The sequence below is a fragment of the Trachemys scripta genome, chromosome 15, assembly GCF_013100865.1.
Source record: "Trachemys scripta elegans isolate TJP31775 chromosome 15, CAS_Tse_1.0, whole genome shotgun sequence".
In the NCBI taxonomy this organism is placed as follows: domain Eukaryota; kingdom Metazoa; phylum Chordata; order Testudines; family Emydidae; genus Trachemys; species Trachemys scripta.
In genome coordinates, this window is record NC_048312.1 from 4445705 (window position 1) to 4589883 (window position 144179).

General features: G+C 48.0%; 1 protein-coding gene across 7 annotated transcripts; it reads left to right on the forward strand.

The window, feature by feature from the left end:
- Positions 1 to 52855: 52855 nt before the first annotated feature.
- CMKLR1 (chemerin chemokine-like receptor 1) lies at positions 52856 to 116137 on the forward strand. 7 transcript variants are annotated; one of them, XM_034791271.1, is made up of 4 exons: positions 52856 to 53113; positions 77092 to 77363; positions 113349 to 113433; positions 114381 to 115918. In XM_034791271.1, the coding sequence occupies exon 4, from the start codon at positions 114384 to 114386 to the stop codon at positions 115452 to 115454; it is 1071 nt and encodes a 356-aa protein (XP_034647162.1). In that variant the 5' UTR covers positions 52856 to 53113; positions 77092 to 77363; positions 113349 to 113433; positions 114381 to 114383; the 3' UTR covers positions 115455 to 115918. The 7 variants fall into 7 exon arrangements, 6 of the variants coding, with proteins under 6 accessions (XP_034647162.1, XP_034647161.1, XP_034647160.1 ...); XM_034791270.1 differs by having other exon boundaries at positions 77196 to 77363; XR_004648272.1 differs by lacking the exons at positions 52856 to 53113; positions 77092 to 77363 and adding exons at positions 89047 to 89200; positions 116109 to 116137 and having other exon boundaries at positions 114381 to 115820.
- Positions 116138 to 144179: the final 28042 nt, after the last annotated feature.

Below are 144179 nucleotides of genomic sequence, written 5' to 3' on the forward strand. Positions count from 1 at the left end.
GTTTCTCCAACCCATAGATTCCATGTGGGATAAAACACTCTACCCCAGGGCCCCACAAAAGCTGGGCTAGTTCAGAAACTGGGTGTATTTATTTTGTCATTAATGCTTTTCCTCTCGCCCTCTGCTGCTCCTTTCTCTCTCACTGCCTGTTCATTATTACCCTGTTCCCCGCTCCCCCAGCCCGTAGTGTCTTTGAAGCACTACAAGTCTCAATGACATTGAGTTTGTGTTAGATTTTCAAAGCCATGATGTATTTGTGAGGATTCAAACTTCAGCTGAATGAACCGACTCCTCCTTGACTGTACATTTGGGATGTCGGGGAGTTAGGAGCTGAGGGCGCTAGAGAACCCATAGATCCAAACATTTACTTGTCTCTCACAAGGGTTTGCTATTGATTCTGCGCCACACAGCCCAAGTGAAGAGTTCTGAGTTTCAGTGAGAGCTGTAAGAAGCCATTGGGTCCTGCAACTGACCCCAAAAGTTCTGGTAGATAAATTAATCCTGAAAAGACTTTCCAGAAGTTAAAGGGGACAAAATAATCCATTCAATCACACAAAACATTGGAGCAAACACCTCTGGTTGGTAGCGACTCAGTTCCTCTCTCTCTACACAGCACGGAGAGCCATCATGGTCTGCTTTACACAGGTTGTGACCAAGACGCAGCAGGGAAAATGGAATTACGTATGGTCGCTGCCACCCTGGATAAAAGATGCGAGTCAGATGTGTTTGTAGCCTAATTAGGAGTGCGAAAGTCATGCAGTGAAAGCCCAGGTGTGACAAATCCCTACTACAGATTTGCCACAAGTTTCTGAGAGAAAAGACCCTCAGAAACACAATGTAAAAAATCTCACATAGGTCTAACAACGCAGGGAAGAAAACCAATAACTCAGCTATAGACATTTTTTCCTTGCTAATTTTCTACCCAGCTGGGAAAGCATGACAGAGAGATACTGTACTTGTAATTGTAATCCATCTAGGCCAGCCCAGCTGGCCAGGAGGCTAACAGGGTCTAGAGGGCGCGTTGCTACAGGAAATTAAAGGAAGATAATTGCAGAACACCTCTAGCAGGACATGTAATTAAAGTGAAATTGTAACAAAAGTTTCAGGGCTGAACTGCCTGGATAAATGAGGGGGTTTATCTCTCTAGCCATGCCATTGGGTCAGCAGGAGTGGAATTAGCTTTACTGCCCCCCCCCCCCCCGCCCCTCCAAGTCCTTCTGCTAGCACTATAAAAACAATACAATGAATTTCAAATGATAGCCCTGCTGCTACTCAGGCTGCGGGCTACCTTGTGCCCTGTGGTTTTAAACATGGAGCCTTGAGACTAAGATGTGAAATGAGTTTGGCAGTCCTCAGCCCAGCTCTTGGTGGAGAAGTGTTCCTGTCACACGAGTCTGTTTCATCACGGCCACCAGCTGCCACCTTCTTTGCAGCCAAGATAGGACTGAATGGACCGTAAGCCTGTCTCTCTTCTTTACTTGGCTTGAGCACTGCAGTAGTGGACTTTTGCTTGCTCCGCGGCTTTCCATGCTGCATTAATACGAGCGGTGGCAGGGTCCAAGCACTCAGCACTGGGTCGGCGTTATGCGCTGAAGTGAAGAATGGCTTTTTGCTTCTTTTGTGGCCATAAGGCTTTCAGTACTGAAGCTGTTTCCCCTACTTTGGGGTCATGGAATTTTTTACACTCCTTAATTTATGTTCCCGGAGAGAGACTTCATTTCCTGGTCCATCGTGCATTCCGGGAAGCAGCGTAGTATGGTCTAGTGGTTACGACAGGGGGGCTTATTGCTACAACGGCTCCTGTACGCCATTCTCCTAGTGATTTGCTGCGGAGCTTTTAACATCTGTGTCCCTCCCTTTGCCCAGCTGCAGAGTGGGATGATAATACTTACCCACTTCTCGAAGGGCGTCAGCGAGGGTCTGGAATGAGAGGCGCACGCAGAGTGAAAAGTAGTAGTATTAAGACGCCAGGTTGTAAGCACAGGGGCTCATGAAACCTTCATCACTTAGAGCGAGAACCATTCTAGTCTCCCAGCTCCTGTTACAACTCCAGCTACTACTGTTGAGTATGAAGCATGGTTGTTATTTATATTACAGCAGTGCCTAACGCCCTCAACTGGGATCAGGGCCCTGGTGTCCTAGGTGCTGTACATCCATGTAGTGAGAGAGTCCCTGTCCCAAAGAGCTTGCACTCTACATAGCCATGAAAAAAGCCATGTTACAGGTGGGAAACAGGCGCAGATTGCTACTAACTCCCTTGTGTGATTTTCAGCTTAGTCAGAAACTGAACCCAGAGCTCCTGAGCTCCAATCTAAACACAGTGAGAAACGTCGTGTCTGACCACCTCTGCTCTGACCGGAATTGTCTGCAGCCAACAGTGACAGAGGGCAGCCATTGGGTCCAGGGTTTGGGGAGAACAAGCCCATGTGGGGCCCACCGGAGAAGGCAGATGCGAATGTTTTTCTTTAAGGCCTGTGTGAATTCCAGCCCCTCCCTCTTCTCCCCCAGTGCAGTAATGGGCTTCTCGGTAATGTCACTTACCTGCAGGAGGACAGGCTGGGAACTGCCAGCTTTAATTAATGACATTTCAGATGCAATTCACACGTTACCGAGGTGAGAAGTTTCTACTCTCCAGGTCTGTTCCCAGGCTGCTGTGCAGAGCAGAACGGGTGCAGTTTCCTCCTGCCAGGAAAAAGGAGCCTCACTGCCTCCGATAGCCTAGGTGCGAAAGCAGTTGCCGGGCTCGGAACTGCGCAGCGGGGCAAAAAGGCAGGTGAGGGCACCGGGAAAGGAACGAAAGTGGAGGGGGAACATAGGAAATGGCAGAAGGGCGGAGCCATGTCCCCAGTGGTGGGGATGGGAGATGAACTAGATGGGGCCCAGCATGGAGACTTTGGGTTGGATCCCCCGCACATGGTCATTTGTATGACAATAGCAACTAGCGAGCTCTCTTGGAATGGGGGTGGAGATTGTGCTAGGCCCTGTATATACACACATAAGAGTCAGACCCTACCCCAAAGAGCTTACCATCTAAACAAGACAGACAGAGGGGGCACAGCTGGGAACTGGGGCATAGAGAGATGAAGGGACTTGCCCAAGCTTCCACAGGGAGTCAGTGGTCAAGCTAAGAATTCAACTCAAATCCCCTGACACCTGGCCCAGTGCTTTAACCACTAGACCATCCTTCCTCTCCATGGTGCTGAATGACTCCTATCATTGGCCGGCACCTTGCAGGATTGGCACGCTGCCGAGGAGAGAGAACCGATGCATGCCTTGTCTCGGCGGTCATTGGCCAAGGCTGACCAAGGATGAAGGAATGTGAAGCTTTCTGCGAGCCACGGGAAAGCGAGGAATGAGTGAGCCCCAGGCTGCTCCCTTTAGGAGTTGGAACGAGTCACATTCAGCTCAACAGCCAAACTGCAGATGTTCAAAGACCGTTGCACAAATAGCCAAGAGATAATGGCTGGGGCTACGTTGACGGGAAAAGGCCCTTCTAAGGTATAGATATGGTGCTGAGAGCCTACGGTTCCGGAGAGAGAAAGAGACGTGCTCAATGCAATTCCACTTGAAATTTGGGCAAAAGTTCCTATTTACTCTGAATGGGATCAGCCCCCGTCATTTATACCCCCAACTCCAATAATGCCCTTCCCTGGGTTCTGGCCTCGACACAGCAGGAGGTTCCTAGACACCTTTGGGGAGCAGAGCCTAAGTGCCTAAGACACGTCTGGAAATAGGACTCAGGTTAAGGCACTTGTGAAGATTTTACCCAGGGTCTTTTATGCTGAAGAACTTGCAGGAGGAGCGGGAAAGACTGCTCTGGCGAGGTGTATCTAGCAGCTGTGCAGAAAAGGCAAAGGGCATATGACTTCATCCATATAAACCAGAAACTTCACTTTCACTGGGCCATATTCTGCTCTCTATTGCCCTGGTGTAAATGCAGAGTCGCTCCACTGACCTTCAGCTGAGTTACTTTGGATTTACACCAACGGAACAGGATAGAATTTGCTCCATGACCAACAGATTGTTTCCATTCCTAGCAGTGATAGAAATGATCTAGGATGGACGACATGGACGCAGACTCCCTTGAGTGCTGGACCTGGTCATGTTATATCTGCAAAATCCAGCCATCTCTTGGCACGGGTCTTTGAAACTCAAGTCCTCTCCTGAAGATGGCCCTCTGGGTGCTGGCAATTTACTGCATTGCTTCCAAGCTGGGAGGAAGGCTTCGTGTGATCTGACCGTCAATCTAGCTTTAAATACAAGAGCTTATGGTCTGTCAGAAAGAAAAAAAAGAGAGACATTAAAAGGAAAACACGATGCTAAAATCTTGCCTAATAAATCTTTTACTGTTATTGCAAATAAATGATTTGATGAAGGACAGAAAACTAATAAAAACGCAGGCCGTATCTAAGGTATTACAGCGCTCCATGTGTGATTAATTTAAAATAAGCTCATCTAGTGATAATATAATTGTTTAAGAATAATCACGTCAGACAAATGGTACATTTCTTTCTGAGTGCAGGGACTCATGCTGTGCATTTACGAGTCGGCTTAAATTAAGATGGAACTTTTCTCTCCCCTGTCTTGTCTTTCCCCTGCCAAAGCTACACAATCAGCAGATTTCTAGGGGCCTCTTTGTGGAAATGATGTCATGGAGTAGGGTCTGCGCTGCTTGTGAATTCCTTTCCCGCCCCCTGTTTTCTTTAAAAGCCAACCGTTTTTTTCAAACCTTGGAACAGATTTGGGTTTGGTTTGAAAGGTGGGTTAAAAACAAAGTTTGATGTTTCATCCTATGGTACAGGGAAGGTTGGGCTAGTCTTCATCATCCTAGAGCTCCAGGGCTCCCCTCTGCAGCCTGTGGCAGTGAGCCGCCCAGCCAGGCCTGACAGCCTCTCTCCCCAGCCCCCCAACCACGGTTCAGAGCCCAAGCTCCAGCCCCAGCTGCAATGGCTGTACAGCTATTTGTAGGGCAATAGTGTAAGCCCAAGTCTGAGCCTTGTTTCCATGGACTGTGTAGACGTACCCCATGATGCACTCCCTGATGATGGGCTCTCCTTGGAGGGGGGCAAGAGGGGATTTCTGACCCAATTGAGCCATCAATCTACTGGTTATCTCGGAGCTGATACTTTGATTGTAAACCCTTTGGGGCCAGGCTAATTGTTTGTTATGTGTGTGAACAGCGCCTACCACAACAGAGCTCTGATCCTTGGTTGGGGACCGCCAGATGCAACTGTAGTGCAAGTAGCAGCTGCGACTCAGGAACTCGACTTTGGTTTCTAGTCCTACCACACTTCCCCCTCTTCGAAGTTCCTATTTGGTTTAAAATGCCGACTGTGATCTCCAAAGCAAACTCTTTCTGAACCTAAAGCAAGGAGCACATGGGTTTACCACTTGAACAGCTGTCCCACAAGCAGAAGCGTGACCTTGTGGTTAGGCACTACCTAGGAACCCGAGTTCCGGGTTCAGTGTCTTCCTTGGCCACCTCTTGCGTGCCGTTGGGTGCGTGGTTTAGACTTGGCGGTACATTGGCACAGCTCCAAAGTCCATGTAAATAGAATCACATTGCTGCCTCCATTTGCTTTGGCAGCCTAGTTCTTCAAGTGCTGAATGCTCTTAGTGTCGGCTAAAGTCCACAAGAGTTGGGAGCATTCAGCACTGCTCAGAATCTGGGCCTTAATTTGTGGCCTGTTGTATATGCTGCCACACCCGCAGAGAACTACCGTTTCAATTCACATCTGAGTGAGAAATCCCCGACACCTCACACGCCAGCCAAAGCTCTCCCTTCTCTGCCCGCTTCATCTTCCTCCTTGAGGCAAAGTGCAGAAGTGGTTCCTAGACTAAACCCTTTGGTTTTTAGTTCATGATTAAAGCCATGGTATTTTCAAAGGTTTGCGTGGTGGAGAATGTGGGCAGCATTTCGCTCTCTCTTCTGGCTCCTTTGGGGTGACTTGGGCATCTTTAAGACAACACGGATTCCTGCCTTGCTATAAAACAACCAAACAGCCAGGCAGGTTTTGAATTGGAGATTGCTAGTTCCTCTCTGGGGACTTGAGCTTCACTCCCAGAGCTTATGCTTTTGGCACTTGTAAAATTTCCGGTCTTACTGCCCGTGTTATGGACAAAATAATGTCCTTGCTCAGGCACATCTCTCAGTGTCGTTACTGGGTGTATTTCCTTAGTGAGCATCTGATCCCGCAGACTCCTGGTTCTTTACCCTTGTGACACCGCTCACCTAAGGACGACTCACACAAATGCAGGGTACTCGTAAGAGACAGTCCCCATCCCAAAGAGCTTACAATCGACACCGATAAAAAAGGCAAAGAGTGCCAGAAAGGAGTCTGATTACCCGCATTTCACAGATGGGAAACTGAGTCACACAAAGGCAGTGACTCACCCAAGAAACCCTGTGGGCAAGTGGGAACCTGAATGCTGCTCCAGTGCTGCAATCACAAGAGCATCTTTCCGCTCTGCTAGCCATTAAGGGGAGCTGCGGCTCAGGGTCACATTGTTACTACAGGCCTCTGAAAGTGCAACTGCCAGCCAGGCGGCAGCTTAGAAAGGGGTGATGCATGAGAGAGTCTGAAATGTCTTTTGCAGTTGCAATGGCCTGGATCTCACCAACCTCATTTATTCTTTGAGTGAGAGCAGCTCTGTTTTCAGCCAGGCATTTCTCCCTTAATGAGCTCCAGCCTGATTAAAATCACGCTTTGAAGACGATGTCCCTCTTGCTCCCAATTAACTTGGTGGCACCTTCGACAGATTATGGTGGGTTTTTTCCCCCTCCCGACTTTGAGTTGGCGCTCATTTAAAAAAAAAAAAAAGGAAAGCAAGAAAGTAATTATCTTTGTGGAAGCTGATTTAATACCCACACAACAACAGGACATCAGCATTCAAAGAGCATTACAGTGGTGGAGAAAAACCCACAAATGCACTGGCCTTTCATAGCTTGGGACCGAGGCCCCGATTTTGCAAAATTCTTAAGCACATTTCAGTTCGCAGCAAATGCGTAAGTTCCTTTGATTTCAACAGGACTTTACGCAGACATGGGTTTTCTTGGGGTCTTCATGTTGGGAGGGGAAGGGGATTGAGGGTGCAAATGTCATTTTGTTTAGATGTAGGTTCCAGACAATGTCAGGGAGTGTGGCTTCACAGAGCAAATACCCCATGCTGTTCCTGGCACATGGTGGCATGGTGATCAGATATAACCTTGGAGGCGTTTTTTCATTGTCTGTGTATAAATCCACAAAGCACGTGGCTTGCTTGGGTTAGAAAAAACAACAACTAGGGGGCGTGAGGAGAAAGCACCGAGACAGGAAACTTGCCTCATAAAGAAAATCGCCTGGCATTGGAGAGACGGAAAAGGTCTGGCGCCAAGCCCAAACCACTGCTTACAAGAGATGCAGAGATGGGGACACTGGAAGCATGCAGTACGGTGACTAAGACCAATGGATCCAGCGTTAGGAGACCCAGTGTGGCCACAGCTGATCTCAGTCTGACTATTATGGTCCTGAGAGCCACACACAGGAATGAATAGATGCAAGATGCCCCCCTTTGGATAAGGAGGTGGGCACCTCACAATGAAGCACCATAGGATGCTGCCTTCATTCTCCCTGTGCAAGGGCGTGAGGGCAGCATGGCACGTCCACAGTGTTTGTCTCTTGCACAGCTCCAAGAAAGTGGATGGGCTTAAAAGAGAGGAAGGCCTGGCCCCGGAGAGACAGCATCATGCTGTGTGCTCTGCCCATGCCAGGACGTTGGGAGAATGTCACTTAAAGTGGCCACGGGCAGCTTTTAGAAAGTGCAGGCAGGAGCCCCCAGGCTGTCACCCCCTTGTGTTCACCATCCTCTCTCTGCCCTCCTCGACGGGACACTGGACTGAGCCAGCCGGTGCCACGCTGCTCCTGTGTCTGGTAGATGGGTCCTGCAGCCCAAATCTGCGGTAGTCCCATGGGTCATGCTTTCCAGGACATCGGGCAAGTCTCTTTCATCTAGAGAGTTTCTTTCAATGAAGTTGAGACTTTCAGAAAGTTTGGCCCTTTGTTGCATTTTTAGGATGAATTGGCAGCTGATGGCTCGTGTCACCCAGTGAGCGTTGGCCTCTGGAATCTTTTCTAGGTGACAGATCGCTTGTTTAACAGCTGTCCGCCCTCCGTGCTGCTTCTTTCCTTCATTATGTTTCAGTCATCTTGACTGACACATGCAGAGCAAAACTCGGACACTTTTTTTCTAGGACACTAGGTTTTTTTTTTTATATTAAAAAGGAGGGGGGTGGGACTTTCAAAAATGTTCTTGTTTGAAAGCTCCCTTGTGATGATGGCAGCTAAAGCAATGCTGATGAAAGGCCATTGATTCCCCCCACACCCACACACTTGGGCTCATCCCCATGTTGAAATATAATAGAGAACACATTTCGATTCCTTTCTCTCTGATTTACCCGCACACGAAAAACGTCTTTGGCTACAGATGTGTGGGGGTCAGAGTCAAGGTGGAATTAGCTGTGGTTTCAAACAGCCTGCTGGCCTCCGTTAGGAAAATAAAGGAGGACGTCCCCCTTCCACCTGCAGGAGCTGGGAATAGGCGTTGCTAACAATGGGCTGCCTTTACCCCTGGTGAGTGGTACGGTACTCCGCGCCCTGTGCTCCCATGGAGATCAGGAAGTCTCCTTAAGGCTAACAATATTACTGAGTGTGAATGAGCAGAGCGGACTCTGGTCCTGACCTGGGACGGCACAATGGCTTGTCTTGCCATCATCACGGTTCTGCAGCAGGCAGAAGACCACCCCATAGCACCATTGAGAAACCCTAAAGCCCGCTGGTCCAAAATGGGGCAGAGCTGAGAGCCCCCTTAAATCTACAGTGACTGGCAGGAGGGGCTCGGCCAGAGACCCAGGCTGCAGCGCCGGTGGAAATGGCCATGAGTTCACAGAATCTCAGGGTTGGAAGGGACCTCAGGACGTCATCTAGTCCAACCCCCTGCTCAAAGCAGGACCAACCCCAACTCAATCATCCCAGCCAGCAGCACAGTCCATCCAGCGCTTGGTAGCTCAAATATGAGTGTTGATTCTCTTCCTCTCTGGCCACGTTTCCTCCCATCCCTCCCAAAGTTGGCTCCTTGCTAGCAGGGAAGGAAGAGAGAAAAAGAGCCTGTTTTGGTCATTCTCAGGAGGTGCGCCAGGGTAAGGACCCAGGCTGAGAGAGGACTGACTCCCCCCATCTCCCAGCAAACCAGCTCCCTGTATTCTCTATACACAGCTCACTCATCTCCTGGGGCTGCCCTGTTAATGGTAATGCTGCGGGGGAGGGGTAAGCACAGGGGTGAAAGTAATTTAAAGGACTTACCGGTACTCCAGAGTCCTGCGGAGGGGGCGGGGCCTCAACTGGAAGAGGCGTGGCGTCTACCGGAAGAGGTGGGGCCTTTAAATCCCGGGGCTTTTAAATCAGGATTTAAAGGGCTCGGGAATCCGGCTGAAGCTAGGAGCCGGGCCCTTTAAATCACCCCCAGAACTACCAGCTGCAGAGGCAGCCGGGAGCCCTGGGGTTTGGGCAGGGGTGAAAGTAATTTACATTTCTTACCCATATGGTCCAATCGCAAGCAAGCAACCCACCTCTCCTATGTACTTCATGGATCCCTCCCATTGCATGACATAGATATAGAAAATAAAGCTGCTACTACTACTAAAAATACTGTCTGTAATAAAACTTTAATATTGGAATAAGCCTGAAAAAGTGAAAACTCACTGACACATTTTTCTCCATGTCTTCCCTCCTCCTCCAGCCAGGCTGCCGACGCTAGGCCGTGCTTTCCCCCTGCCTGGCACTCAGCATCGGCTGCAGGGACTCCCTCTAGCTTGCAGCAGGGAGCAGGGAGACTGGCTGAGGGAGGGAGAAGCCTGCCTCCTGCATAAGAACAGTTTAAACTCAGCTGTTCCCTGAGCGGTTCAGCCCCCGGGGTTAGGAGCTGTTTCTGGCATCCTTGTTAATTTCACTCACAGTTGTTGCGGTGGGAAGGGTGTGTGTGATCACGGCAGGGGCAGTTCTTTTCTGCCCCCTGGATGAGGGGATCTCCAATACTACTATAATACAATAGTAGGGGCCGGTTGCTGGGGTCGGGGCAGTCGGCAGCAGGCTGCAGCTGCATTGTTTGTGACACACACATTCATACTGTATGTATTACTGTCCTGTGGGGAAGGTGCCAGTGCTCTTTTAAGGAGTGGGGGGGCGGGGGGCAGGAGACAAGTGTTTCTGGGCTAACACACCTCAGGAACTTCTGCTTAATGTGTGCTGCTTAATGGAGTCCGTCCTTCCCAGGGGGCTGTTTGTTGGTCCAACTCCTACACTGAACAGCTCTCTTTTTTGAGAGCTCCATCCATACTGTACATATACATTTAGAATAAACCTGGATCAGAGTAGATTTAGATCTGTGAAGCAAGACAAGAAGATTTTGTTTTCCCAGGAAGACATTCATGCGGCTGTTCCAAAGTTAGCTTTTGAGTGCCATACGGTACCCCCACCTGGTAATCGCGCGGGCTTGCTATTTACAACGGCCTCAAACAAAGCTGATCAAAGCCCACGTGAAGAAAGGTCTTCCAGTTATAAGAACTTAATTAACAATTTGTCAGTTTTGAATCCCGAAAAATGGCAAGGGAATCCAGAGAATCCCCATTTTGGAGAAAAGGAAATAAGAGCATTGGCTGATCAACTGAGGGATTTGTTGAATTCAAGGCTTTTGGAGGAAAAAACATTCCTGGTAAACTTAAAAAACTCGTCCTTGCAGTGGACACCCTTGTGCAAGCGATGCTGACTGCGAAAGGGGATTCAATGCGATGAACAACATCATTACAGTGAAACGGACTGCACTTACCACCCGTCATGTGGCGGACTTGCTATTCATTTCATGTGTGGGACCTCCTTATACTCAGTGGAATCCCATGCCATATGTGAAATTGTGGCTTGGAAAGGGCCGACGTGCAGCACATTCATCTCGAGGCATGGCACGACAACAGGGAGAGCAGCTGTATGGCTCAATGTGGCTATAGCCAGTTGCTATAAGGATGCTTTGCTCCATCCAGTCCTTCCCATGGATGCCCCTTTCTTGCCCCCGTTGGGCTGACCCACTCACACCTTCCGCGTGCCAGGACTGAGCTGGGGGCTGGGGCGGCTTTGCTGTGGGTAGTGGTTCCCGTTGGAGCTGCAGCCCCCACCTGCCACCCCCTATTGCTTGAGTTGTTGCTGCCGCATGTCCCCCAGACCTCCGTCTCCTCCCCTGTCTCCTGGACGGCTCCCTCCCACAGCCTGGAAGAGAGAACAGCAGCTGCTGAGGCTGGAAGTTTTCCTGGGGACACCATTAAGCAGTAACCCAAAAGCTGGGTGCCCTCAGATGCGCTGGCAGTGCCCAGCCAGACCTTGCCTCTTACAGAAGTTCCTGAGGTGTGAGCGGCAGAAATACTGTCTCCCCTATCCCCCCACCCCTCAAAAGGGCACCGGCGCCCTCCCCACGGGATAGTAATACATACAGTGTGTATGTGTATGTGTATGAATGTGTCACAAACAATGCAGCTGCACCCTGCCGCCGACCCCCAGCGACCCCAGCAACCGGCCCCTGTGGGCTGCTGCTGCCTGCAGAGAGCCAGCAGGTGCCGCTGGGCTGGGTCTGCCAAGGAGTAAGTAACCAAGGCAAAAAACATAGCCAGCCAGCCAGGGAGGGAGCCAGGGGGGCAAGGGACCGTGTTGCACCATGCCCACCAGTGCCCCGCTTTCCCTAGATCCTCCCTAATTCCTAGCAAGTCAGATATCCAGGATTTTTTAATCTCCCTTCCAGGCACATAAAAGAGTGCAGGGGGCACACCAGTGGGTGGCTAGTAGTAGGGGAAGGCAGAGGTGAATGGAGGACAACTGGAATAGCCTTCATGAGATATACAAGATATTTAGAGAAAGTTTTGTCAATTTCAGCCTCTGCACTCTGCAGGCAGGACAAAACAAAAAGAGATCTGAGATTGCACCCTATGTCCTAAGACATTTCAGGTGTTTAAATCAATATATAAAGAGGGTGGAATGAAAACTACTATTTCTTTCAAAGGAGGCACAATAATTTCCCCGAATATCCAGTTTTCCCCTCCAATCCCCGCGTGGTTTTGTCTAGGGGGGCTATTTGCTTTCCCGGTGAATCTTTAGTTACTTTAGCAAAATTGCTTTGCCCAAAATAAACCCTGATCATCACGACACATCTTCCCACCATGTTCTCCATGTTTTTGTGTGTTTTTTTTTTAAACAGTAACATTTCAAAGAGGATCTGCAAGCAGTTTGGACATCACAACCATGATCCTCTGCTGGGGAGGGAATGGGATAGATTTGAACTTGGAAATGGTTCCTGATTTTGATTATATTTTTTGTGTATAGGAGATCCCCTCATCCCGGGGGCAGAAAAGAACTGCCCCTGCCATGGTCACACACACCCTTCCCCTCCCCCCAGCAACTGTGAGTGAAATTAACAAGCATGCCAGAAACAGCTCCTAGCCCCGGAATGCAGGGAACAGCTAGGTTTAAACCTTTCTTATGCAGGGGGCAGGCTTCTCCCTCCCTCAGCCAGTCTCCTTTTCTTACAGGTCCTCTGTACTGGCCCGTACCGGCTTACTTTCACCTCTGGGTGAGCACTTCCTCCTGGGGGTGCAGGGCCTGGCACATCACGCCCCAGGAGGGTCCCACATGTGGCACCGTAGCCAGGCCACTGGGCTACCCCTCGCCATTAGCCTCACACCATCTCCTGTGCATGAGTGTCGGAAGAGCCCGCGGAGTTTGGAGGAACATCCCGTTCCGTTGTGGCGGGTGCGGACACCAGCGCAATCCGGTTCTAGTTACTTATTGCGCGGCAACAAGGAGGCCAGGTTGTGGTGTAGCGCAGCAGAATGAGAACCAGGACGCCTGGGTTCTATTCCCAGTGCTGCCGTGCACTCAAGAGGGATGCTGAGCAAGCCATGCCATCTCCTTGTGCCTTGTGCATGGGGCCCATAACGAGTTCTGAGGCTTAATTCGTTTGTGTTTGTAAGGAGTCTGTACCCAAATGAACTAGTATGTATGTGGCACCTACTGTGCGGCAGATCAGACACTATGGTATAGTCCATGTGCCACACTCTTCTAGCCAGACTCCTGCTGGCCACCAGATGAAATCCCTGAACTCCCCAAACAGTGCATGCCATTAACCTGACAATAACATAGTTCCCAGTGCTGTGCTTTGCCAGCCCTTCAGTTCTGGCATCCCTCCCCGGCCTGTAATTAAAATGCCTCTTCTCTCCCCGTCCTGCTCTGCCGGGGGTGCCTCTCCTCCTCGTTAGTAACACTTGCTCGTCGGCTCTGGATGATGTATTGCGCTCATCCCTCACCAGAGCGAGTTATTGCTTTAATGAGGTGCTGGCAAAATGCATCATCCAGAGCCAAGCCCGCTGATGATGATGATGTATTACTCAAAAGAAGGCAGCGCCCAGCAAAGAGAAGGGTCTCCGGGAGCAGATTCAATAACAATTACAGAATTAAAGTCAGATAATACGCGGCATTCTGGAAGTCACTTCCCTGGTGCCAGGTACAAATTCCGGCAATACATCAACCACAGACACCAGCCCCGCAACCCTGCCTGTTGGGCCCTGCATGCATTCCCTTTTCACAGGTGCTAGGAGCCGGGACCTTGGGCTGGGTTTTGCAATCGAGTGTATTTTGGTTCTGTTCACTAGTCTGCAGGTGTCTGGGCCGCTGTAGACTATTGCCTGGGCTCTCCCATTCTGCTACATGTTCTAAGTGCAGTGGTGCTTGGGAACCTCCAAACCTTGATCTTGTGAGTGACCTAGAGCACGTCCACTGGCACTGGAAGCAGTCAGCACTAGGATAGCGCAAGAGGCTTCATGGTCTCGGGGGAGTCTAGAGTGGCAGGCGGAACTCAGAATAGCCTGAAGTGGCAGCACGAATGCGGTTATTAGTGGTGGGTACCGCTGCATTAGAATGCAAGACTCAGCAATCCTAGGGAAGGGTGTTCAATAGTATTATGGGATGCAGCTCTGTGCAGGACAGAGAATGCCATCCCCATACCTCTAGAAGGCTGTGAAATATGATGAGTACAAAGAGGATTGGGTTTCAGGAGGGACCTAGATTGGTGAAGGATCTGGAATGCCAGGGGCCTGGAAGCTGAAAGAGACACAGCACAGCCTCAGCATGTTGCACTGGTCTCTCAGCCTGCCTGCTGCATCACTTGTTGCTCCTGGAATACAGGGGGGAAAGTGGGATCACGCTGGGGTTCTGTTTCCCATGGAGACATCCCCAAACCTGATCCCAAAGTTCTGAGTTTGCAAGATTGAATCGGGACTCTCATAGGGATAATCTTTTCTTGTGAGATGTTCCTATTTCTGGCTGGAAACACCTTGCAAAAAGCCTTTCTCCTTGTGTTTTGGTTCCTTGATCTTACCTGTGAACTGGAAGAGAAGATGTGCAAAAATGAAAAATCCCGGGGAAAAATGCTAAGACTTTTGTACCTCAAAAAGGTGTCGGAGATTGGGTCTGACCTGAGTCCTGGGTGAAGATTCAGGGCAGTTCTTATTGTAACAGGGTGGCTTGCCCTTTAAGAGACTGTTGGGATTTAGTTTTTTTTTCCCTTAGAGAAGATTTTAATTTCTTTCCTGTTCTGGGTTTCCTTGGTTTGTGTGGTATGAGTGTGTGAGAGAATGAGCTCTGAATGAAATGGGAAAGGGAGTGCATTCTTGTTTTCCTTCTTCTTTCTCTGAAGCCTTCTGTCTTTCTCTCCAATCTTGGAAAATTAGGAACAGGACAACCTGAGGCATAGGACAAAGAATAATCCCCCAGAAAGCATGGAAGTAGTTTATAATAACCTTTCTTGTGTGGGAGGGGTTTTTTGTTTAGGGTTTTTGGAGGGGTTCTTTTCTGAAAGCAGGAAGAGGACAAATAAATGCAATTTCTTTTATCCTTTCTGAACTGGAGGATCTGCTTTTGCTATGAAGATCTGATCTCTGTGCCATTTATCCAACCAGGAAGCTTCAGAACTGAACCTAGGAATGAATCTTCCTGATTAGAGGTGGACAAAACATTTGCAGTCCATTTGGAAAAGCCCTATAGGGTTTATTTAGGGATGAAACTAATGGGTTTTTATAGAAATGTAATAGGGTTTTGTAGAAATTACCCTGTAACACGTAATAGAAAGTGATCTCCTTTCTGTCGGTTTCGGAGCCACCCTTTCGATGGTTTTCCAGTCCTGCTAGGGGGACAGTGTTTGAAGATACAGTAATTCATCTTTGTCCAATGAAGATTGTGATTTTCCTACCTAGCCGATCCCATTTTGATTGCAAGTCTCATATCAGGTAAACATTAATAGCAGCAAGCTTTTTAAAAGGAACAAAAAGTGACACTACTGAATTATTTTTCTATTGTCTCTTGATGGCAAACAATAAATCATACAGTTGAGTATCTAGAGCGTTTATATATCGTGGGCTGGGCAAGATCAAAATTTTCGGAGAGTAATGACACCTTGATAATAGTCTGCCTTGGAGATAAAATTAGCTGTGGGGTTTGTTTGCTTCTGTTAATCAGATCAGCTATAGATATCTGGAGAGAGATTCCTAGTGGGCTGAGGATAAGATAATACCTTGCACCTCTTTAGTCCCTTCCGTCCAAGGATCCCAGACCACGTTCCAATCACTAGTGAATTAAGGCTCGCCTCCCCACCCCTCAAGAAGCAGAGAAATATTATCCCCATTTAAAAGGTAGGGAAATGGAGGTACAAAGATGATAAGTGGCTTGACCCCCAGGTCACACACAGGGTCAGGGACAGAGCCAGGAACAGAAACTAGGTCTCCTGATTTCCAGTCTTGTGCTTTATAAGACCAGCCTTCTGGTGTGCGTTGGGATGTGCAGGACATCTGTATGACGCCAGGCAAGGGAGGAGTTAAAACTTTATTCCAAGGTAGCCAGGAGCCCCAGCAACCAGTTCTGGACTCATACAATGAATAGCCATCTAGAATTCTGCCTCCTAGCTTAGGAACGTAGGCTGTTCGTCTCAATGGGAAGACAGTATGTTGCAAACAAGACTTTCTAACGTTCCCCCAGCACACTTCTATTTCTCAGAGGGGGAGAATATAAACCAGCAGCAAGGAGAGAGCTAGGAGATCAGGTGGTTTTGGACTTAGAGCCATAGGAAGTTCTCCCCTTTCTAGCTTTATTTTTGGGACTGGGGGGGGCATTAAATCCCTTTGCTCACATTCCTTTCTTCCTGGCTTGACTATCCACCACGCCCCCTTAGCTCATCATCACCTGGCCCCAAAGCCGAACTGAATCCCAGCTTCTTTCACGGTTTTAAAAAGTAGAGTCAAGTTTTTATCATGCCTTGTGGAATCTCCATCCTTGGAGGTTCTTAAAAGCAGGTTAGACAATCAGCAGTCAGGGATGGTCTAGATAATACTTTGTCCTGCCTCAGTGCAGGGGATTGGACTAGAAGACCTCTCGAGGTTCCTTCCAGTCCTACGATTCTATGTTTGTGAGTTTCTGCTTGTGACCTCCAGAGCTCAGAACTGAAATAGTCTCCAGATAGCTCTGACCCACATGCATAGTTCAGATCTGTGCTCTTAGCCTCATTCTCTCTTTACGGCCAACTGATCATAAAGCAGGGTTTCTATGGGAGTGCCGGGGGGTCATGGCGAATTGCAAAATTCTTCATGGCACCTCATAAGCTTAACATGGCTGCACATGAATCTAGCAGCATTAACAGCTTCCTTTCCTGGAGCTGGCTCCAGACTCGGCTCTTGGAAGACCCAGGGGAGACTGGGAACAGGCTATTTCAGATTTAGAGCATCCATGAACTCTGTGTATTTTAACAAGTTACTAATATATAAATGATTCATAGGATGTTTCCTTTTGCTGTGAGTCACAGATGCATCGTGGCAGAAACTCAAACTCTTGATAAATATTTAACCCAGCTGTTGACATCAAGGGCCTGCATTATTCATGGGGAATGAATTGGGGGTGCCAGAGGTTACGTTTCTTGGAGGTCTGGTTTGGACAATCTCTAATCCTCAGTATCCGGTTTGTAGTACATTTTCCCTAGCTTTAGTGGACTGCGTACTCCTGGGATTGTGATATCTTCCCTCCATGTGGAAGCTGTCCGGCTGGTATTACTCTATTTAGGGAAGGTTTCTGATGACTTTTGAGCAGTGCACACTGGCTCTGGCAGTGACCATCAGAGCAATGAGCATCCTCCGTTAGTCCACTGGGGGAGGGGTGGGGTTTCCGATTACGTAGGGCCAGCTCGCATAGCGGGGCAAGAACTCAGTGGCTGTCGGGGGATCTCTGAGTAGTCAGTCTTATTGCAGCTAGTATTCTTCATCCCAGTGGTCCCCAAATATCTATGGCCTGTCTAGGGCACTTGAGGGATCGCATTGAAGTCATTTTTGGCCCAGGGACCATCTTTTTGTTCTGTGATTGTACAGTGCCTAGCACACTGGGGTCCTGCTCCATAAATAGTAACCATAGTAACCATGCCTCATCCTCTCTCCAGCCCCTTGATAGGCTTCAAATTCTATGTTCATTTATTAACACTAAATACTTCCAATAAATACTTAGAAACAAGCACACAAAACAAAACAAAGCCAAGAGCCTGGCTGCATTGAGCCATGGAGATATGAACCTGCCTTGCTGAGCAACTCTGAGAGCTGATTATTGTAACCCGTATCTTTCTCCTCACCAGTTTATGACCCTCACTTCTTGTGGCCATGGGAGTGGGTGGATGGTGCTTCTGGGTAACTAACCTTATATGGACCCTCTCCATTGCCCATGGAAGTGATTGGCTTCCCTAAGAGCTGGAGCAGATCCTTCGATGGGTTTATTATTCCGTCACAAGGTCGGTAATTGTTCTTGCCATTTCTCAGACAGAGAAAGGGAGATACAGATTTACCCAAGGTAAATAGTGAGCCTGTACCGGAGCTGGGATTACGGCTCAGGTGTCCTGACTTCCAACCCTACGCTCACACAACTAGACCGCGCTGTCTCGCTATCACATCCGCAGCCTTGATGATGGCACCAGGACAAACTTCCACATCCTCCTACCCTGCCTTAGAGGAACAATGCCCTGGGGTGCGAGAGACATTCACACGCCCTTCCCACCCAGCCCTGGCCTCTCTGCTGAGTCTGCCACCCGAGATGCCCCTTTTGTCAGTGGGCTTTGGGACGTGGACACCCGTCTACTGGGGACCAGCCTGAGGCCTCTTCGCCTCAGTTCAGCGAGGCCGCTGAAAAGCCAGCCGACTGCCACACAGGCTTTGAATTGGACTGGATTGGAAGCAGCATTACTACTGCCCTGAGCGATCCAGTATCTCTGCCAGGGGCTGGCTGGGGGGTGTCTAACCCGCCAATCAAGAAGGGACCGAAAGTTGCTAAATTAACCCCCGAGTATGCACCAGAAATATTTATGCAGGCCGCATTCTGCATGAGCCCGTGAAATGACTGCTGGATGGATGGAGTTAAATTAACGTGGGTCGCAAGGATGAATAATTTAGTTCCTGCCAGCTACTCTCCCAGCCCACGCCTCTCTTCCTTCCAGTGGCTCTTTGTCAAGCTCTCACGCTCCATGTTGTTGTCTACCCTCCCCCTAACTCCTACCCATCTTCCTGCCTCTCTGATTGTGATGCTAGGCTCGCCCTCTTCCACACCATGTGCTGTCCCACCTTCTCCTTTGCACGTCAGCCCTCCGCCCCCATCACTTCTTCTTTCTGTCCCCAGAGCAAAGGACGTCATCCTTTGGCTCCTGTCAGTTCTCACCCCCCAGTCCATACAGACCCCAGCTCCTGATCTATTGCTCTGACCACGTCAAACTCCCTACCCCCCAGCCACGCTTTATCTCCCCCCTGGCTCCTTCTCCCACACCAGAGCAAACTGAACCTTCTTGGGCCAGGTTCTCCACTGTCCTGCACCTCAGGTATGTGCCTGAGTGCCCAACGCTCACTTTGCACGGCTGCACCTTGCAAGCACGCTCACTTTACACCAGTGCAAATGACAGCCCCAGGTGCAGGGCACCTGGGGATCTGTCTCCTTGGCTTTGCTTACAAGGAGATGACAGCTGGGATTCTTCAGTCCTCCACCTCCCGCAAGCCGTTTATCCTCCCTGAGCTGGTCTGCGAGGCCCCGCCAAAGCCTGGCTTCCATTGAGACACGTAGGAGCTGTGAGTCAAAACGGCTGGTTCTTTGGTTCATCATGGAAAGCAAGCTCTGCATGGGACCCAGGAGCCACGCACCAATCACCACCCGGAGCATTTTGCTTGTGTGATGCTTCCGTTCCCCCACGCTTTGCTTCATTGGCTTTTGAGACCGTGTTATTAGTAGCGCCCAAGAGGTGCTGGGTGCTGTACAGACGTATGGGAAGATACAGCCCCTGACCCACAGAGCTCAAAGAGTGGAACAATGGGCGCACACTGTACTAGGAAGTGAAGCCAAAAGACTGAGGCTGAGCCAGGAGTGAAAGTAACATAAGACTTACCGGTATGGGGGCCCGGCTCTGGGCCCCCGGAAGGGTGGGGCCTTGGGCAGAAGGGGCGGGGCTGGGGTCAGTCTCCCACAGCCAGTCCTTCCATGCAGCCCGGCCCGTGCTGCCTGGGGCTCCGGCCGCTGCCCCTCTTGCCCCCCTCCATCGGCAGCCCTGGGGGAGGGGGGAAGGGACAGCGACGTTAAAGCTGTGTATGGGCTGGTACTGGCGGCCACTTCTTACCAGTAGGCCATACTGGCCTGTACTGGCCTACTTTCACATCTGGGCTGAGCTTAACAAAAGTGAGGCCCCCAGACCCAATTTGACACTGGGACCTGGGCTGAGGTGCGGAGAACCTGCCCTCTGAAAATCAGGCTCCTTTAAGGCCTCTCAGGTTGAGCGCCCCCAAGTCGCTGGTCACTCTTGAAAACCTCGGCTTTGAGCTCTTCATCAGCCGGGCGATGTCAGTCCGCATTAAATGAAACTCAGCTCCTGTGCCGTACGCGGGAGAGGCCTCACAACCGCAGAACCAGGCCTAGCAAGATCCACTTCCGATTCCCTCCGGGAGGGCCTGACATTATTCACAATACACATTAAAATGCTGTCTGCATAGTTCTGTGTCTGTAATGTAATTTATTCGGCAGCGACACTGAATAAACAAGATGCATTCACTCTGTCTCTCCTGGGACATTACTCGGGGCTGGTGGGGAGAACTTGGAGCTGCCTCACACAAAACATTTGGAGCAAGATTAGAAACTAAGGGGGGGATATGATTGAGGTCTATAAAAACATAAACAATGTGGATAAAGTGACTAGAGAAGTGTCATTTACCCTTTCCCACAATACAAAAACCAGGCTTAACCCGATGAAATTAATAGGCAGCAAGTTTACCACAAACAAGAGGAAGTACTTTTTACAGAACGTACAACTAACCTGTGGAACTCCTTGCCATGGGACATTGCGAGGGCCAAAAGTATAACTGGGTTCAAAAAAGAACGAGATAAATTCATGGATAGGTTCATCAATGGCTATTAGCCAAGATGGTCAAAGCTGCAACCCCGTGCTAAGGGCAACCCTAAACCTCTGACAGCCAGGAGCCGGGAGGGGAAGACCAGGGTGGGTCATTCCAAGTGCCCTGTTCTGTAAGCCCCCCTGAAGCTCTGGTACTGGCCTCTGTCAGAGAAAGGACACTGGGCTAGATGGCTCATTGGTCTGACCCAATATGGTCGTTCTTATGTTCTTAAACACTTGCAAGCTCTCCTGCCCCTTACCAGATTCAATGAGTCTCCTTATTCGTTTTTCACATTACATCAGTCCAGGGCTCCGGCTGAAATTGGGAGCCCATTGTGCCAGGCCCTGTACAGACACAGAACGCTTCGAAAAGCTTACAAGCCAAATAGCGGAGACGGACAATGGGTGAGAGAAGGGCAATGCTCTTATCCCCATCTGACAGATGGGGAGTTGAGCCACAGAAAGATTAAGGGCCTGGCCCAAGTGCATCTGAAGCAGAGGCAGGAACTGAGCCCAGGTCTCTTGAGTCCCAGGCCAGTACCTTAAAAGCCGAAGCTGTTGACTTTATGTGCACGTCTGCTTTTCACATGACAGATCCCCGGCTCACACTAGAGCATGGAAGAACTGGCTGACGCAGTTGTGCTGATGCAGTGATGTTGCTAAAGCAAAGTTCCAGCTGAAGGGTTTGTCACCATCTTCAATTGCTTTTTATCATCTCCTGGAAGGTAAATCAGGCTCTCTCCTTTAATATTTCTGAGCTGCAACCCTCAGCTTGGCAATTGAAAATCCAAAGCACAGTTTGTCAATAGCATTTTCTAATCCCATTCACTTCTGGCAGAGGCTGGCCCCTGCAGAATACTCAGGGTGAGTTGCGCATCTGGGAACAAAAACCAAATTCTTTTTTTTTCATAATTAAAAATACATTATTTGCGAATGCCTGGCGAGTGTGTGCTGTGTCATTGACGAAACCCCCTTGTTACACTTCCTCTGGCTTTTGTCCTCAGCTTCCTCAAATCCAAACATTGCAGCACAGTCTCGGGTTTTCCATTTTCAAAAAGGGCAATTTGGCAGCATTCAGGACAGGCTCCATTGCAGTTAAATCGGCAATTGACTTGGTCCATTGCGTCAGAGTATGAGCTCCTACTTCCTATTAGCATGCTCAGGTTTATAGTCTTTATAGATTACTCTGTCCTCAGCAATTTCCAATGCACCCTCTGTCAGGGACAAACTGAGCAGTTTGGCTCATAAAAATAACTCACACCTTCACCCCAACCTTGAGCCGAACCTGAAATCTGAATGGCAGCATTTTACCCTTTATGTGCACTGATGTGAATGAGTGCACAAGGGGCAGGGCCTTTCACACGCCGCAGTCCCAGCCACCGTATCTCGTTTACAGACCCAGGATCTGGTGAAATTTGCCCTGTGAGGCAGAAAGTGCTCCCAGGGCAGGAGGACGTTTCAGCAGATGGATGGGTGTTTGCTGTGTCTGGGGATCACTTCCCAGCCACCTGGAGTGCAGTCACTGCTGGGTGGACTGCACAATGGGCTGGTACTTGCCACCCCACCCATTGCTTTAGCACAAGGAATCATAGAATCATGGAATCATAGGACTGGAAGGGACCTCGAGAGGTCATCTAGGCCAGTCCCCTGCACTCAAGGCAGGACTAAGTATTATCTAGACCATCCCTAACAGGTATTTGTCCAACCTGCTCTTAATAATCTCCAATGATGGAGATTCCACAACCTCCCTAGGCAATGTATTCCAGTGCTTAACCACCCTGACAGTTAGGAAGTTTTTCCTTATGTCCAACCTAGACCTCCCTTGCTGCAATTTAAGCCCATTGCTTCTTGTCCTATCCTCAGAGGTTAAGGAGAACATTTTTTCTCCCTCCTCCTTGTAGCAACCTTTTATGTACTTGAAAACTGTTACCATGTCCCCTCTCAGTCTTCTCTTCTTCAGACTAAACAAACCCAATTTTTTCAATCTTCCCTCGTACGTCATGTTTTCTAGACCTTTAATCATTTTTGTTGCTCTTCTCTGGACTTTCTCCAATTTGGCCACATCTTTCCTGAACTGTGGTGCCCAGAACTGGACACAATACTCCAGTTGAGGCCTAATCAGCATGGAATAGAGTAGAAGAATTACTTCTCGTGTCTTGCTTACTACACTCCTGCTAATAAATCCCAGAATGATGTTTATATCATATCCAAGTGACACCCGGGGGCTGGGTTTAAGTAGGTAGAATGGCATTAGTTACCCAGTCCTTGAATTCAGCCAGGCCACCCAAGCTAACACTGCTACCCCTGTACAAAGTGCCATGGAATCACTAGCAACCATGACTTGTCAAACCCTTCAGTTTGTCTATTGCAGGGATTTCTGTAGCGTCTACCATTGTAGTATCTGAGAGTTTTTTTGCATCTTATGTGAACACTGTCCCCTTAGATGGAGCAGCGCTCCCTACCTGCATGCTGGGGTACGAGCTCGCCAGTTCTGGTTGCAAACAGAAGTGATGCTCCGCATTGGGAAATAGCAGGAGCTGTTCTCTCCCCCCTCCCCCGCCCAGAACAAGTGAGAAAGCAGCTGGGCAAGCTTCTGGTAATAATAATAATACAGAAGCCCAGGGGAGCCCCGTGACCTGACTCCAAACTGCAGTATCAGAACAGGACACGGGGCCATCTGAGAAGCCTGTGCCATGATCCATCAGGGCACTGATGTGTCCTGCCCCGCAATGCAGTGCACAGCTGGCACAGGGGGGCTGCAGAAACACCAGAAGCAGACGCGCTCCCTCAGTCAACAAAAAGCAAGTGGTGTGGACATGAGCAGGTCTGTTATCATCCAACCAGCAGAGGGTGGTAACAGTCAGATCTGCTGGAGCCTATGAATATTTCTCATCGAGGGTTGGTGTCCCCTCCCTTATCTCTTGCCAAGCGCTCTCTCCTTCTCTTTATAACTTAGTTTAAAACACGACGACGTGCACAGGGAAAGGAGAAAGGTGCCCAGAGAGAGAGAGAGAGGCTGCTGTCACCCGACATTACAGCTGGGGCTCAGTGCTGGTGCATGCCTTAGACCTCGGGCTTTATTAGCTGGAGGGGACATCGCAGCATATGGAACAGCAGCGGAACAGCCTGTCCCGTCTCCTCTGACACTAGCCCATGTCCCTTTCTTACAAGCAGTGGCCTAGAAAATAACCTGCCATGAAGGGCTGTTCATCACCAGGGCATGCCTTTTTTTAGAGCAAATGCGTATCAGCTTCATTACAGCTTATTCGGGGGGGTTAATTGGCCCTGGTTGTCTGACCCAGCTCAGACAAAACACTGTGCTCCATAAATCAGAATAAAACGTCTGATTCTTCCAAGGTATTTCCAGATCAAGATGGCGCCTGGAGCACCTGCCTTCCCCTTACACCTGGTCTGGATAGATACACCAGGATGGCATTTCCTTTCTGACCGCTGGGCATTTTTAATGTCTCTGGACCCCTGCCAGTCTCTGGAGGCCAGGGACTTGGAGTCAAATCCTCCCCTGATTCACACCAAGTGCAAGAAACTGAGACATGCCTCCCTACTGTTTTCCAGGGAAAGTCTAACATCATGTCCCTGCTGACTTTGGTCTATGCATGTACTCAAGAGGCCACTGAATCGACGGTTTTTTACCCACATTAATTTTTGATCTTTGCCAACAGTGTCAAAGGAGGAGAGACGGAATGGGCATCATGCCACAGATGATAGCAAATAATGACTTTTGAAAATACAAAGGAAACTCAAAACCAAAGGCTCTGGTTTTGCTCCTAACTACGTTTGTATAAATTGGGAGTAAGTCCCCTCTAGCTGGTTGAAAATTTTCCACCAAAACATCTTTTTGAAGGAAAATGGCCTTTCCAACTAAAAGGGAATGTCTATTGAAAGGGTCCATTTTTGTCGATAATTTTCAGATTTTTGTAAAAAAAACCCAAAAAACCAAACCAACCAACCAACCAAAACCAACAAACAAAACTGAAAATTTTTAGGGTTTATTTTGACAAAAATCTAAAAGACATTGAAGAAAAATGGCAAAAAAGTCATTTTTGTTGGAACTTTTTGGGTGGAAAATAATAAATTGCCAACCCTCACTAAAATCCACTGAATTCAATGAAATTACATTAACAGAAGAGAGATCAGACCCAAATCTGTGTATGGAGAGGAAGAGGAAGGTCCTTCGGGGACAATGACTAGCACAAAAGTGAAACCAACCACTTAAGTTTTACTGTTCATAGTGAGAGAAATCCAGAAAGAAAACAGAGATGGCGAAAAGTAAATATGATAGTTAAAAATAAGTCCCTTATAATGAGCCGAGGTGACATTTGTAACACAGATGATTAATATTTTTAAGTTATATGATTTCCAGCTGGACACAATCCTTTTTAAAATATCATTTGAGTTATAGAAAACCCATATTTTAAAGATCAATACCATAATGAGTCTGAGATTTACTGTTGCCATCAATAAAGGAAAGGGGATAAGCTCCCTCTAAAGTTCCCCTAGGGTTAGATTAGACTGTCTGCAAGGAAACTTAATTGATTCTTTCAGCTAAAACCTTTTCATCTGCACAGACAAGCTGAAGCATTCATTCTGTATAATGTGACACGGGACATTTGCATACAACTCTCAAGCATAGATTCCTCCCTGTTGGGCTTTGATTTGTTTTCTTTCCAAGGGAAATTCTGGATCTGGCTTCCATCAACAAAATTAATTAATTCGTTTTCTCTAAGTAGGAGGGGAGGGGGGTTGTTGCAGTTTTCAGATAACTGCCTCATGTAGGAAGCAGATTTGTGTCTGTGCACTGCCCCTGGGGGCGGATTGCTCTCAGCATTTTCAGAATGTGCAAATCCAAAGAGCCCCGTGTGGGTGCAATGGGATGTCTAGCAGCCACAAATAATCTGCCAACCTCCTGGTGCGCCTGCAGCTGCCATAGGGGGACATCTTCTGCATGGACTGCCCAGCAGCTGAACCGAGAGGCACATGGCCAGCGAACGGCACATAGAGGTCAGGTGCTGGGCTTCAGCAGGACCCACATCCTGACCCACTCAGCTGCAGAAAGGGCTACTGTGAGGCGGGGTTTTAAAGGTGGCGTTTGGGAGACGGGAGAAGAAGGGACAGGGCCAGCCTTTGGGGCCGGAGAAATGGCTTCACATTGCCTTACTCCAGCGTCAGAGCACCACAAATATAAAGGCTGTTTGGCCTCGGGGCCTTTGCCCCCCAGATGCAACGTTGGAAATGTAACCAGTGAAGCTGGATTTGGCCATTTGCATTTGTGACTTCCCCTAAAGCGCCTGGGTTTCTAGCCTCCTTGGGACCAGGGAAACCTGCCAAGAGCTCCACCTGAAGAGACGCAGGCTGGGAGCCATTTCCAGTGCAAAATAACAATAGCCACTTCCACTGGGCCTCGAAAACCTCTGGACAGCCCTGCATCTTCCTGAGTGCCGTCTACCGCGGAGAAGGGAGCGCAGACTCTAAAGAAGCTGCCACTAGTAGCTCCGCCGAGCTACGTGCATGGTGACAAAGGGAGGCGATTTGGTCGAGTGGACTGAGCATGCTTCGGGGAGCGAAGAACTGCCACAAACACGCACAGGCCCAGCACAAGACGACAGGTTCCAGAGAGACTTGGGCTAGTGCTTTCCCTCCAAATTTTGTGGGAAAGGGAGTCGTCTTCCTTCTGAAAAGGCTAGTTATCTCATAGTGCCATTATAAACACTGGGGGCCTCACAACCCCTTTGGGAGGCGAAGCACCATATTAGAAGTGAGGAAACTGAGGCACAGAGAAGACGGGACATGCTCAAGGCCACTCCTCCGGCAGTGGCAGAGTTGGGAAAAGAAACACGTGGTGTGCCTGCTCCAAGCACTACCCCATGCATTACCTGGGACAGCTTCAATTAACTGCCCCTTCTGACGAGCTGCTGTGTAGTTTCCATCTCGCCTCCGACATAGGGGCCTGGTTAGTTTATAAATTAGGCCCATCAGAATTTCGAAATGCCTGTTTGGCCAGCAAGAGAATTGTCTGTGGGAATAAACCGGGAGTGCCAAATAATAAATTCTTGAGTCTGGTTCTAAAGGTTGCAGCGCATGTTGAATTATTCAGGCTGCTGTGAGGTTAGTTGTTAGCTTTCTGTTTCTCTTGCCGTGATGGCTTCATGGACAGATTGATAGATGAAGTCGCTAAAACACATGGAGGCTGGCAAGAAAATTCTGCACCGTAACTTGCTGACACAAGGGGCTGTGTTGTTGTGGCAGTAGCATAGGCTCCAATTTGCCCGAGCCACTTGGATCTGCCCCGGCTTTCACATGCACTGATGGTGCAAACGCTCGTCCCTACATACAGGGCTTGTCATTCGGGTTTGAACAAAAGATGGGAATGTGCACGACAACACGCACCCCGGGCTGTGCAGAGAGTCCCTGGCTGTCATTAGCCAAGTGTGTGGGTTGCCTCGCAGCCACAGTGTCAGAAAAGATCCTGCATTCTTAACAGAGGAGACGGATCGAGGAAAGGGGCTATAGCAGACAAAGCTTCCTTCCCCCTTTCGAATGTGACCCTCACCATTGTATCTGGCTGCCTGTTAGAGAGACAGGTTCGTCTTATGGCTGAGGCTTTGGACTGGGACTCGGGAGAACTAGGTTCAATTTCTGGTTCTGCCACAGATTCCTTTGGGCAAGTCCTTCAATTTCTCTGTGCCTCGATTTCCCCTCTGTGGAATACTTTGCTATTGAGAGCCCTGATCTACAGGCTGCTGCAATCAATGGGCATCTTTCCATTGATCTCATTGGACACTGGATCAGATGCTGTGGATGGAAGCTCCTTGGGGCAGGGCCTGTCTCTTACTGTGTCTTTGTACTGTGCCTCGCACAGTGGCTCTCTGATTTCTCTGGGGGCTACTGTTACACACCCAAATCTGGGGCAGTGGCTATCAGGTACATTGACCATTTGGCTTCCAATTGCCTCTTCTAACGTGTGCAGCCAGCACCAGAGCAGGGACTTGAACCAGGGTCTCCCAAGTCCTAATGCTCTAACCACTGGGAAATCCATCCTCTCTACAGCTTCCTGCTATTAGTAAACTCACCCAGCCATTTCCTGACCCTAACATGTCACTCTCTCATCCCCCGCCCACCCTACAGCAAGCCCTCCTAACTGCCTGCCTCCTAACTTGCTCTTCAGACACCTTCAAAGAGGTTGTTTTCGAGTGTTTGCCGACTGTTGCCAGCTCATTTCTGCAGTTTTCCCTTTGGAGGAGGCCTGCTGCAAGCTCTCTCTGCTGTGTGTGGAACTAGGATACAAACACCCCTGTCGCAGTTCCCTAGGTAACAATTAACAGGCAGCTAATGGAATGTTGTGGTAGTTGCTCACCACTTACAGCTGTGAGCCCTGAGTTTCCTCATTCTCTCTCTTGATGTTGCCAATGGAGTAAGACAAGCTAGAATGTGAGAGAGGCAGCCTGAAACACCCCACCCTGGTAGCAGGTGTTGATCCTCCTGGGGGTTCTGCTGACTCACACTTGGACATAAAGGCGGGAGGAACAGCTCTCTAGAGAGAGAAGATCTAGGGCACGGGCTGAGCAGTGCAGGGGGAGGAACCTGAGTTGGGGAGAAGGTCTGAGCTGAGCTTTACGGTGTTTGGCTGTTTAGGCCCATCATAGGAAGGGGTGAGAGAAGTGAGTCTGGGTTCTGCGTAGTGTGTTGACTGTATTTGATAGGATAGCAGGTGGCACCTGATCACATGTTCCATCCTCCCATTGGTTTTCCTGTTCATGCACTGCTGGGTTTGGGTGGGCTCAGAAGCGCTGAAACACCATAGGATGAAGCTGGTGGGGGAGCAAGCTTCAGTGGGGAGCACACAGGCCTCTGAGTCAGGAGATCCATGTTCTACTCTCTGCCCTGCCATTAACCGCAGGCAAGTCGCATCCCCTCCTTGTACCTCGATTCCCCTTCTATAATGATTACTCTCCTTAGCAAAGGGCTTTGAGATCTAAGGATACAGCGTGACCTCTGGTCTAGTCAGAAACAAAACGCACTTAGATATCAAACAGTCATTGAGACGTCCGGCTTTGGAGAGCCGGAAGGTTCAGAAAACCACCCAGACTTGTAGGTGTTTATCAGAGCTAGGCCTCTGAAGGCTCGCTGGGTGCTAAACACGAGCGGATTCCTCGGCGGGATCCCAAACCTGCCAGAGGTGGAGCCATGTCAAGCTCCACTGAAACCCAAGGATCGATCACTAAAAGGAAGGAGAAGCATCTCGATTAGTGGCATCTGGTGCGCACTCTGTAAAACTCAGTGGATCCCTTGCAAAGAAACTTCATTTGGGTTAAATTGACACGTTGAAAACTTAGAGCTCAATTTTTTCCCGTGGTCCCATCACAAAAATTAAATCTGTCTGTTGTGGCTTATGCCCTTTAAACACCTTGGTAAATGTGCAGTTACCGGAGCCACCTGACAGCTTTGTGAAAGTGACCACCAGGGAGTTTGAACCTCCCAAAACCCGGTAATAAACTCGTTTCTTCTTTATGGAATCAAAAAAAAAAATCAATTTTTTCTCTTCAATTAATTTCTGGGCAATCGCTTTCTATTACAGGCCTCATTTTAAATGTCACTTCGGCTGAAGGGGAGAGGAGAGGCAGAGAGTCCACTGTGCCGGCATGAGAGTCACACAGAAGGGCATTTTATAGGTCAGGTGATGCTTATTAAATTTGCAGACAAAGATCCAATCCCATTTCTCATCATCAGCATCATCTATTAGTGAGTAGCATCAAGACATCATAGCTGCAGTCATGCAGGAGAACAGTAATTGCCAGGTCTTGTAAGCTGAACTCCCAAATTAGTTCTGCCCTGTACTCCAAAAAACGAAAGGGGGGAAAAAAATCTTGGAGCAAGTGCAATAGACCGCCGATCCCACCCTATGTGTTAGTGCTCGTGGCAGTTCTTCATTAAAGTGTCTGCTGCTGCTCTGAGTGGAAAATCGCTCCCTGGAGAAACAAAACTTTGGTCTAGGTGGTTGGAGACAATACTAGGAACCCTGGGGGCTACTCCCAGTGGTGCCACTGGCTCTCTGAGTGCGCCTGTGCAAGGCGCTCCACCTCACCTGCTCCAGTCCCGCCGTGGGAAATGGGTGCTTTGAAATCCTTGGATGAAAGGAACTATAGACACGCACGCTGCTGTTGCCTTTGGGGCAGTGAGACTGCTAAGGGTTCATGCCAGGGTGTGTTGCATCTGAGTCACAGACCTGGGGAGGAGTTTGAACCAAGATCCTGGATCCTGACAACTCCAAATCCAAGCCCTCTATCTCTGTTATAATGGGCTGATCCTCGGGGTATCCGCGACTGTGCTGGAAACAGCCGATGAACTGATTCACCTGCATATCTCAGGCCTGTTTTTTCAAGAACATTTAAATGAAAGAGACATTGACCAGCAGTGGTGGATTAATGATTTTGCTGCCCCTAGGCCCTGAAATAATTGTCGCCCGCCTGCCCCTGGCCCCACCCCAACTCCACCCTTTCCCCGCCCCCATTCCAACCCCTTCCCCAAAGTCTTGCCCCAACTCCGCCCCTTCCCTGCCCCTATTGGATCCCTACCCCAAATCCCCACCCCGGCCCCGCCTCTTCCCCCAGCGCGCTGCGTTCCCCCTCTTCCTCCCTCCCTCCCTGCCCCGCGAAACAGCTGTTTCGCAGCACAAGCGCTGGGAGGGAGGGGAGAGAAACAGGACGCGGCGGCACGCTCGCGGAGGAGGCAGAGGCGAGCTGGAGTAGGGGGGGGCGGGGAGGGGAGCTTCTCTGTGGGTGCTCAAATTTGCCGCCCCTGCAAATTTGCCGCTCTAGGCCTAGGCCTTGTCAGCCTAGGTGATAATACGCCGCTGCTGACCAGGAACCCTGCATCTTAACTACTGTCTTGGCTGGTGGCTACTTCGCCCTAGGCCAAAAGGTGGAATGCAGCAGCCAGGCCTTGCGGCTGTGTTTTCCCTTGTGATACACTCCTGCAGTGCTTTACAATTCAGTGCTGGCATTAATTAAGTTCTCAGAAGAGCGGCCACATCTCCTGTGTGAAGATCAGCATGCGAAGCCTTCAGGGGTTGACAACAGGTTAAAAATAACACAACAACAGGATGAAGTTGGCTCTTCAGTGCGGGCCAACGCACCCCTTTCCTGGGGACACTGATGTCACAGGGAGCTTTACCTGAGTAAAGACCGAGTGAAATCAGAGGCAGGGCCTCAGGATATGGAATAATAACATGGAGCAGTAATACTGAGCAATGGTTGCCATGGTGATGACACAGTGAATTGCCACTTCGGGGGCACATGGACTCCTAGGCCCCTTCATTTCCATGCAAACACCCCTAGTGTTGAAAAACGTCCTCCTTTGAGCAGGCAGAATTGCCTCTACCTCACCGATTCCTCCCACTTTCCCAAGAGGTGTCAGTAGCTCTGGGCAAGCTCTAGCCCTGGGTGTGCAAAGCAGCAGGGTGCTGGTCATGGGATTATCCTTCTAATGCTTCCTGAAAAGGGGAAACTGAGAGATCACTTGATCATTACCTGTTAGGTTCACTCCCTCTGGGGCACCTGGCACTGGCCACTGTCAGTAGACAGGATACTGGGCTAGATGGACCTTTGGTCTGACCCAGTCTGGCCATTCTTGTGTACGTCCTGACCTACGCCTGTTTCTAAGTTATTGGAGGGGGTCCCGGTCATTGTGGGCTTGGGCTGTTTTCAATAGCAAGGCCTATCTGAGCTGCTCCCCGTCTGCAGGAAGAAGCACGCTGGGACTGTTGTGGTTCCCTAGAATGAAGAGCAGCATGGCAAGCTGCCGGAAGAGAACGGTGACATTCAGCAGTATCAGGCGGTTGATCCAACGCCCACTGAAGGCAACGGATGTGCTCCCATTGACGTTAACAGGCATCAGATCACGCCCTTATTCCTTGCGGCTCATGCAGTTAAAAACAAATAAAAGGAAGGGAGATGAGATGAGAGGTGTTATCCGTAGCATTAGAGAAAACAGCTCACAGCCAGTGGATCAAAACCAGCTCCATTGTTTTATTTTGATTCTCTGTTGATTGGAACCTAATCAGCAGTTGAATGAATTATTCCAACTCCCCCCCCTTCCGTCCCCAAAGTCTAATTGCTGATTGCTGGGTAAAGGAAAAAGCAAGTGGTTGGCAGCACCTCCTGTTATTGGAAAGTATTAAACCAGGGGATTATTGCATTGCATGAAAACCAAAGAGCGAGAGAGAAAGAATGTGTGTATGTGGTTTTCAGTCATCTCCCTATATGTGTGTTTGTATATATGTGGGTATGAGGGAAAGAGAACAAGCAGCCTTCAGCCGTGGTACAGTGAAAGTTGTCTATGAAAGCAGCACAACCTATTGATTCCTAGGTGACCTCTGAAGTGCGGTGTAACGGATAAGCACATATTAAGCTTCAGCAATTTTGCAGACAACACAAGCCATTAAAGGGAGATCAGTATCATAATTCACACACAATCAAGCGCTGCTAAAATAATGGCTCTGGACTGAGCTGCTCGAAAGGCAGGATATTCGCAGGCAAGGAAGAAAATTGTTCCTTAAACTACCCCATCTTGCATCCATTTTTTGTCAAGCTGATCCTTGCCCTGGATAAATTCCGAGGAGACAGCAGCTCTGTGCTACGTTGGTTATGAAATAGGGAAAAAAAATAGCTGTGAGAGACTAGAAATCTAATCTGCACCCTAGAGAAATGATTTTTGGATAGAGCTGTCTGCCTTTGAAAGAATTACCATATACCAGGCCAATTATTCAAATCGGATCTGCTACCTTATAGATCTGATTAATGTCAAAATACCTGATTCTGGCTTGGGCTTTCATAGTATAATTGTCTATTCTGAATTCCTCTATTATACTGTCGTTAGGGTGAAAATGTTTGGGGCACCTTAACGATCGAGGCCACAGCCAGCCCCCCAGACAGAAATATTATGTATGGCTTTTTGAAAGGGAATAGATGATTTGATTTCTTTTTGTAGCTTGTTTGTTTCAGGGAATGCTTGCTTCTGTCTTGTGTAAGTTGGCAGAGTAGCCAGAGTCTTGTGCCATGGGATTTTGTCAACTGAATGAATAGAGCAGGGACCTGGGAAACGGGACTCCTGGGTTCTGGGCCAGGGTCTGGTACTGACACACCATGAAGCATTGGAAAAGTCACTTAGGCCCAAATTTTCAAACTATCTGGATCCCCAACTTTAGACACCTACCATAGAAGCTAATTTTAGGTGCTGAGCTTTTACAACTCCAATGAAAGCCGAGAGCTGCACGTGCTTAGTACCTCTGAAAATCAGGCCCTGGATAACTACACTTGGGCAACCAAACATGGAGGTGTTAAAAACTGCACAGCGAGGAAGCCAGTTTGCAGGGTAACAACAACTTTATTGAACCTACATATTTATGAGCAATCTCCTGTTCCTATATGCCAATAGATGGCATTCTTCATATGTACGACTATCTCTATGTCCATGCACAAACGCACACACATATTCTACTTCAGTGGTCCCCAACCTTTTCTGTGGGGCGGGCGCCAGACGACTAGCTGCCAAGGACTGTGGCCGCTGGACAAGCAGACACTGAAATGCCGCCGTGAAGCGGCAATGTCAAGAGGTGTCACCGCTGAAATGCCGCCGGAATTCGTGAAGCGGCAACATCGAGAGGCGTCATTGACAGGCATCGCCGTCGAAATTCGGCGGCATTTCGGTGGTAGCGCTTCTTGACGTTGCCGCTTCTCGGCAACATTTCGGTGGCTGCTTGTCCGGCAGCCAGTAGGTGGGCGCCATGGCGCCCATGGGCAGCGCGTTGGGGACCCCTGTTTTACTTTTTATCAAGAACTCTTGCAGCAAGAGACTTACAAAATTTGAGTTTATTTTTTTAAATCTGGGCCTTAATCTTTCTGGCTTCAGTTTCTCTCTCTGTAAAATGGGGCTTTCGACATTTTCATGTCTCCCAGCCTTTAGGAAAGACCCTTGAATGAAAGGTTCAAAGAGGCATTAGGATCTTATACTTGCCTATCCTCTGATATGGTAGACTTTCAAATAACATCACAGATGCTAAGACCAAAGACGAGTGTCATGCTGTACAGTTGTAGAATGTACTCTGAGTGCTGCCAGCCATAAAAAGTGCCTGAGGAAAAATGTTTATGATAATAAATTCCTGTAACAAAAGACTTAGTGATACATCAAATCTCTGAATATTTATGGGCAATTGTTAGATGGGTTTTCTACAGATTCATAGGGATGTCCCAAGGTGGAAAAATAATTTTATATTCACCATTAATCTTGCACAACAAAACACATGGCGGGGATCCCGTTGGGAATTCACATTAATTGATTGTGGCATTAGAAATGAATTTGTGACTCATTAGAAAGGAGCTGAAATCTGTTGTGCTGCGTATTCTCATTTTGTTCTTTTGTTTTACCACATGGTCGGCCAACAATATGAAGCCATGTGTGGAGGCAGCATGCTCTGTCCCTTGAAACCTGAACTCTTGCCAGAAGTGTCATCAACGGGACAGAGTATTCAGAAGGGCCCGGACAGGAATCAGATAGAAGGTTAAGAGGGTTGTGCTTGTGTTATATTGAAAAAAAGTCTGAGGGGCAGGCTAGCTGTCTGCTATGTAAATGGACAATATGGAGAGAAGAGGACTTGATTCTTCTCATTAGTCAGTAGAGATGGAGCAAGACGGTGTCATGGATTTTAGCTACTGTAGGCAAAATTGAAGTTAATTATAAGGAAAGCTGTTCAAACAATGTCCTGCACTTCTGGGAATTCTTCTTCTCTCATTCTACAATCAGTCATCCCACGTCTTGCCTTGTCTTTGTCTCTTTTTGGATTGTAAACTCCTCTAGGCAGGAAGCTGGTTTCCCACAGAGCTGCCTGAGATTTTGTTTTTCATCCAAACATTTTTTCAATGGGAAATGGCTCTTTTACACACATGTAAACATTTGTAGAGAGTATTCATTGCTGGTGTAACTTTCTGCGGTAGTTTTTTGTTGTTTGTTTTTGTCTTCTGTGGAAAAAAACAAAAATGTTTGGGTTTAAAAAAGTGCAGTTTGGTTTCTAAAAAAACAGACAAATTATTTTTACTGAAAATCTTTTTCAAAATCTTTTTCTTTGCGGGGGATATGGGGTCAAGTCTTTTTTTGGGGAGGGTTTTCAATTTTTTGATAAAAACCTGAAATGTTTTTGGAGGAATGTGGGGGTTTTTTATTTTTGTTTTTTTACAGAAAATTTTCAAAATTACCCACAAAAATCACATTTTTTCCCCACTAGCTCTAGTCAAAGGCCACAGTTTTGTGTGTACGTGTCTGTGGTTTGCAACACTGAGAGCTCTTTGAATGACTGCTCCTAATAAAACGTACAAATCCCCCTTTCTCACTCGACAGTGTGAGGTTTGCAGACATCCTTGCCTATCTGTACCTAGACTGGAGTTGTATTTTAGGCACTCATGTCTGAAGATACAGCCAGTGGCACCGGTATGGGTGCCTTTGAATTAAGGTGAATTTCCATCTTGCTGGCTGAAAAAAGTGATGCCAAACCGGATGTGGGAGTGAGAAAGGGAGAAGAAAGCAACAAACGAAAAACGGGGACAAGCTGCAGGTGTTCAGAATGTAGCTACTGTTCAGACAAAGGCAATTTGTATCCCTGTGAAATACTGTGAACATTTGGTTTATGAGGGTGAACAGTTGGATACCTGAATTACTTATAAGGAGCTCTCTGAGTCACAAATGTAAGTGGGTAATTCAGTCCTTTGGAGCTTATAAATAGAGTTTAACTACCTTTCGTGATCTCAGGGGCCGGAGTTCTTAAAGAGAAGCTATTTACCCAGTAAACAGGGAGTTGCTGAACTGCCATATTTCAAAACAATTAGGATGACTGGCAAAGGAGCAAACATCCTCCAGGTTGAGAGAGTCAGGGCAGTCAGTTTATAGGGGATCTTTTGGCCATGTTAATTACTAGCCATTTTACCATCCTTGTGATGTAAATAAGAATAAAGTGTGTAGAGATGAGACACTATGCTCAGCTGCCTGCAGGGGGTGGAAATACTTAGGAGGGATGAAAGACAAGGACACTGTTTCAAGACCCTTTAAACCTCCAGGTTCAGTATCAAATCATAAAGAGTCCAGCAGGAAAAGCGGTTGCCTTGTTGGTTGGGCTGTCAAGCGATTAAAAAAACGAATTGTGATTAATCGTACTGTTAAACAATAACAGAATACCATTTATTTAGATATTTTGGATGTTTTCTACATTTTCAAATATATTGATTTCAATTACAAGACAGAATACAAAGTGCACAGTGCTCACTCTCTATTTATTTTTTATTACCAATATCTGCAGTGTAAAAAACAAAAGAAATAGTATTTTTCAATTCACCTAATACCAGTACTGTACTGCAATCTCTTTATCGTGAAAGTTGAACTTAGAAATGTAGAATTATGTACAAAAAATAACTGCATTCAAAAATAAAACAATATAAAACTTTAGCGCCTACAAGTCCACTCAGTCCTATTTCTTGGTCAGCCAATCACTCAGACAAACAAGTTGGTTTACGTTTGCAGGAGATAATGCTGCCCGCTTCTTGTTCACAATGTCACCTAAAAGTGAGAACAGGCATTTGCATGGCACTGTTGTAGCTGGCGTCACAAGATATTTACGTGCCAGATGCGCTAAAGATTCATATGTCCCTTCATGCTTCAACCACCATTCCAGAGGACATGCATCCATGCTGATGATGGGTTGTGCTCTATAACAATCCAAAGCAGTGCGGATTGACACATATTCATTTTCATCATCTTGAGTCAGATGCCACCAGAAGAAGGTTGATTTTCTTTTTTGGTGGTTCGAGTTCTGTAGTTTCCATATTGGAGTGTTGCTGTTTTAAGACTTCTGAAAGCATGCTCCACATGCGTCCTTCTCAGATTTTGGATGGCACTTCAGATTCTTAAATCTCGGGTCGAGTGCTGTAGCTATCTTTAGAAATGTCACATTGGTTCCTTCTTTGCGTTTTGTCAAATCTGCAGTGAAAGTCTTCTTAAAATGAACAACATGTGCTGAGTCATCATCAGAGACTACTATAACATGAAATATATGGCAGAATGCAGATAAAAAAGAGCCGGAGCCATACAATTCTCCCCCAAAAAGTTCAGTCACAAATTTAATTAATGTATTATTTATTTAACGAGCGTCATCAGCATGGAAGCATGTTCTCTGGAATGGTGGCCGAAGCATGAAGAGGCATACGAATGTTTAGCATATCTGGCATGTAAATATCCTGCAACGCCGGCTACAAAAGTGCCATGCGAACGCCTGTTCTCACTTTCTGGTGACATTGTAAACAAGAATCAGGCTGTAGTATCTCCCATAAATGTAAACAAACTTGTTTGTCTTAGCAATTGGCTGAATGAGAAGTAGGACTGAGTGGACTTGTAGGCTCTAAAGTTTTGCCTTGTTTCGTTTTTGAGTGCAGTTATGTGACAAAAAATCTACATTTGTAAGTTGCACTTTCTTGATAAAGAGATTGCACTACAGTACTTGTATGAGGTGAATTGAAAAATACTATTTCTTTTGTTTATCATTTTTACAGTGCAAATATTTGTAATCAAATATAATAATATAAAGTGAGCACTATACACTTTGTATTCTATGTTGAAATTGAAATAAATATATTTGAAAATGTAGAAAAACATCCAAAAATATTTAATACATTTCAATTGGTATTCTATTGTTCAACAGTGCGATTAAAACAGTGATTAATCGTGATTAATTTTTTTTAGTTGATCACGTGAGTTAACTGTGATTAATTGACAGCCCTACTTGTTGGTTGAGAATATTGCTCATCCCTGTGTTTGTTGTGATTGGAACACTAAATAGTATTGTGGCAATTGCATCTGCCATGACTAGACACACTGTATGGGTTGATGTAGGATTGTAGAGGTAAGGGATGGAAAAGACCTACTAGATCATTAAGTCCATTCCCCTGGTTGCGTGGGCTATAAAACTCTGCTATAGGATGTGTCAGATATTAAATGGATACTACACATGCTGGCCCTCTGCACAGGGGTGAATTTCATACTAACCCCACTGCTACAGAAATCGAAAGCCAAGCTTGTTTCACATTCAGCGAGGAGGACAACACTTTGCTCAGAGGAGAATGACAGATTGTTTCACTGGTGCTGATCAAAGCCACGCTCTCCAGAAACACACAGCAGCCATGCAGGGACTGACAAAGGCAAACAAAGCGCAAGAGAGATTTTGTTGAGAGATACATGTGATCATTTCCGAAAAGCACAAACAAAAGAGCCAGTGCAAGGCAAAAGAAACAAATATGGGGCACACTTTCTATTACGGTTCCATTTATAGAGGGTGTGTAGAGGGTTAATAAAGAATGAATCGACATTTTAATAAATAGGTAACAAATTGTCAATAGGTTGCCTTTATCTGAGGTTATAGCCATCCATAATGCTTTCTATTGATCTGTTGATAATACTTAGTACTCACATCTGTAACAGGCTTACAACATCTGTTACTCATGATTCATTCTTTATGAATTGAACTTTAATATTCATTGTGACTCATGAGAGTGCTGTGACACACAAAACCTTTCTCCAGACTGACAGCTAGGCAAATGCTTTCCCTAGCTTAGACTCCAATTGAGGGCAATGATAGCTGGATCAGGTCCATACCGCATGGAAAACCTTTTATTTCTATTTTGATGGTATTTCCGTTTCCTTTGTTTCTACTTTTAGCAGTTTGAAAGGAAGCCGCCTGGGCACTTTTTGTTCTCACTCTCGCCAGGTCACTTGGAGCCGAATCCTCATTTCGCTAATTTCACTGGCTTTGCAAATACCTCTGGCTTGAGTTAAAGTTAAATCAGCCTCCTGCTGCAGGGTCAGTCATTCTGCATTCCTCCCAAGAGCCTCTCTTCCGCTAAAGAGTCCCCGAATTCCTAAGCTTTAAGACACACACACACACACACACACTATCACTGTGTCATCATGGTGCTATTTCTTCTGCAGGGCCGGCTCCAGGCACCAGCTTAACAAGCAGGTGCTTGGGGCGGCCAAGGGAGAGGGGCGGCACCTGCGGCAATTCGGGGGCAGCAGGTCCCTCCCTCCCTCTAGGAGCGAAGGACCTGCCGCTGAACTGCCGCCGCCGATCGCGGCTTTTTTTTTTTGTTTTTGCTTGGGGCGGCAGAAATGCTGGAGCCGGCCCTGTTCTTCTGCAGTTCCATTTATCCCTGATCTGCAACAAGTCCTCTTTGTTTTCTTCCTCCTCCTATGGAAAAGCCTCTTACACTTGCTATGCTGCTGGGCCCTTTATATGGGGGTATAGAGTCACCTGCCTTTCAGGTGCTTTCACGGCAGCTCCCTTGAAGATGAGAAATTTTGGTTAATCTTATGGTTTTTTCCCCCCTGCAAAGTTTCATTGCCAGCCAGTCGGCTTGGAGGGAATCACAGCTTCAGCTTTGGTTCAGTGTCACTGCTGACGCGATGCAATGTCTAGGGAGCACTCAGAATTGGAAAGAAGACCCACCACTGATTAAATACATGAACATCCAACTCACTCTGAGGTGAAGCAGGGCATGCTCACACCTGTACCACAGGAATTACCAATGGCATTCATCCATTACCATCAGATGATCTCATTAGCATAACCACACTCATACTAGTGCATCATCTCTTTAGCTTGTCCACACCCAAACCCATATAAACTCATTAGATCTGGGCCGGAAACTGTATCCCCATCCAGTGGGAATATTTAAGATTTCGAAAAATTTTCTCAAGACAAATAGTTATAATCTCAAAAATAAAATAAAATAAAATGGAACCAACAAACTAAAAAAAAAAAAAAAATTAAAAAAAAGTTGCAGTCTGGGCCAATCAAAATGTTTCAGTTTTGGTCATTTTGAAATGTTTTGTTGAGATGTCAACTTTTTCCTTTCCCCTCCCACTTTTTTTTTAGTATAAATTAAGTCAGATTTCAAAACAAAAAGTCATTCTCATCATGAAAACCCACCACCCTTTGTTTAGAAAATGTCAAACAAGACGTTTTGACAATTTCAAAAAAAAAATTGCACTTTTTTTGAATTAGGAAATTCATTAAAAAACTGACAATTTCCCACAGTCTCTGTTTTGGTGAACAGGCATTTTTGGGTAGAAAAAGCATTCAGTCAAAAATTTCCCCACCAGCTCTAATATTCATTGCAACACTTGGAGCATCCTATCTCTTCTTACAGTTACTAGGAGAATACCCTTCCCTCAGTGTGCATTGGCCATCTGGAGAGAGAGGAGTGTGGGTATTAGGCAGTTGCACTATGAGCCATGACATGAGACTGGCGATGGTAGTGCTGAAGCATTTTATAAACAAGCTACATTTTCAGCACCTGAACTACTGTGAGAATTAATAAGTTGTCTTTCTTGTCTTGTCTTGACATTTTACTTTCTATTGTGTGTGGTTTTACAAAAATCAATTGCGGTGCAGTAAATTTTATGCTGTGTGGTCTCTCTGACATATTTATTTTTAGTCGAGCATCGCACTGCCTTAAAAACTCTACGTTATTCAGACAAACTCCGGTGCAGTGTTGCTGTGAGCTGTTGAGACAGCTGCTGTGTTCCATCCTGGAGGTGGCTGCATTTTGATGTCTGGAAAGCACTCTTGGAACCATGCTAATTCGAGATGTACGTGTTATTATCATCCTCAATAATTCATCTGATGTTTGACTACATTTTTCACTAAAATGGTTCTTAAAATATTTCTAGTAGTGATAGGCTAAAATGGTTTGAAAAACATGGGCTATTTCTGAATGTAGTGTTTTCAGAGGCTTACAGATAATAACCATCACTTGCATTTATATAGTGTTTCAAAGGACTCTAAAGCACTGTGTAAATTTTATACAGAAATAATTCACCACTGCAATGCACCTACCTCTAGTGTAGAACACAGCAGCTGGTTAACAGCAGACAGCAACACTACACAATATTTGCAAGTCAGAAAGGGAAGAAGAACCCTGTATTCAATTGCAACTACAGGATGTAATCACCCAGAGAGGCATTGTCCAGGGCACTTAGACTAACAGACCTATTTAAAAAAAAAGTGCTATGGGATCTTTAATGACTAAGTGACAAGGGAGATTTCAGTTTACATCTCTGCTGAGAGGCCACACCAAAATGCCCTCTACCTCAATGAGTCACTGATCTCATGATGACACTTCCTGAATCATTAACTCCATTTCCTGCAGTACCTAGATTTTCCACTGAAGGTCTCCCAGCCGACTACTGACCAGGACTTGGCCCTATTTAGTGATGAAATCAAAACCTGTAGACCTGCCAACTTTCCATTGACTTCAATGGGTTTTGGATTAGGCCCTGGTTGCTCTATAACAAGGGCTGAACATATATCTCAGCAAACGCAAGGAGGGGAAAATACCAGTCTAGCAGTGGAAGAAGTGAGCCATTCCCTAGATTTATAATCTAGAACACTCTTAAACGTTAAAGCATGCCTTGTGCGTATTCTTACCTTTAGTACAGCACCTGCGTATACTTCTAGCTGGAAGTGCATTAAAAATTGCAAGCTAGATAGTCTCATCTGAGCGGGGATCATTTATTCTGAAGCATCTCCAGGAGTTTTTGATTTATTGGGAATGGATCAGCTGTGTCCTTAATATAGCTTATGCTTGTGCCATTAAATTTCCAGAGATTAAAAACATGATGGAGAATATAAATTACATACTGGCTTGAAATAGATGTCCCATGGTGCCCATGCTAACAGCAGCTCCTACGGAATGTTCACAACACCACCTGGTGATTACAATCGCTTTCTCCTTGAAATGAGACCAGAATTATCCAGAGATAGGAAGTTTGTCAGTGCAGCCTTAATGGATTAGGGGGGAAAAGGCTCTTGGTCTATAAAAAAGGAGCCATCGGGGTAGTGATGGCCTTAGAAGAGGAATAAAAAGAATCTTATTTCTCCAGCAATCTGCACAACTTGGCCTTTGTCCGAATTGCTCAGGGGGAAAAAAGAGCGTTTTCATACCACAGTCACATAGTCGTCTTCTCTGCTACGGCTTTGCAGCTGGCGTTGGGTAGCCTGCATGCTGTTGGTCACTGGCAAAATAGAGGTCTGGGTGGAAAGGAAATAACGGGTCAGATCCTCAGATGAGGTAAAGGAGCCTAGATACCATTGACTTTGATGGAACTACACTGACGGACACGAGCTGAGGGTCTGGGCCAGATCAGTTGTTTTAATTGTGCCCATTGACCATTTGGTAAAAGGATTCGGGCATGCTCCGTTTTGAAAAGCGGTGCCTGTATAGATCTAATATGTGTCCATATTAGCAGTAGCGCTGTCCAAACAGTGTTTATTGAACGAAACATTCCATGCATTTTTGCTTTTGTTTGGTTTGTGAATCGCCAAATGTGTGGATCAATAATTAATGTTACTTTAAAACCAATAATTAATGTGTTCGATAATCACAAGCATTAGTGGAATAGTACAGATGAATCTATTCCAGCCTGGAGGGAGCTGATGATCTGTTCACTACAACATTTGGCATGCCATAAGGCACCCAAATAACCTTAACTCTGCCCTCTAGCAGTGTCACGCAATATATATTTATGATGCATATTCGTATTAGTGGTCACAGATTAGATTCAAATGCATCCTACAGAAAAATCAGTTGATTTTCTTCATTTTTTCCCCTCATGATGTCTCTGCAGGGCAGTCAGTGGGGGCACCCGGATCTACACCAGGGAGGGCCTAGCCCTATGCTTTTATACTATGCTTATTATTATGGTATAATACTGGTGTGACTCCATTGCAGTGGCCGTACTCTTGGGGTGAGTGAAATCAGATTCAGGACCACTGTCTCACTTTTAGCCTGAGAGAGAAGTAGTGTTAATTGTCCCCATTTCACAGATGAGGAGCTGAGAGACAGATGACCTGCTTCTGATTTCAGTCACCGTGCACTGGTGTAAGTGACCAGACAAGCTGCCTGGCAATAGCGAAACCGGGACAGAGAGATTAGCTGATTTGCCCAAGGTCACAAAGGAAGTAGAGAGACGCATTAAATCCAGGTCTCCCGAGTTCCAGGTTAGGCCAAAAGGAGCTAACGATTTCCCTCAGTTCCTGGATTGAGACACCTTAAAAGGAGCTGATTTTCAGAGAGTGGGTACTCAGCACTCGCTGAAAATCGCTTCAAGCTGGGGAGCTCAACTCACTCATCCCTTTCGTTGAGTGCTAAGGCCTTTGCCGCTTAACAACACGACCTTCCTTTCTCCCTGCATCATCTCTTGTCTGTTAGTCCAAGCCAAGATGCACATGCTGGGGTTTTTTCTCCCTGAAGTTTAACAAGCTGAACCTCTGCAAAAGGCCCTGGATGGAAGTTTGCTGCTGGTTCTCATGGCCCAAAGAGTCTCAGCCCCCCAGAGGACGCTTTATGTCTCCTGAGGCTCGTTAGTCTTTCAAACAACTTCTCTGTGGAAAGACTGAACCCCTCCCCCCACCAGCCATGCAAGTGCTTTACAGACTACAGAGCTGATCCTGCCACCCCTGAAGTGAATTTCAAGATGGCCATCCGCCTCAATGGAGCGGGACTGGGCCTTTATTGTAAAGAAACAACGGGTGTTCCCTTTAATATTTAAAGAGCTGAGCTACATTAACAGGTGTGTGCGCTGCCTTGCAAACAGGCTCTTTGGACCAGGGAGATACCCAGCAGAAGCTACAGTCACAACTTGAGGCAGGCTGTCCGCTCTTTTCTCATTGATCAACAGCTCGGCCTGGAAAAACGCAGACAACAGCACCAAAATAACCCCGGCCACCAAAACTCTGATCTTGCAGCCTTCAACTACCTGAAGGGGGGTTCCAAAGAGGATGGAGCTAGGCTGTTCTCAGTGGTGGCAGGTGACAGAACAAGGAGCAATGGTCTCAAGTTGCAGTGGGGGAGGTCTAGGTTGGATATTAGGAAACACTATTTCACTAGGAGTGTGGTGAAGCACTGGAATGCGTTACCTAGGGAGGTGGTGGAATCTCCTTCCTTGGAGGTTTTTAAGGCCTGGCTTGACAAAGCCCTGGCTGGGATGATTTAGTTGGGAATTGGTCCGCTTTGAGCAGGGGGTTGGACTAGATGACCTCTGTGATTTTCTGTGATATTCTGTGATTCTATGACGCGAGCATGAAAGGGGCACTCTGCGGAGAGCAAAGAAAACGGCCAGTTCAGTTTTTGGTGTCTCTGAGCAGAAACTATAACTCAGTTTGTGACTGGGTGTTTGGGGCCTGATCCTGTGAGGCGCTGAGGCCGCTGCATTAAGTCTGGACCCAGCTGTTCCATTGCCAGCCGTCTCCTCATGGACGTTTGTTTTGTCATCTGGGGGCTGAAGCCAAGTTACGGTGAAGTACTCGTTCCCGACATGGGAATGAATCTGCTGAAACAGTAGATTGAGTCCATTCACTTCCCCACCCCCATGTTCTGTACCCCATCTCTGCATGACTGCTGCCTGTCACTCCCCCAAACCCCAGAGTCTTCCTATGGGTGCCACAGGGTGTACGTGTGGCTGTTTTGTGTTCGCTCTTGATTTAGCTTGTAAGCTCCATGGACAACCCATGAATTTAAGAGAGGCGAGAGACTGGCTAAGGCCTGTTCTATTCCGGTTCTTATACTGTGCCCATCACAGTGGTATCGGGGCCCCTTTAGGTAGTGCATTAAGTTAATGGAGGTTATACCTTCCTCTGGGCCCACATTGTGCATGCTACCCCATCACAGTAAGGACCCTTATTCTCCTCATGAGGAAACACTCCCCTAGCGTTCCAGCTGGGGGCAGGTTTTGGCCCCCAGAAGAGGCTGCATTTCCCCAGGGGACCCTTAGGTGTCAAGAACCATCCCCCATAGAGAGGCCCGGTAACTCTGAGTTGGCTCTGGCCCCCAGCAGCCATCCTCGCAACAAGGATCCATTGAGACAGAGCTAGGAGGGACGCTGCCCCAGCCGGTCCATCCCTGAACCAACAATGCCCTGGGACGGGGGAGGTCTCTGGAAAAGATCCTGCAGTAATACGGCTATTAGAGATATCTGGGGGCAGGAGCATTTCCCCCAGGACTATCCCCTGTCCTACCTGCTTCTCGCCCCAGCCAACCCAGTCTCCATCGCCTCTCCCTGCACCCGCGGAGCAGCCTCTGCAGGGCATGGAGGGGGATGGAGATTGCACCTTGGAGGTGGGAGATCCTCCATGTGTGGGACCCAGAGGAAGGATGTGAGGTACACCTCCTTCTGGGTCACCTCAGCCTTGGACTCCCTGCCTCCCAGTCACCGGCTAGGGTAGGTGAGGTGTCTAAGGGAGCATGTGGCCCTCTAACGTACCCACCACCCCGGATTCAGCCCCATGTTGTCATCTGTGGTTGTGCAGCGCGAAGCGCAGCACGGGGCCTCATGAAATAACACCAGCTCCCACGTGCGGGCCCTGCCTACGAGTGGGGAGTGAGCCATCGGGAATGCCACCCAGACAGCAGGCGTGGGAAGTCATTTAGGGTCCAATCTAAAGCCCACCAGAGACTTCCCTGGGCTTTGGATAAGGGTCCCAAAGCCGGGGGTGTTACGTCTTCTGGAGAAACCTGTAAAACATTCTCCTTGTCTGGTAATGGGACATACACGCCCTCTTCCTGTGGGCGTGTATGTCCCATTAACGTCGATGGGAATTCAGCAGAATGATGGTGGCAGTGGGGAGTGGAGAGAGGACACCAGACCGTGGTGTAGTCTTCACCTTGACTTTCCTTGGTGCTGATACAGAGAATGACCTAAGATTTCCAGAGGGACAGCGTGTGAGGCAATAGCCTCCACTCTTCATAAATTCAAGGCAAGGTGATGGTCTATCTCCAATCTGCCTGAGGGATCTGAGGACAAGTTACTGGAGAATGCTGAAAGGGATGACCTGTTCTGAAGTTAAAAAGTAACATAACCAAAGGCGTCTGTGGGCAGCAAGCCCTTGTTTTTTCCAGGATGGACCTGCCAGGGCACTTAACAGCTACCTCACAGATCAGGAGAGAGCCCCTAGATCCCCCGTGTCTGAGTGTCGAGCCCATCTTTGTGATGGCTCCATGCTCACAGGCAGCAAAGGAGCAGAAGTGACTCTCCGCCCCGCCTCTCTCTCCTCGGATTCCACGCCTTCTCAGACACACGTTGTGTTTCCTCACCCCTGCTCTGTTCCATGTGCGTCCGCCGTCCAGCGTGGACAGCAAGGCAGCACAGGACGCAGTGACACACCGTTAGAAACGCCATCTTTTGCATGAGCTACCCTGGAGCCTCTATTATCTATCCCTGGTCACGGTGCAGAATGGTGGGAGTAAAAGAGCACCCCCCCCCCAGCACACATTGAAAACAGTTAGATACAAGCCAGATAACCCAGCCAGCACCGTGGCTGTCAATAAAAGAGAGTTGAATGGCCAGAGACAAGCATTGCTCTTGCTGTGTGTGTGATGGTTGCTTCATGTTTTACTGCATCCCTAGTATCTAACTCACCGCTTTGCAAAGCCTTTGGGATGCTCTGAAGGCAGAAGATGCTATATAACCAAACACTGATATAGTAGCTTTAAAGTTCCCTTTTTTTGCATTGCATTATAAACCAGAGAAGTGTTTTCCTGCTATTTATGACCGTGATTCTCCTATTCAACGGCAGTACTCTCTGCCAGTGTAAAACCCTGACTACAGATGCAAATTTAGTTGCGCTCTGAATTAATTACATAGCATAAAAACTCGACTCCAGGGAAGGTTTATGTACCTATTGTTAATACAAGAGACGAGGAAACCATCTCTTCCTCTGAGAGGAGTGCATGCTGTTTTCAGGCCATGTTTTCCTCGCCTTCAGGCCATTCTTCTCATGGCCACTCCAGGGGTCTTTCAAGTTGTTGCTGAATCTCCAGCTGTTTCTGAAAATACTAAGACTACCTAGCACAAAAACCGAACGTCATGGTACAAACATTAGCTGATGTTAATCTGCTGGTAAGTGGATCAGACCAACCTGCGTGAATTTATAATCATTGTCAATCTTCCATCAACTAGAGCAGTAGTTCCCAAACTTGTTCCACCGCTTGTGCAGGGAAAGCCCCTGGTGGGCTGGGCCGGTTTGTTTCCCTGCCGCGTCCGCAGGTTTGGCGGATCGTGGCTTCAAGTGGCCGCGGTTCGCCGCTCCAGGCCAATGGGAGCTGCAGGAAGCGGCGCGAGCCAAGGGACGTACTGGCCGCCACTTCCAGCAGTTCCCATTGGCCTGGAGCAGTGAACCGCAGCCACTGGGAGCCGCGATCGGCCAAACCTGCGGACGTGGCAGGTAAACAAACCGGCCCGGCCCGCCAGGAGCTTTCCCTATACAAGAGGTGGAACAAATTTGGGAACCACTGAACTAGAGGGTGATACTGTCAGTTTCACATGGGACTCTGAACAAATATTCCAGTTACAAAATGGCTCTGTTTACTTTGACTGTATTGTTTTTTTAACATCTTTGCTTCTATCGTTCTTTAAAGGACACAGGCACGAAAACAGGACCTTTGTGTCTCTTGCTGGTTATACCTCACCAGCAGCCATGATGACCCCAGAGTCATTTCCAGAGCAGCTAGTTTATGCTGGCCTCCTTCGGAGCAAAAAATACGGAGTCGGTCTGGTATCTCGGCAGACTAGTCTCCAAGCAGAATGTGTCCTCCAGGCCTGCCAGATCCAGCAACTGTTTCCAGTGGATAGGCGAGCAGCATCTCGGAGGCATGGCCACCTGAAATGCAGGGGGCTAAGCCTTCAGCCACAACACCTCCTAGTGGCCACATTGTGTCCAGGTGACGTTTAGTCGTCCAGTGCTGGAGCCTATATGGAAGTTTTGCCATTGACTTCAATAGAACCAGGATTTCACCTGAGGTGTTTTCACATGCTTGTTAGTCTTTATATGTCCCACCACTGGCTGGCCCAAATCGGACGGGGAGGGGAAACAGTTTGCTCTGTGTTGATTCCTGTGATTGAGCCGGGGGTAGCCCCAAGGGGTTCGGAAGGAAGTCACATAAAGCCTCATGGGCTACAGAAAGTTACTGCACCACCGGCTGCAGGGATGCCCCCTTCTGAAGAGCACCCGTTCCTCAGACAGTTCTTCCCCTGCCTTTACAATGACTCGTGTCCCTCCAGGCTGTCAGTCTGACCCGGCAGGAGTGGAAAGGAGCTGTCTGTTCTCATGAGCTGCAGTTGAATCAATAGGGCAAAATTAAGCAATTCAATTGTTCCTGGTAAATTTGCGTACGTTTCCGTTGACGGCTCCAGCCAATGCTTAATTTGTAATGAAAGAGGTGTCGGGGCTCCAGCAATTGCCGGGGTACAAGCAATTTTTGTACATAACTGATGCAGCAGGCCCAGAGGTGCCGGGGCTCTGAACTGCCAGGCCCAGAGGTGCCAGGGTTGGGCTCAGGCACAAATTAAGACTGGCTCCAGCCCTCATCGGGGATAGCTTTTGTTTAAGGGAGTCTTCTAGGCACCTAGATGGATGGTCAGGTGACGGGGGATGAACTGCTAATGACTTGTATAATCAGTGCCTAGGAAAGAGATGAATTCTAGAGCTAAGCTGCTTTGGAAAGAAATGCATCTGTCACACGGCAGCCTTAAAGGCTGCTTGTTACTGCATCCATAGGACAGATGCCCTGTATCTGCCAACACAGGCTTGTTCTCTGCAGTACGTTTGTTGAGCAGTAGAAGAATTCAGGGCCTTGCCGGTCCGTTTTCCATTGCAGTAGAATGATGCATCCCCAGAATACAGGACAGCACCAGTGATGCAGAATCAGGTTATTTTCATTGTGTCATTTGTTCATTTAAAGAACGCACACAAGTCCTGCTCTGTCAACAGGAGTGGTGAGAAGAAACATGCTGGCAACTCCACTTGCAGAAACCTCGGGTACCTGTCCTCTGAAGCCACCTGCCTTGTGGGCTCTCAAAAGTATCTCTGCTTAACACAGGAGAGGGTAATCAGGTGTGTGGACACCCCTATGCTGGTATAAGAGTGGCTTCTTTCAGTTTAGCTTAAGCCCTTTCTCAAGTGACATAAGTTAAACCAGGAGAAGCGTGTCCACACAGCGATTTGTGGTGGTATACGACAATATTGGATTAAGTTCACACCTTTGTTTATCCTGATATAAGAAGCCCACATTCTCCTCTTCCTTCCCAACCCCTGATTTTTTACCGCCTTGCCCAAGGATGCCCGCCCAAGTCTTCCTGGCCTGGAAAGATGAGCCTGGGCTGCTCCCCCTCACTGTACGGCTGCTCTACAACACAAGGGAACTGCAGAGCTTTACCTGCCAGAGGAACGAGGGCATCCTCTGCATGACTCAGGTGCTGCTCTGGTGGGGCAGCTCGAGCCAGGCCAGCTGTTTGTCCAGGTTTGAGCCGGACAGTGCTGGTTTTGTCTGGTTTGTCCCCTGTCTAGCACTGATATAAAAGCGGATGGGGTTTTGTCTGGTATCATGTCTGAAGGACGCCATTTTGCAGAGTGCGCCGCTCCATCTCTGCCGGTGGGACCTTGTCATGCCTACGGGCGTGGGGCAGCACACGCTGCAAAATGGCATCCTCCGGGCAGCGTGAGTGCGTGCGCACTGTGTGTGTGAAGTCATACCGGTGAGGGAGGGGCAGCCGGCTCGGCAAAACGGCGTCCTCCACGTAGCATAGCCCTGCACGCATGTGCTGGTGGGGCTGGGGTCACACAGGTGGGAGTGGGGACAACCAAAGGGACATCTTGTATTCTGGGGATGTGTCACTGGCTGCCCTCTCTTTAACTCTTTCTATGGGGAGTTTCACCTTGGGACCCTATAGATCAGTGACCTTTGGATGGCACCTTCCAGTGTAACCGTTGGGCCTCCACTGCTTACATCTGTTACAAGCAATGTGGTTCTCATAACCCTTGGGAGACGCCTGCACAGTCCACTTCCTTCTATTCACCCCCTACAGACATTTATCATATCCCTGTTACTCATCCCTCGGCTAACATAGAGAGAGATGGTTCTTTTAATCTTTCCTGACGTTTCCTGTGCTTTATCCCCACTTCCCATTACTCCTCAAGCATGTCTCTTTTTAAACATTCCAGTTATCCAGGAATCCCTGACTGCATCGAAATGAAATCTCACTCCATGCTGCCTAGCGTTTACTGTAACTCCTGCCGGTTTTTGGTGAGCTCAGAGTAGTACTTCCTCCTTGTGAAGAGTTGAGCAGGTACCGGTAGCGTTCCTGAATAGGCACTAGAGCATCTTGTCAAGGAATTGTGTGAACTATGTGGCCAGCTGGACTGAGATCCGAGCTGGGAGCCAGGAATGGCCAAACTCTAATCCCAGTATTGCTACGTCACTGCTTCCTCAGCTATGCAATGGGGAGAGAAATAAGTACATTACAAGGGGGTTGTGAGGGTTTCCATAGCACTTGGCAAGCTGCATAAATGCGAAGCTTTGTTATTAGCTATGGGTTAATGGTTCTCTTCACACCCGTGAGGCAGAAACGTTGAGATTGGTGTTTCTCTGAGAGATCCGCTTTATAGAATTAGCCAGTCAGCACTAATGGGAGTTCAGCAGATGGAGGGGGGCGAGCCGGCCATGGGGGTTGAGTCTAGGAGAATCTTCCCCTCCAGTGCTGCTCATTTGTATGCTCCTAACTCTCTCCTGAGATATCCCATTTTCCTGCTTGCCTTTTTTTTTTATTACTGCCATAAATTGGGATGAAGCTTTCAAGGATTTTTCTTTAGTAACCTCTAAAATGCTTTTCCCTGTCAGTAAACTGCATGACTTAATAGGCACTCTTGCTTTGGGTTGGTTAGCCCCCAATTTTCTCTGAGCTGTTGTTCTAAGATTAAGTGCTGAACAAGTCTAGTATCTGATGCATCCCGGCAGAGGGTTAGATTCGATAATCTACTAGGGCTGTTCACTCCACCTGCTATGATCCGGTTTTGTTTTTGTCAGTATGAAACTCTATTCTCCATTCACACCAGCCCAGGCACTTTCAAAATATCCAAGTCCCCTTAGGCAATGTCAACAAAGAACGGCATTCCGTGTTTGACATGATCATCCAGAATGGTTAATGTATGGCGGGACGGGCCAAACTCTTCCCAACAGAAATGTTCTTGCCGTGTGCTCATTCCTGAATATAACAAACTAGTGTAGCTTCTCAGCAATGATTCTGAATGGGAGACAGTCGACAAATAAAATGTATAATGTACTCTGTGTGTAAGTGTGTGTGTGTGTGTGTGATGAACGTGTTGACAGATGGGCTGGAGAAGAGAAAAATCCACCTGCTGCTCCCCCCAAACTGGAAATGAACCGGAACCAACCTCTGAGTGAAATTTACAAAACTTCAGGAACTAATGCTTCAGAAGGGACGAGTGATTTGGGGCACCTCCTTTTGGTTTCTAACCTGAGAGGGGTGGGCAAAATACGGTCCGCAGGCCAGATCCGGCCCATCTAACATTTCTGTCCAGCCTCCTTTGCACCCAAAGTCCCTCCCAGACCCTTCACCCCCTCTTGCACCGCAATCCCCTGCCACAGCCCGGAGCCTCCTCCTGCACCCAAACTCCCTCCCAGACCCCTCTTGGGGCCTACTTGGCCTGCTGACATTTGACTCCTGGCCTGAGAATACAAGGAGAAACCAGAGGTTTAGAAGGGCCCTAGAATGTTCCTCTCAATCAGTAAATCTGACATGTCTCCTCAGAGCCCATCCCATTTTGCTGTCTCTCCCCTTCGCAGTGTGATTAATAAGCCTCCAAATGCAGCCAATTCAGCACAGACTGCATTGCTAATGAACGTCATTAAAGATTGCAAAAGCAGAAGTCGTCCAAATGCTGAATAAAGCTTTTCTCTCCCCTCCAAGTCATTAAAAATGGCATGTCTGAATCCCAGTGCTATCCCAACTCCCCAGTTTTGCAAGCAAGGTAATGGATGTGAATCTGAAAACCGCGCTCGTCACTTAGATGCTAGTACAACACAGCAGCATTTAAATATTTCTTTGTAATTAGATTCCTGCTTTTCCAAGAACACGGTGAAGTTTCTTCAGGTCTCCAGCACCGTTAATTAACTGAGAGTCAGAGTTCGCAGCACCCACAGAAGCCAAAATAAGTGCCAGGCACTTGGGAGTCTGTTTTGGGCACAGTATGTCTCATGTCAGAGCTTTATTTGCACAAGAGAGGGAATGAATTCAGTATTTATTAGGCAATAAGATCAAGAATTGGAATGGATAAAATGAGTTGGGTGGAACGAGAGTTGTCCTGAAATTTACACCCCATAATTCACCCAGAGCCTTTTATGAAATTTGGAAAATGTTTGTTCTGTTTAAGGCAGTGAAATGTCTCTGAAGCAACAACTGAAGTCACCTGCCAAGGCCGATTTCCTAGCTTAGCACAGGGAGCTGTTTCATAGCAATGGCAAGAAAACATGCCATTTGCCTATTAGAGTTGGCCATTCGTGCAGGTTTCACCATATTTGGGTGTGTCTTCATTGCAGAGTTGACCAGGGTCGGGGGCACCCAGGTTAGCCTTGCCTGGGTGTGAGCAGTCTTGCATGAGTCGCTGGGTCCTCACTGGGGCTGAGCTCACCCGTGTGTGTTGATAGGACTTCTGGTGGCATATCCCATGGTTCCCTGTCCTGCAGTGAACTGAGCCGCTCTAGGATTCTGTCCCAGTGACTTGTGGAAGAACTTGTCTGTCCTGCTGGGCATGCAGGGGGAATTGTGGGAAGGCCTTGGAGGACGAGCAGCACTCCAGTAGATTAGCCGGCGTCCTCACTGCAAAGTGGGTGACTAACCAGCCCGAGTGAAAGCAGCACTGGGGTTTTAGCCTATAGCCTCAGATGAACCAGCTCAGATGGAAAGCACCACCACAGTCAGATGAGAAGATTGTGTGTGTGGACAGGAAGGGAATGAGGGGCTACACTCAGGTAAGAACCTGAGTTAACTGCCATGAAGACCTATCCTTTTGTTGGTGTCACTAGGCATCACCCTAGGTAACTCGGGGGGTGGGGGTTGGAAGACGACGAGTGTCGATGAAGCCCTCCTGCTCTAGGCCAAAGTGAACCAAAACTCCTCCATGTTGAACTCTAACCGACCTAAAATGCCAGCAGCTGAAAAGCAGGATGTGTAACAGTCAGCTATCAATTGGAACACAGCTCAAACCTGTCTAAAGGGGTAGAGATAAGGGGGCCTACATGACTCCAGCTGAAGGACAAGATAACTTGCAAAAGGGAAAATTATTAACAAGCTACAATTACAGCAGCCAACATTGCTTCATGTAACTGCTACAAGGGAAGGGAGGAAGGGGGAAGCTAAGCTGAAGTAAACAACTTGGGTATAAAAGGGAAAAACTGCTTGTATCTGTGTGCTTGATTTGAGACATGCTGGTCTCCTAGTGCCTTTTCAGAGATCTCGAATAAACTTTATCTGCTTCTCCACCCTGGTGTGTTCATTGGCGCGAAGCACACCGGGCAACGAACCCCTCTGTCGCCCCCCTCTGTGCTGGCAGCAGTTCGAGTGCATCTATTCTTTGGCTGAAAGATATCTCCAGAAAGGCCGTTCACAGCTGAACCCTGTTTCTGTCAAATTCCCTGCCCAGGTAGGTGGCACTTCAGAAAAGTATCCAAACAGAACTTTGCAACCTTCCCATGATTTTGCATATTTTAGCAGCAGTGTTTATGACATGCTGGTTCTCAGACTGTGATGGTCACAGTCAGGAAAAATGCATTAGTTCTGGATCCAGTTCAGTGGGGCACATTCATGTTGTCTGCAGTGAAAAGGCCAAGCAAAATGAGATTTCCATGTGCTTCTGCAGCTGCCTGGAGATATATTTCTGTGTGTGTGAGAGAGACAGAGTGAATCTGAGCCATAATACAGCCAATGTTATCAGTGAAGAAAGTAAGGAACCTTTGTTTTGTAGCTACTCCTGTGCCAGGGTATAGAAAACAAACCCAGGCTTCTCATGACTGCACAGCAATCTCACTGAATTCAGAGGCTGGGAGAAATAGCCCTTCCAAAGGATGGTAAGCTCAGAGCATCCCAGGGTTGGTAGTGAGAGGTTTGGTACTGGGATTTAGCGGGCAGTGAGGCGTTTGAGGGTCAATGGAGATCTCTGGAGAGGAAGCAGCCCTAGTGCTTTGGGAACAAATGTAAAACAGCCTTTGTAAAGGCTCAAATTAGCCTTATTTTTAATTGGTAATAGAGAAACAATGGGCTGGTGCAGGGAGCCTTCTTGAGCCAAGAAAGGGTGGGCAGAGAGGGACCTTTATAATTGGATCACCCAGAAGTGATTGAAAGAGGAACTAGATAAGAGGGACCTTGTGTGGCAGGGGAATATTTTGTAACGGACACCAGGCCCTTTATAAGAAGGGTGGCAGAGCAAACAGGAGCTAAGGAGAGCTGGCAGTTAGCTGTAGGTGGGAGGTACCAGCTGTGGGGAATGATTGCTTAGGGCCTATGAGGTCATGTGCTGACAGCTGAAATTAGAAAAGCACCAGGGCTGTGCAGTGCATTCAGCTCGCTCACTCTCTGTTACTCCTGCTGGTCTCCGCTTTTGTTGCAAAGCTCTTAGAAGAGAGCTTAGTGTAGTTACCCTCTCAACATGTGCTAAGCTGTGTGTGTGCTCTGAAAGCCAGGGTGTCTGGCTGGATTGTTTGTTTGGCTCTCATTTATTTTGCTGCACATGTTGGGGGGAGGGAATGTAAAGTCCACGGTGAATAAAGAACAGGGAAATGGGAGTTACTCTGCCACTGACACAATGTGTGATCTTGGGAAAGCCACTTACCCCCCCCCCCCCCGCCCAATTCCCACAAATGTGACAGGGAGATAGTAACTAAGCCTCAGAAAATTTTGACTTTGTGTTGAAAAACTAAGCACCCCAAAATTGAAAATTTTTGACCCAAACCTCAGTGATTTCTATTTGGAAATGCCACCGTGGTGCCTCCTGAGAGCAGTAGTATGGTGCTTCGCAACTCCATGCTACTGCGTGGGCCAGGTTCCTCAGCTGAACTACATCTCCCATGATGCACCATGGCATGCCTGTAAAGCCCTCTGAGATCCTCTAATGGGCGGGATTAGAGAAGAGTAGAGTGCTACCGTGGCCTTAACACTGGTTCTCAGGCCCGCCATTCACCCGGCCCTCTAACTGGGATTTGAAGCTGGGTCTCTTCCTACCAGTTCACAGCAGCAGAAGAGAGGTGATGCTCTTTTCCCACCGTTGCTTTTAGCGCTATGAGTAGCTACACTCTTGAAGCAGGCTTCCCTTCCCCACCCAGTGCTTGAGTGCAGAGATTCACATTTGCTGTACCACACAGGCTCCAGTGTCGCAATTTCTCTTTCGGGCACCACTTCATCGGCCGAATTGTCTTCAGCTACCTAGGCTCTACCGTCCAATCCTACACATTGCCGTAGGCATTGCAACATGAAGACCCAAGCACATCACATTAATATGGAGATAGCCACCCACAGTATAGATGGCAACTAAGCTTGTTTTCGGCAATGACATCAGAACCCCAGACATCTTTGCATGGAGCCCTACTCAGTTTCCTTGTTTGGTTTCTATTTATAGGCCATGGATTGCACCAAGTTCTAAGTATTTTTCCTGTAGTTCTGTCAAATCAGTAAAACATATGAAGCAAAATGTCTCTCTGCCATCCGGCATGTGGGATTTTGAGGTTTTTTTGCAATGATTTTCTGATTCTATTTGGAGCTCAAGGCAGTAATGGCATATGTCCCTTTATTGCCATAGGGCTATGAAGCTAAGAAAATGCATGGCGTTTTCAGTGGAGTGCACTGGGAACAGAAAAAGGTTTGACAGACTGGTGGGTGTGACAGACGGTCCTCAGGCAGTGGCAGGTGACCTGTCCTGAGATAAGAACTGGAACACAAAGGAACTTAGAACATAAGAACGGCCAGACTGGGTCAGACCAAAGGTCTATCTAGCCCAATATCCTGTCTACCGACAGTGGCTAATGCCAGGTGCCCCAGAGGGAGTGAACCTAACAGGTAATGATCAAGTGATCTCTCTCCTGTCATCTATCTCCACCCTCTGACAAACAGAGTCTAGAGACACCATTCCTTACCCATCCTGGCTAATAGCTATTAATGGACTTAACCACCATGAATTTATCCAGTTCTCTTTTAAAGGCTGTTATAATCCTAGCCTTCACAACCTCCTCAGGCAAGGAGTTCCACAAAACTTGGGCAAGGACAGATTCTTGTTGCTGTAGCAGAACCTGGGTTTGGGGTGCAGTGTTCCTGGGAATTCTAGGAGGTCTGAACCTCACAGGCAGGGGCCTCTGGACATGCCACTTACGGAAGGCGTCCGAGGTGGAGCATTGCCCAGAACATAACCTGGATCCACCTTCTCCCAGAGAGAGGAAGTATCAAAAGCCAGCAGAGAGGTTTATCCTCTTTAACTAGGGGATGCAGAGCAGACCTGAGGTATCTCTGAGGGTTACAATAGGGGGTGCTGTGGAGAGGGGTTAGATATGCACATGGGGCTAGACACCCCATGCCTTGGATTGGAAGCTCTTTGGGGCAGGGACAGTCTTTTCGTTCTGTCTTTATAACGCCTCACACTCTGGGGTCCTGCACCACGGCCGGGGCTGGTGGGTGTTACAGTAATACAAATAAATCATCATGATGATGATGAAGGAGGAGGTCAAAGGCAGCTGTGTGTACTGACTGTCTCCAACGTGTTGCCTATTTGGCCCAAGCAGTTAGTTAATATTCAAGGTCTTGTGAGGTTGTTTTCATTATCTGTGACTAAACTGGGGCGACTCGTGAGCTGCTCACAAGCAATTTGCAAACCGAGATGGCGGCATAGTGAATCACTCCCTCTGGTTTAATCATTCCGTTCTGACCTCAAACCAACGTCACCGAAACTAGAGGCGAGAGAACGCCTATTAACCAGTGGCGTGTCATGACAGTATTAGTAAGGCACGCAACAGCTCGCTTGCATGCCATAGGTGATCTAAAATGGCATCCTCCGTGAGGTGTCATGTTGTGTGGGGGATGCCATTTTGTTTTAGAAAATGGCTTCCTCCATGGGGGCTGGTAGGGTGACCAGACAGCAAGTGTGAAAAATTGGGACTGGGGTGGGGGTAATAGGAACCTATATAAGAAAAAGACCCCAAAATCGGGGCTGTCCCTATAAAATCGGGACAGCTGGTCACCCTAGGGGCTGGATGGAATCGGCCCGCAGGCTGCCATTTGGACAATGCATAGCCAGTGGGGCGTGCAATGCATACAGAGACGGCACGCCACTGCTATGAACTCATCTTGTCGGGCTCCAGGCGGCATGGCCAGGGTTGTTCTGCCCCACTGCTTATGTCCAGGTCACTTTGAAATGTCCAAAGTGTCGGGGTTTCAGCCCTTTCCCTTGGGGGCAGATCATTTCGTGATCTAATAGCTCACACCAGGATGTTGTTTTTCCTGCTCTTCACCCTACATTTCCCCTTGTTTAAGTTCGTTCCAAGAGGAAAAACAAAGCAGGTTTCTGAACAACGGTCTATTGTCCTTCCCCGCCGTCCTGACTGAGAAGAGCTCCATGCAGCCTGTACACACCAGACATACAGAACATCCACAGCCACGTGGCTTGCTGCACGTTTGACACAGGCCGTCTTTGCCAAATGGGTGTATTTGAATGAGACGCTCAGCCGAGCTGGCTGCTGCAGAGTTTGTCGGCGTGAATAAATGGCTGCGAGCTGTATAATTCGCCACCTCCCCGGCATCAGCACCGAGCCCACTGCAGGGTATAGTAAATGCTTAGTTATCAGATTGTAACAATGTTTTCAATACTAATCTACCATTAACATTAATTGACGTTAAGTGGCCATTAGTTCAGCGTTCCACATGTTCCAAGAGCCATTCCAGCCTGCCAGAGAGCCAGGGAGTTCACCAGCATGGAAAATGGGAAACACAAACAACCTGTTTCTTTCTCATGCCAATAGAGAGCTGGGGGAAAAAAATTCTCTTGCAGAAAATGACTGTTGCCTGCTGTTTCCTGGCCAGGACTTGGCCAAAGAACCAGGGATGGGAGGCGTGGGGGAGACAGCTTTACTGGTGGCTTTGAGGTCATGATGGTTTGAGATGGGCAGGGGGTTTGGGACTGGGAACTTGGATGATGAAGGTGATTTCAGCAAAGGACCCAGCCAAGATCAGGGCCCTATTCTGCGAGGTGCTGTCCACAAATGTAGTGAGAGCTGGGGGCTGCCCCCAAACAGCTTATGCTCTAGGTAGACAGACCAGGGGTAGGCGAAAGTGATCTGTAACGCACACGCAGAATGCCCTGGATAAGGGTTTACAAATGCCACGTTAGTGCCACCGTTTTATCTGCTTGTTGAGTAACTAAAATCATTGTCGGTAAGGCACTTAGAGCTGCAGTTTCTTGAGCGTCGGGTTGTATGTGTAGTTTCAGGTATAGAAAAAGCATCGATTTATGCTAAAATTCTTACATGTGTACGTGGCCCTGTGTCTGAAGCCGATCACTGTGCCAGTAAGACTAACAGTCACCGGCACGCTGATCCCTTGAGGTGTCCCTGGGGGGAGGACAGGGATCATTGAATGAAGCCTTTGTTAAAATTCTGCTCCAAAATCGAAAATAACATTGCGGAAATTTTTTTGTCTTTTGGGATGCGGCTAAACCAGCCCTGCCAGGGACGATTCATCCTGCAACTCCTCAATATCCTTTTGCTTTTGGAATGAAACAGATGGCACCAAATATCAGCTGTTTTCAAAAAAATGACCCAGGATCCATCCATCCCCGCCTCCGCTTGCAAAATGACCACCCACCCTGCACCCGGCTTGACGCACACAGCCTGGACGGGGAGCTCCGCTAGCAACACCCCCGGGATGGGCTTTCTGAAACAAAGTGCAAACATCTCCAGGAAATGCCTCTGCACAAGTTTGCCAGGTGGATTTGACTCCATGGCTACAGGAATGTTTTTGGTGGTTTGTTTGTTTTTGTTCCACCCCATCTCTCTGTGAGCAGCTGCGGGGCTGGATCATGGGTAAGGGTGGAAACCTTTTGGTGGGAGCCCCTTGTTCTGATGTTGGCAGCATATCACTGAGCTGGACACATCCCCAAGTGCTGGCTTCTTGGTGAGATTTCTGCTATGTCTTGCTACACTGGCTGTGCAAATACAAGGAGACGTTTATCTTTGTGGTATTACTGCCCTTTCCATCCGGAACCTGGGAGCACAGAGGTTCATGGAAAATAGAGAATACCACTAAAAAGTGAATTGAAAATGTCCCGATCTGCAGAAAGCTTTGGGCCCTCGCCTTGATTCTAATTTTGGGCGGAGGCTCAGGTTGGTTGTGGGTTTATCCTGATTTGCCCCTTCTTTTCTCTGCATGTAGGCGAGGAAAGGGCGTTAGTGAATCGTGTTGAAAGTTCCCCCAGCAATGGAAAAGCTCCTACATTCCTTCCACAATAAGAGCATGACATCTGCTTAGCGATGACTCAGGCCGTTTTTCATCCCAGAAAAAGTACCCACACGCCCAACCACATGAGAACTTGTTCCTGCCAGGAGACGGAGGAGGAAAGAGAGGAAAATAATGGGACAGGGCAAACAGCCTGTGTTAGATAGGACAAGGCTAATCAGGAATTAGGGCCTGGTGCCTTTGTTCCTTTAATTCCCACGCAATGGACCAAGGACATGAGGAGACTCAAAGGAACATTGTCAGCATCATTAATGGTGATTCCAGTTACCGGCGGCGATGTGATAATTGCATGAGAGGAATTACAGCTGGAGAAACCTACAGGTTCACATTACACGCAGCTAGAGAAAATAGAGAGCTCCCATTCAGCTCACTGCAAAAGTTGGGAGGCTTTTCTAATAATGCCTTAAGAAGAAGGCATCCCCTTGCTGACGGGATGAGCAGCCCTGGAGACTGAAGACCACCTGCAGCTTATTCCTGGGACAGGCCCAGAGCAGACAGCTGCAGTGCATGTTCCCCTCCCTGCTGCAATGTGACTGAGGGCTGTCCTGCAGGGATCCCACCCAGGGTCAGGCAGTGCGGCTTCCCAAGCTCAGTCATTCCTTGGCCTGGGTAGAGGAGTCTAACCCCAGGGCCAATGGAGGTGGGAGTTCACTTGTCCACGAGGTGCAGCCCCGATCCAGTCCAGTGCATGACTAGTCATGCTGGCATCCGTGGGCGGTTGCGAGCTCAATGTGCGCTTAGGTGCTGGGCTGGATCAGAGCCAGAGCCTCGCTGGATTGGGCCATGGGAGTGGCAGCGAGATGGCTTCGCACTTCACAGAGCCATCAGAAGGCTGCCAGGGGGTGGAGACCGGCCTCCGCTGGGTTCGAATCAGGACCACCTGCTCTCCTGCTTTGTGTGCATCTGAAATAGGGATACTCGTCCGTTAGCGGGTCGATCCTGCAAGGTGCTGGGTTCCGGCCTCGGTACAGCATTGCTTGTAAGCATGAGAGACCCAACAAATCCTGCATCTTGTCAGGGGGTTAGACTAGCTGGGCCTTGCAGTCCCTTCTAGCCCGATGGTTCTGTGCTTCTATGTGACTCGCTCCCTTGATGTCAATAACAGCATATCAGACCCGAAGGCAGATTTACTGAGGTCAGCCCCCAGTCTCAAAGACCTCACTTTCACTTTCACTGGCAATTTGGTCCTTGAACCACTATGCAGAAACTCGGAGGCTCCCGACGATATTTTTTTCCCAGTGAGTGGAATGGATGTCCAGAAGCTCCTTTGAAAGCCCACATTAGACAAGTCTTTTCACATTACCTCTAATGCAATGTGACTGAAGCACCAGACCTTTAAATGTCAGACAGAGACAGTGTGTCACAGCTTAGAAACAATGCAGGTTTCTTTGGAGAAACCAGACCCACAACGATCCTTCCACGATGGGAAATACTTGCTCTCAGCTGTGCCAATCTGTATATGTCAAATTAAGGAAATGCCCCCAGCATCAAAGGGAGGCTGGTAGGTAATCCTGCTGCTGAATTTGGAGGTCTTCTGTCCCAGGTTACAAGGCAGCTTTGAGTAATACACTGAGAACTTGGTATTAAGATAAAACAAACAAACAAAACCCCAAGCCAACAGCCTCGCTTCTCTGATGAATGCATCCAGTTTGGCCGGGGCTCAACCACCCACAGTGGAGAGGGAATCTTGTGTGGAATCTGGGATTGATGAACGGACTCAGCAGAAATCACTAGCGCTTGTCTGGAATTCTTCAATGAATGTTTCTGGGTTTTTTGGAAAATGCTGATTCGTTGACATTGAAATTTTTCTCGGAAAAGAGTCAGTTCCAATGGATTCCTGAGTTCGAAGAAATGTTGGGAAAAAATTAGAAATTTAGAAATTGAGAAATGAGAAATGAAATGCTCTGACAGTGTCTAGTTCAGAGTGCCCTAGCGATTTATAAATGTAAGCTAATTTTTTTGGGGGGGGGGATTGAAATGGTTGAAATGATCAGATTGACACAAACCAGTGTATTTATTTATTTCAGTTTATGAACATTTTCAAGATTTTGATTTTTCATCCCAATTTGGGATTGGAAATTTTTTTACAATCTCAAAAGTTTTTGAAGGATGGGGAAAGTTTCCCTCCCAGCTCTAGAAATAACAGTCGTCAGCAAGGATTTCGCTGCAGGAGCAAATCGGTATCAGCAGAAATCAAACGACAGCCACAGTCAGCAAAACGAACATATGGCAAAAACTTCCCAACAGCCTGGTTGCTTTATCCAGACCTCAGAACTTGGGTGTGGAATCTTTGCCTTCCTGTCGGCACTTTTCCCCTTTGTCTCTCTCCAGCTTCCTTCTTTTACTGATGGGGAACTGAAGTACGTTTGTATTGAGATACTATTCAGGGACATCTGGACCCTTTGATTCTACAGTGTTGCTGTTGCATGAGATTTACCTGCAAACCTTAATGCACATCACAAAGCAGAGGCCAGAGTGTAGCTGGGTGTTGGTGCTTCAGGAATATCGGTTACTGAGTCCTGGGGCTAGACTGGGGGTGGGACAAGGATAGTGGTATTCTGACGAGCTCTGCCCACAAAATAAGCTCCACGCATGTGACGCTGTGGATTGTGCAGCGATTCAAAATATGAACACGTGCTCTCCAAGGTGCATGGGGCTCCCTGTGTGGGGCTGCCCCTTGTTGGGGCTTGAATAGGCCTATGGCAAGGGCAGCTCTAGTCTGGGTTCAGGGGTGCAATTGCACCCACCGAAGTCAGGCCCGGACCAGCGTGGGCTGGGAGCACTTGCACAGGGGCCTTGGCTCACGTTTGGCCTGGCTGCTCCTCTGTCATGACAGCCTGGCCAAATCGGAGCGAGCAGCATTGCAACCTGGCACGTGGGGTCGCAGCGCCACTCGGGTTTGGTGCCCATCATTGCTAGGGCAGGGAGTGACTCGCTTGCCCAGCTGGGCCCAGACCCAAGGCAAACCACCAGGTCGAGAGCCCAGAGGCAGGACTGGGTTGGAGGTACCACTACCACTGGCAGCAGGTACCGCTACCCCTGGAGCTCAGCAAGTGGCCCCCAGCTGCACACAGGGCAGTGACCCCACAGCCTGGGCCCTCTCTAATGCCCATCTGCACAGGGAGGACAGTGACCCCATTGGCCTGGCCCTCTCTGCCCTCCCTCATTCCCCCCAGCCCCATGGAGAGGGCAACAACCCATAGTGCATGTATTGCTTCAGGAGGCTGCATCCACTCCTGGCCCATGGACTTTACTAGGCTCCTTGATTGAGGAAAAACCATCAGGACTGATATCTCCCAAATGCCCCCACCTTATGGCTCCCCAATGAGCCATTGCTCACAGCAAACCATGCAGGTCAGCTTTCCTGTCTCCCACGCTGGATGTTTCAATTAGAGTCAACTGTATTTACCCCTCACTGGGAGGAATGGGGCAGTCCAGGCCCCTCAGTGTTATTGTTCCAAGCTAAGGCAAAGGTAGTCGCTTCAGAGGGGTGCAGGTACGGTATATGGGCAGGGACTGGCTGTTTCCAAGCTCTGATGGGGTTCACGACTTCACTGCAGAGCACATTTAAACCAGACTGCTAGACAGAAATGTTTCCAAAGGATTGAATTCACTGAACCAAAGTTGTATTTTCACTGATTAACTGAAGCTTATAAAATAGTTCATAAGAATAGATAATAAAAGTATTAATTTGCTAGACCAAAAGTCAGCTGAACCTTCCATTCACTCGTCCAGGTCACGATTATAGCGTTAAGATGGACACGTGTACCAGTGTCTGTGCTGCGTCCCGTTATGTATCAATTACTGTCAATGCTGAATAAATGCCTAACGCAGTCATTTGCAAACAAACGAGGAATATGGGGCCTCAGGTCTAAGGGCTGACACCATTACTAAGTAAGATTTTTGAAATGCCTCGGGCCTATATGCACAGATGCTCAGCACCACAGATGCTGAAGACCTCTGGAAGTCAAGCCAAAATTGGGCATTCAAAAATGGAGGCACCCAAATTTAGTGGATTCCCCATAATTATTAATACATGTTTATACTCCATCCTTCCCATTCTCTTAACCCATGCAAACTTTCATCATCATCATCATCATCATCGAATCATAGAAGATTAGGGTTTGAAGAGACCTCAGAAGCTCATCTAGTCCAATCCCCAGCTCATCATCATCGTCTTTTAACATCTTACTGCATGTTTGCTTGGTGACAGTACAACGCACACAACAACCAAAGCTTGTCTAACCGAGCACATACCTGTTTGGCTGAGCAAACATGTAGGGTAGATGTGTACATCAAGGACAATTACCTTCCACCTGTGCTCTGCAGTGAATACATCTTTCTGTAGCTCGCACGGTTTGGTCTTCTGAGCTGTTGTATTATTCAACTCCCTAGAAAGCACTTTGGGTTACATTGTTTATGAGAGATGCAACACAGAATAAAGCTGCCTTGTATTAAAAGGTGGCTTTCACGTTAAGTCACATCCAGGAAATAGAGAAGCTGTTTTGATTGTTTCTCTCTCTCTCTCTCTCTCTCTCTCTCTCTCTCTCTATTTTATAACAGTTTTTAATCTCAGTGATGTTTGAATGAAAAGCATATCAGCTGTTAGTATTGCTCAGACACGGCGTAGCAGCCAGGACAGGAAACAATGAAGACAAATGTAAAGTTGTGGGCCATTAATCTCAATCCTTTGATATGTGAAAGCCCCTCAATCCTTAGACTGAATATGGCAACGGAGCAATTGCTTCAGCTCTGGAAAAAGCCACTGCCAGTGTGTGGAAACAGAAAGCATCGGAGAGGATCAAACCAGGAGCTAGCAGATTAGGCCAGGGGCTGAGTCAGCCGGGGTTAGGGTGTATTATAAGGCTGACCACTTTTAACCTGCAGGAAAGCAAGAGCGTCCGTGGCTGGCAATTGGATACGGGTCAGATTGAGTTTGCAAAAATGCAGGCAGCTCAAAGCATGGGCCCTTGGGCTATTTATTATGGGCCACGTGTGAGCTGAACAGTTCAGGCTGTGTTCTGACCAGAGGCTGTTCAAAAGTAACGTTGAGTTGACTGGAGAGCGGTAGAAAGTGCCCCAGCCCCTTGCTGACACATTCTCCCTTCCGGCTACTTCCAGGTGGGCCCTTTGCTTTGTTCAGCTGCAAAAGCGCCGAGCTGGGGGGCCTGATTCTCATTTATGCTACGGCCCTTTTGCAGTGTTCTCGCAGGGTAAAGGGGCCTTTCAATGGGTACGTGGCTTTTACGTGCACTTGAAGGCCCCATTACACACTCGAGTGGTGTAAAGGGGCTTTAGTGTAAATGAAAATAAAGCCCAGTGATAAAGAAATTCAAAAGGTTCACGGCGATGGGATGTGGAATAAGCAACCCAGACTGGTGAAGCGGATTGGGAGGCCATTTTAAACAACGATCCTCAGGGGCGATTTCTCAGGAGAAGTAGGGTGGGGTTTACTGACTAGGCTCTCCACCGGCTAAAGTCTAACCTTTGCCCCGCTGCCGTAGGCTGGCTCTGACCTCTGCGCTGCCGTGTGCCCGTTGAGGCCCCAGCAGAGCTGTGCAAAAAGTATTAGCCAACCTCATCTGAATGAAAGCCAAGAACTCGCTCAGACGGTGCTCGCAACCCCCTTTGTGCTCCTTTGGGCACGTTTATAGGAGGGCACTTTTGGCCACAAAAATGTTCACGGAAAGAGAAAGTGTCACGAGTGCGTGTCCAAATAGGTATTGTAAGTATGGCATACATACGAGTATTCATTCCACAAGGGTGCACACGGCGGGTTTGGGAAGCAAAACCAGCTGAGGAGAAGAAACCTTAGGTTTAGGTGGCCACTCACACAGCATCAGTAGCAAACATTCGGCGCATTAGTCCTCGTGAATGCAAGGAATCCATAAGCTGAAACATTAACATGTATTCATATTGTAGTAGCACCCAGAGGGTCCCTTCAGGAACCGGGGCTGTACTGGGCTAGGGGTTGTACAAACATATAAGGCAAAGCTGACCCCTCCCCCAAAAGATCTTACAATTTACAGAATCTCATTTGCATAAAAAGTTTTGATAATGATTAGCAATGAATACCGCCGTAAAAGTCTCAGCTTGCCGCTAGCAGGAAAAGTGGCTAAACTGGTCAACTAAGTTGTTCCTGTGTGAATAGTTTTGCACTCCAGTCATGCTGGCAGCTGATAAGCAAAATAATTTGGTTAATTAGACAATAGAATCTCGGGAACATTTGGATGAACTGAATTTAGAGATTTCACAGCTTCACCCAGTGGCATCCAGTGAGTCTGTTCATCCAGACTCAGGGCGGGCTGGAGCGTTAAGCCCATTAGTGACCCTGGAAGAAGAGCACCATCTACTGAGCTTCTATCACCACCAACTACAGAGTGGCCTACCCTGTTACCAGATACCGTCGTCATAGCAACCCTTAATAAAAAGCTGCGGCATTGAACCAGTATTGACTCAGCCTACAGAACCTCACCGGCACCATTGCCTATAACACCCACCCCGTAGTGCCTCACCAATCTATTAGAATTCTTTGGGTGGTTTGGGGAGGTCTCTTATACATGGCCAGGCCTGACCCTCTGCAGATCACAAACCGAGTCAACCTGGCGCTAGTTATTCCTGTGGAAATTATTCTTTACAATAAAAAAGAAAAGTGTCCCCCTGTCTCCAGTCAAACATTCTGGATGGAGAATTTTCTCTCATGTCAATATCCTTTAGTCTTCACTCTATTGCTGAACATAAGAGTCACTGAGCTCTGCAAAGGGCTCTAAGTCTTCATGCAAACCTCATGCTCTGGATTTATATCTTCTAGGGCAGGACTATCCGCAAGTGCCGTTTGGCTTTCCATGATACGACTGTTTCTGTTTTTCATGCCTAGGCCCTGATCTTGTGCTTGTTGAAATCAATGGAAAGGCTCTTATTGACTCCTGTGGCCACTGGCTCAAGCCTTAAAACACACTGTTGGCGTACAGAGGAGTGCAAAAACCTGAAACGCCAGCTTATTGACCTCTGCCAAGACGCCATTGTGGACAACAACCTCAGTCAGCCTTTGTTAACCAAGACCACAGTCAGACTTTTAAAATTACAGTGGACTTGGCTGAATGTGGTTTTTTGGTTTCTTCTGACTAAGGAATTAGACTGAAATTTGGGAGAAGTGGGAGGAAATATAAATCAGAGTTTTATCGGTGGCTGGAGTATTAAAAAAACAGCATCTAAAAGTAGCCTGGTCATGTGCAGAAATATTGCCATTTTTAGATCTTGGATTCCTTCTGGCATTTCCTGTTCTGAAAGTGAATGGAACTTCCATATCTCCGGATTGTTTAGGGCTTTCCAGGGCCGAAACATTTCCATCCCCTCTTGCAAAACGCAGAAAAGGTTTTATTAGCCTGAACAACCTGCTTGCCTTCCGCCCTTTATGTTGCATCCTTCTGGCTTCCCTCCAGTTTTGCTAGCAGCTGCCAGATGTCTTTCCTTGCAGATCGGAACAGAACTTTAAAATTCAGTACATTTGGCACCAAGAGTCAATGTCTGATCCCAGAGAGTTCACAATAGACTGCGAAGAGGTAAAAGAAGATCTCACAAAACTGGGTGACTGGGCAACAAAATGGCAGATGAAATTCAATGTTGATAAATGCAAAGTAATGCACATTGGACAACATAATCCCAACTCTACATATAAAATGATGGGGTCTAAATTAGCTGATAACACTCAAAAAGAGATCTTGGAGTCATTGTGGACAGTTCTCTGGAAACATCCACTCAATGTGCAGCGGCACAGAATGTTGAGAATCATTAAGAAAGGGATAGATAATAAGAGAAAATATCATATTGCTTCTATATAAATCTGTGGTACACTCACATCTTGAATACTGTGTGCAGCTGTGGTCACCCCATCTCAAAAAAGATATTGGAATTGGAAAAGGTGCACAAAAGGGCAACAAAAATGATTAGGGGTATGGAACAGCTTTCATATGAGCAGAGACTAATAAGTCTGGGACTTTTCAGCTTGGAAAAGAGACGACTAAGGGCATAGGTGCTGGAACTGCAGCACCCCCTGGCTTGAAGTGGATTCTATTATAAACAGGGTTTATGGTTTGGTTCAATGGCTCACAGCACCCCCACTATACAAATTGTTCCATCATCCCTGACTAAGGGGGGATAAAATAGAGGTCTATAAAATCATGACTGGTGTGGAGAAAGTAAATAAGGAAGTGTTATTTACTCCTTCTTATAACACAAGAACTAGGGGCCACCAAATGAAATTAATAGGCAGCAGGTTTAAAACAAACAAAAGGAAGTCTTTCTTCACACAACACACAGTCAGCTTGTGGAACTCCTTGCCAGAGGATGTTGTGAAGGCCAAGACTATAACAGGGTTCAAAAAAGAACTAGATAAGTTAATGGAGGATAGGTCCATCAGTGGCTATTAGCCAGGATGGGCAGGGATGGTGTCCCTAGCCTCTGTTTGCCAGAAGCTGGGAATGAGCGACAGAGAATGGATCACTTGTTGATTACCTGTTCTGTTCATTGCCTCTGAGGCACCTGGCATTGGCTACTGTTAGAAGACAGGATACTGGGCAAGATGGACCTTTGGTCTGACCCAGTATGGCTGTTCTCATGAAGGACATTAAGTTAGTTTGCATTTTTTTCCACTCTAATTCACTTCTTTTCAGTTATAGAATCATAGAATCATAGTACTCGAAGGGACCTCGAGAGGTCATCTAGTCCAGTCCCCTGCACTCACAGCAGGACTAAGTATTATCTAGACCATTCCTGGCAGGTGTTTGTCTAACCTGCTCTTAAAAATCTCCAATGATGGAGATTCCATAACCTCCCGAGGCAATTTATTCCAGTGCTTAACCACCCGGACAGTTAGGAAGTTTTTCCTAATGTCCAACCTAAACCTCCCTTGCTGCAATTTAAACCCATTGTTTCTTGTCTTCTCCTTAGAGGTTAAGAAGAACAATTTCTCTGTCTCCTCCTAGTAACAACCTTTTATGTGCTTGAAAACTGTTCTCATGTCCTCCCTCAGTCTGCTCCAGACTAAACAAACCCAATTTTTTCAATCTTCCCTCGTAGGTCATGTTTTCTAGACCTTTCATCTTTTTTGTTGCTCTTCTCTGGACTTTCTGCAATTTGTCAACATCCTTTCTGAAATGTGGTGCCCAGAACTGAACACAATACACCAGCTGAGGCCTGGGTAGAGTGGAAGAATTACGTCTCTTGTCTTGCTTACAACACTTCTGGCTAATACATCTCAGAATGATGTTTGCTTTTTTTGCAACAGTGTTACACTATTGACTCATTTTTAGCTTGTGGTCCAGCTATGAGCCCCAGTTCCCTTTTTGCAGTACTCCTTCCTAAGCAGTCATTTCCCATTTTGTGTTCTACTTCCCCAAATCCTTGAATCTATTTCATCTTCTTAGAAAGTTTGAGATGCAAGTCAGTTCCCCCTGAGATATGCCGTGGCCATCTTCCACAATGAGCTAGGTGAATGTCTACTCACTCAGTTCTTACTTCCAGAAACAAACCTCCAATGGGTATTGTGTGTAGCTGATGAATAACTTCACACCTTTTGAGAAGAATGGATTCTTGCCAGTGCTTTGACTGAGGCTATGATGGGGGAGGGGGGCTGATAAATATGTGACCTAATGGCAGTTTTCTATTTTGGTTCTTGCTACTTGAACTTGGAACCACCTTTAAAGCTGAGAACAATCAGCTTTTGCTGAGGAGTTTTATTTATGAACTTTCCATTGGCCGGGCACGGGGTTCTACTTCTGCCTAGTCTTATGTGCTGCCAACCTTGGCCAAATGGAGGTGACTGCATCTTGGAAGTAGTCAAAATACAAAGACCATCTTCATTGCTACTTCAGGCATAAATTGGTTGTCAGATGGGATCAGGAAGAACTTTGTTTGCCTGGCATTATATTTCGTCATGAAGCGCATTGCACTTTTTGTGGACTGTACTTTCCATGGACATATCTGACACTGGTGCCTTTGAGATAGGATATTGCATGAGATGGGCATGTTGATCTGTTATGAAGTGGTGTAACCCTCCTGCCCATCTAAGTTGGCAGAACAAGGGCCGGGTTCTGTATCTAGGGGTTCCGTTTCAATAACGCAATGCAAAACCATCTCGAGCACCCACCCAGTGACCTGGGACAATTACATACCACCCCCTGGGCGCCTCTAAGAGGCAATACTTCCCCTCTCGCAAGCACGGAGTCTGAGTGTAGCAGAAAATGTTTAATAACATGAGGTAAACGACATCAGCATTAAATTGGAAAAAACACCACAAACAGGATTCATAACACAAACCATGAGCAAAAGACCCACCCCAGCAAATTGGGCCATGTCCTTTCCCTTTGGTTCTTGAATCCAGCAACCCAAAAATCACCCAGAGTCCCCAAAGTCCAACACCCCCAAAGTCCCTAGGGTCCAGCAACCACCCAAAGTCCCAAAAGTCCAACAACCCCCAAAGTCTCTGTCCCTGGTCAGTGCAGCCCCAGAGTAAAAGGGGGGCACGCAGGGTGTTAAGGGGCACCTTATGTGATCCAAGGCCAACCGGCCGCCTCTCCGTGGGGTTCTGCCGCAGCCTTCACCACGAGCCAGTCCACAAACTGCCGTCCCACAAACTGCTCTGCTCTACGAGCTGCTCCGCTTCACTCACCGACCTGTGAGCCACTCCAGCCGTCCCCACAAACGGCTCCGCTCGCTGTTCCTTGGGCTGCTCCAGCCATCCCCACAAACTGCTCCGCCAGCAGCTTAGCAATATAGCTTCAGGCTCCCCCACTAGTTAACACTGCACTCAGTGATCTCAGCTCTTAGTAACTTTAGCTCTTTTGTGATTTCAGCTCGTAGTAGGGGAGCCCCAGTGCTGGTGCACCATTGGCCCAAAGTGAATTCAGCTCAGCAGCCTGTAACTAGACTCCTAAAGGACTCAAAGTTAGCTCTAGAGAGTCCTGTGGCACCTTTAAGACTAACAGAAGTATTGGGAGCATAAGCTTTCGTGGGTAAGAACCTCACTTCTTCAGATGCAAAGTTAGCTCTGACATTCAACAGTAGAGAGAAGATGGTGTAATTGGTGTTTCAGGCCCTCAACGGAGGCCCATACTATCAGGTGCAAATACCTGTCCCCATCCTCTCTCAATTCATTAGGTTTTGTAACCCATGCCCCTTGTCAAGCAAGTGGTACTTAGTTAATGGTGAATCCTTCTGTCATAGAACAGTTCCACTGGCCTTGATTCACAGAATCAGGGTAACAAAACTTTATTCTTCCTGCCCCAATAACAGAGAAACTGGGGATCCCACACCAGCCAAAGTAACCACTTTCAGTTGCTGTTGTCTCATGCCAGGCAGGTGGGTGTGCCCATGCAAACAAGATCAGCCCCTGGAGTTCTTTTCCACACTCGCCATAATTCACCACCAGATGTCAGGACAGAGCTCATCCTGACTCTGCTTACATCGGCAATTCCTACAACCTCTGCTCTTCCATCTAAATTTGCAGGGTCCAGAAGATTTAATCCTTATACCAGGAGAAGTTTTATCAGAAGTTTCTCCCTTAAAATTCAGTTCCCAAACTTGTGACAATATAACTACAAATGTAGAGAGCTAAGTAATTCACCAGGGGTGGGTGTGTTGGATTGTAAAGCTGGAGGCCCTTGGTTTTGAAAGGAGCTGGGAAATCAGTGATGCAAATATTTGATTTTCTTCATGCTCTGACTGTTTATTAAACCTCAAGAATGTGACTCTTAATTAAGTTTCCTCTGTCCCAGTACCTGACAATGCAACCAGGTGAGGGAGACAGAGAGCCAGGTGTTTAGATACTCAGTTTTTATTCCATCCTTACTCCAGTGAACTCCCACTGAGCAGACACTAAGTTAGGATCTCAGGCTTTTGGTCTATTTAAAGCAGAAATAGAAAACTCCTCTTTCGTCTGTTAGTTGTTTGCCCTTCCCCGTTCTGGGAAGGAACCATTCCTTTCATTATATGGTCCTGGGCTTCATCCACCCTTGTTCAAAATGACCCAGATGATGGGGCTTTCAAATGACTCAAGTAACTGGAGGGAGAGCGTTCCACAGTCTGACAGGCCTCACTCTTAGGAGATTTTTTTCCCCTTACATCCAGACTGGATTTCCTCCTGTTGCTCCTAGCTCAGTGCATTTTTTGATTCCAGAGCACGTCTATTACTTCTGGGCTGGTTTGTTTCATGTTTGTTCACTGAGGTTTGTGATCGAGGGATGCTGCTTTTCTTTCATGTTTAGGATGCTTCTTAATCTGACTGTCCCCTCCAGGTTTGCATGGGATCCTAGACAGTGGGAGGGGTAGGCAGAATGCTGTGCCAGAGACAGAGACTTTAGATGCTCCTTTCTCAACCTCCTGCTTCTTGTTGTTTTGCTTCACCAACAGCTGTCTCTTTCCATGGGTCCTTAGCACTGGCCTCTGTCACTCCTGCCACCCCCACACAGCGCCCTGCCGCCAGGATTGCAGTACTGTAAATTCACCTTCGATGCTTGAGTCCCAGTTCCATAATCATGCTCTAACCCCAAGAAGGTCTTGCTGAGGATGCATGGCCAGAAATACACCATTGTTAAAACCCAGCAAGGTTTGGGCAACTGCTTTGGGAAAAGAAAAGAAGAGTTCCTCTATGGATCTTCAAGTTGGTTTATTTCCAGCAACAAGAATATATATTCTAACATAAAACCTCTGTTCAGATACTGCTCAGGCTGCCCCACTAGCACTCAGCAGTCAGGAAATGGCAAAGTCAAGGTTGCACCAGTAACCTTAATTCTGCCCCCTTGTGCACATGTATTACTGTGACAGAGGGCCAGATTATTTTTGTACACTAAGGCCTCTTTGCATTACACTAGCAGGAAAAGGGGGCCTTACTATGTCTTTAAGGCCCTTTAGCACTGCCAGAGTGGTGTAAAAGAGGCCTTCTTGTAAATGTGAATCTGACCCACAGTCTTTAATTACGCAATCACATATTATTTCTTATTTAATACCACAGAAATCATACAGTCTGTGCTACGACCTTTGACACCCTTTCTGTTCTATTCAGGTTCTATCATGGTCATCGCCGTAGTATCTGAATGCCTGCTTGTCATGCTTTACGCGATGTGTAGCATTTTAGAGAGCCTTGCGTATGCTACATGTGCCAGACAAAGAGAGCCCTGCACCTTAGACTGTGCACTACAGGTTAAATACAAGCATAAGAGTCATGAAACAAATGAAATGAAAAAAACTCAACCTCCTTCTCTCCCTTCCTCTTCTCCTCCTCCGCCACTAGAAAAGAGAAGAAAGTTACACAGTGAGAGAAAGGGAAGTCACTTTCCTATCCCCCTTCTCCCTATGCCGGGGGAAAACAAAAAATGTGGAAGTGTTCCCCTCATTGAAACTTTTTAATTTTCTTGTTGAGCCCCCATCTCTCCCCAATTTTGTGTTCTGAATATTTTTTTTCCCAGAAAACTCTCCTATTTCCTGAGCGACTCTGGCGAGTAGCCCCTGCTCTCTTCACTGCAGGGCCAAGCAGCACAGGGCGGGACTGGGCCTTACACTCTAAAGGCAATAGCGATGATGTAATATCCTTGGGCTTCTGTAAGGCGTATGACTTGGTACCGCATGACATTCTGACGAAAAAAACTAAAATGATGTAAATTATTCTGGCACACTTTAAATGGATTAAAAACTGGCTAACTGATAGGTCTCAGAATGTAACTGTAGATGGAGAATCATTCTCGAGTGAGTCTGCTTCTACAGGGGTCCCACAGGGATCGGTTCTTGGCCCCAGGCTATTTAGCATTTATATCAATGACCTGGAAAAGAACATAAAATCATCCCCGATAAAGTTTGCAGGTGGCACAAATGTTGAGGAAGTTGTAAATAATGAAGAGGATGGGTCATTGATACAGAGTGATCTGGATCGCTTGGTAACCTGGGCACAAGCAAACAACATGTGTTTTAATACAGCTAAATGTAAATAGAACATCTGGGATCAAAGAATCCAGGCCACACTTACAGGATGGGGGACTCTATCCTGGGAAGCAGTGACTCTGAAACAAGATTTGGGCTTCCTGCTGATAATCCGCTGAACATAAGCTCACAGTGCTATGTTGTGGCTAAAAGAGCTAATGTGATCCTGGGCTGCATAAACATGGGAATCTCGCATAGGAGCAGAGAGATTATTTTACCTCTGTGTTTGGCACTGGTGCGACTGCTGATGGCATAACATGCCCAGAATTCAAGAAGGATGTTGATAAATTGGAAAGGGTTCAAAGAAGAGCCACGAGAATGACTAAAGGGTTAGAAAATCTGCCTCATAGTGATAGAATCAAGGCACTCAGTCTATTCAGCTTAACAAAGAGACGGCTAAGGGGTGACTTGATCACAGTCTGTAAGTACCTATGTGATAATGGGCTCTTCAGTCTAGCAGAGAGAAACTTATTCCAACCCAATAGCTGGAAGGGGCAGCTAGACAAATTCAGACTGGAAATAAGGCATATATTTGTAACAGTGAGGACGATTAGTCATTGGGACAATTTATCTAGAGTCGTGGTGGATTCTCCATCACTTGCAATTGTTAAGTCATGATGGAACATTTTTCCAAAAACATTTGCTCTAGGAAATTTTTGGGGAAACTCTTTGGCCTGCATTATCTAGTGGTCAGGCTAGACCATGTGTTACCTGGGCTGCAGGGGTGGCAGGGCAGAGGCAGCCCGGACCCTGACCCTGGGCCCCTGTCGCATGGGCCGGCTGCCCACCCGCCTACTCTGGACCCCCGCCGTGCAGCTGCCCCGGACCTTGTGGGGCTGGACCTTGTGGGGCTGGGCAGGCCTGACCCTGACCCTGCCACACTAGGCGGTGGGACAGCCCAGACCCCTCCACGCCAGACAGCTGGGAACCTGGTGGACCCCAGCACTCAGGCCGGACTTTAGCACACAGCTGAGCTGGGCCCGGCTGTGTGCTAATTGGGCCGCGGGTTGAGACCACTGGGCTAGACAATCACTATAGCCCCTTCTGGCCTTGAAATCTATGAATCTACTGCCTCGCACAGCCGAGTGAGGGCTGTGGCAATCCAGCCCCTCAGGGCAGTATGCAGGTGAGGCAATCTAAGGTGCATAACTAATGCAATTTATCACATGGCTGCCATGTGCAAATCATTGAGTTAGCCTTCCTACCGCTGCTACCAGTGCCCTTCCTCCCACAACCCCCCCACCAGTTCATTGCTCCCTTCTTCCCTATTTCGATTGTGTAGCCTGAGCTATAACTGATGTGTTAATTATATTGAATCCCCAGTTATCACTTTGAGGGTGACAGGTTCTTGTACCAAGCTCAGGCCCAGTATATTTAAACGATTATGTAGTTGGGAACCCCGATGTGCACAGTTGCAACAGTCACACTATAGGGACTCCTCTAGATTTACATATAGTTTATGAATACATTTAGCACAGTCACAACCACCCCAACTCAGGAAGGTAGATCGAGATACTGCAGAACGGACCCATATACTCACATCATCCCTTGCAGAACAAGCTGAAATGTGAGCCATCGTCTTCCTCATCACCATCACCTTCTCCCTCATCGCCAGTGGCATCATTTTGGCACCTCCCAAGGACTGCATCTCCTTCTCCTACCACCGCTAGGCTGGGATACAACTCTTATAAGATGTTACGCTGATGCCACTATGTTTGATGCATATTCAGTAGAGGATTTCCCCCTTTTCCTCATTTGTATTTCCTCACCTTACTAAGGTTGGAGTTTCTTCTGTAGATTAGTATATTAACCATCTCAACTTATTATCACATACGTCAGTTCATTACCATGGCCCTCTTGTGGTTAGGTGTCTGAGGATGTGGCGCATGTACGTATTATATATGTCAACTTGACACTCTTGGGGTTGAAGCATGTTCCTGTGGGCAGAAATTTCCCTTAAACACTCTTTTCAGCTCTTCAATACTTGGGGTTTCCATTGGGCTGTTTATCTGTGTAAAGTTTATCTGTTCCAAGTTCGTAGGCCTCAAGCCTTTACGCTAGCTACTGAAGCCAATGTCTTACAGGATAAAGGCCTGTAGGTTCTTTGTGTTACTGCTGAATATAATAAAAGCAGAATATAATTGTGACACATGGCCAAAAAGCTTTAAACATCCTGCAGGAAGAATGACTCAAATTCAACCCTTAAAGTCATGTGGGGAGATAATCTTTGTGTTTTTTGAGTATTTACATGTATATGGGTAATGGTCAACAATGTAATCAACAGTCCCTGTCTGTGCTGTATTCTGATAATTCAGAGATAAAAAAAAAAAATCCTAGCATTTAAATGAATTGTAAACACAGGCTATCTCTGTATTCATCTCTCTTTGAAATGTATAGCAAATCATCTGTGAATGGTGGAGGAACGATCCAATGGCCTTATGTTAATTCGTATAGCTAAGTGCCGGTGATGGACCTCCTTCAAAGTCATCCCAATTCCCTTTTGTTCCCCGAGGAAATCCCAACTCGTCAAAGAGGACATGAAATTGTATAAAAGAGCCTTGGGTCCTGATCCCTGTTAATCTCAGTTTAAGCTTAAGCTTCATCAGGGGAAGTTTGAGTTGCAAGATGAGATCCCAGTTCTGCTGGTACAGCTCGAATATGAGATTGGACATTGGACTATAACCTATGAACTATTTCTGAACGAACCCTTTGCAACTACAAAGCTCACCATCTCTGCTATGAATCTGAATCTCAAGAACTGAATTCATGTCTGTCTGTATATTGATCTTTTAACCATACTCTCTCTCTCTTTTGTTTTTTAATAAATTTTAGTTTAGTTGAAAAGAATTGACTGTAGCATGTATTTGGGTAAGATCTGGAATATTCAATAACCTGGGAGGTAATGTGTCTGATCCTTTGGGATTGGTAGAACCTTTTCTTTTATACGATGAAATAAGATTTTCAGAAATCATCATCATATTTGACTTGGGTACCTGGATGAAGGCCTGAGGCTGGGTCACTTTAAGGGAACTGTTTTGTTTTGGACTTCTGAATAACCACTGCAGTAGTAGAGAAGCTGTTTTATGCTGGCGTGATACACTTAAGTATTGAATTATCCACCAGCTTTGGGGTTTGTCTGCCCCATTCTTTGCAGTTCACCCTAATTGAGTGACCTCGGCTGACTCCCCGCTGGGACCCCGGTCACAATAATGCAAAACAGTGAATATAATAAAGGCAAGATCGCCCAGTGGGTGACAATGGCAAGTGCTCTGTGTTTGTGCAATGCCTTGCAGAACGGAGTCTTACTGGGTATGTCTACACTGCATCTGGGAGGAGGCAGATGTGCAGATGGTTTGTCTTGGGCTGGAGCTCGGCCACTCAACCCTGGGGTGGGGAGGAGAAGGGGATGGCTTGAGAGCCTGCATGCCAGCCCGAGTCGCAACCTCGAAGCAACATCTGCACAGCTATTTTTATCACGCTAGCGCAAGCCCCACTCACACAAGCCTGTGGCCATGAGCTGGGAGACTTCCTCCCAGCTGCCATGCAGACATGCCCGCGGGGCCCTGGGGGCACTACCACAATCCAAATGCTAAGTAATGACAACCAGAAAAGCCGTCTGAGAAAGTCAATCTGAAGCAGAAGTTGCAGAGGAAACTTTTTGAAGTCAGATTTCAAGAGGGGAAGTGACTCAGTGCCTTGGAAAGAGATGGGATGGTTGGGAGACTACCAAAGAGAGGTGGCAGCCTCACACACTGGGATCAGAGATTAATGGCTTAATTCTAGCCAGATTAGAGAAGCTGTACACATTCCTCTTGAGCCTCGCTCTAACCACATCAGGGGAGGGAGGGGCTCCGCTTTGGAGGCCTTTGGACCCCATAAGCCACCATCAAACAGAACTCAGAGTATGTCACATTTTTGGCAAGAATACATGAGGCCCAGCTGATTTCTGTCTAGGGTTGGGTCACCGGCAGGACTCCTGCCAATTTTGCTAGATCACTGTGTTATTTTCAGATGTTGCTTTAAGAGGAAACCCAGCCAAAAACCCCATCCTGAGATTTTGGTGTGGCTTTTTTTCTCTTGCCTTAAGATCAGATCGGAAAGGCACTGTGTGCACTTACGTGTGTGTGTGTATCCAGGTATGTGTGTGTCTCTCTGTTGAAGGGCCATAGAATGATTTTGCCCCTGGAGAAGGTGCAACATCAGAAGGTGCAAGATAAACCTTAACCAGCTCTTTGCACGGTGCTGAATGCCTTCTCTCCTTCGAGGGGCCGACCTACCCAGAGCTTTGCTGCAGCCGATGGGGAGCTGATTCCATGTGGCAACTCATTGATGCAGTCGGTGAACTCTGCGTAGTTTCATCCTGTCTTTAATACCTGGTCTGGGCAGTCCAAGGAGAGAGAAGCAGGCCCAAGGAGGACAGCGCCAATCAGAAGGTACTGAAACATTTTGAAGTTGGACCAACGGGACAAGGATGGGGTGAGCTGAGCTGCCCTTCCCACCCTCCTCCCACCTCTGAATTTCTCTGCAAACCCCGTGCCCTCCATTAGATGTGCCAGGGTATTTTACGCAACCAATCCTTAAAGAGCTCTTTTACGCCCTTAAACCATTTCAAAATAAATTGGTGCCGGCAGCCCAGGGCTCCTGACGCCTAACCCCGCAATCAGCACTGAAACTTGCTGACGGGGACACAGCTATTTAGGTCGGAAGCTCCACAGGGACCTAATCAAATGGCGGGAGAGGGGGGAGGATGATTGGGCAGCTGCAATTCGATTTGGAGAGATGCATGATGAGGAGGAATGATCTAAACTTCTCCCCTGTGCGGAAAGGGTCTGAATGAGCAGGTGCCACAAAGGGGAAAGGAGCTAAGAGCCCCCTTTTGAGAGCTTGATGCAGTGGCCTGGCCGGTGTGCAGAAGCTAGAGTAGAAAATAGGATGCTCGGATGTGTTACCGGTGGGACGGAGGGTACTATCAAGGCATTTATAACATGATGGTGTGTCTGCTGGGGGAGTGCCGGGTTCACATTCAAAAGCGATAAAGGAGATGCTCAGAAACAGTTCAGAGGGACTTAGCAGGGGCTCTTGTGAAAGACACATTGTGATCTTGATTTTGTTGTTTTACCCTAAAGAGGAGAGTAAGAGGTGTCTTGACAATAATAAACCCCAGTTGTGTGGTTCGGGCTAATCTCCCCTGTAACGTGTGAGCAAGGAACCGCGCAGTGAAACGGAAAGGTAGTACATTTATGGTTCGGGCACGACTTCTTGTACAGCCGACCTGTGGGACTCCCCGCGACAGCAGTCCATGGAGACTAATGGTGTCAGGACATTTTTTTAAAGGCCTGAATAGGTTTGTGGTTGTTAATAGTATTTGCTGCTGTCTGAGTTTGACCTATGGTGGAAATGCAGTTATGACTAATGAGTCTGGGCATCTAGATGCTGAGCACCTTTGAAGTTATTCAATAGATCGCCATCCCATAATCGAAGTCCCCCAGGCCATAGCATCGCAGCGAGGGGCAGGCGTCCTCTGCACTTGTTTGGCCGGGCTGTGTTCCCACATGGCTGGCTGCAGAATAAGAACCGGTATACAATAGATATGAGAGCAGATACCCCATTGGCCTGGTCTGATGTCATTCCTCTGTTCAGCGAAACAGACAGCGATATTCTAGAAACAAGGCGGGTGAGGTCGTATCGTTTACTGGGCCAACTTCTGTCCATGAGAGAAACAAGCTTTCGAGCTTCCCCAGAGCTCTTCTTCAGGCCTGGGAGCCTACCACAGCTATAGCAAGGCTGTGCATAGCGATCAGTCCGACAGATTTATTTAGAGCCTTTTCACAAATGGATTAAAGTCGATCCCTAGGAATCAGAGATTCATTAAAGCAGCAGAGTGAGCGGTTCCACGAATCCACCTCCTGGGAACTTCTCACAGTCCTGCCTGTCTTGAGAGGAGCACTCCTTCATCCTCTGATTATTCAGCACGGAATTCAGCTTCCGCACTAGCCTGAATTACCCCCAGGAATTAGCAGAGAAACACCCAGAATTGCTAATGAAGCAGATCATTTGCTCCACAAGCTAATTTGAGGGACCCCACAGACAGACACTTCCTCCCAGCCTAGGGCCCTCTTCTCCTAGACACACAGTTCCGCCAAGACGATGGACTCTTGTCTTCTTCGGGCTCTTGCATCCCTTATCGATGAGCCAGCCGAGACCCAGCCAGCAGCGCTGGGCTGTATTGACATCTATTTTTCTGTCTCTAATTTACTGCTCCATGTTCTCTCATCTACCTGCCTGACGTCTAAGAGGAAGGCAGTGTCATGGGGTAGGGGTACTAGAACATTAGAAAACTAGAAAAGGGGGAATGAGATTGGCTGGGTGAAGAAAGTATTCAGCTCTCTACCTGAGAAGCAGGTCACCTTTCAATGGCCGGGTGGTTGCAAGTGAAGGCCAGTCATTTAAATCGCTGCAAAAGTCTTGAGCAAAATGGTAGCTGGAGGCAACAGGAAGATTTTGACATCAACCTACAAGAAGTCAGTGCATGTTCCTAACTTGCCACAGCAGATGAAGGTCATTCCACACCTGCTGGTGCTCCTGGATTGGGGCAGGAAAGTTTCTCTGCTGAGTTCTTGTGTGCCTGGCAACTGAACCTAGAGATGGAAAGGTCCAATGAGATCCATTGTCTGCCCAGGGCGTGTTCAGGACTCATTCCCTACTCTCCAGTGTTCTGGCCTGTCTAGTTCGAAACGCCCCCAAGGGTTGAGCTGATTGGATCTCACGCCTAAGCTATTCCCTTGTAAATTTAAATATCACAAGACAACTGTGCGGGTAGACGAGTTTGCTATGCACCCACTTTGGCGTTTCTGCAACCTTCAAGTGCATTCTTGCCAAAATTCTGTTCTCCTTTCTCCAGAAGAAACTCCAAAATTACCGGCCACGTTAGCAACTTTCCTCCTGATTTAACTTGGGGTGGTTTTGTAAGAGGCAATTGTGAAAGAATAAACAGGACTGACGCTAGTGTATCGAATTCCTCTTTTCAAGCATTGGCTCACTTTGGTTATGAAGGATCCAGTGCTGATGTAAGAAGTCAAATCTTGCTGTGTTCAGCAAGTGCGGGTCCTGTATCAGCGGGAATCAGCCCAGCCCTTGCTAATTGCTGCTTGACGACTATAACAACGTCTCATGGAGGGTGAAATTCACCCTCTGCAAAGGGGAACAAAGGGCTCTGTGCACTATTCAGGTGGGACTTCGGTGTGGCAAAGACATAGTGCAGGCCCTCTGAACAGGAGTGAATTTCATGCATAGCCCCAAATAAATAGTGGTGGGCATGAATTGCGCAGCGTGATGCCGCTGATTCTCTCTGGGCTTTCCCCAGTGTCTTTTTGAGTCTCACGGGTTGGTGGCGGCGGTTGTTTTGATTGGCAGGAGTACTGGTGTCTGGTTTTCTCTCTTCATTTGTTTTCAGAATTATTCGCTCCTGCAAGCCACTCCCTTCTGCCTCCGGGTCTCCAAGCCAGGTTCCTCTCCCTCGCTGATCACAAGGCAATTCCATTTACAAGGTGTTACACGAAACAAAACTGGGCGGGGTCTAGTCCCCCTCTCCTTGTCCGGCAGCAGCCTGGGGTTCCTCAGTGGCCTCCTGGACTTTGCCATGGCGCTCACAAGCTGAGATGTCACAGCCGCAAACCTCCAGTGTAAACAGACCACACACAAACCCAGCAAACCCAGAGACGTGTGGCCCACTCCCGCTGCTCACCGCACTGCCTCCAACTCTGCGGCCTAGAATGTGCCGACGCCCACGTAGCTCTAGGAATTAAAATAATGTCCTTGAATGAAGTACTTGTAACTCAGCTCTACTGCATTCTCCCACCCCCGCCCCATGAGCCACTGAACATAAGAACATTAGAACGGCCATACTGGGTCAGACCAAAGGTCCATCTAGCCCCGTATCCTGTCTTCTGATAGTGGCCAATGCCAGGTGCCCCAGAGGGAATGAACAGAGCAGGGAATCATCCAGTGATCCATCCCCTGTCACCCATTCCCAGCTGCTGACAAACAGGGGCTAGGGACACCATCCCTGTCCATCCTGGCTAATAGCCATTGATGGACCTATCCTCCATAAACTTATCTAGTTCTTTTTTGAACCCTGTTATAGTTTTGGCCTTCACAACATCCCCTGGCAAGGAGTTCCACAGGTTGACTGTGCGTTGTGTGAAGAAATACTTCCTTTTGTTTGTTTTAAACCTGCTGAACCGAGGAATGACATCGGACCACTGCTCAGTGGGAAATCTTCTATCCCCCGAGGGGAACTATCCTTTCCACTGCTAGGTGCTAAGTCCATAGGCAGAAGTCTTTGGGGGCACAAATTGTACTATAGAACAGGAGAGAGGTATCCAGGTCCTGACGCGTGACCGTTGAGGTGTGTTTCTATTGCCTCCTGGAGCTGTGCTGAGGTCGCACATGTTCATGTACAGTCTTCTTGCTTTGGTTACTTGCTCCTTACTCTCTACGTTACCTCACCCTTGTCCTGTGTTAGTATTACACTGCCAGGCTAGTGGAGGGACCGTGCTCCAGGCTCTGATCAGAAACATGACCAGTGGCCTTCCTGATTCCTTAGCATTGTGCACACTGAGCTTTGGAGACAGCTGACACCCTGATTTACGTCCAGGAGGAAGCCAAGGCTGGCTAGGGAGTTTCTCTCTCTTCACTGCTAGGAAATCTCAAATGTCCCCAAATTGCTGGCAAGACTTCTGTCACTACTGGAGATCTAGGCACTGGCTGCAGTCGGAGAACGTTCCGCTCATGCTATTCCCTTCCACTGCCATATTTTGCTCGGCGTTTCTCAGAAGCGGAGACGGGTCCTGGCAGATTTGCCCGGACAGACTCCCTGTTCCAAAAAGCCCAAGGGAAGAAAGAGTGGTTTTGTCAGCCAGCAGCCTTCTCAGCAGCTGTTAGCACCTCTCAGTCAATCTGCCAGCTTGGAATGCTTCCCCCAGGAAGGGCACTTCAAGGAGCTGCTCTGTGCAAAGCTAGTGCAATGTCTGGGAGCCATCCCCTGACCAGACCTTTGGAATAACCCGAGAGAACTGCCCCACCCAGAGAATCCTCGCCAGGTTTTCCCGGAGCCCTGTGGGGCAGGCACAGGGCATTGGCTGTTTGGGAGATTACCCAGGCAGTGCAGACATGACAGATACAATTCATGGTTTCTATAGCTGGCTACCAACCCACCTCAATGCCTTAAGGGTCACCTAACAGGATGCCACATTTAGTACCGCTGCTTTTATTTAGGGTGACCAGATCACAACACTAAAATATTGGGACACATTGGGGTGCCGTCAGCCCCACCCACAGCCCACCCCCCACTCCTCCTAGGCTCCGCCCCAGATCCCGCTCCCTCCCTGCTCGGCTCCCTCCCACTGCGCCTTTCCTCATCCCCTGGCCCCATGCTGGCTTGCTGTGTCCCTCCTCAGACCCCCACCCACCACTCACCTCCTCACCCCACCCCGCCCGCTCGCCGCTTGCTCATCTCTTCACCCTCCCTGCCCACCACCCGCCTCTTCACACACACCCCCGCCCACCACTCATCCCTACGGCGCCGACTTCCCCTCTGCCGGGTAGGTGCTCGCCCACCCCCCGCCTCTTCCCACTCAAGCATCCGCCCTCACTCCGCCCCCATTCCACCCCCTTCCCCAAGTCCCCGCCCCTGCCCTGCGTCTTCTCCACCTCCTCCCCGAGCGCGTCACGTCCCCGCTCCTCCCCGTTCCCTCCCGGAAAGCGCTAAGTGCTGCCAAACAGCTGTTAGGCGGCAGGAAGCGCTGGGAGGGAGGGAGGAGCGGGGACGAGGCGCTCTGGGGGAAGGGGAGAGAAGGAAATGAGGAGGGGGGAGCTTGGCTGCAATTTTTCCCTGTGGGTGCTCCAACCCTGGAGCACCCACGGAGTCGGCGCCTCCCTCCCGCTCGCCTCCTTACCTGAATATCGGGACAAATGGCGTCCCGATCGTACATTGATCGGAACGCGGGACAAGGGTTAAATATCGGGCCAGTCCTCATTTTACCGGGACATCTGGTCACCCTACTTTTATTTGAAATGGAAAATAAAATTAGAAGGGATAAAAGCTCAGTATAACGTCTGATTAACCTGGAGAACTACCTCCCTCCTGATAGTACGCTGACAAACGTCTTGGTGAAAAATAAAGCGAAGAATTAGGCTTTTCGGAATAAAAATAGCCCCTGCAGTTAGGTGCTCAGAGACTATGGGGATGAACGCAGTATAAAAATGTAGTTGGCTGGTGTAGTTCTATCAGGTAACAAATACAAGAGCTATTAACCCTCAGACTTCAAGGCAAAGGTTGTTCAACCCCGGGGTCAGGAAGTGGATCATGCATCAGGGGATAATAGTTCAGAATCAGCCAAGGAGGTGAAGTTGAGGACTCGGAAAAACTGGCTCGAACGACCTGAGCCGGGGATGTTTTTATCAACCTCGTTTAGATGAGGTGCAAGTCTTGAAAGCTGCCAGGAAAGTAATTATCTTTCCCATTTTCAGCACTGCTTTGGTTTGCATTTGCAGCCCTCACCTGTAAATTGTGCCAAGGCAGCACTATTCCTCTGGTTGTTTTAATCACACTTTAAGATCTTCCCCGTGTATCTGCTGGAACAGTCCAGCCCCGTGATGGATATAGGGCTGGAGGATTTAAGGAGAAACCTAATGGGCTTTGAGGAAGTTCCAATGCGTGGCCTACAGCAGAATGTCTGGGAGGAAGAGCTGTGCGCTGAATGCTAATTTAAATGGACACCATTGTTGTTGGCGGGGTTTAGGACAAACTATTCACTGCATTGCCCGAGGAAGGTTACATTTGCTTGAATAGGGTCAGCTGTGTTCTCTTTGACTTGCTCATGGAGGAGGAAAGACTGAGACATGAGCGAATGGCTGCTGCGATATATTCCGCATACTCTACATTCAGGAGAAAACAGAATTTTTTAAAAAAATCAGGGAGTCAGATTAACAAACCCAATCCATTTATGACTATTTAAAATGATGAGATGCTTTTTCCTCCCCAGTTACGGAGTGTCAGAGCAGAGGGCTGGGAACCAGCACTCCTGGGTTCCTTTCACAAGGCCACCACTGACTCATTGTGTGTGGCCTTGTGCAAGTCACTTAACTGCCCCGTGCCTCAGTTTACCCATCTTTAAAAGAGTTACCTGCCATTCCAGTAGCACTGTGAGGCTTAATGTTTGAACAGCACTGCAAGTTCCTCTTCATCTCTCTTCTCTTTTCCACTATTTCTCTCCCACTCCATTTGTCTTTGTTTCTTTCTATCTTTGTCTTTTTTAAAACGTTGGGTAGGTTCTTGATACAGTGAAAAAAAACCCACTTTCCTTACGTTCTTACCGTGTTCAGGCTGACCTTATCTTTGTCTGTGCGTTCTCCCACAAGGGGGAAATCCTGGCCCCACTGAAGACAATGGAAGTTTTGCCACTGACTTCAATGGGGCCAGTCTGTCACCTGTGGCTTTACATGAAATGCTTTGTATGTTGTTGAAGAATCACAGAACTAATAACAACTGTTTCGGGGATTTGGCTACTTCCCTGGTAGTGGGCGAGTCTTCGCTACAGAACATTCACTACCCAGGAGTTCAAGATATGGGATTGTTTGTACATCTCCACTGGACTTTATTTTTCTAATTATGAGGAATACAAGCAGGGACTGATGTGGCTGGATAAGAAAGGCCCTCTAGAAATTCAGACCGTTCTACGCTATTAAGCTCTATACACTTGGACCGGGTTGGCAGCAGGATTTAAACAAAATTTTTTCTCCTACCCACTTCCTCTTCCTGTTTTTAAAAAATGTCCCCTGGTTGTGGATGGAGGGCTGCCTTCCCCTAGGTGGACTAGATCAGACTAGTTTATGTGTACAGCTGTTTATCTCCAGCAGATCAGCACATTGAGTTTATGCTTGTTAGAGGTGAAGACCACAAAATGTGTTTGCCAGGCTGCACAGATGCAGAAGGCTGCCAGAGGCGGTATCTGTGTGCACGAGCAATGTGTCGCGAATGGTTACGCACTGGTTAATGCTACAGGGGAAATGCTACTGGTGATTTGTTGGTGTAACTTGGGGGTCTTTGTTCTGCTCTGGGTTAGAGATGGGCAAACAATGGAGCAACCCACCAGATCCCCTCAACATTTGGAGGCTGGGACTGAGTTCCTGGAGCCGAACCCACCTCTGTGGTTTTGGATCCAGCTCGGAACAATCACTAGAGAACTCCAGGCAAGAGTGTGAAAAGCTCCCTGCTGGGATGGCACTATATGGGTGGGGACGTCCTCTCCCTTTCTGATGTTACCCACAAAATGCACCGTAAGGACGTAAAAGGACTCGGATTAAGCTCGGCCCAGCTGCATGCACTCATTGTAGTGTCCACCACTGGCCAAGATCTCCAAGAGCAGCTTGGCGCCCTCTGACCCAAACCCGGGACCTACCCTTGGCTTGGCTTGGTTTGAAGACCCAAACTCCGAACCCCAAGCTCAGCCCTATGTGGCTCTGAGCCCCTCTTCCTCTTTGGCTCAGCCCCACCATAACTGAAACATGCCAACAGTAACTTCACTGTAGCCATGGAGTGCAAGAGCATTGTGGGTAAACAGATGCAAACGAGCCCACGGAACAAAAACACATTGAATTGGCCATGGCTAATGCTTGCTCACACATATAGTGTGGTTCTTTGTCACTGGCTAGTGGCTTGACTAATTAACGAGGTTTATGCTGCTGCCTCTCAGCTAATGAACCTGGTCCTTAAACTCAGCCACTTTAATAACAATCCCTAACTCTTATCTAGCGCTTTTCACCTGTAGCTCTCAAAGCGCTTTACAAAAGAGGTCAGCACCAGTCTCCCCATTTTACAGATGGGGAAACTGAGGCACAGAGCAGTGACGTGACTTGCCCACTCCTGCCCAGAAGGCCAATGGCCAAGCCAGGAATAGAAACCAGGTCTCCTGAGTCCAAGTCCAGGGCTCTAGGCCCTAGGGAGTCTTTTACTCCTGGAGATGGCAGCAGCAGTCCCAGAGGTGACTCAGCCGGGGGTGTCATTACAGGGGGTGGAGAACAGCTGCTTCCTTTGCCTTGGTGGGAGGTCTTTTTATTCCGTGCGTGCGTTACTTCAGACCCGCCAGTGAGTGGATGCAGCTGGGCAGAGCTCAATCCCGCTTCTCTTTTATGGCCCTAAAATACATTTTGTGGGTAACGTCGGAAGGGGAGATTATTCCCCCTTCCAATAATCCTCCTCCTCCCCCCACCACAAAAAGCAGTGAAATAAAAACCAGCTGGCCAGAGAAGGCCGAACGACTGGGGTGATGAGGTCATCAAACGCAGACAGACGGCAGATGGAGTCGGTCCGCCCCGTCTAGCAACGCCCTCTGCATTCATCGCCTGAACCTTCTGCCCTGGTTTGGAGGTGTAGCTCTACTGAAAACAACCAGAGCCCGGGGACTGATGCAGAAACGCATGCCCACATTTTGCAGGGGCACCTTGGCTTGCCAAACGGAAGCCCCATTCGGAAAATGCAGACCGTGCTCTCAAAGGGATTCTTTGCCTTCACAGCGAGGTCAAGATTAACCTCCCCATGCTTTTCACACTGAGGCCTGCTGCTGTCTGTGTCCCACGCCCGCGGTGACGCCCCGGTTGTGCCCCGAGGAATGCCAACTGCTCCAAGCACTGATGCACTGCAGTTGTGTGGAGGATGCAGTTTTCTTCTTCGAAGAAGGAAGTAACCTGTGTGTCTCTCCGCTGTGGTTGGGAGCGGGGGACAGAGCGCTCTCCTGTCACTCGGTGAGTGTGACAGGAAGGAAGGGGGACTTTCCACACTTGTGTACCAGGCTGCCGGAGAGACCCAGAGCTCTGCGTCACCCGGCCAAAAGTGAGCTTCGCTGGTGCTTAGACTGTGTGTCAGCTTCCTGTCATCCCCTCGAGTCTTCCCCGGCCCAAACCTCACCTAGCAGGTCACAATTAGTGACCTCCAGCTCCCGAGCTCCTCAAAGCTCTGAAATGCAAAGCCTCTACCCCTGTGGGTTCCCAGCAGATATTAAGTCTGCTGCTCTGCTGAGTCAGTACATTGCAACGTGTTGATTCAACTGGGGTAAATACACCCTTCCCGTCAAACACAGCACTGAACTGGCTTGCAGGAAAAGTGAAACCACGTTGGGATCACTTAAACCGTGCTCTTTTGTTACCAAACCCAATGGGTCACAGCTCTGGGAATGTTAAACCTTGCATTTGGGGTCTGCGTGTCTTGGGAGGGGTGGGCGAGAGGGGTGGGTTTTCTTTGTTCCCTTGTTGTTGTGTCAGGGATAGGACCCCGCAGGGGATGCGGGGAGCAGAGCTCTACGCAACCTTGGCCTGGAACGGCCAAAGTCCTTAGTCCGAGCTTCACCGGCATTCACAAACCTCAGCCCCTGCTCGCTAAGTTGTGTCTGGGATTGTGTGCACTGCTGGGATGCCACCTCCTTTCCAGGGTCCCTCCCTTAGTGCCCCCCAAAAGCTCCAGGACTGTGGAGATGAGGAGAGGAGGTACCTGCTGAGGAGATGGGGTGGCTGAGAGGGGAAAGGACAGGGTCAATAGCATGGATTCCTTTGGAAGTTCCAGTTAGTGGAGTTATCAGTCTAGGTTACTTATATATCCCCGCCATGCCCCCGTGAGGCAGGGCAGTGCTATCATCCCCATTGTACAGATGGGGAAACTGAGGCAGATAACATATGACTTGCCCAACATCACAGTCTCCTACGTCCAAGGGTCTCTCAGAAAATACCAGCTGAGAAGTTTCTTGAGTAGCCTGGAAGGAATGGGTCAAGCTTCCTCCTGCCTGAGATTTGGGGAGGGGGGGGGCAATGTCCGTTCTCTTGTGAAAGGTCTCGTGCTCTTCATGATCTTTTCATGGGTGGATGGTGCTGCATGTCTGGCTTTGACAGAGGTGGGCTCCATCTGGGTTCTCACCAATTCACCTCCTGAAAAACACCTGCTTCCTTTGCCCAGCGACCACTGAGATGCAGTGATGGCCTTCAGAAAAGCATGCGGTAGGACTGTGTATCACAGGAGATGTTCCATTTGGTAGGATAAGCAGCACAGGGAGGAGGTCTGAGTTAGCTGTTACCACCCAAGCAAGCGATTGTGGAGTCATTGTAGATTGTTCTCTGAAAACATCTGCTCACTATTCAACAGCAGTCAACAAGGCTAACGGAATGTTAGGAACTATTGGGAAAGAGACCGAAAATATCATATGGCCACTATCTAAATCCATGGGGCACCCATACCTTGAGTATTGTGCCCGGTTCTGGTCGCCCGATCTCAAAAAGATCATAGTGGAACTGGAAAAGGTTCAGAGAAAGGCAACAAAAATTATCAAGAGTATGGAGCGGCTTCCATATGAGGACAGATTAAAAAGATTAGGGCTGTTTGGCTTAGAAAAGCTTGACTAAGGGGTGATATGCTCAAGTTCTATAAAATGATGAATGGTGGGGGGGAGAAAGTGATTAGCGAAGTGTTATTTACCCTTTCCCACAATACAAAACCCAGGGCTCACCCAATGAAATTAATAGGCAGCAGGTTTAATACAAGCAAGAGGAAGTATTTTTTCATACAACACACAACTAACCTGTGGAACTCATTGCTGTGTGATGACCAAAAGTATAACTGGGTTCAAAAAAGAATTAGATAAGTTCATGGAGGATAGGTCCATCAATGGCTATTAGCCAAGATGGTCAGGGATACAACCCCATGCCAAAGGCAACCCTAAACCTCTGACTTACAGAAGCCAGGAGTGGCAGATGGGTGGATCATTCCATAATTGCCGTGTCCTACACGCTCCCCTCCCAACTCCGGAACCGGCCACTGTCAGAATCCAGATTCTTGACATCGTCTGATGGACCATCGTCTGACCCAGTACGGCAAGTGTGGTGGGATTTTCCCACCCAGCTATGTTCAGAGGTGTTACAGGTTCACGACATGGCACCTATTTTCACTCTTGGGTGTCAGTTTTTTAAAATAGACATAGAGTCACCACATCCTATTGCTAAATAGCACTTCCTCCTTGTGTTTTTTTTTTTTTTTTTGTATTTTAGAAAGGAGAAGCATTGACTTAGCTAAAAATCTATCAGCTGCATGTGCAGAAATTACAGAACCCATGAGTCAGTTTTGTATGTAACCCTAATTGTTCAGAAGTGCCGGACAGATGTAATCCTGACTCAATTTGTATGTGGATTTAGAACTCTGAGATTACCCAACTGATCACACTCAGACCAGGTAAATGTATCCCCATTTATAATCTAGATTCCTTTCTGATTATTCACAGGATTGCTTCTCTCATTGGGTCGCTTGGATAGTGAGTGGGATCTAAGAGGGTACGAATCCTGGGGGAATGCTTTCTTTGCAGAGACCGTGTAGGAAAAGTTTTATGGCATTTGCTGTTACAAAGGGATGGCCGGGAAACTCAACAGCATTGGCAGGAGCGGGTACTGCGGTGATTGTTCTGGAATGATTGAGGGGTGTTTTTCCCATGGTGGTTGTGAGAATGATTTTGCTGGTTAGTCAAGTTTCCCCAACTCAGATTCTTCAGAGTCTTTACATCCATGTAGTTCTGCAGCAGAAGGCTCTGTGCCTGGTGCTGGAGCACTGTGCATTGTACAGTCACTTCGTTGCATGTACCTTTCTGCTTGTGCTGGAGAATGCTAGTTTGCTCACCCTGAAGTTTCTTACAGACTTTCTAAAGTAGGGCATAGAAGAGTCATTCTTTAGAATGAAGCAGGTGGAGAAACCTCGCCAGAGAAGCTAGATTGGAATAGTTATTCTTTTCGACAGCACTGCCACATCCTCATCGGGGTGGCTTGGCAGCACTGGTTAAAGCAAAACCAGACAGGCGCATGCCTTGGCTCAAAAGCCCATCCTCGAAAGTCTCCAGAGCCTTGAGAACGTCCCACAATGCTTATTTTCATTTTCGCAAGTGGTCCTGCGAGTTCTTTTGGACGTTGTGGGACTCTGGAGTGAAAGCCTGAGCTCATGAGCTCTTCAGCCCATGTTCAGGGCCAAAGTAGCTCAGACGTGCTTCGTTTCAGCTGTCTGATGCTCAGCTGAGCTGACTCTCTACCGCTGGTGAGATTCACCCATCACCACCCTGGACCCTGGTCTTTTATAATCACGGTTCTTCTTCGGCTGCTTTGGCTTTCCATTGAGAGCGGCGATCTGCTCAGTAACTAACGCTGATGGAGAAGAGGGGTGGGATGATCCCAGGCTGAGGCTTGTAAACACACACAGTTCTTTGCACTGGGTTGGATCTGGATCATGGCACTTTGCCAAAGCCCTGGCTAGGGGGCAGCCTGCAGCCGTCTTGACCCAGGAAGCCACATTTCTCCCGCCGTTCCGACCGAGGATTGCTGAGACTGTTCCACCCCTCTGTGGCCAGCTCTGCAGGCGAGTTGGGAGGTGGGGATAATATGTCTCTCTCTCCTCTCCCGACTCCGGTGGGGGGAATTGCATTTTAGAGGGGCATGGAAGGAGCAGCCTCTGCAGTGCCTTGACAGCCGGGAGGCAATTGTCCCCTGTCCTTGTGTTGGATGATTGGAGAGACTTCTTATGCCTTCCCCCCCACGCACCCTAGAGCTAGGGACAGGCAGGTCCTCCGTGATAGTACTTAGCTCTTTGCCTTCCCAAAGCACTCTGTATAGACTTTGGGTGACTCCCAGTTTGCCTGAGTCATAAACCAAAGCAGGACTTTAGGATCTGGCCCCCAAACCTGGAGGATCCTTTCAGAGTGAATTGTAGTGTGTGGGGGGGAACACTGCAGCTCAGAGACCAGGGATGGCCATGCAGCGGAAAGCATCGGAGTTCTAGGCACCGCGAGCGAGTCGTGGGCCCACCCAGCACAGGGAGCCGAGAGGCAGCTGTTGTTTTACCAGCTATAGGAGGGTGGGGACTGGAGGGAGAACAGCGGAGCTTTTCTTTGCAGTGGTTTGGCAGCGTGAAGCCACCCAGAGCAGCTGAGGAGGCTGCATGCAGCTGGGAGCTGCTCCCGGCTCAACCAAATTTCTCACGACTTGATTGTTCCTGGAGGGCCCAGCTCTCATGTGGGTTTTTCACCTTGACGAATGAGTCCCGGGGAGCTATTCTGGGTGCCTGATATAAAGGGAGACTTCTCCTTCCCCTCAGCAAACAGTGACAGCCACAGGAATCACCCCCAAGCAGCCAAAAATACCACAGAGGATAAAAAGGCCATTTTCTTTTTTCATTTCTTTCTGCTCTGTCTCGGACATCCTGCATGGTTTGCAACAGAGGCTCTGCTCGTCTCAGTAGCCAGGGTGCATAGTGATCATATTGACTTGTCCCTGGGTCAGTCCCAGGGCAGGACTGAATTCCCTCCGGCCACCCCTTACAAATCTCCTGCAAGGCTGAAAGACTTCGCGTAAATTCTTCAAGAAACAGAATGGACTCAGTTCATCACCCGAGTAATGGTGCAGATGTGGTCATGAAAATGGCAGCTGTCTGCGTGCTGGTGCCGTTCCTTGCTCGCCTCACTGGAGGAGCGAGGAGGGCTTGCACAGTGGCTGAGGCAGGGGCGTGGGGCATGCAGGTAGACAGGGAAAGAAAGGGGTAAGTGGGCCATGAAAATGGGGTTGTGCCCATCCTTGCACGCAGCAGTCTAAGGGGAGGGTGACTCCCTTTGGTGTCTACACTGAACTAGCCCATCTCCCCGGCCGGCTCTGGCTTGTTACTGCTTCCAGGGGGCATAGAGGGTCTGTGCTAGCACATCCAGACTTGCAGTGTCGCCTCCTGATTGCCAGGGCCGGCTCCAGGGTTTTGGCTGCCCCAAGCAGCCAAAAAAAAAAAAAAAAAAAAGCCGCGATCACGATCTCCGGCGGCAATTCGGCGGGAGGTCCTTTGCTCCCAGCGGGAGTGAGGGACTGTCCGCCGAATTGCCGCCGAATACGTGGACTTGCCGCCCCTCACCGGAGCGGCCGCCCCAAGCACCTGCTTGTCAGACTGGTGCCTGGAGCCGGCCCTGCTGATTGCTCAGCATTTTATACTCCCGTTGCGCTGGGTTAGTGATGATGCCAGGGACAGGGTGGCGGAGAATCATGATGAACCATTGGGGGTGCATTTCCTGACCCCAGATCCTGACTTCACTTTCTCCAAATGTTCCTGTAAACGTCCCGGGTTCTGTCGGCGTTTGGGCCAATGAGCCAGTTCGCCAGAGTTCTCGGGGAAGCACCCATGGCGCTCCAGCGCCGTGCCACCAAAGAATCTCTTTGGTGCGCCCGGAGCATGTCAGCGTGGGAGAACGGCACAACAGCTGGGCAGGGGTCTCGGTGAGCCGCGATTCCAGATGTTACGGAACCACGCCGGTGACCCAGGCTCTCTGAGCTCCTGATCTAGAAGGTTGTCAGTGGGTGGTGCAGCGTCAGAAACCAGTGAGAGACTCAGAGAGCTTAGTAGGGCTCAAAGGGTTTTGAAAGGGGAAATGAACAAGTGAGGTTTGGTTTGGATAAGCTCTTAAAAATTGGCTGGCTTACCCAGACCTTTTTGGTTTAAGATTTTCAGATCAGGATCAAGGGTTGTTGTTGTTTTTCTGCAAGCTCTCCAGGGCCTCCTCACTTGGCCCGCTCAGCATGGCCTAATGGCCCTGGCAGGAGTTGTTTGTTTCTGCTGTTTCCTAACGCAGCCACAGGTGCTGCAGAACTAACAACAGCAGGAAGGCCCAGGTTCCCAAGGCCCTTAAGCATGTCCCTGACTTCGGCCCTGATCCTGCACCCTGGCAGCCAACGGGAGTTTTGTCATTGACTTTAATAGGAGCAGGACCGAGCTCTCTAAATGCATCAGTTGCCTCATCTTATTGACTTTGGTGGTGCAACTTAACGTTAGGCACGTGCTGAAGTACCTTGCGGAATCAGGGCCTGTGGCAAAGTAGCCACCCTAACCTGCCCCCTCCTGACTGGCTGTAGCATTGCAGGGCCTTTTGCATCAGTTTCCCCCACCTTATTTTAGCCTATTCCAGATGTAGCAGCGCCCTGTCCCTCCTTACAGCGTCCTGCCCCTTCCAGGGTCACAGAGCCCTTTAGCCAAGTCCAGCACAAATGTATCCAACCCTTCCGCCCTGCTGGGCTCATCAGGCTGCCACCTCGGCACGGGCGTCAATCTGTTGCTATTGCTGCTCCCTGGTCCAATCAGTCCCCGCTCCAGGGGCTGGCACGCTCCTCCCTTTCCTCAAGGTTTCCGGCAGGCTCCAGCTGGTTCAGGTTGCTAGAGACAGGGCACTTCCCACCTGGTCTCCTCTCCCTAACTGAGCTCACCCAGCTCTTGCTGGAGACAGGCCCTGCTCTTACGCAGCTGGGCTTTATTTTTAATTCATCCTGGTCCACTCTCCAGCTTCCCCCCGTCTGGTTATTTGGTCTCCCAGGCCCAAATTCCCCTTTCACATCCTCTAGGGAGGTGGTGGAATCTCCATCCTTAGAGGTTTTTAAGGTCAGGCTTGACAAAGCCCTGGCTGGGATGATTTAGTTGGGAATTGGTCCTGCTTGGAGCAGGGGGTTGCGCTAGATGACCTCCTGAGCTCTCTTCCAACCCTAATCTATGATTCTTCTATGAAAAGCAGCATCTTGGAAGTGCTCAATTTGGTGGAGAAAAAAGAGCATTTTACTGGCCTTTTTATAGGCTGCAGAATGCCAGGAGAGCCTCAAATTAATAGCAACCAGTATAGAAAAGAAGAAAAATGATAAAAAAAAGAACTTTTATTATTTCAGAAACAGCCTTAGTCTCTTGGCCTTTCAGCACAGGGCAGACAGACGCATAAGCATAAATTGCTTCTTTTCCCCCCAGCCTCCCAAGAATTTCCCCTTCTTTAAAATTAAATCTGTCAAATTAATATGAGGGGAATGGAAGCAAGAAAACAGAATTATGCCTCCATTAAATGGTTATTTTTAATGAGCCAAATGCGCCGCACCTTAATTTGCACTGAAGTCAATAGACCAAATCCAAGTTTCTTTACTCAGTTTGCCCAAGTAAGAGACTTAGTACAAGCTGACCAAAGAGCTCCGGATTTGACCCACCAGAAACGTCCCCTTTGGACATGCAGAGTGAGCTACAGAGACATCTGCATTCATGTCAGTGAGGCTACGCTAGGGAGATGATAGCAGGCATTCGAAAGGACTGTCTTTCCTAAGGCAAGTGGGAATCCTAGGCCCCCAGGCTTGGCAAGAGTTGTAACTAAGGGAACACCCAGAGAACAGCTGTCTATGCACATCAGGATGGGAGAAGCTATCGAACTAAAGGCAGCGTGGTTCAGAGGTTAGGGTGCTGGGCTAGTTCATTGTGTGGTGTTAGGCAAATCACTTAAACACTGTGCTCCTGTTTCTCTCTCTGTGAGATGGAGACTGTGACGGGTTGGATCCCCCTTCTGGGTGCCACCTGATGTACTGGGATTTCACTGAGCCTCTCTTGCTCCACCAGCCAAGGTTCCCTCTCCCTGCGTTGCTGAATTAGGGCCACACCCCGCTGCAGACACAGACTGAAGTGAGCTCTGTGTGAGAGGGCTCCCCCAGCACTCACATGCACACCCCTCCTTTTGAGAGAGAAACCCAGACTAACACTGGCTTGCACTGCAGAGAAAAATCTGCACAGCACAAGCTCATAAAAATCTACCCTCTTTCTCAATGTGAAGAGAGCTGTGCACGACTTCCCCCTCCCCCCAGTTAGAAATTACATAAACTGGGTGTTATTATAAACAAGAAATAAGTTTATTAACTACAAAAGGAGAATTTTCAGTGGTTCAAGGGATAGCAAACAGACAAAGCAGATTACCTTAGTAGATAAACAAAAGCCACAGACTGATCTTACCACACTAGATAGGCAGGATACAAATTAACCAATTCTCACCCTGAGTGATAAACAGGCTGGCAGATTCTTAAGGCACAAGTTGCCTGGGCTTTCCCAGGTTTTCTTACACAAGCTAAAGATCTTAGCCTGGGACCATCGCTTCCCAGAGTTCAGCCTTTGTTCCTCAGGTGATTTCAGGTGTGTTGTAGGGAGAGTGAGGTCCCCTCGTGTTGTCATTGTCCCTCTTTTATATCCCCCCCCCCACACTTGCTGGAAAGCTTTTTTGCTGTGACCCGTGTCAACCAGTTCCCATTGTCTGGAGCTATCTCTGAGAGGTTTCTATTGCTCACGGTTCCTGGGGTAATCCTTGTGCTTGTGCGCTTTTCTTAATAAGCCACTAACATTGTCTGGCCTCATCCAACGTAGCCCATTTGAAATACAGAGACATGGTCAATATTCCCAGCTTCAGATACAGAAATGATACATGCATACAAATTGGATAATCGCATTCAGTAAATTATAACCTTTCCAATGATATCTTACAAGACCCATCTTGCAGAAAGTACATCTTAGTTATACCATGTTCCTATTATAACCATATTTCCATAACGACTCTGGGGTGTGACGTCACAGAGACAATGATACTTCCCAAGCGTTGGAAAGCCCCTGGAGAGTCTTCTCATTACACCTTTTCAGACTGACATGTGTGTGAAATGTGGTACCGCTCTCACTGTGGGGGCCAGGAACCAGCTCTGCACATTTTATCCATTTCTGGGACTGATCCGGACTCAGTACTTTTTAAAGGCCTGGAAGGCTTCAGCCCACTTCAAGAGGGTCCTGAGCTGTAAAGTTAGGATCCAGATTGGGCCCCTCCAAAGGCCAAGGGATGCTCAGACCCAAAGGTTTGGTTCTGGCCCAGCTCTGCCCAGTATTTTTTTTTAATTTCTCTGTCTGTGCCATGCTGGGCTCTGTCTGAAACAAGAAGTCCATGTAACCATAGTAACCATGAGCATGCTATTTTCATCCTAAATGGACCCCTCCCTCTCCCGGCACTCCTCACTCCAAGAGAGAGCACGGTGTGTAAGAGTCACCTCTGTAGCAGGCAACCTCTCTGAGAGCAAAATGGCCGCCCCATTTTTAGAAACGGAGACGGCGCAATGCATGGAAAGCATCGCAGTCTCGTAGATGCATGTACTGGCTTTGTTACGCGGTCACACCAATGGTTATTCCCGAACGCTGGCTCTCCATTGTCTATGGAGTGTTGTCAGTTGGTTTGATTGCTAGCCACCGTTTCCCAATGCTCTGCGACCATAACACTTTGTCTAAAACCTCTTTTGGGGCATATTTCTTTTGCCCACCTGGTGTCCTGCTCCCACCTGCTGGTTCACCCCAGGGCAATCGTTTCAATATATGCTGTTCCCAGAATCTACCAGTCCGTCTAGGTGCATCTTCGTCAGTACTGCCTGTACTGCAATGAGAGGAGACCCCTGACCTGCTATCTGGACAAAGATTTGCAATGCAGGAAGAGCTGGGAGAGGCTGTCTAACTCTCATGTATTGGCCTACTCCTTCCTTAGAATGAGTCCATAGGCTTCTAGCGGTAGGGGCCTGAACGGTTACAACGCACAGAGACGACAAACGCAAGGGACCCTGGGATATTCCAGGATGAATCAGTTCCAGAACGCAGATCCCAGGGGCTGGGACTGTCCCTTCTGGGTCTACCCCTTTGGCAATGACTGATGCAGTGTGGGGATGGACAAGCCATCGCTGCCATCGGTGAGATTTGGCACCAACAGCCAAATCTCCCATCCGTGTTGTGTGTGTGTGTTACGGGCACCTGCGTGGGTGAGCTGCCAGAGCTCACATTGGTGCCTGCATTATTATTCACCTCCCTGAGTTGCCTAAGTCTCCTGGGAGTTTCTCTCATTGAGCGCTGCAGTCTGTCTCCAGGGAGGGAGAGTTACACGGAGCAGCCGCGGCATACCCCATGGTATCAGCGCAGGGCAGAGTTTATCACGCTTGCGATCTGACCCGTGTTTGAGGTTAAACAACAGGGCTATTTCCTCACAGCTTGCAAGCTCCTCCGAGAGAGGAATACTTGCTCCATCTGTGAGCTTGGCAGTGACGTTAAAAACAACCCCAACCCCGACGTCTTTCCAGCTGGCAGACGGGAGCGTTGGTAGGATCGAGAAGTGCTCAGCGACCGCTGGCTCTCGGCTGCACTTGGAGACGGGTGGGGCTGGCTGGTTCTCCCTTCGCTAGCAAGTGTTCCCGGGCAGGGAGCATATGGAGATTTAAAGCCTCCCAAATCGGAGCCGGGCGCAGCGTCAGGACCTGCTCTTGTGCCTCCCTCGTAAATCAGGTCCTCTGTGGGCGAGATGGGCTTTCCGGGGCTGCCTGGTTCATTTATTGTTGATGTTCGCGCAGCCCGGTTGCTAGTTCAGGAATGAGTCCGTTGCCATCTAATTACAAGTTGGAGTCAGCCTGCGAGGGGGCCAAGAAAGGGTGGGTCTCCAGCTGTTGTGTGGGCCGGCCGAGCAGCCAGGCCGGGTGAGGAGAGCCGGAGCTGCCTTAATCGGAGTCCCCTTGGGTCTCTGGGCCCAGGAGTAGAGGGGGAGCAGCTCTCTGGCAGAGGTGCAGGGAAGGAGACCGAGTGCTGGGAGGGATGTGAAGAGGCGTTGGGAAGAGACGCACAGCAGCTCGAACGAGAGCGAAAATGCAGGGGGTGTCCTTCTCCTCCCATAGCGGCCGCAGCACGGAGGCAGGGGAGCACCTGGCCAGCCAGCGAGCAGGTACAACTTGAGCACCCCTAACCAGCACGCGCCTTTGAGTTGGATGACGTTCCTTGGTGCTCGTCAGAGGAGTGGGCCCGTTCTGGGGGCGAGCCCAGGCTCTCTCCTGGAGCCTGACACTGACTTGCTGTGTGAGTTTGGGCCGATCTTGGCACCTCAGTTTCCCCGTCTGTAGAAGGGGATGGTGAGACTCACCCCCCACCCCCTGCTTTGAGGTGCTCAGACCAAAAGGGCTTGGTGCACAGCGCAGTTGTTATTGATTTGGCTGGCCCAAAGCGCTCCATTATCTTCAGTCTTTCCCTCTGCATTTCTCCTGGCTCCTAGATCATTTGCGATGGGGGCAGAGACAAGCAGCCATAATTTCAACAGTGTGAAACTAAGGCTACATCTTAGTGGGGGTGGGGGTGGGGGTGGGGTGTCAATTTCAGATACGCAAATTCAGCTACGGGAATAGTGTAGCTGAATTCGACGTATCTGATCCGACTTACCCCGCTGTGAGGACGGCGGCAAATCGACCGCCGCGGCTCCCCCGTCGACGGCGCTTACTCCTACCTGGGCTGGTGAAATACGCGTGTCGATTCGGGGATTGATTATCATGTCCCGACGAGACACGATAAATCGATCCCCGAGAGATCGATTTTCTACCGCCGATCCGGGTGGGTAGTGAAGACCAGCCCTAAGAGACTCAGAGGGCCCTAAAGTCTCCACTAACTGCAGTGCATTCGAGCCTTATTCCTTCCCATCGCTCTCTGCTCTCTCATCAGCCAGTGCCCCCTTCTCCCCTGCCCTCCCTTCCATAGGATCATGCTCTCTACTCTTTGGCCATGTGATTTCCTGCCACTTACCTAGCTCTCAGAGGTGCCTGTGTCCCCCGACACCCGTTTGCAACCCCTTGTGGGTCACAGCCCCCTGATTGAGAGCTCACGGCCTAACTAATATGCTTAGCCCCTAGTCCAGCAATCGGGTCTGTGGGAGTGGTCCCTTGTGGATCCAATGGGAGGATTGGAGCCTTCGATTTGCTGATGACGAGGTGGGAAAATGAAGTAGAATTGGGCAGGCATTCAAACTCCCTTGGCTCAGCCAGCCTTGAAGGACCAGAGTTTAAATAATATGTGACCCTCACAGAGTGACAGTCCATCAAACCACTGCAAACCCCTAGTCTTTGAAATACATCCAAAGTTGTCCAAAAAGCAATCGCAGCCTCCATATCTAAGCCAGACCCTGCGGCACACACGCACCTGAGTAATTTAGGGAGTTATGGAGAGGGAGGTCTGCTCTTGTGAACTGTGTGACCCAGGCGGTCTGATTGCACTTGTCTCTCCTCTCGCCACTCCCGGGAGTGCAACGCGCTCTGGGTTTGCTGGGCTGAGTGAAGGATGCTGTAAAGAGCTGCCCGCTCCTGTGAAAGGTGTGATCCTGGAGGAATTTTCATTCACAGCCCTTCCCCCCTTACTCTTTTATTCCCTGACCTTACAGATCTTTGGAAGCTGCTTCAGAGCTTCTCTAATGATCCTAAAGATCAAAGTCAGTTTCTTCAATGGGAGAATTTCTATTTCATGCTTTAAATCATTCACCAGAGTGTTGGGTCTCATAATCCTTGTGCGGGATACGAATCACCTCCGTAAGGTGGTTCGGGTCTCGTTTTCATACTCAGTATTGGTAATTACTGCAATATGCGACTGGACAAGGGACTGAAACAGACAACGCTGATGGCAATGGGTCTGAGTGCCCCCAATAAAGCAGCGGGCTTCCCTAAATTCTTTGCCTCCCCCAGACTGGCAAATGTGATCGAAGCAGGTAGGAAATGCTCCCCAGCTCTCATTCCTTTGCTTTTAATCTCCTACGTGTTCTTCAGGGGCCACACAGCGGCCTCAGAGAACCGTGGCATTGCCCGGGGCGCCGGAGTGGAATACTCACCAATCAGAGTGGAGCGCTGAGCCTGGCGGAGGAAATCAGGAGTTGCAGGGTTTAATTAACGACCGGTTCAGATACTTCTTGGATGGGAAATAGCCACTGCCTGCCTGCTGGTCGCTGAGGCTGGAGCATCAGGACCAAGCAGTTTGGAAGGCAGGGGGCGGGTGCAGGCAGGGCCCATGTGACAGCCCAGCTGCCCTTGTTTAGGAGGGACCGGTGGAGTTTGTTAGGGAAATGTTGGCCATTTTCCTGCTTGGTCCCCCTGAGCTCCTCTACCACAATGGGCAGGACTTCAAGGGAACATCCTTATTTTCCTCTTTCGCTGCCCCTATTCTGTCAAGCTAGAAACGGGTCTGTCTCAGACCCCCACCCCAAACTTTGGACCTGGAACTCCATACGAACGTTGTAACTCAAGCCGCTCGCTGCTTGAACACCAGGGACCAAACACTGTGAGCTTTGGACCCATATCTCCCTAAAGAGGGCACTTATATTGCTTCCATCACTGCAGTAGCTTAGCCCTGCCCAGCACCCCTGTGCATAGGCGAAGCCTTACCATGCCCTGGTTCTAGGCATGGACCTGAGCACAGAGAGAGATCACATAACTCATCAGAGGAGCTGATGGGAGAGCCAGGAATTGAGCTCACCTCTCCTAAGTCCCAGCCCAGAGCTTTAAGCACAAGGACATCCTTCCCGTCTCGGGCTCCAGCCCAGTCTATTTGATCTATCTCGGGCCCCATGCTGCTGAGTGTCTATTTAGCTATGAATATGCCATTCATGTTCAACACCGAGGCCGGGAAGGACAGAGACAGTCGCAAAGGTGGAAGACAATGGGAGAAAGAGTTTTTCAGACTTTTTGGTGTCTCAGAAAAGGTTCCTGTCAAGTTCTGGGGAAAGATTTGGGTCGGTGCTTGTTTGACCCAGACCAATTTGACTCCACCCATGCCGCATAGATTCTGCTCTGAGAGCGGAGTTTCATATCCTTGCTCCACGGCTAGGATTACAGACATTCCCTCCATAGAGCCATGATGCTGAGTACATAAATCAGCCATGTGCAGACACTGCGCACCCTTATCTCTGCTCTGGAAAGGAATGATTTTAGAAAACAAACAGAGTGGTGTGTATCGGGGAAGATAACCAGGCTTTCTCTGAGAGCTGCCGGGTGGCTGGTTCCTGGTGGAGTGAAAGGACGGTGGGAGAAGATGTCACAGAATATCTCTTAGGCCGTGTTTCCTAGCCCTGCATGTGGGTTCCATCACTGAGCTGAGGGCAGGGGGTGGAGGGACCAGCTTCTGTAGCCTGGAACCTGCCCCCAGGACAAATCTTTCTGAAGGTTGTAACAAATCAGGATACCCCTATCCCAGGTTATTTGTCCTCGGAGATGGTCCCAAAATAGCACTCCCACCCCAGGTCTAAACACACGAGAGCTTTGGGGGAGATTAAATTCTTATCTGGGTCTGCACTTAGGCCGAGCCTTTCCCTCTGTCATGGGCCAAACCGCAGATCCAGCACCCACTAACTTTCAAATTTTCCCCTCTTACTTCACGTCTTCCCCTGCACTTGCAGGCTCCCTATTTAATATATTCCCCCCACCCACCCACCTATCTTAAGTCTCTGCGCAGCTTCCTGTTTGCAGGCAGGCTTTGCTCACTTCCCCTTTCCAGGAGTGGCTACTAGGAGAGAGGGCAATTGGAAGGAAAGGCAGTTGCAGAGTGGAAAGAGTCCCCAGGGAAGTGGTGGAGGTGACCCTCTGCCTGCAGAAGGCATTGGCCGGAAGGATGCAGGAGATCTGCCAATTGCATGGGCCGAGGTTAGGTTAGCTTACCCGAGTGGTCAGGCTTTGATTCATGGCTTCTTCTCTCATGGGAGTTCAGAGTAAAAGGATCCTGACTTTGCAAGATGCAAGGCTCAATTCTAGTGGCTTTTTCCAGCTAGAGCACTGACATGTGTGACCCTGGCCCCCTTGGTCATCCCAGAGCTGCTGTCACTGACGAGGAAGCTGCTTATGGGGGTGGGAGAATCCCAGAAGAGACCAACCTGTCTGGCTGCCATCTCCTCTGCTGGGACTTTTAGTCTCTTAAGTGCTGAGGGAATGTGAATGCTCCTATTTTTGTATCTATATCTCAGGGTGAGATCTGAGCAGGAAGGCCTGAGAGGGCACAGACAACTGCAATATACGAGGCTGCAATTCACTGCAAGATGGAAGAGGCAGCGCGAGCAAAACAATGGGAATGTCCCTCCAGGGCTGCCTGTTGGGGCAGCGGTTAATGTGACTCATCGCGGCCCCACCTTCATTCTTAGCACCTCTGACCTCCCCGCTGCAGCTTGATTTTAGTGGTTTGTCCTCCTGTTTCTGCAGAAGTCTCTCTGGGGAAGCCTTGCCTTCACATTCAGTTGAACCTGGAGGAGCTGAGGGCTGTCTATGGAGATGTCAGTCAGACAGTACTAATACATTGTGCCATTGAGATCCATGGGGAGTTCGCCTTGAAAACCAATGGCATAATATGACCTGATAATAACAATACTTTGCATTCATGTTGCTCCTCCCCACTGAGGCTCTCTGGGTACTTTGCCAGTGAACCCTCCCAGTTTCTGCTCTTCTGGGAAGCAAGTCAGCGTTATTAACTCAGTTTGACAACTGAGGAAACGGAGGTTAAGGGATTTCCAATGTCTCACACTGAGGGTGGGGCGGGGGCGTTGAAGAGCTGTTTCTTTCAGAATTAAAACTTGGCTGTGGAAATTCCTCCAACAGCTGTGCCCAGGAGTGGAGCTGCTCTGCCCATCTGCATTCCAGGCCCACGGTGGCCACCTCGTTCCGTGGCCATGCTGGTGGAAGCCACCTACGGCACAGTGCCATGGCATGAGGAAGCAGACATCCCATAATAATCACCGATAACCCTCCCCACCATGTGCCATAAAATCAGCAGATCAAAGGCCAGAGAATTTAATGGGACTTACGTGGGGCGTGAGCCTTGAGCCGATCCCTGCCCAGGCGGGTGAATTTTACGCAGTCTGGACTCAGGCAAGTTCTCACTGATGGTGAGATGGGAGCTCAGCTATTTTCAGGCCTGGCCCCCGAGGACTGGCTCTGAGCAGAGTACAAACTGAGCGACACACTCAGGATTGGACCCCAGAACAATACGGCCTTATCGATTTACTGGTAAGGTTATACACTAGAGCGGGGTAAAATAAGAACATTCCCCCCCCCAAAAACCCTTTCATTTAACATTCACTCTCCACCCCACCCTCACCCACACATTATTTTCCATCCTTCTATGTCTCTGCATGTCCAGGTTTTAGCCCGAATGGGAAACAGAAGTGCAGAGATAACTAAGGAAATGCTGCCTCTTCTGGAGGAATTTCTGGACATGGGAAATTCTAGAGACCTCACAAGGCCTGGCCTGGAGAGCTGCCTACTCAGAGCCTGATTCAGGGAAACATTTAAGTCCATTGTAACAAGGTGGGCCCACTCCTTTAAGGGCCAGGAGACCTTGGGCCAGTCTGTCCTGTTCAATTATCCCCACCTATGCCATAACGAGTTGCCTCCTGGCCTGAGGGAGTGGAACTAATAGGGTCAGGGGTTGGCCTGATGAACAGCTGGGCCTCATGAAAAGGGCTGAGACATGGCAGTGAGGAGAGAAACTACCGGAAGCAGGTTTAGACTTCGGGGGGGGAGGGAGGGTGGATCCTGTAGGAAGGTGGTATGGAAGCCTACTAAGAAAAGGGTCTCCAGGTAGCAAGCCCTGGGAAGCAGTGCTCAGCTAAAGGCACAAGGGAGAACTTCGCAGGGCCTGGGAGTATGGGTGAAAAGCAGGGAACTTCAGTACATGGTAGCCCATAAGGGGCATGGAGCTGAGCCCAGAAGATGGGCTGAGGAGTAGCCCAAGGGGGGGCAGAAGAATCATTTGTTTGTTTGGCCTTTTAGTTAGACTTGTGTTACCCTGGCAGGGGACCTGGCTGGAGGACTAGGCCCCAGGAGTTGCAGAGTGATGCAGAACCAGAATGGCAGACAACAGGGGGTGCTAGAGTAGAAGAACGTCTGCAATGCCGAGTCCTGGCTTAAGGGGGCGCTCCTGGGTAAGCCCCTCCCATTACCCTTGGGCTTAACTTCGAGCATGTGTTTGCATCCCATTGAAATTAAGCATGTACTTAAGTGCTTTCCTGAATAGGGATATTTTCCCAAATCAAGGCCATCGATTCTACAGACTCAAGAAGTTTGAGTCATTTGGCTGATGGTCATTTAACCCTAGCGAACATCCATCCCAATATTCTGCAGCAAGGTCCTTAACACAATAGTGTCGGTGCAATGTAGTGTTCTTCTACGGTAGATAGAATACTGCAGTATTTCCCGTAATAAGGGAGCATCTGATCTTTCGGTGCTTCTGTAACCCTGAACAATTATCCCTGTCAGAGGTTTGCATGTTGCTAATATAAACATAACTCCTGTTGTTAATCAACTGCATTGCCAGGGATAGGAACAAAAGGAATCATTACAGAGGATGAGATTACTGCTGGAAACTCCGGGTCTGTTATTTTAACATATAAATGATATAATTGAAGAAAAGTCTGAGCCAGTGGGGTGTGAGAGAAGGAGCAACTTCCAGGCCCAAGGCTGACAACAAAACTATTTTCAGGCCCTTGTCTGCTCCAGCCATGTCTCCGCTGTCTTTTATTAATGCTGGCAGAAGCACAGGAGGTTGGCAGGACTCCGCTAACCAAATGTTCCCCAAACATCTGTCTGCGATTTCCGTTACTCACAGAACTGGACTGGTCCCTCAGCCAATTTCATGTCTGCCAGCAAAACTTGTGAACATGCAAAATCTGGCTTGAACGTCAGCACTCTGTGGGCAGATTTTCCAGTCTGCGGGAGGAAGGCTGGGGCTGTGGTTGCAGATGTCGGATGGAGAGGATTACGGAGAGGAGCCGTGAGATTAGCGCTGGGACACTGCTAGTTATGAGAAAAGGAAAAAAAAATGGAAGTAGAAGAAATGTCCAACAGGCCCACGAGTGAAGCTCGGGTCGCAAAATACAGCGAGGCTGAGCCCAGAGCGCCCTGCTCGGTGTTTCCCCAGTATTCAATCAAAGGCTCCTGCTGAAATCCATGGGAGTTTGTCTATAAGGAATCAGTCTTGGTACAGATTTCAGGATTTAGCCTGGGGTTAGGGACTGAGCCGGACTGTCATTGTCCTCAGCGCCTGTGGATCAGACCCTTAACTAGCCAAGCGGCTTGCTCGATAGCCATCATTCAGTAAAGCACCAGAATTGCGGGGCTGAGGGAACATGCTGGACCGGCACCTCTGGAGATGGAGGTCCTCTCTCTGCAGGGCGGGCACAGCCCAGGCCGCACAAGTTTCTCTCACACCCGCGGGCTGGTGCTTGGCCAGGAAATCAGAGTTCTGCTGGGCAAAAATGGGGGTCACCCGTTGGCAGGGAAAATAGGCTTTTTCTGTTTTGGCAGCGAAAGCTCAGACTTGTAAAGGCTCTGGCGAAAGCCGCATTTTGCTGTCAGTGAAGCATTTGCCCACACAGCGCAGCCCGGAGTTGCTCTCGCCTTTCCACATGCTTGTCGCGACTTTCCCTACGATGCATGTCAGGAGCCGCTGATTGCCCTGAAGGGCGAGTGAGCAGGACAGAGTGTTTTCTCTTCTCCCCCATGGCCAGATTCTGCCCTTCCGTTTGCCAGTGTAAATATGGAGGTGCTCCATTGATTTCAAGGTAGTTGCTCCAGCTATGCATAGAGTAACTGCACTCTGACCCTCTCCCCTGCTTGTAACCAGGGCATCTCTCTCTGCTTGTTCCTGTCTATGCACATTCACCCAGGGATCAGACCGGATGTGCTGCGGTAGAAGTCTCCCTGGTGAGCTCTCTGCCACCCTCCACATACCAGAGGGATTTGTAATGCACCATCGTACCCTCAAATCCCACAGTCAGACTCCCAGGATTGGCCTTCCTTTGCCGCCTGCGTGACTGTCCTTCCAGGTGCATTTACATAGAACAAACTGGAACACCCAAGATCAATGTGACTAGCAGGGTGGGTGTACCAGGGAATACCTTGCACAGTAATTTAACGGTGGGATCCTGAAATTAAATGTAATAACCCCCACTTCCTGCTGCAGCACACCCACTTGGACCACCTATCCCCAGCCAGCGGCACCACCACAAAGGCCTGTGGGTCAGCCAGGGCACCTCAAACCCCAAAAAGCTGATTTAAAAAAACTACCATCACACAATCCAATGTGCGTGGAGATTCCATCAGCTTGTCTGTGACCTCTTAATGGTGGTGTCTCATGGACAGGGCTGTGCAAAGGGTCTGGCTTGAACCAGGAGTCCATCCCAAGTCAGCACAAACCTACAGCGACCAGCCCCGGTGCATGAAGGTTTGTGAGGAGGTGACACAGTCCCATGCACGTGCGTGCATTTTATTTGTTACTTGTACACCAGGTGTCTGCACCCTGCCGTCTTGTAGCCTGGAATGGCTTGTTATCGCTCACTAGGTGGGTGCCTGGCTGGCTTGAACAGAGTGTCTGGTGATGGTCTGACTGCACCAATAATCCTTGGGAACACAATGGACAAATCCATGGTCTGATTTAGACAGATAGATGAACACACAAACACAGGGAAACAAATGAATGAAGCTATGCACAGAGTTTCTGCCTCTGTGTGTGTATAGACAGATAGACACAGACACAAGTTAGATCTCTGTGCAGGCAGCCAGCTAAGCCATTTGAAAACATCTACTTATATATTCCAACCTTCACTTAGAATTTTTAGCATCACCTGTTACTTTAGCAGAAGCTCATTGAATGCATCGGCCTAAACCTGTTCACTTCTTTGTGTGTATGTCTCTCTCTGGGGCTATCTGATAGCGAAGTGGCTTTTCAGCTGTCGAAGGCTCACTGCTCACTGTTCTCCAGCCTATTGTCATTATTAAATGGCTTTGAACCGCTCCCTGCTCCAAGCTATCATCCTCTGACTCCGAGGACAGAGACACACTGTGACGCAAATGATAGGGAACGCTTCTGTGATTGCCACTGTAAACACAGCTATTTAGATAATAAGAAACAAATATTTTCCGGCTAATTTCTTGGATTCTGCCTTGGCTCGGCTCGAGTTTCTACAATCTGCACCAGTTTATATCTACTCCTTTCTGGGGATGAGCTGTCGAAGGATTTGTCACTGGGCATATGGTTTAAAATGGAGTATACAAACTAGCTGTGTGGCTATTTTACTGAAATAACATTTGCGGTTGGAACCTACAGTGTGCACAGACCCAAGGTGGCCGTCTGTACAGGGGTGAATTTCACCCTATAAGATTAATTTAGAATGCCACACTCCTTGTCGCAAGCAAATTACCAATCAGCCCAATGGTCCCAGTACAAAGCCTTCATTTATCTCCATCTGAGTGTGCCAGACATGTCACATGTGCACGTCAGCCATGTCTAAACCAGTGCACCACCTGGGTCTGATGGGGTGCACCCGCCGATCAGGTTTGACGATGTCAGTCATTCCCACCCGATTGTGCCAGCTACCCCAATCCAAGGCCCTGCCCATCCCAGATGGTGTGAAGCAGTCGTCCTGGGCTGAGCATTGTGGGAGCATCCTGACTTGGGGTTCCCAGTTACCCCTGCATGAGCACACCAACCGTCCCAGTCTGAGTGGGCTAATCTCCCTAGTCTGAATACACCGACAGACCCAGGCTGATTCTGGATCGTACACAGCTTCTGCTTTAGACAGAACAGCAAAGAGCTGGATACCGGTGGCTGCTGGTTTATACTCACATGCGGTCGCTTCTTAGCTAATCATGTCTTCCAAGAGTGCTTGAATTACCTAGTTACTAGAGATGGTCGACAATTGTCCATCAAAGATTTTTTTGACTGAAAATGACATTTTTGGGTCTAAATACACCTTTCTTTGGGAAAAGTCCATTTTTGACAACTGCAAATTTTCAGTTGTCAAAAAAACAACAACATTTTTTAGTTTGCAGTTATACAACAAAGTGCTGAAATATTTTGCAGAAAATTTTTGACAAAAATGAAAATATTTCTGTATTCTTTGAAAATTTTCACAGGAAAAACTCCAATTTCCTGACCAGCTGTAACCACTATCCACTCATGCTTTATGCCATCAGCTGGTAACCACATGGGTCAGGGAGTGGTTGCCTCTTTGGCCTGAGTGGTTAGTCAATATGTGGGGCCTTGCAGGGTTGTTTCCATTTTGATGAGGAATCAGTGATACAAGGCAGGTATTTTCTTTGTGCAAGATTGTTTGTTTTCATAGAACACACACAAAGTCCTATTTCTCTGAACACAGTAGAAACAAACAACAGCAGGCAATTTCTTTGCTCAGAAATCTCCCAGTCTGACACTCCAGTGAACTCTGTGGCCAAGAAGCTCTATCTCTTTGCTTCTTTTCTGGCTCATGCTCACTACTCGGTCTTCTGTCTCCAGCAACAACCAAATATCCTATCCCCTGAGTTTGCATCAGGGAAATCCCCCAGTCCACATGGCTTAGCTCCGACCTGCCAGGCAGCTTAGTCCTTGGGTGGTAGCATCTATTGTTTGCAACTGTCTTTACAACATAATGGGGCTTGATTGCTCCTTCTATTGAGCCTGAAGGAGGATGCTTGGACACCCATTGGCCTTAATGAGGTCTGTGACTTCCTTTGAATCCAAGAACCCACTGGTAGCAGCCATTAGCATCTTTCAGAGTAACAGTGTCTTTCTCTCCACATATGAAACATTGCACAACTGACCAGGAGGATATAAGTTTCCTCTTCCGCTGAGAGCATCAGTTAGTTTCGATGAGGCCGGGTCCTGGGGCTGAAGGACTGATTCCATAGGACTCATCTGACAGGTTTTTCAGAAGCCAGTGAGATGTCTTTCCTGGGGTATATTTATAGAATAGAATAGCAGGGTTGGAAGGGACCTCAAGTGCTCACCTCCACCTGCAGTAGCATGGAAGGGATTATCACCCATTACTATCTTCATGAGACCAGTCTGACAACTGTCATCACATATGCTGAGGGCTGTTATAAGGGGATGGGGATTAATTCTTCTCCACATCCACTGGAAGTAGGACAAGAAGTGATGGGCTTAATCTGCAGCAAGGGAAATTTAGGTTAGATGTTAGGAAAAACTTTCTAACTGTCAGGGGAGTTAAACTCTGGAATAGCTTCCAAGGGAGGTTGTGGAATCCCCATCATTGGAGGCGTTTAAGAACAGGGTGGACAGATACCCATCAGGTTTACTTGGTCTTTCCTCAGTGCAGGGGGCTGGACTTGATGACCTCTCCAGGTCCTTTTGAGCCCGACATTTCTCTCATTCGATGTACATTGTACCAATGCACTCCAGGTGAAAGTCACCCCTATGCATGGCTCAGGTGCCACGTACCTGGAGATGGCTCACTGAGTGTTACTTAGAGTACATGGAATCTCTCCCATTCCCAGGGAGGCTTTGATTGTCTGACCCAGCAAGAGTTTGGATTTTTTTTAGTTATTTGCTTTGTACAGTCTCCTTTTATTGTCCAAATGTTAAAGTCCAATAAAAAGAAAGCAAAAAAGAACCAAATAAACAGAGAATCCCAATAAATAACCCACTAAATAGCTTTGAAATGTCAAGCTAAATGTCACTGTGGAAACTAGTTGTTCGGAGCAACATAAAACATAGAATTTTTAAATAAAAAAGACGGGTGTGAGCTCCATGCGAACAAAGTTCTGGTAACATCATAAAACTTCTCTTCTCGAGCATTCACCTCGCTAGGTACTTAGACCTCCCTATTCCGTGGAGTGTCTGAGCACTAATCAGAATTCAACCCACCCCAACCACCAGCAATCTCTCATTTATATTTAAAGATTTCTCCAACCAATGTGCAACTGTCAAGGAGTTATTGTAGGAACCTCCGGTTCATCAGGTGTGTGTATGACACAAGATGAATTCTCCATTATCAGAGGGCATTGGGTGAGGTTGAGCTGATGGGCCAACCTCCGAAAGGTTCAGGGTTCAGATTCAGCAAAGAAAAGCCCCTAGAAGCTCTGATATTTATCAGAACCATCCACCATCCGAGGCCTGTGAAATTAGCCTGTGAAATCTCCCATGAACAGGGATTTTCTGCTACTGGTCAGGCCAGAGTTACATCAAGAGAAGCTGTGATATTTTAAGCGATTGGCAAGATCACAGTAGTACAAATGAAAAACATGTGTATGAGAGAGAGAGAGAGACGGGTCAGAGGAGTTGGTGCGGAGAATTCAACTGACCACTTCAGAACCATCCTTCTGCTTGGATTTGGGTTAGCTCTAGAAATGGAGCAGAGTCCATAGGCGTCAAACTTTTCCCCTAGTGTTGTGGTCTGGGACTTAGGCTGTTGGATCTAGTGGTCAGAGGAGGAGCTGGGAACCAGGAACTGGAGCTGGAGGTCAGAGCCGGAGGCAGAATCAGGAGTCAAGCCCAGGGTCAGAGCCAGTAGCCCGGAATGGGTGTAAAAGCAGGGATCTGGAACAGGGTAGGAATCAGGAAGAGGACGGGAAGGCAGGGTCTAATAGAGCAGCCAGTCAGGGATTCACCTCATTGCCCAGACAACTTCCTGTGCCTCCTTCTGGCTTAAATAGGGAGTCTGAACCAATCAGAGAGGCCAGAGGTCTCCTCCAATCAGGAGCTTCTTGGATGGTGCCTGTGTTGAGGTAGGGTCTATCAGCCCACACTCCCTGCTGGGTGGTGGCTGCAGACCTAGATTCGAAACTCAGGATCCCTCGCACCTAGCCAGTTCACCCACCCTTATCTTGTTTTCTACGCCCTTCTACAAAAAAGTTCTCCAGCCCTGTGCGGTAACAGTCAGAGACGCTACCGCTTCCCTTAGTGAGAAGGCAGTGCCGGGGCTGGGCGTGAAGGCGGATTGGATCGTTTGGGGGCATGTTTATATGAGGAAGGATGAGCCAGAGAAGGCAGCTCCCTGCTCTTTTACTGAAGCCTTCTCCCATAAAACCCTGCAGTGCAAATGAGGCCGGATCCTCCCATCGAGACCATCTGTGGTTTTGCCTTTCAAAGGTAACAATATGAAAATCACTGGTCTATAACGGGAACAGTTAGGACGGCTCATTAAACAGAACATTAATAGTCAGCTGTAAAACAACCAGTTCTGCTGATATTGTTACTTCTGCTGGATCATCAACTTTAATTCCTCCTCACGACAATGAAGGGTTCAGCAGGGCCAGGCCAAAACACAAGCCGTGTCCTAAAATCTCCCTTATTGCAGTCACTTGGTTGTCTCCCTGCAGAGTGTCACTTTGTCCTGGAGTGACACTGACTGCAAGGCAGCGGCTGAGGTGTCATGCAGCAGCGTGAGGCCCAATCCAGTGTTGTCACCTGGATTCCAGTTCAGGAAAGCACTTCAGGACAAATGGGACTTGAACACGTGCTTAAAGTTAAGCAGGTGCTTAAGGGCTTGTCTACGCCGTGCAGCAATGCACCCGACAGGGTGGGATTTGTAAAGCGCACTCAGGTGTTGCACATGCTGTGCTCCATGTGCTGGTGTGCACTAAAGGCTCAACGCACACTTCCTTAAAGCGCACTAGAGAACCTTTCGTGTGCACCAGCAGGGTGTACATGGCTCAATTCATGGGCAACACCTGAGGGGGCTTTACAAATCCCACCCCCGTAGGGTGCATTACCGCACCCTGTAGATAAGTCCTAGGGGCTTTCCTGAACTGGGACCATGAGTAGTTGATGGACAAATTGCCAAATGCTCCTTGGTTCCATCAGCAAATCTCCCATAAATTGAGATTCTCAGGGATGGGCCAAATTCCTCACCCTGGATCCTAAACACTCCCTGACTTTTATTGGGAGCGCTGGGGGATCTCAGAATCTAGCCCTGAGCAGATCTGAATTGCACAGCATGAGCTCAGCTCTCAGCACTGCCAGGATGTTTTCTGAGCAATCAAGCTTGGGGAATCTGCAAAGCGAGGCTTAAAAATCTTGTTCTCTCGCCTCATTTTTCTGCTTCTTCCTGCTTCTAGCTGGGATGGAATAAAAGTAGGGCAGCCTTTCCGGTTGGGTTTCGGAACTCGGGGTCCTCGTAAGGCACAGGGCATGCAGAGCTGAATGACAATTACAAATAATTAAAATAAAACAAAAGCTAACCAGGCTTCTTTCCCCTATGACCCTTTGCAACCAGCATACACACGAGATGCATCTTCCACATGAGATAGTGGCTGCAGAGCCAAGGGCAGCATGTAATGACCCTAAGCACGAACATTGGAGAACGCCCTCGTTTATTTCAAACTTGAGGTGAAGGGCTGGGTCAGTTCTTGCACAAAGGGGGCAGATGATATGGCACTGTATTTTGTGCTTTTATTACTGTTTGTTCTGTGTCAATCCAAAGCTGGCTACTCTTTACCTAGGAGAAGAAGATAAAAATCAACCGTTAATACAAAACGGAGGCAAATGGCAAATATTGATTCAAACAGGAACAATTCTTATTGAATTCTGTAAATGAACAGTTGTCTAGTATTATCCTGAGGTATCTAGCTCAGTTTGCCAGACCCAAGAAACGTAGGCAGCTTGGGAAATGTTTAGATGAAACAATAAGGCTTATCTGAACCTCCAGACTTATCACCAATTGCTGGAGAGATGGGTCCAAGCCTCAACATTTGCATTTGAATGTAGATTCGGATGTGGAAACTTGCACAGTTCAGAGGTCTTTAGACAGAGTGCTTTGGTTCATTACTCAGACCGTACACAGGTAAACTTCTTGTGACGGCGATAGGAATTTTTAACTCAGTAAATGGACGATGTACTCCTATCACACAAGGAGGCTAACGAACTTTCCAGTCCATTAGTAACTAAGGAAGATGTTAAACAATATCATCTAGATATATATATATATTTTTTTTTAAATTAGCCGGCCTGGATAACTTGCACACAAGAATCCTAAAAGAGTTGGCTGAGGATATCTCTGCCCACTGGTGTTATTTTGTAATAAATCTTGGATTACCAGAGAAATTTACCCTCCCAAGCTGCAGTGTGAGTGATACAATATACAATAGGCTGTGTGCACATCCCCGTAATTACGCTGTCACTGCCTCGGTCCTTGCCAGTGTGCAGCAGAGAAGCCAAGTGGTACTGGTGGTTAGGCGGCAGCAGACAGGACTGATGAGTAAGGTCTTCTATTTACAGAAACGGCATGTAGGAAGTTTCTGTCTGAGTCAGGCAACTGTGATGTGAGCAGCGTCCATGTGACGACAAAGGATCCAGCCAGCAGAAAAAGACCCTCAGCTTTACCAGCCGCAGGGTGGGGGAAATTGTAGCGGTGGGTGTTCCAGGGGCTCCGAAACACGATTAAACGTCCACTGATTGATCACGTTTGGAAAATCCTTGATAAAGAGGCTGGAAGCAACAAGAGCTGGAGGGGATGGTAGCAAATGGAACTTTAAGTCAGATACACGAATTAATTAATTAAAAACACTGCTGTAGCCCTGGTAGCAAGAATTGCCAGAGGAAATGACTACATGCAAAGTTCAGATGAGTTTAACGTTCCAAAACAACCCTTTGAAAATCACGGGTGGCTGTTTATCCAAAAGCTCTGCATTAGCAATTATTTTGGGGAAGTTCTCCGGCCTCTGTGAGGCAGGGGGTCAGACGAGATGATCACAACAGGCCCTTCTGGCCTTGGCACCTAGGAATCATCCCTGTGATTTTTGTCTGAACCCAAGACAAACACTGGTTTCCTCCCTTCCAACTCACCTTTCTGAAGGGTGCACGGCCCTAGTTTGATCCCTGCTTTAATATTATATCTATGCACCTACACATGCCTCTGAACAGGGAATGTTTTCAAAGGAAAGAACTGTTCGTGTTGGTCTGACTGATAAACCCAGGGGGTCTCTTTCCTGTATTGCAGGTGTTTCCAGCTATTCGGCGAGTGGATGAGGCCCCTGCTACAGGGACATTGAGAGTGGAGCTGAAAAAAATACTGGTGTGAATAGGTGAGATTCTAGCCTTAGTTACAACTGTGCAATCCCACAGAAGTCAGTTGAGAGGCATGTTTGCCCGAGAGCAAAAATGTGGCCCTGAAATGTGCAATTCAATGAATGCTGAGGAGGAGAAAGAGAAGAGCAATGATATTATGCACTTATCGGAGGATCTCAAAGCACTTACAGAGCACCAATTAATTAAGCCTCAGACGCTCCCTTGGGTGGTGGGTGGGTCGTATCAGACCTATTTTGCAACGCAAGGGCCTGATTCCAAACCTCGATGAAATCAAACAGTTTTAGATCATGCCCTGTGGTACCAAATGCGAAATTCTCCACTCAGCCTTACGAGTGTAAAATCCACATTAAGGGCTTGTCCACACTTACGGCCACGGTGCAGCCACGGTAGCTCTTAGTGAAGACGCTACCGATGCGAGAACTTCTGTCTGCACAGGTATTCCATCTCCCTGAGAGGCAGGAGCAATGTCGACGGGAGAAGCTAGTGTTTGAACCAATAAGACACTCTTAAACGCCACGGCCTGCAGCCTTTCCTTCATGTCTTTGAGCCAGGATTTGACTGACCAGTCCTGGATGGGCTTGCAGGCAGCCAAAGGCAGGTTTTCCCATAGAAATCGCATGTCAAATGTGTATACAATAGCAGCATGTTGGCCCCGTGCATGATTTTAACTCCACTTTGTGACATAATAGTGCACATTCTACTCTTAGATACATGCACAGAACTGCTAGCTTCTGTCCTCACATGCAGGTATGCAGCTCCTGTGGAGAGCTGTAGACACATGCATTGAAGGCAGCCTGGAGCAATCCATTTACGTGACAAACTAAGGGCTGTGGGACAACTCCTGAATTCTTCACTCCTGTTGATTTGGCCTTGTACACAGAAACAAGCAGAGGGATAGTCTATAAAAGAACCGCCTGGTGAAATTGTTGTGATTTGTTTACAGGTAATGGAGACCTCCAACAACTCTACTGACTACTACGACTATTTTCCTGTTTATGATTATTTTACCACGGTTAGCGTTAAGCAAGAGCCATCGCACGATGCAAAAGACGTTGCTAGAATCTTCTCTGTTGTAGTCTACAGCCTCACCTGCCTCCTGGGAATTCTGGGGAACGGCCTAGTCATCTCGATCATCACTTTCAAGATGAAAAAGTCCATCAATGCCATTTGGTTTCTCAACCTAGCTGTTGCCGACTTTCTTTTCAACGTCTTCCTGCCGCTGAATATCGCGTACACTGCCATGAACTACCATTGGGTCTTTGGGGCGGCCATGTGCAAGTTAAACTCTTTCCTCCTCAACCTGAACTTGTACAGCAGCGTACTGCTGCTGACGACGATCAGCTTAGACCGTTGTGTGTCCGTCGTCCTCCCAGTCTGGGCCCAAAACCATCGAACCACTACGCTGGCATGTTTGATTTGCGGCGTCGACTGGGTGCTTGGTGTGGCAATGAGTTCCCCATCTCTCGTTTTCCGGGACACTGCAACTCACAAAGACAATGTGATCTGTTTTAATAACTACACCTTGTCCAGGAATCAGTCTGACCATCCTCTGGGCATGATGAGACACCAGACTGTAAACATGGTCAGGTTTCTGATAGGGTTTGTCATTCCCATCACCATCATCACAGTCTGTTACATGATCATCTTCATCAAGCTGAAACGAAACCGGCTCGCCAAATCCAAAAAGCCCTTCAAGATCATTGTCGCCATTATTGTGACCTTCTTCCTGTGCTGGGCCCCCTACCATGTCCTGCAAGTCCTGGAAACGCAGCATGACCAAGTCTCCCATGTGGTATTCGAGACTGGGATTCCCATCACCACGGCTCTGGCTGCGGCCAGCAGCTGCATGAATCCCATCCTTTATGTCTTCATGGGCCAGGACTTTCGAAAGTTTAAGTTGACCATCCTCTCCAGATTAATGAACGCACTAAGTGAAGGCAGCACCCACTCGACTCTCGCTCAGAGGAGCTTCTCTAAGATGTCCTCAATGACTGAAAAGGATACCACCCTTCTCTGAGCTCTACCTTTGGTACCTCAGGGGCTCACCCAGGATAAGCTCCATCAGCTTTTATTTGGAAGCAAAAGATAATTGCACTGAGATCTATGAACGTTTTCTAGTGCTTTCAAAATATGGTTGACGAACACTTTCCAAGTGTTCCAAGCAGTGCCTGGGTTTTCCCTATCAAATCTGTGCATCTACTCACGTTAGACATGTCTGATGACGGGTGCCATGAATCTTCACTGTAGATTTTCTGACCCAGATTGTTAAAGGGACAAACCATAGCATGTTTTATATGCAGTCGCAATACCAACGCTGGTAGCTCTTCATGTACCTTTTGCTTGCACCTTTAGGGATAGCTTAGTGGGGGGAGGGATAACTAAGGTCTGGTCTATACTACCCGCCTGAATCGGCGGGTAGAAATCGACCTCTCGGAGATCGATTTATCGCGTCCCGTCGGGACGCGACAATCGATCCCCAAATCGGCGCTCTAACTCCACCAGCGGAGGTGGTAGTAAGCGCCGCCGACAAAAAGCGGCAGAAGTCGATTTTGCCGCCGTCCTCACAACGGAGTAAGTCAGCTGCAATACGTCGAATTCAGCTACGCTATTCACGTAGCTGAATTTGCGTATCTTAAATCGACTCCCCGCTGTAGTGTAGATGTACCCTTAGTGGTTTGAGCATTGGCCTGCTAAACCCAGAGTTGTGAGTTCAATCCTTGAGGGGGCCATTTGGGGATTGGTCCTGCTTTGAGCAGGGGGTTGGACTAGATGACCTCCTGAGGTCCCTTCCAACTGTGATATCCTTTAGGGGGAGGGATAGCTCAGTGGTTTGAGCATTGGCCTGCTAAACCCAGGGTTGTGAGTTTAATCCTTGAGGGGGCCACTTAGGGATCTGGGGCAAAATTAGTACTTGGGCCTGCTAGTGAAAGCAGGGAGCTGGACTCAATGACCTTTCAAGGTCCCTTCCAGTTCTAGGAGAACTCCAATACACTTTTCTCCTCATGCCTCCTGAACTGCTCCAGAGAAGGACAATACCACCTTAAAGCACCTGGAATCAAAACTGCAGATATGGATTATTATGTCCTAGAGTTTGGAACGCTCTGCGGCCAAAATGCATTTCCATCTTTGCCTATTGGACTAGTTAATTCGTTCAGTCTTTTGCCCAAATCAGATCCTCAAAGATTATACATGCTCACACCTAATAATTGTGTGTTTAAACCCTGCATTAGTGGTGACTGCACATGCAGTCTGGTATTTGCATGCACAAATCTCCATTTGCACATACAATTGCTTAGTCTATGGGAAAATTAGCATCCAAATTTAGAAAATTTGACCTTAAATGACTAGAAGACTGGGTAATGTAGACGTTTCCAGAGACAAAGGAAATTGAAGAGACTTATGCCAAAGAGAGATAAAAGTGCAGAGAAGAGAAAAACAGATTGCTTCTCGCTGAAGTTGGGGAGAAGGTGGAGGAGGCCATGACTTGTAACTCTTAGCTTTGAGAACATCCTTCCAATGCCCACCACTAAGGATAAGATTATGTCATGGAAGTCATGGATTCTGTCACTTTCACAGCCTTCCATGACATTTTCCGCTTCAGCTCAAAGGTAGCAGGGGGTCAGAGTTGTCAGCCAGTGGGGGCCGTGGAGCTGCGCCAGGCTGCGAGGGCCCCAGAACCCTCAGTCACTGCAGGTGGCAGGAGGCCCCAGAGGGTGTCGGAAGCACCTGGCGTGCCACCCATAGGTGGCGGGGGCATCTGGAGGGCGGCGGGTGGTGGGGGCACCTGTCCGTGACTTTTACTAAAAATAACCGTGACAAAATCTTCACCTTGCCCATCACACAGTGGGATCAAAATACGGTGCTACTCTAGCTGGGATATATATTGCCTATTATATAAGAAAATGATTATGAACATGTTATGTAGAGTGTATGCGTATAGCCACTTAACCAACATTTTAAAGGCATATAATATATTGGTACTAGTATAAAAAATTTTTTAAATTGTGTTTTGAATATTCTTTTCTCATCAAGTCCACCTTAAGTTAGAGAGGATACAGAAGAACAAATAAATATCAGATAGAATACTGATAAAAACGTACACTCACGCAATACCTGTACCGCAAAGGGATCAGAAAGTGTTTCTGATATACGTACTACGTACCACCTCTACAACGCAGCTCTGGGGTTGAATGTGGCACCACATACAAAAACACCACACAACCGTTTCAGACAAGAAGTGAAGAATAACTTGTCTGATTAAAACTCAGCGGGAGCACTGATGGAAATGTCCTATAGAATTTAACAGGGGTAAAAGTACCAGGGCACTATAGAAATGTGAAAGGGTTATATAGAAGTTACTCTAAAGACCTATAATACTTACTAGAGAATAATCCCCTTTCTATAGTTTTATGATCCACCCTTTAGAATTTGCTAGTGGAGATATAATTATGGAGCAGAACTAGATAAGGTTGCACTGAGTTTCCCTTATAGCCCCCTCTTTGCCAGCTCTTGACCTCTCTATCTACAAAGAGGGGAAATCAGCCTCACAACTGGTGAGTTAGGTCTTCCACCACATCGGAATCGAGTCGGATTTGGCATTCCTGAGTTAGGACATTTGCTACTAAATTCTCTAGGACTCTGCTATAGGGGAACGCGAGGGAGATAGAATTCCCAAAGTGAGAATTCGGCCAGGACACCAGGCGGAGGCTTGCCAAAAGAGCCATGGGATTTTTTAATGGCCCCTCAGTCTTACAACTCTCCTGGATGTTCGTTTTAATGGGCACGTTTGCCTCTGGTGCCTGCATTTCCTCTCAGAATGGCAAAGCCGCTAGAGCGCTGCGAGTCAGATGGTCTGACGAGTTCCTTGGAAATACCCTGCAACGGGTAGATCGGGAGATAGCTCCCTAGCGTCAGCTGAACAGACAAGATGCAGAGTCTCTTGGTCTTTGCTTCAGAACGGACCCCAGCCGTGGTCCATGCTGTCAAAACCTAGGTTATGTTTCTAGCACGCCTGAGTCAGGGGGGTTCCGGTTTCAGATGGGACCCTGACAAAGCACGGCCAGTTCATGTGAGAGTGAAGAAAAGGTTGCCATGAGCCCTTCTAAACAGATCCTGCTGAGTCTTTGGGGCTGGCGCCAGCTCCGATGCTCTCGCTAATCAGCACCGGGGAGTAACTGGATTCTTCATCCACCCAGCTAGGGTTTGGCAAGGCATCTACCGCTGTGGTAGCTTCAGCCCCAGGACAGCAAAGCTTTGAAGCACATAGCGAACTTTAAATATGAGAGTCAGTCCACTGCAGTCAATGGGCTTACACCTGTGCAGAGAGTTCAGTGCTTTGCTGAATCAGGAACGCGATCCAGCACCGTGACATTTTGAGGTGAGCGGGGGGACGACTGGGCTCAGACACGGCATCCCAGAAATGGAAAATTCTCAGCAAAATACAGGGAACTATCTTTTTGCAATTTCTTCTGGGCAAAAATCAGTTTGCCTCACACCCAGAGCAAATTCTGAGGGTTTCATTTTTCAAGGCCTGAGGCTCCAAACGGTGGAAGCATCCATCGCCGCTGGGTCTGATGAATAACTCGGAATCCCTGCAAGGGACTCCACCTTAAATCAGTGGCGCTCCTCAAGGGGTTTGCCTCTGGGGAATTGAATGCTGGAGCAGCCTATGTTTATGCAGGCCGCAGCAGCTACTCTCAGGGCCTGGGTCAACTGCCGTGAGCTGGCAGGGACTAAAAATAGCAAGGTAACCTGTCGGGCTTGGGCTAAAACCCAACGAGGGGGAAGAGTCTCGGAGCCGGGGCCCCAGCCCAAGCAGGAACATCTCCCCTGCTTTTTTAGCCCTGTGGCATGAGCCCAGGTCGGCTCACCCGTGCCCTGAGACTCATTGCCGTGCAGGTGGCTTTGCTGGGTAGAGTTACCCTACGTTTGTCCCAAACGGGGTTCTGAGCATGGCAACCCAAAGAAACCCTCCGAGCAGTTCTCCCAGGGATGCAAAGGGTTCCAGGCTAGGAGAAATGCAAGATTTAAAAAAGCGTTTTGCTTCACTTTTGCTCTTTTAGGAAAGCCGGTCGAACTGCTGGCTGGGTTCATTTGATCCTGCCCCCGCCTAGCGCTGACGTCCCAGGAGAGAAAGTTCTTTATGAGGTCATGGTAGTGCCATCATCCAGGCACATTGCCCCAGGACCTCTTCAAAGACACAATCAAGATTCTCATCTACGTGGCTTTCACCAGGCTCCAGTAGTGAACTATCTTCCCGGGTTCCTCCCCAGCTCCCGCACCCTATCTCCGAGCAGCTCACATATCAGCAGTGGTAGCAACAATCTCTCCGGTGCGGCATGTTAACTCCTTTCCAGCTCGATGCCTATTGATTCAGAGCAAGGCAAAACAAAAACTCCTTAATGCTTCCTTTCAGTTGTGCGATACTGACACAAATTGCCCCCCTGACCCCGGCAGCGGGCGGCTGATGTGCAGCGGCCTACGATTAGATCGCATCTCCTAAGTGGTGGTTCACAAGCCCTGCTCAGAAGGGTTTAGCCCTAAATGCAGTAGAGCGGGGGATCGGTGAATGGAGGGGGAAGAAAAAATAATAATACAACCAATGACTTCAGAAGTCATAAACGCCATGTGAAAATCGATGAGCTGGTTTATTGGCATTGGCAGCCGTGTAGAGAAGAGAAATCTATCGATCAGGCTCGGCTCAAGCCAGTCGCCTTGCAGCTGTGTTCCGGGTAAGTTTTAATCCATAAATAAAATTAGGTGGAACAACTGCCGTTTAAAAGCGATGGAGGTGCAAACTGAGAGCTTCCCAATAACGTAAGGCGCTGTCTGCAGGCAAAAGACTCCACGGCCAGGTTCTGAATGACCGCCCAGTGGTTAGAGCCCCTCCCATGCCAAGCTCCCCCCCCAGCACAAAAGGGGGATGGGAAGGCAGGGGGGAGCTGAGGATTTGAGGAGTTCTACTCTCTGCCCCACCCCCACCCCTGCCTCCGACGTGCCCTAGGCTGGGGTGGGGGCACAGCTGGCTCTGGGCACAAAGGGGCCAGCACCAAGACGAGAACCGGACCCAGCATGTGGCTAAAGAGATGGGGCTGGCTCCGTTGCACTCCCAGAGTGTTTGGGAAGAGCAGAGGGGCCTGGTGAGGTGGCCTGGGGGAGCGGGGGATCAATGCACTCTGCATCATTCCTTAGTGCTGCCCCCCAGCATGGTGGCAGGGAGGGCAGAGGACTGGGCAGGGGCCCCAAGCTCGCTGAGCACGCAGTCAGACACCTTGTTAGCACACAGAGGAGTCCAGGGCCCAGGCCTGTAACCACTTTCCCTGGTTCCGGTGCATACTGCTGGGAGCATTCACTGCAGTGCTAGCAGGTGAGCAGAATATCCGCCAGCATCTGCGTCGTGGAATCCGCAGAGACAGGCGCCACCACCGCTGCTGCTGACTTCTGAGTGACACGCTGCGGCTCAGCTGGGCGTCCTGCTGGCGCGTGGTCGCCCCGGGGCTTGCAACCACAACATGCTTCTCCAGCAGCCCCGTGGTCACGTTCCCTCAAGGGCAAAACCAGCCAGGCAGCTGAGGAAGATAGGTGCCCGAGTCCCATTGGCATTGGGCACCAAACTCCCTTCGGCCCCATTGCACATCCCGCGCCTCCCGCCAGCGAGAAATACCCCGCAGCCTGTCGCGTGAAGTGAGAACTTAAAATGATATTGTGCATGGCGCTTAACAACTACTCACCTACAGTTCATATTCAACCATGTTGTCTTTGCTTGTGGTTTCATTGTCAGGGATTAATTCCACACATGCTCCCCATCCCTCCTACGCACAATTATATTTCGTGGGGGCAGGGGGATCGATAGCACAGAGTAGAATGAAGACATATCTCCAGGTAATATGGCAACAGAGTAACTTTGGAGGATCTGGGCCATGGATCCGCTGCTGCTCTGGGAGCGCAGAACGAACCCCTACCCGTCTCAACACACTCAGAAGGCATCAGACACAGTATGAATGGAGCCTTTGAGTACGCCAGTGAAGTCACAGCAGTTGTCTGAGCCGGAGTGAGAGATGGAACAGAAATTCCACCAGCTGGGTACCACCAAAATACCCAGGGAGAATTGGGCTACTTGGATCCACATGGTTTCCCAATTAATGAGTTTGCTGTAGGGATGAGCAAACCCTGATGAGATTTTGATCCTGGTTGTGTGTTCCCTCCATCCAAAAATGTGTCCAGTTAGCTCAATACTGACCCTGACCTCCATGCTGGGGTTTCTTCCTTCCTGGCTGTATGCTGGGCTCACCCCACATACAGCCTCCCCGTGAACCTGGGATTCACATTTGGGGAGATGAGGCCGGGGGCCAGGCCACCTCGGCCCCCTGGCTTCTGCTTCTGAATTGATTCTCAGGAGGGGAAGAATTCCACATGGCCAAGCAGTCGGGAGTAAATGGAATTCACACACTTCTCCTTTGGGGAATATGGCGTTTGGTTTAGGGTAGATTCCCTGCTTCTTTGGTTACCTCTGCAGCTAAGGGATATATTGTCATTTTGGTGGTTCCCAATTCCACCCCACCCCAGTATCCCGGGGGTAGTCATAGCCAAGGACCTTTGATGATCCCGGACCCTGCTCCTCTTGGGAGAGTAGAACGAACCCTTCTCCACTGGCTCAGCCAAAGAGAAGTGAAATGCCGGAGGCTTCCCAAGCAGTGGCACTGGCAATCCATGCCTGCCGAAAACTGCTGCATTTGAGATGGGATCGCAGCTTACCCCAGAGACCATCTGAGATGCCGGAGGCTCCGGCAGCTCACGCAGCCGCAAAGGCCTCGCCTGACGGCTGCTGTGGTGAGCTGAGACGAGTACACTGCTCTGTTCCTACAGTGTGAACTACCGTCAGCTGAGGGCCAAGCTGGGAACACTAAACCTTTTGCTTCAAGTGGAGCTGAAAAGCAGGTCCCCAGAGGTGAGGCGAGGCGAGGCCATTTCGCCCCTTACCCTCTCACGTTCGGGTCTGTGATATGGTGCGATTGCTGGGGCTCTGGCAGGAAGAATTATCTGCAGGCGGCGAAGAGCGCACAGTGGTAATTGCCAATCTTTCCCCCTTCGGTCTGATGCTAGAAGGAGAGCGCACACCGGGGTGTATTGCCACCCTGGCAGTCATCCGGGAAGTATTCAACTGGCAAGAGGAGCGAGGGAATGTGTGCTGAGTGGTGAGCCCTGCCGAGAGAGTGGCATCCTATAAACACCTGGCCCGGGTAACGTGACCCACAATGCATCTTTCCAGGAACACTCGAAGCCTCTCCTTCCCTCCCGCCACCATGCTGCATGCATATGGGCTGGCCCAACTTTGTAAGTCAGTCACTGGTCACATGATACACATACAAGGCTGCCAAACAAGACTCCAGGACAGCACCACTGGAGCTAAGGAAGGATTTCCATCAGTTGCCCATGGCATTAATGGTGATAACCTCTTTGTGGGCATGTAGCTAGTAGACAGCAACTGTCAGGGTTCCCTCCCCACTCTGAACTTTGGGGTACAGCTGTGGGGACCCTCATGAAAGACCCCCTAAGCTTATATTCCACCAGTTTCAGTTAAAAACTTCCCCAAGGCACAAATTCTTCCTTGCCCTTAGACGGTATCGCTGCCACCACCAAGTGAGTTAGACAAAGATTCAGGAAAAGGACTACTTGGAGTTCCTGTTTCCCCAAAATATCCCCCCAAACTCCTTCACCCCCTTTCCTGGGGAGGCTTGAGAATAATCTATCAACCGAATAGGTAACCAAGGTGAGCACAGACCAGCCCCTTGGCTTTTAGGGACACTAAAAAACAATCAAATTCTTAAAAAAACAGAACTTTATTATAAAGAAAATAAGTAAAAGAAGCACCTCTGTAAAATCAGGATGGAAGGTAATTTTACAGGGTAATAAGAGTCAAAACACAGAGGATTCCCCTCTAGGCAAAACTTCAAAGTTACAAAAAAACCCAAGAATAAACCTCCCTCTTAGCATAGGGGCAATTCACAAGCTAAAACAAAAGATAATCTAACGCATCTCCTTCCTATTACTTACAATTTGTATCTTAGATGCTTAGTTCAGGTCCGGCTTTGGGAGATGTATTTTCCCTGCTCTGGTTCCTCGCTGACCTGGAGAGAACACACAGAGAGACAAAACAAAAACCTTCCTCCACAGATTTGAAAGTATCTTCTCCCCTCATTGGCCCTTTTGGTCAGGTGCCAACCAGGTTATTTGAGCTTCTTAACCCTTTACAGGTAAAGGAGGGATTTTATGCTACCCTTAGCTGTACATTTATGACAGCAACAGAATACCAAATTAAAAAATGAGGAGTCAGACCCCAAAATCATAAGACTGGCTTAAAAAGCACACCATTTTTTTTAAAAACTAATGACTTTTGGTTTCTTTTCCTTTGCATTCTGGTTGCTGAGCCTTGGGATTCCTGCATTTTCTGTGCTTAAAGGAAGGCTAGAAACCCACTATTGTTAAACAAATGGAAGCTGAGCTTCTCACTTATACAAATACCCCCAGAAGTTGAGGCTTTAAGAAAAACACCAGAAATCACAAGACTGGCAATGGTGAGATTAGTTTAGTCCCAAAATGTGATTTACCTTTTACATGGTTAGATCAGGGAAAAGTACCTATGGATCCTTTATCAAGCAAACAAAACACCCATAGAAAGTTTTCAAATAATAAATCCCACTTCCCTCCTTCTTATCACCCATCAAGTAACTTTCCTGCCAGTTGTGTTACCATTCAGGGAGACTGCATAGCCCATTAATAAATCTTTAGATAAAAGATGGGTTGAGCCACACGCACTAGCCAATTTCGTGCACAGTTAATTTGGGAGATAATTCATGCTTTGGCTTCTTGACTGCTAGCAATGAGCGGAAGCTGGTGACACGCTTATTTATATGTTGATTTCTTTGTATCAGACACAGCTATTACAATGATCAGTAAAACAGGGAAATCTACGGAAAAAAATCAAGACAATGATATTTTAAAAATGCAAATCAATGGGCAGATTCTTGTTGGGTTAGTGTCCAGGTAGCATGAAGATCATTTGTAAACCACTAGGCCACCTACTGTGGTCTCCCGGTGAGAAAATGATAACCTGCCAACAGGAATGTTTTATCTAGAGAATTATTTCCCTGCTATTGAATTCTATTGGATAGTTCCAAAAACATATGCAAAGAAGGAGATTGAGTTCTATTGGGTTTTAGATAAATTCCTGTAGAAACCTATCGATTCTGCCACTGTTCATGTCTATATTATTTTGCATAAGGGGAGGAGTTGTACGGACTGACCAAAGACTATGACTGTCGCCTTGGGAGTGATATGCTGGGTTCAAAGCCTCCACAAAGCTGCAAAGGGAGCTGTCCTTTTGTGTGTGTGACTCGAACAGAATTTCCAGGCTTGATGCAGAAATTCCTGGGGAGGTTCTCTGGCTTGGGCTCTGCGGGTGAGCAGACCAAATGAACAGGATGAGGATGGTCCCTTCTGGTATAAAAATCGATGAAAATCGATGTGTGAAAATCAATGAAGATGAACTATGAACTGCCCGGTTTTGCCCAATTTCTTTTTAAAAAGGCCATCGCCTTAGCTCGCGTAAATAAGCAAAGTTCCACCCGAAATCCAGGGACTGACACTGATTAACTCCCACTGAGCATCTGGCTCAAATTGTTCGAACAAATCAACCTTTAAAAAAAAACCAGTTCCAAGAGAGGTCTAACCAAGAACCTTGCATTCCACCAGCCCCACACTTTGGAGGTGTTTGGATCAGGAGTCAGCACATATTTCATGTCCCATGCCTCAGTTTCCCCATCAAATGGAGATAATGATATGTCTGTCCCTCACGAGGCTATGGTGAGGCTAAAGCTATTAATATTTCAGAGTGAGGGGCCTAAACAGATCTGAGGATCTGGGTCTAAAATACGTTGTTGGTTAGACCTACAGAGCAAAGAGGTTTGGATAAACATCCAGCCACGTGTTTCAGCTGCATAATCTGGTGAGTGTGGAATTGATAGCGAGATGGGATGCCCTCGCACTCACTGACATGATCAGTTAGATGCTTATCAGAACCGTGGAAAGTTCACATCTCGTTAATTATCCGACACCTTGGACAGCGCACTTACAAATCATGAGCTAAAATACATTGAAATCAGCCGGTATTAAAACTTGCTGAGAGTTTTGCCTGAGAAAGGCCCTCAGGATCTGATTTTTCCATGATCAGTAATTAATTAACTAGCTGTCACAACAAGCCCCAGTAAGGTAGGTAAATATTATTAGTCTCATTATCCACATAGGGAAACTGAGGCACAGAGAGGCGACGTGATCTGCTCATAGTCACACAGCAAGTCAGTGGCAGAGCTGGGAATAGAACTCAGGCGTTGTGGCTCCACTCCCCCTCCACTCTAACCATTGGACAAACCAGGTTCAAACTCACGCTCTGATCGTCGGAGCCCTGGGTGCATGGGACCCCAGCAACGAGCGAGTGTTGAGAGAAGGTGGAATCAGTCAGCGCTAAGGTCGGCTGATGGAGCAACTCATGGTGTTGGACGCCATCAGGTAGTCGAGGGACATCTACCAAGAACGCATCACCGGACATCGGCAATACCCGGAGAGATTAGCTGGATTGCCGCTGAAGAGCACATTCGGGAAAGTAACTGAAATACTTCCCTGATGGATTGTATTTATCTACCCTAAATGCTCAATTACTGAGGGACAATCTTCACGCATTCGATATTTGTTTTCCACAACCAACTCTCTGTATAAGTTTCCAGGAGTGATGGACCCGAATGCTTCGATGCTAAGATCTAAATTGTATCGATAAATGTTTTAATCTTATTTGGGTTATTGCCGATTATGTATTATATATATATTGTTTTACTTTTAAACCAACCTTTGTACTTTTGAATAATGTAAGCACTATACCCAGATGTACAGACTCTCTTTTCTGAACCTATGTATTAGATCATTTGACCATTCACTTGAATACAGTTTGTATCCCAATGAGAGGGTACCATGTGCTGAGGTTGCTGGCTTGAGGGCCACAGCAGCTCTAGCAACCTCCGCACTGATGAATGGTTGCCATGTAGCAAGGTATTAGCTGTGGGACCCTAATGATTTAAAGGGATGAATACATCACAGCCCATAAGCGCGCCACACTGCATCTGTTTACTAACATGAGTGTCAGAGAGAGGCTCCCACAGGAAAAATAAACGGCAACGATTTAATTTCTCATGGAAGATTAGAACAGCTATTGACCTGGCTAGCCGGAGCAGCGATCCCAGCAACGGCCACTTCCTAGCTTTACAAATGAATTAGCAGAGATCCGCCGGGCAGGGCTGGTTTCTTTATGAATTATCCCTGAAAGGTGTGGGGCGGGGAAGAGGGTTAGTGACAGAGAGCTCTGTGTTCAACAGAGCAACTCCTGCTCATGGGTTTATAACACAAGGCTGGCTCCAGAAACGAGACGACCGGGTTGCCATGTGTAGTTAGATCTGCTATTTAGATGTCTAACTCTTGATGTCACTGCTTGGCAGCTGGAGGAGGTGACCTCCCAGTAGGCCTTCCTCCCTCTGCTTTAACCTCCCTTGCGCTCTTAAAAGGGACAAGCCAGGAACTGGAGCTGTGGCAATGCCATGGTGTTTTTTAAAAAGCCCCCGCGAGTTATTTAAGGCCAATGGCTGTAACATATTCAGTTTCCATTGGGAAGACTTTATCTCTTACAGCTCTAGAAAACATCAGCCAGCCAGCTCCTTTCCCAGTAATTGGGAGTCTGTTCACAGACACCTACAGGAGCAATATATATTTTGATATAAAAAGAAAAAGTCAATCGGCAGCTGCCTGAAAAGACACTAAGCTATTTACAGGTCTCGTCAGCAAAAGCTCAAGTCAGACCCATCTGTACACTGACTCACAAAGCCCGAGTAATTGAGCCTCACTGTCGAGCAGTAGAAACGCCTCTGATAATACCACACGCTGCAGAGAGCTGGATTTCCAACAGATCATCAGACAGCTCTGCCCCCAGCCCCCATGGCCCGGCTTTTCTAATCTATCAAGTGTCTCATCTGCATAATCTTGTTAGTATCAGCTTGGTAGGGAGATGGGAGACCAGGCACATCCACCAGAGTTGTCCCTTTCTCATTAGATCGACAGAAAGATAGATTCCCCGATGTTTCCTGCTTTTGCCAGCCAGAAGAGCATCAGGTGAACATGAGAGTCAGCGCATCGCTGCAAAAACAGGTGTATTACATGAAGATAACTATCTGGGTGTAGAATGCTAGTGGAGACAAGACTCATGTCATTTTTAGCCTGGATGCATCCCGGTGATGTTAACCCTATATCCCCACTGGGTCTTGACTAGCTACATCCAGGTAACAACTACTAGCCCCTTGTTTCTGTTAGGATTTTACACCGCGTTAACCGTCTCGATGTAAAAACGCACCTTTTTGCAGTGAGGCTGTAGCAGCGAGAAGGGCGGCTGCTGTGCCAGTGGTTTTATCTTGTTTGCTGGAACCAATTGCACAGGGAGAGTTCTTCCGTGTGAACCGTTCAGAGATGCAGGCTGTGAAACAATGAAGACATGAAATGGCAGAGAAAGGTCAAGCAGAAAACTGCAGCCAGTGGAACTTGGGGACTCCCAGTGAAGCTGGAAACCTCTGCAAGGATCAATTCCAGCGGTTTGTGGTTTATTTAGGAACCTGCCGAACAATGGAAAGAGAACATGCAGGCATTCAAATACAGAAGCCCCGGAATGAAATCAAACCAACCAGCCAGGTAAAGGAAGCCCCGATCCTGCAATCAGGTCCTCGCAGCCAGACCTCTGCAGTCCCTGTGGAACCCAGGAATGTGCAGGACAAAACTAACTGCAGGATGGGGGTCTAAGGTTTGGCTCCTGCTCCCATTGAAATCAATTGCAAAACTCCCATTGATCTGACTGGTGCAGGCCCTAAATGAAGGAATGTCCAATCCCCTTTGCCCCAAGCCCTCCTTGAAAGGGAGACAAGGCGGTTTAGGAGAGCTAATAGCAAGTACTGGTTTATTCAAGGATTGTTCTGAAATTGTAGCCCTGAAAGTAGCTGTTAATTGACTGTGTCTTACAACTGTAGCTTTGCCCAAGGGCCCTGCGATAGGTGCCTATCGTACAAAGAAATAGAACTGTTTTTCCTTTACTCCGTAGGCTGCTGAAATGACGACTAGGACGTGAGTTGTGTGTGCCCATTCCTAGCCACCCTGCTGCCCGTATCCTGGCATTTCTGTTGGGCGCACAGAGCCAAGTCTCTTCAAGCCTAATTGTTGCAGAAGGTTGTTAATTAGAGCTGGGGTGGAATGTCGTTAGAGAGTAATTGGGCTTGTCTACATGTGGACTTATTCGGGGGTAATTTAATCCACAGCAACAAGGCATTCTTGTTCTGGAATGAGTGTCCATACATGGAGTTATTCAGGGATAGCTAGTGGGCTTTAAACTCACATCCTACCCTAATCCAAATTAAACATGCAGTGTAGACAAGCCCAACGGCCTTAGCCCTGCAATCAGATACATGAACGTGGCCACCTGATTCCGAGTGGAACCCAAGTGGTTTTGACTGCTGCATCAGAGCCTAGGTTAAGAAGCAACTGGGCAATGGTTTGGGGATAAACTACTGCAGGTGAGCAGCTGAGTAGGGTGTTAATTGGGTAGCTGGTGAGCATAAATAGGGAGTGCAGGGGCTGAGCATGGGGGATTTTGGCTCTGTAACGGGAGAGAAAGACAAAGGATGGTTTATGGCTCTGTGTTGCAGCTTGCTATACAGGGAAATCTGTTCTGCGAGCACAGAGCAAACTTGCTTTGATCACTGCGGTTCTGCGATGTTCTGGGGGAATAAAGCGCTTTGCAGGTGTTCTGTTAGAGGCTCCCCCATCAAGACAGTTTGGATTGTAACACAGAGAGGCTCACAACAACAACAATATTTAGCACTTGGTGCTTTTCATCTGCAGGGAGCTTCACACATGTAAACTAATTAATCAAAGTGTCACAGGCAGCACAGAATCTTCCCAAGGCTCCTTTCTGGTGGGGAAATGAACAATCTTATTTGGTGGGTCTGAGTCGAGTCAGCAGGGAGGAAAATCAGGTCCATGCTGCTGCTCTGACAATACAGAAAACCTGGGACTTAAACCCTGTTGAAGTGGGTGGTGAAATGTCCAGGGGTTTGAGTGGCAAAGGAGCAATATGTTTTTAAAGTGTCATTCGGTAGCATAAACTCAAGAATTAAAGGGACAGTCTAAGGTTGAATCCAGCCCAGCATTTAGACTGTATGAAAACAAGCTTTAAAAACCTAAGACCCATGGGAAATTGTTCCATGCACACTTAAGAAAAGAGTCTATAATAATAACAGCTATTTTCTAAAGCCAAGAGTTGTCTCTGTCTGTGAAACTGACCAGAAACAGAAGGATAGTACAGTATGGATAAGGACTCCGGAGTCTATTCCCTAACCTGCCACAGACTACTTGTGTGACCCTGTCCAAGTCAATTAGCCTTTCGCTGTGCCTCAGTTCCCCATCTATAAAAATGGGGATAATCATGTTGTCATCCCCTCCTTCCCCCTCTATCTTACTGCACAGCAGTATGATGGCTTGGATCCTATGACAGACCCTGAATGATCATCGTCTATGATGTGTTTAATTTCCCTCACCTCCGCCTATATAGCCCCATATTGCACCGATGGTACAAACATAACGTTGCTATTCATGGCATAGACGGAGTCGAAAGCAAAGGTTCGGCCCCTGTGGGATGCAGGGTTAGATAGAGAAAGGGGATTTTGCTGATTAAGGCTCTCATCCAGGACTCGGGTCTCCTAGCAAGGAGCCTGGGGCTGCCCCAGCCCATCAGACTGCAGGACTGGCCCCTAATTCTTCATTCTCCAGATACTAATTCTAGACTTGGTTGTGCAGGGGTGTGGGAGCCTCTGGCAAAGCTCTTGAGCATGGCGGCTTGTTACTGTCGGCTACAGTGGAGTAGGCAGAGGGGCGCAGGCTGCCGGGCCAGGGAGAACCCTGTGTTCTGCATACGCACCATTAGCAGCTGTCTGGAGGAGAGGCTTTCTCATGGGAATTGGTGGGATGTTCCCTTCCCATCTCCGTGGCTGGTCCTCATGCCCGGCCCCCATCTGTTCTCATTTTCTCCGAATAACAGCTTCTTTTTCAATCGCTTTGGTCAAGCAGAAATCCTTCCCGGGTGGCAGCAGGTCTTAGCCTTCGCATTCCCCGGGTGGCATTTAGACAAGTCGACACTTCCTCTGACAGGGAGAAGGAAGAGGGCGTGATGAGGACAGTCTGCTCAGGCCTGGGAGTTGGTGCTCGTTGCTAAGCAGCGCGTTCATGTTTGTCCGGGCCGTGGCGAGGTGCTGGGCCTTTGAGCCTGGACGCTGTCTTGGGATTAGGACAAGCTACTGCTCTGCTTTCCCCACATCTATCCAGCCCCAGCGGTGTCCATTGCAGCGTGCTGAGGAGAGACCTGCCATTCTGTCACCTCCGCACTTGGGCCGCAGCCTGACTTAATGGACCCTTTGACTATCGGGCTACGTCCAGGGGGCTTTTTAAATACTGTGGTGTATACAAATTCCAGTTAAACTTTACATGATATTGGCATAGAAAGTACGCTTATTAAGTTTCCAGATGATACCAAACTGGGAGGGATTGCAACTGCTTTGGAGAATAGGGTCAAAATTCAAAATGATCTGGACAAATTGGAGAAATGGTCTGAGGTAAACAGGATGAAGTTTAATAAAGACAAATGCAAAGTGCTCCACTTAGGAAAGAACAATCAGTTTCACACATACAGAATGGGAGGAAACTGTCTAGGAAGGAGTACGGCAGAAAGGGATCTAGGGGTTATAGTGGACCACAAGCTAAATATGAGTCAACAGTGTGATGCTGTTGCAAAAAAAGCAAACCTGATTCTGGGATGTATTAACAGGTGTGTTGTGAGCAAGACACGAGACGTCATTTTTCCACTCTATTCTGTGCTGGTTAGGCTGCAGCTGGAGTATTGTGTCCAGTTCTGGGCACCGCATTTCAAGAAAGATGTGGAGAAATTGGAGAGGGTCTAGAGAAGAGCAACAAGAATGATTAAAGGTCTTGAGAACATGACCTATGAAGGAAGGCTGAAAGAACTGGGTTTGTTTAGTTTGGAAAAGAGAAGACTGAGAGGGGACATGATAGCAGTTTTCTGGTATCTAAAAGGGTGTCATAAGGAGGAGGGAGAAAACTTGTTCACCTCAGCCTCTAAGGATAGAACAAGAAGCAATGGGCTTAAACTACGGCAAGGGAGGTTTAGGTTGGACATTAGGAAAAACTAACGGTCAGGGTGGCTAAATACTGGAATAAATTGCCTAGGGAGGTTGTGGAATTCTCATCTCTGGAGATATTTAAGAGTAGGTTAGATAAATGTCTATCAGGAATGATCTAGACAGTATTTGGTCCTGCCATGTGGGCAGGGGACTGGACTCGATGACCTCTCGAGGTCCCTTCCAGTCCTAGAGTCTATGAATCTATGACTTCCACACCAAAGCACAGATCTCCACAGTTTACACAAAAGGGGCAACCCCATTAGCAGACTGCAGTAGCAGGTTACGCTAGCTGCGGACCAGCCACTAGAGGGGGGCGTGATGTATTTTACACGCGTGTCTCACGCACATTGCAAAAAAATGTTTAAATCAAAAGTTCCAGCCCTGCTGAAGCCACTCCTGAGGTATCTTCCTCCCACTCGCAGGCTGTTAACACAGAAAGGCCTGCTGCTGTTGTTTTTAAAGGACTGACACCGTTTTCTCCATAAGCCTCTCTCTGTTCGGTGCCAAGCAGAGACAGGCCGACAGGGGAGCAAGAGAAGCAGGGGTCAGGACAGCCCTGAGGATGCTTTGGACAACCAAGGAAGAAGTTAAACCACGGATGGGCCGATTTGTGCCCAGTGGGGGAAAAGAAAGCACCAAAGGGCAAGGATATTTGGGAAAAATCTCTCTCCCATTGGGTTACCCACAGCACCTTTCATTGGGGCATGTAAGCTGGGGGTGTAGTGTGGTGCACTGGACAGGGAAGACCTGCTTTCTCTCCCCAGCTCTGCTCCTGACCTGTTGTGTGACCTTGGGCAAGTCACTTCACCCCCCAGTGCCTGTTTCCCCTTCCACACTTTGTCTGTGTAGATTATTAGGGGCAGAGACTCTCTCGCTCTATGTGTTCATGCAGCGCCCAGCACAACGTGGGCCTGATCTCAGCTGAGGTTCCAGGCGCTATTAATAATATCTAACTACTCAAGGGTTTTCTAAGGCACTCGTCAGTGCAGAATCCAAGCTCTTAGCCCGCAGTGTTATTTTGAAGATGCTGAGAAGCCCTTGTAAACAACGAAGGGGGAATAGAATAAATACATAAAACTGTATACAGTGATTGACATGAAAAAAATCCTACTCCAGGAGTTTTTGCCAAAATCAAATATCTGTGATGAAAGTAAATAAAACTGCCTCTTCTGCTTGAAATATAAAGTGAAAGGTGTGTTACTAATAGGAAAGCTGCATCCATAGATAAAGCCTTTTATCTGATGTAAGCACCTTGCATTGATACACAGGGGCACGCTGAGTCCTAGGAATTCTGGAAATCACAATCAGCTAAGAAGGAGATAGACGACAATCGCAATAAAATACCACTTCAGGTAAGGTAGAGGCACTTCAAATCAGCACCCTGTTTATCCAGCATCAGGGAAACATCTCAGCCCCGTGCTGATAAGTGAAAACAGGGACCATCTTCTTCTGCAGCAAGCAAGCTTGCTGGGTAACACCCTAATCTCTGCACTCACACCCCTCATTGCTAGAAAACGCACTTTCACACAGCATCATGTGGCAGTCTGGGAGGGAGAGGCTAGCGCTGCTCAGCTATTCAGCTCCGCTGGCGTAGGGCCTCACATTTAGAGGTGAGAGTTAAGGAGAGAGGGTGTTTTTTCTTTGGCCGGGGTTGGGGGGGAGGGGAAGGGGAGGCGAGACCAGAAGGGTAATCTGACCTATTCTTTTGTGGTGTTGTCAACCTAAAGAGCACAAGCATGGGAACCAGGAAATGAAACTGACAATATATGTAGATATATGTAGATCTATATATAAACAGAGAGAGAGAGAGAGTGTGCAGGTTACCAAACAAGATGAAGAGAAGGAAACAGTACTGTGAATAGCTGCTACATTGTCTGCAGGGCAGCTTTCATGAAATACAAGACAGGATGGATGAACCACCTGGAGTTGGCAGGGGGAGGGGAGAGTCAAGCCTCTCCGATTATTTTAGGTGGGTTGTAAAACTCATTCAGGTACATAACCCTTAAACCCAGGGTTGGTTTCCAAGGATGTTTCAATGTTTTTTTAAAAAATCGATCTCGCTAAAGGCAGCCTGTTCTATGTATCTGGGGTAGGCCCAACCCCCCACAGCTGGGCTGTCCAAGCGAGTGCCATATTTAGGGGATCCCGAGACACGTTACCTTCGATGTTTGCGCTCTCCCTGTCCCATGCACCTTTCCTTGCAGTCTCCTTCTGGGTTGGTTTTTCATTGGGTCCCACTCCCTGTGCCATTCCAAACCCTCTTTTCCAGTACTCCTTAGCACAGGTCATGAACCCAATAACATTGATTTTGCATTTTCAACCCCACAGAGGCTTAAATGGGCTTAAAATTAGCCACAGGACTTCTCCCTTGAGTACTCTCAAAGCTGGGCCCCAGCTCAGCCAGTGCCGAGGACTGGATATTCGTTATCACTGCTGATCTGTTTGCATCAGTCCTACAATAGCTACAATTGCTCCTGGCATCTTCCCAGTACACATGTATCAAGGTGCAGTGCCAATCCTGGCAAATGAGCCCAAGTAAGCAGAAAAAACCTGCTTAAATGCGAGTCAGAGCTCAATCAACTCAGAATGCCCATCCAACCTAGAGCTGCTGGTTGCCAGGACACAGTGAGAACATGAGATCTTTATTCGGGTTACTCTCAGGCATTTAAGAATGGGAGGGTCAGGGGGATTTGTACTGAAAATCAAATTTGGTCAGCCTGAACCAAGAAGGAGGATAATGAATATTGTACCAGACAGGACTATCAAGCAAATTAATAGAAGATAGGCTGCTGCCACCTGTTGGACACTTTCCCCAATAACACTGATGGGCTAAAAGCATTTCTATTAAGGCGAGGACAGGAGATTTTTAAAAAGGGGTTTTTAGAAGAAGAGCGGCTTCCCCTAAACCTTCTTCTTTGCATGCAGTTGGAAATGCAAAGGCCTGATTTACGACACCGGTCTCCCATTTAGTGGGCAGACCTACAGGCTGAGCCCAGAAATGAGACTGGGGTCTCAGCCCAGCCCTGGCATCTTCTGTTCATAGCACTCACTGCGAAACGGAGCTGCGGAACCTGGCTCGGGGTGGGACTGGAGGCTGCGATTCCCTTTAAAAACCATGCTGCAGTGGCAATCTTCACAGTGCATTTTCCTTCCAATGTTGGTGTGTTTACAGAACAATTCCTCCAGGAGAGGCAGACGGGCAGGAAACTCCTAGAGCTTCTGCCTCTAGTATGCCTGTTCTGGGGAGAAACAGAAGGATAGATAACAGAACATTCCAGGATAGTTCACCAACACTTAACTCTCTAAGAAAGAACCCCAAATTCACTACATTTCCCCTCAAAAGAGCAGTTAGGTTATTATCTAAAGCAGTGGTGAAATTAGTGCTCAGGCTAACCCAGAAGAGCTGCAGTCATGTGAATTCATTGTTTCATTTACTATAGTACTATTCACATTTAAACAATCGGATGGGGAAATATTTAGTTTTTATATGTATATATATTATTCTCAAAGCAAATAAGTTAATAACTTAGTGCAAGTTGACAACTTACGTGGTTAATAACACAGTCAAAGCATCCTGATTGGCTAATGGCTGTAAAAGCAGGTGCTGCAAAGAGCTGCAGGAGACACATTAAAGCCGCAGTCTGAGTATCACTGATCTAAAGCGAGATCCAGGTATTTGACTCCTACCATTGGCATTAACCAGCTGAGGGCTGGACATTATATTGTGTTTGATGCATTGTGATGCCTCCAAAAGCAAACGGGAGTGCAATGGTATTTATTTTCAACAGCAACAGAGGGTCCTGTGGCACCTTTGAGACTAACAGAAGTATTGGGAGCAACAGCGACACCCTAGAGCTCATCCGTTGTTAATCCCCTCCCTGTACAAAGTAAGGCACAATTTACAGAGAGACCTCTTCATTGTTGGGGTTAGTCAGCTCATTGATGTATTGCTGCAAACTGGAACCTAGGCATGTCTTGCCATGTAGTAATGTGCACGCAGAGGGTGCACGTCTGATTACAACAGGAGCGCTTGTGTGTCGTAATCCTGGCAGATCCAGGAGGCTCCACTCAGCAATCCGCTTTTGTAGGAATAATATCCCTTAGCTTGACATTTCAAGTGAACCCTAGTCAGTTTCGTCTTCCCCTTTAGGTCACTATTTCATATCAAGCGTAAATCATTGCAGCAACGCAGAGTCATGGGCACAGGATAGCTTTTTGGCAGTAGGATTTTCCTGTTCCCCCTCCACTCTGCTACAGGGTGTCAGAACCCTGTTGGGAGTTTCAGGTTAATTACAGTTGATTCATGGGGCAGGTGGGCTTATTCAAATGGGCATCACCCTTACCAGAGAGGGAGTTTGGGGTCTGAGCCAGCCCTCTCTCTCTCTGGGACTGCTGTGTTATTTTGCACTGACCGTTTGATGAGTAAATTGGCTGTTTAGCTCTCTGAATAGCATGCTGTGTATGGGCTAGCAGTAGGGTAGGGACTCTACCACCTAACAGGTGACTTTTTGGCCCCAGCCTAGATTCTAGCAGAAAGAGTTTATGGAAATGACTAATGTCCTGGCCAGCCAATCAGCTAGGACATTCTAAAAGCAGCACAAGATGACACACAGAATCACTGGCCAATCAGAACCAGTGACACCCCAACATTCCAAAGCACTCTTGACCTGTGGATGGTCATATGAGTGCAGGAAACGATTGACCGCTGAGCATAGTTGCGCAAAACAGCCTGCGTTCATGTGCAGAACCTGATTTTTATGCTTATTGTATGTCCTGGGCTGTTCAAAAGGTCATGGACGAAATCTCTCCATTCAGGAAACATTGGGCTGTTAACATTAATAACTGATCATGGAAATCTGTTAGTGTCATTTATATACTTTCTTCTGTCTCCTAAAACCTCCACTAGCTAAATGCCCTAAGGAGTAAGCTGCTCAGAGGCTCTGTGAGGCTGTGCTTACATTTTGTCATCCATTGCTTGTATTTTGTTTGGAAACACCTTCCTGTTCTTCCATCGCAGGGGAAAAATGTGTGTTTTTTTGACAGCTGGGAGAAGTCTTTGTTTGCCCACTTTCTACTGTACATAATATTTAATTAAATGCTAAAAGGTATGCTTCTGGAATCCTATTAGCTGAACACGAATAGAGGTCGAAAGCGTCTTTAAATCATGCATCAAGAACAGAAGGTTTTTATAGCTGGTAGGAGAAATAGTTCCTCAGCCTAGCACTGTAAATGTCAATCACAAATATGCATGTCATGTCAGGATTGATGGCCACCTTGTAAAGCTGGAAAAGAAATGAATAATTAGCAGGAGCAAAATATTCACCCAGTGCATGTCGGCACGTGGCAGAGTTTCAAGGGGATGATGAGAAAACAGGTTATGCCAAACCCCTGACTTTCTGCTGGTATTTCAGGCAAGCTGCTTCCAATCCCTGATTCAAAGAAGTCTTTGAGCACATGGTTAAGTCCATCCCTGTTCAGGAAAGTCAGTCAGGCTGCAATACATCCGCAAAGTTAAGCACATGCCTAAACGCTTTCCTGAATTGGGCTGTCAGAGTTCTGAGAAATGTGGAGACTAGAAACGGGTCTGAGCAGCAATGTCGGGATCCAGATCCATATTTCCTTAAAGGTGGAACGGTGCCAGGCTCCAGGGATGAGTGCGGGCCTACAGGGAGCCGAGATGTGCAAAACCACCAAATAAATGGAAGGCAATAAGTTACCCAGACGGCTTGGTACCAGCCTTGCTCTGGGTCAGGTTGGGGGTTGAAGCTCTTTTGGATTAACATGGGATTTGCGGGCTCCCCAATTCCTTTTTCTATTTTAATTCTTTGTAAAGGTGTGAGAAAACATTGGGTGTTTAACATAACACTGTGGGTCTGCCAAGGTGCCTGGGCGCAGTCCCCTCTGTCTCCTGCTTGTGTCCATTGGGAGACATCCTTTCCACTCCTTCTGTGTCTTTGGGCTTCATCTTCACCCACTGAAGGCAATAGCAGAGCTTCCATTGTCTTCAGTGGGGGGTAGGTTCAGGACCTCTGCAGGTGGTTGGAGGGGCAGCTGGGGTGGAGAAATCTACTCTCCAACCCTACTCTCTGGAATATCAGACCATCTGTACTGATTGTATGGAACACACTAAATCCATGTAAAAGTGGATATGGGGCCTCTCCTCTGATCCTGCCCCATGACCCACTTCGGTGGCGGCTTCCCACATTGGTCTACATGAAGCCAACAAGGAGGCCCTTTGTGTGATGTGTAGGGGCCGGGGGAACCTTCATGCAGTCCTTATGTTGGGCTGCACAGCCGTGCACTGATCATCTGACCAATGGGTGAATTGCACTCTGTATGTGTGTTTGCTCTCTTCTTGGAGTTAGATGCAGTCCCCCCCCTCGGCAGCAAAGCACCAGCATGGCTGTGAGCCCCTAGAGCGGCACATGGTTTCCGTTAGGCTGTTGTTTGTTTTATAATGTGACCCTCCCGGAGGAGAAGTTAACGTGGGGAGAATCCTCACTAATTTTCACAGTTGGCTTTTTCAGCCCCATCTATCATTACTGCAAACAGCTTTCCCATAATTCTGACTTGGTACATAACCTTGGCTTAAATCATCATGATAATGACAGCTTTGGAAACCTAATATTTGATTTTGTCTTTGTAGCTGTTTGCCTATTTAATATAAAAAGTCTGTTTTACATACAAATACGGCATATCTGTGCGAAAGCTCCATGCCGAGAGAAGGAAGTTTGGAGGTTTCCAGTAGGCTGCTGTTTTATAATGCTCCAATGGATGTTTCTATTTCTAAAATACAAACGATTCATTAAAAATTAAGGGCCAGATCCTTAGCAGCTATAAATCAACATAGTCCCTTGACTTCAACAGACACTGGCCAATTTACACCAGCTGAGGATTCAATCCTGAGGTTGCCAATCCACATCAAGGCAATATCTTACTAAATAATCATTTTAGGAGTATTGTTTGCAGTAAAATTGCTTGAATAGTGCTGCGACCTTGAGTAGAGTTGAGAGGATATTGCATAAAGACTGTCTGAATATTTATTGGAACGTTTAAATGCATATGCCTGTGCTAAATGCCGATATTCTAGCAAGTGAGTTTGCTTGAACTGAATGTTCACCAAGGGCCCAATCCAAAGCCTAATTAAGTTCATGGGAGTCTCTTTATTCACTTCATTGGGCTTTGGAGTAGCCCCCAAAACAGCACATTTTAAGTGAATGTTGGAGAATATTACCAATAAGTAAAATGCAGATAGTCACAGTTCAGGGCAACTGCACCCATATTCCCCTCTCTATGGTCCAGGCAGGGCACCCACTCTAGGCTCCTGGTTCCTCAACCATAGGCCTTTTTGGGTGGAAACTTGCGTCTCACTCCTGCCTGACTGGGGTATTTCCAGACTGCCCAGCTCCCATAAGAACACAAGAACGGCCAGACTGGGTCAGACCAAAGGTCCATCTAGCCTAGTATCCTATCTTCCGACAGTGGCCAATGCCAGGTGCCCCAGACAGAGTGAACAGAATAGGTAATCAACAAGTGATCCATCCCGTTGCCCATTCCCAGCTTCTGACAAACAGAGGCTAGGGACACCATCCCTGCCCAATCTGGCTAATACCAATTGATGGACCTATCCTTCAGGAACTTATCTAGTTCTTTTTTGAACCCTGTTATAGTCTTGGCCTTCACAACATCCTCTGGCAAGGAATTCCATAGGTTGACTGTGCGTTGTGTGAAAAAATACTTCCTTTTGTTTGTTTTAAACCTGCTGCCTATTAATTTCATTTGGTGGCCCCTAGTTCTTGTGTTAGAGAAGGAGTAAATAACACTTCCTTATTTACTTTCTCCACACCAGTCATGATTTTATAGACCTCTATCATATCCCCTCTTAGTCGTCTCTTTTCCAAGATGAAAAGTCCCAGTCTTATTAATATCTCCTCATATGGCAGCCGTTCCATACCCCTGATCATTTTTGTTGTCCCTTTCTGAACCTTGTCCAATTCCAATATACTGTATCTTTTTTGAGATGGGGCGACCAGATCTGCATGCAGTATTCAAGATGTGGGCGTACCATGGATTTATATAGAGGCAATCTGATATTTTCTGTCTTATTATCTATCACTTTCTTAATCATTCTCAACATTCTGTTCACTTTTTTGACTGCCGCTGCACATTGAGTGGATGTTTTTAGAGAACTGTCCACAATGACTCCAAGGTCTCTTTCTTGAGTGGTAACAGCTAATTTAGACCCCATCATTTTATATGTATAGTTGGGATTATGTTTCCCAATGTGCATTACTTTGCGTTTATCAACATTGAATTTCATCTGCCATTTTGTTGCCCAGTCACCCTGTTTTGAGAGCTCCTTTTGTAGCTCTTGGCGGTCTGCCTGGGAAGAGACTATCTTGAATAGTTTTGTATCATCTGCAAATTTTGCCACCTCACTGTTTACCCTTTTCCAGATCATTTATGAATATGTTGAACATCACTGGGCCCAGTACAGATCCCTGAAGGACACCACTATTTACCTCTCTCCATTCTGAAAACTGACCATTTATTTCTACCCTTTGTTTCCTATCTTTTAACCAGTTACCAATCCATGAGAGGACCTTACTTCTTATCCCATGACCATAGGTGTGGGAACTAGGGGTGTGTGTGTGTGTGTGGGAGAGTGCTGCAGCATCCCTGGGCTCCCAGCTGCCAGTCCCGTGTCCGGGGTCTCAGTTGCCAGCCCTGCACACCCGGGGTCTTGGCTGCCGCCCTGCTCCCAAGGCTCTGCTGCTGCTCCGTGCCTGGGGCTTTTGGTCCAGGCCTCAGCTCTGGGTGGGGGGAAGAAGGGAGCATCGGGGTAAGGGGGTTGGCTTTCAGCACTCCCACTATTAAAATCACTTCCGCACCACTGCCCATGACTGCTTACTTTGCTTAAGAGCCTTTGGTGAGGGACCTTGTCAAAGGCTTTCTGAAAATCTAAATACACTGTATCCACTGGATCCCCCTTGTCCACATGCTTGTTGACCCCCTCAAAGAATTCTAGTAGATTGGTGAGACACGATTTCCCTTTACAAAAACCGTGTTGACTATTCCCCAACAAATTATGTTCATCTATGTGTCTGACAATTTTGTTCTTTACTATAGTTTCAACCAGTTTGCCTGGTACTGAGGTCAGGCTTACCGGCCTATAATTGCCAGGGTCACCTCTGGAGCCCTTTTTAAAAATTGGCGTCACATTAGCTATCCTCCAGTCATTTGGTACAGAAGCTGATTTAAATGACAGTTAGTAGTTCTGCAATTTCACATTTGAGTTCCTTCAGAATCTTGGGTGAATCCCATCTGGTCCTGATGACTTATTGCTGTTTAGTTATCAATTTGTTCCAAAACCTCCTCTACTGACACCTCAGTCTGGGACAGTTCCTCAGATTTGTCACCTAAAAAGAATGGTTCAGGGTTGGGAATCTCCCTCACATCCTCAGCCGTGAAGACCGATGCAAAGAATTCATGTAGTTTCTCCCCAATGACCTTATCATCCTTGAGTGCTCCTTTAGCATCTCGATCGTCCAGTGGACCCACTGGTTGTTTAGCAGGCTTCCTGCTTCTGACGTACTTAAAAAAAAATGGCTATTACTTTTTGAGTCTTTGGCTAGCTGTTCTTCAAATTCTTTTTTGGCCTTCCTAATTACATTTTTACACTTCATTTGCCCGAGTTTATGCTCCTTTCTATTTTCCTCATTAGGATTTAACTTCCACTTTTTAAAGGATGCCTTTTTGCCTCTCATGACTTCTTTTACTTTGTTGTTTAGCAACAGTGGCTCTTTTTTGGTTCTCTTACTATGTTTTTTAATTTGGGGGATACATTTAAGTTGAACCTCTATTATGATGTCTTTAAAAGTTTCCTTACAGCTTGCAGGGATTTTACTTTTGGTGCTGTGCCTTTTAATTTCTGTTTCACTAACCTCCTCATTTTTGTGTAGTTCCCCTTTCTGAAATTAAATGCTACAGTGTTGGGCCGCTGTGGTGTTTTCTCCGTCACAAGGATGTAAAATTTAATTATATTATGGTCACTATTACCAAGCAGTCCGGCTATATTCACATCTTGGACCAGATCCTGTGCTCCACTTAGAACTAAATCAAGAATTGCCTCTCCTCTGGTGGCTTCCAGGACCAGATGCTCCAAGAAGCAGTCATTTAAGGTGTCAAGAAACTTTATCTCTGCATCCCTTCCTGACGTGATATGTACCCAGTCAATATGGGGGATAGTTGAAATCCCCTGTTATTATTGAGGTTTTTATTTTAATAGCCTCTCTAATCTCCATGAGCATTTCTCAGTCACTATCACCATCCTGGTCAGGTGGTCTGTAATATCTCCCTACTGCTATATTATTATTCAAGCCTGGAATTACTATCCATAGAGATTCTATGGTACAGTTTGGTTCATTTAAGATTTTTACTTCATTTGATTCTACGCTTTCTTTCATATATAGTACCATTCCCCCACCAGCATGACCTGTTCTGTCCCTCTGATATATTTTGTACCCTAGTATTACTGTGTCCCATTGATTATCCTCATTCTACCAAGTTTCTGTGATGTCTATTATATCAATATCCTCATTCAACACAAGACACTCTAGTTCACACATCTTAGTATTTAGACTTCTAGCACTTTAAATACTTGTCACTTTTTAGCTGTCTGCCATTACGTGACATAATTGAATGGGACTTTTTTCTTTTGATTATTTCTCATCAGATCCTACCTGTATTTTATCATCTTCCATCCTCTCCTCCGTACTAGGACATAGAGAATCTCCATTAATAGATCATCCCCTAAGGGATATTGCTGTCCGAACCTTGTGCTTCTCCGCCTTTGTTGTCTTTCCCAGTTTAAAAACTGCTCTACGACCTTTTTTAATTTTAAGTGCCAGCAATCTGGTTCCATTTTGGGTTAGGTGGAGCCCATCCTTCCTGTACAGGCTCCTCCTTTCCCAAAAGTTTTCCCAGTTCCTAATAAATCTAAACCCCTCCTCCCTACACCATCGTCTCATCCACACATTGAGACCCTGCAGTTCTGCCTGTCTAACTGGTCCTGCGCATGGAACTGGAAGCATTTCAGAGAATGCGCCTATGGAGATCCTGGACTTCAACCTCTTACCTAGCGGACTAAATTTGGCCTCCAGGACCCCTCTCCTCTCCTTCCCTATGTCATTGGTACCTACATGTACCACGACCACTGGATCCTCCCCAGCACTACACATAAGTCTATCTAGATGTCTTGATAGATCCGCAACCTTCGGACCAGGCAGGCAAGTCACCATGCGGTTCTCCTGGTCATTGCAAACCCAGCTATCTATGTTTCTAATGATCGAATCGCCCGTTAATAATACTTGTCTCTTCCTAATAACTGGAGTTCCCTCCCCCAGAGAGGTATCCTCAGTGCGAGAGGACATCACAACATCATCTGGAAGGAGGGTCCCAACTATGGGATCGTTTCCCTCTGCTCCAGTTGGATGTTCTCCTTTCCTGAGACTTTCATCCTCCTCAACAGCACAGAGGCTGTCAGACTGGGGGTGGGACTGTTCTCCTGTGTCCTGGAAAGTCTCATCTATGTACCTCTGTCTCCCTTAGCTCCTCCAGCTCTGCCACTCTGGTCTCCAAACCTGTACATGGGCTGTGAGGGCCAGGAGCTCCTTGCACCGAGTGCACACATACGCCACCTGCCCCGAGGGCAGGAATCAGACATGCTGCCTTGGGTGCAATAAACTGGGTAGCCCCCACTCTGTTGCTGGACTTCTGCCTGCATTCTCTTTTTACTCCTGCCGCTGGTTCCTTTGGTCTTGTTTTGTTTTTATCAGGGGGTGTTTTTGGCTTGAAGTTTAAGGAAGTTTAAGGACCCACACAGTCAGCACACAGTCCCCCAAATAAACACACCACATGGTATATTTCAGTCCGGCAGCAAGCACACCACAACAAACACAAACACAAACCCTGCCTACACTGTGACCTTCCCAGCCAACCCACTTTCTTTTCTCCTCAGTGATGGTAAACTGTGTAACGGCCACAGTTAAGCTGCCACCCAACTCTTCGTAAGCAAGCACATGTATTGAGAGGGTAAAAGCATTACAGAGACAGAGCATTACAGACTCCCATGGGCTTCAGAGAGAGTGTCTTTTTAAAATAAGCAGGATCCTTTGTTTTGTGTCCACAAGCTGGGGTCTCCTCTCCTTACCAAACTCACCTTGTGAGCCCAGCAGGGGCTGGAGATAGCCCTGCAAGGAGAACAGTGTTGGTAGATGGCTGGCTACCTGAGACCTGGGAACGCGTGAGTCACTCCTGCAGGAACTGAACTGCTTGTCACCTCATGGCAGAACACATCCAACTAATCAAAACACAGAGGTGCAACGCATATGATTCACAAACTGCTCTCTCCC

Bases quoted from the DNA above. Each gene is read 5' to 3' on its own strand.
- CMKLR1 (XM_034791271.1), top strand. From the start codon at position 114,384: ATGGAGACCTCCAACAACTCTACTGACTACTACGACTATTTTCCTGTT.